Raw genomic sequence first — 144,179 nt, forward strand, 5'->3', positions numbered from 1 at the left:
TATCATTTCGTAATTGTGGAACATGGTTGTTATTCACTTGACAATATATAGTAAGTTACTGAGCAAATTTTATGGCTACAGTGTGGAGATGTGTAGCTCTCTGGAGCTAATTCTGCAGCAAAATGTCACAGCCAGTAGAAGTCATCCTAAAGGTATGTACACAAGTCATAAAGAACCTCAATGAGTTGCTAAATGCCATTTCAAGCACTCCTTTTGGATGCAAAAAGTAATTTATTGTGGTAAAAAGGGAAAATAATTTGTGAAAATTGTGATATTTTGGCCTTTGTCAACCACAGGCTGAATGAGTAACAAAGGTCTCAAATGGATAACAGTCATAAGATAAATGTGTAAAGTATAACACTGTATTTACATGTAAGGAGAGACAGAAGTCCTGTATAAGGAAATATAGGAGAGTGAGCAGGCTGCAGCAATTCTAGTTAAATGTGGGGTCACAGGATAGTTGCATCCCATAATGCTACACTTTACAATATTTCAACTACAGCCTTCCCCTTTTCTTTCCTTACACAGGACTTCTGCCACTTCTTAAACATCAGCTGGTGCAGGTCCTGAGTCTTCAGCGATGTCTTTAACCCCATAGCGCAATAAGACGTACCTGTACGTTTTATTGCGCATGGGGTAGTATGAAGAGGGTTCACGGGCTGAGCCCTCTTCATACACGCCTGGTGCTTGCTTCACAATGAAGCAAGCACCCGTCGCTAACACCCGGTGCTTGCCCTTTCAACTTTGCCGGCGGCATAAACAAGACGACGGCGCGTGGGCGCCGCCATCTTGGCTCTGATCGTCACTCCCCGTGCCGTTATCGGGGAGCAGCGATCCGTTGCCATGACAGCCTCGGATCACACAATGATCCTAGGCTATCATGTTTTAGGCCATCTATTACAATGTGCGATCTGCACATTGTAATAGATGGTGTGCAAAATCCACATATACTGCCATACTGTGTCATATACTGCCATACTGGGGCTTTTGTGTCAGACGGCAGGTGAACTAACTACAATGGGTATGTGCAATATGATTACTTTACTGCTATCATGATAAATACATTTGTTTGCCCTTAGAGTAAGACATATAATAGAGCTGTCTCGTTTGTTTCATGATAAGCTACAATGAAATGTGTGCTCTTAGATCAAGATATGCCCCCCATTTGGATGCACAGGCACTATGCACTTTAAACATTGTACACCGATTTTAGGATCATTCCTCCTTTTGGACTCATAGCATATCTCCTCAGGCACACCTCCCTTAGGAGGGTAGCACTCATTCCCATGTATCACCCTGCAAGATTTGTCTGATTTTGTGTAGTGTCTCCGCCTCCCCTTCTATGTGACCAGCCTGTTCTTTCTGCTTTTAAATTGTTTGTCATTTGATTTGTAATAAAGATATAATCGTACTTTATAATTCTTTGGTTGGAATGGCTTTTTTGTAGATAGGTTTTGTGTTTATTGAAGTCAACCACGATGTATATGTAGGAGTCCACTACAACAGTGGAATACGAGAAGGAAACCCAGGGAAATATAGATTGAAATTATATGCTATATGTTACTATACTCCCTCCACTGTATGTATATGTGTGCAGCTGCATTGTTAGTACTTATGGCAGTATATGGTAGGATCAATCAGACAACCTAGGGTTAAAGTACCCTAGGCAGTCTGAAAAATAGTAAAAAATTGAAATAAAAAAAAATAAAAAATTATATTTAAAAAACCTAAAAATTCAAATCACCCCCCTTTCCCTAGAACTGATATAAATATAAATAAACAGTAAAAATCATAAACACATTAGGTATTGCCGCGTCCGAAAATGCCCGATCTATCAAAATATAAGAATGTTTTTTTTACTGCGTTTAACCCCGTAACGGAAAATAGTGCCCAAACTCACAAATGGCATTTTTTTGCCATTTTGAAAAATATAAAAAATTCAATAAAAAGTGATCAAAAGGTCATACAATTCTAAAAATAAAAGCATTGAAAACGTCATCAAAAGTCACAAAAAATGCCACGACCCACAGCTCCATACACCAAAGTATGAAAAAGTTATTAGCGCAAGAAGACGGCAAAATGAAGATTTTTTTTTCTTGTACAGGAGGTTTTAATTTTTGTAAATGTATGAAAACATTATAAAACCTATACATATTTGGTATCCATGTGATCGTATTGACCCAATGAATAAATTAGACATGTCATTTGGAGCGCACAGTGAAAGACGTAAAATCCACGCCCACAAGAAAATGGCGCAAATGCGTTTTTTCACCATTTTCACTGCATTCAGAATTTTTTTCCCGCTTCCCAGTATATGGCATAGACAATTAAATGACATCACTATAAAGTGCAATTTGTTACGCAGAAAACAAGCCATCACACAGCTCTCTACATGGAAAAATAAAAAAGTTATAGATTTTTGAAGGTGGGGTGTGAAAAATAAAGACGCAAAAATGAAAAAGGACCTGGTCCTTAAGGGGTTAAGCATGGCTACAGTTTTCCTGCTTCCGAGCTTATCACAGGAGCAGAACTGGATCTTACAGAAACTGTGGGGAGAAGGCAGACGTTTGTTTGCTTAAAGATGTCCTGTTTAAAGTGGAAAACTTGTAAAAAAATAAATAAATAAACTGAGAATGTCTCCCAGAGGTATTTTATGACCTCATGGGTGACATATTGGGGCACATTCACTTACCCGTCCCTGGCGCAATCCCCGATCTGGAATGTCCAACGATAATGCACTCTGCCACGATTCACTTAGATCGTGCGCCCGATTTTCTGCATGCCCGTTATCCTGCATGTGTCGCTTCCCGATCAGGTCCACCGGAGTTCATCTTCTTTTTCCCGGTGTATGTAAGTGCATGTATTGCGACACAATTTTAAAGTTAAATCCCGTGCTTAGTCCGAATCAGTTGGATCGTCTGACTACCCGCCCCCTGATTTCTGTTACATGAAAGCTAGCACGATTGCACCAAAATCCAATCGGTGCGACACAATCCCCTTTTAAATACCTGTCCCAGCCGCGAAAGTGCGGTCTGCAGACCCTTAGTAAATAAGCCCCATTATGTAAAAAAACAACACTATAAATAACATCAACAATTAAACATATTTAACCTGTTAAGGAATTATATAGCTTAATGACCAGGGAAAATTTCCCAATTTTGTTATATGCTGTTTTAGTTGAAAATTACTCAGCAGTTAATTGCTATATGTCTCTTATATTAATGTTATTTTTAGTTAACAAAATGGGCTGTATTTCGGTAGTAAGTGTTTATTTGAATTATTATTTTTTTTCTAAAGCATGGAAAATGAACAAAAACCACAAAAAATAGCTAATTTTATGTACACAGTATTCGCACATAGTATGGGATTCTAGCTAAATTAACCTAATCTTATATTCTGCTATTTCTCATGTGCATGATACCCAATATGTGTGTTAATAGCTGTATGGGCATGTGCCTCAGGCAGTTTGGATGTTTTTGTTCTATAAATCCCTCAACTAATTTTCGAGGCACATATAGCGTGTTGGAAAACCTTGGCTGCAGGAGCATTGCAATCTCTCCATAAATCATGTCACCTACAAAAGTAGACTCTCCAACTATTTATTAAGTGGTTTAAAATTTTCATAGGGGCTCTGGATTTTTTCAGACTTTTTCTTGAAAATAAAATACTCAAGTATTTTTGTCAATGGGTCAATTTATGCGCTCATTTTTCACATATACGGCCAGATTTATCAAGCTGTCTGAAAGTCAGAATATTTCTAATTGCCCATGGCAACCAATCACAGCTCAGATTTCATTTTACCAGTGCTCATGAATATTTTTAAGGGGAGCTGTGATTGGTTGCCATGGGCAACTAGAAATATTCTGACTTTCAGACAGCTTGCTAAATCTGCCACATAGTTCAGGAAGTGGGTAATATTGACCAATATGTGTGTGTGAATTGCTGTATGGGCATGTGCCATGGCCTGGCACAAAAGAAGGCAGTTTTGTCTTTTGTGGCCAATAAAACTCTTTACTAATAACTAATCATAAAAAGCAGATCTACAAAGTATTCATCTAGGGGTAGGAAGGAAGTTTTAAGGGAAAAAAATAGTCATGTTCATGCAGATAAAGGTATCTGCATCATTCAGTTGATGGGATACAAAGGCGAGAAATACATTTCCCCTTTGGCAAAATAAATAGAAATTCTGGAAAAAAATGAAAAGCACATTTGTCTATTTCAATATAAATTACTAATAATTCAGAGCAGTGTGGTACTGCTGAATGCACAGGATGAATGCACAGGCCTGGCTGTAAGGGACATGAGGCACAGAAGTAAAGGGAATCTCTGCGCTGCCCGTTTTTACTGCAGACACAACCCCTTCTGGGGGTAACTGTGTGTTTCTATTGTGTGGAACGGGACTGATAAAATGCCTTTCAGTTAATCTTTTGACATTTTCAGACTGAAGGCTTTAACCATATTATACTAACAAAAATCCTCTTCTCAATAATAAAGATATTTTTAACCTGATTGGGATTTGAACTTAGAACCTGCAGAGTCCATGTGCCATAATGACACAGTGGGGCACATTTACTAAGGGTCCGCAGCCGCGAATCCGTCGGGTTTTTCCTGAATATTTCCGCTTTGCGCTGTATTTCACGGGATTGTGGCGCACGCGATCGATTTTTGAATCCCGGCAGAACCCGAATCAGCGTCGGAGAACCCGCCGCTGGATTGCGACTGGACCGGGCAAGTAAATGTGCCCCAGTGCCTCCATCCACTAAGCTATGATCTCAGTGATTATCTAGATGAGGATTTTTGGTAACTAAGAGGTGGTAACTGCTACTGTTACACTGTGAGACAGATTTAATGCCCTGATATATAGAGAGGGATCTTCTCTGAGATTTTTATTGTAATTATTGAGACAATTATTATTATTATTATTATTATTATTATTATTATTATTATTATCATGGAGATCATTATTATTACTATTATTAATAATCGACTCCATAATAATAAAAATAATAAAATTTATAATAATGACAATAATAATCTCTCAGAAAATCCCTCTCTAAATATCAGTGCATTAAGTCTGTGTCACAGTGTAACATTAGCAGATAACAGTTTTTTAGTTACCAAAAATCCTCAGCTAGGAAATCACTAGGCTCATAGCTCAGTTGGTAGAGGCTCCTATCTCTAGTGCAGAGGGTCTGGGGCTCGAAACCCAGACTGGGCAAAAATTTATTTAATTAAATAAAGAGCTTGTGTCTGGGGAAGCCCTAGGAGACCATATATGGAGAGATGCTGATCTGAACCTGATGACGTGGTCCCTGCTCAATGCTAACCTGACACATCTCTCAAAAGGATTCTCTGCTCTGGGGAACCTTAGGAGATGTTACCATATATGGATAGAGATCTGAACCTGATGACGTGGTCCCTGCTCTCCGCTAACCCAACACATCTCTCAAAAGGATTCCCTGCCCGATGTCTGTAAAAGCCATTCAGTACTATGAGTTCTGGCTTTGAAAGTGTTAATGATGCGGGGACATGCGGGACCTGGAGGGAAAATCCGTGACAATCTGACAGCTGCAGAGGTAAGAAAAATGGGACTGTCCCGGCAAAACCAGCACGGTTGGGAGCTATGTACATCCACCCAAACCCCCTTCCTGGCTTTTGCTTGTCTGCTGGTGATCCTCTTTCCCGCACTGATACAGTTTCTGCAGAATGGATGGTGCTAAATAAATACACATCTTTGTGGTCTCTGTATTTGACCACTAACAACTTGTCAAAAGCATATGTACAGGTCTCCCACTTTTTCAAGGCTTTCCCCATTAACTGTTGTGTAAAACCTGCTCTTTTTTTGTGCATGGTTCCACACGTTCCAGTGTTTTCAGCGTACAAATGTCTGAATAGGGCCACACTTGTATAAAAATTATCACAGTACAAGTGGTACCCTTTATGTAGCAGAGACTGCATTATGTCCCACACAATCCCTGCTGCTAGTGGAGAGATCAGGAGAGCACCCCGGAGGATCAATAGTCCAGTCACTTCCTTCATAAAACCTAAAGGCAGTTCTATAACCTGACTCAATTTCACTAAACTTGTATAGCTGTATTCCGTATCGTGCCTTTTGGAAGGGAAATATTTGCGGAAGCTGAGTCTATCGTGAAAGCTCAGGAGGGATTTGTCCACAACCACATTCTGCTCTGGGATATATTTTTCAATAAAACTCTGATTTAAAAAATGTATAAGGGGTCTTAACTTGAACAACCGGTTATGGTTTGGATCACTGCTTGGGGGAGCTTGTGAATTATCATTGAAGTGCAGGAACAGCATTAAGCATTCGTAATGTGACTGCGGAATACACTGATATTACTTGGGTGGAATTTTAGACCAGTATGACCTAATTTGGGGCTTTTGTACAATACCCATATTTAGGGTTAGTCCAAAAATCTTTTTATTTCATTTAAATTTGTTGCTGTCCAATCTTTTGCATGGACAGATGATGGGTTCTGTCTTATATACTGGGGGGGCGTATAAATTAGTTTGGTGGACAATGTCATTAAGTATAGTGTCACTCATAAATAAAAGAAAGAAGTCCATTTGAATGAAACTGGAATCGTCCATTGTTATGCCACGGGTGGCAGTAAAGGCATGAACTCTGGGTTCGAAAGCTGGAGCTGATACCCATGGCAGAGTGTGTTTCTCAATTATAGGGACATTGTGCTACAGTGCTACGAGGCCCTGAAACCTTCCAGATCTGGTGCCTAAACTTCGCCGGGGACAACACCCCCTGGGGATGATTTTGAAGTGACACTGGCATTGTCACTGTCTTCAAATAAGTCCATTTCCGATGATGTCTGAAACTCAGATTCAGATTGAAGCATAGTATAGCCTATGTCGTATGCGACCCTTTTGTGGCACAGCTGCACTGGCTTTCATGCAACACAAATAAGGGGGCAGGCGATCCAACTGATTCAGACCGAGCGCCATATTTAACTTTCAAATTGTGTTGCGCGATCCATGTTAAAGGTGCACCACAAAAAAGATGGCGAACTCTGTCGGACCATTGCGGGGAAGATCTAGATTAATGATTTCTGGCGCACGATTTTAGTGAATCGCCGGACGCAGAATTATATATGAACAATGTACTTTTAGTGAACTGTCCGAATTTGTAAGTAAATGTACCCCACTGTGTGAGGAGAAGAAAAAAAGGAAGCAGATTCACTGACAAACTAATCACAATAAAGTTTGCTGTGACCGCTGTGATTTGTTCTCACAACGATCTCATATACAGGGAGGACCAGTATTGGTCCCCAAAACTATGCCTAGTGTCTAAGTCTGTTGGTAACAGCCTTGGCACTAGTAAAATAGTTTGCCACTGCGCCAGTGCAGTGATTGAAGTGCCGCCGTGAAAACACTATGCCGCGGACTTCAAAGACTGCTGCCGCCCACCATGTACACACAGAGGGCGGTCGTGAAGCTGTTAATAAAGATATTTTTATGTTTGCACAATTTTGGGGCTTATTTACTAAGAGTCCGCGGAATGCACTTTCGTCGAATTTTGGAAATTTTCAGAGATTTGCTCCACTGTGACAGCTATTTAGAAGAGGATTGTGTCGCAGGCGATCGAATTTTGGTGCATCTGCGCTGGCTTTCATAAGACAGAATTCGGGGGGCGGGCCATCAGAAGATCCGACTGATTCGAACTGAGCAAGGGATTTAATATTCAAATCGTCTCACAACCAATGCACTTACATACACCAGGAAGAAGATGGTGAACTCCTGTGGAGCTGAGCGGGGAAGCGACACATGCAGGAAATCGGGCGCACAATCTTTGTGAATTGCGGCACAGTGCATTGTCTGTCGGCCAGGTAAGTAAATGTGCCCCATTGTGTTTGTGCCTGTGTAGTTCTTGATGAATCTAGCGCCTTCTCCGACAGAGTGCACCACTATTTTTGGTGTACCTTTAACATGGGCCGTAAAACACAATTCTGTCAGACTTTGCGTGTTAAATCTGGTGCACGGCCTGACTGAGCACCAGAACACCCCCTTCAGTGCAGAAATTTGTGTTACATGAAGAATAGTGCAGCGTGCGCCACAATTGTGTCTCGGACACTCCTTAAAGGAAACCTACCATTTAGAATGGTAGGGGTACGCTGTAAGTACCGAGCACCAGCTCAGGGTGAGCTGGTGCCGGTACTTACTTTCGTTAGTGTTATAAACCGCCGTTTTAACACTTTTTAAACTTTAGAGCAGAAGGGGCTTCGGCACACGATCGTGCGCACGCAGTGCCGAAGCCTGTTCTGGTCTAAAGTTTACAAAGTGTTAAAACCGCGATACCGTGTTTATAACACTAACGAAAGTAAGTACCGGCACCAGCTTACCCCTGCCATTCTAACTTGTAGGTTTCCTTTAAATACCTGTGCAAGCAGTTTGCACTAGAAAGAACGTGTAGAGTGCCCCGTTATCTATCAAAGCAATCATCACAGATTAGGGAAATAATTTATAATAGCCTTTTTGAGTTAATTTGAAAAATGAAAAAATATATACTATACATTACAAAAAAAAATTTCTCTCCATTCTTTGTAACTTTTACTCCTAAATAAAAATGAAAAAATTAAACAATATCCTTGTTGTTTTCACTTTTAACTAGCCTTATGTGTCCTAAAAAAAACAACACAAAAATTTCACACAAGTAAAGTTATGGCTCTTAGACCAATGCATATGAAAATTTGTTAAAAATGCTCTGGTCATTAAAGTCCTTTAAGGCCTGGTTATAAAAGGGTTAAAAAGGAGCTGAAGCAGCAGTCCTATAATAGCAAGATGTCTCCCTTAACAATTTATTTAACTATGTACTACCCCTTGTGGAGCTTGCTTCCCAATACCCAATATCATTTACCGTATATACTGTTTTTTTCAGCATAAAAAATGTGCTTAAAAATCTCACCTCGGCTTATACACGAGTCAATAAAAAAATAAACTTACATATACACACCTTTAGGCATCCTGCCGGCTAGTGGATACTATGATGCGGCCACTGGTGACTTCATAGTATGTGCTAGCCGGCAGATCACATGGATGCTTCTCTGCCGACTGTTGTGGCAAAAGAAGACAGAAGAGGACCCTTGACAAGTAATGGGAAGCCGCAACGAGCATCAGGGATGCCGGAAGTTGAGTATGTAAGTTTATTTTTTTATGCGGGCTGGCTATATATCAAAGGGGGCTGGCTGGCTGCAGAGTAAAGGGGGCTGACTGACTGTAGAGTAAAGGGGGCTGTCTGTGCACTTAAGGGGGCTGGCTAACTGTATACTTAAGGGGCTGGCTAGCTGGCTGCATACTTAAGGGGGCTGGATGTATACTTAAGGGGGTTGACTGGCTGTATACTTAAGGGGGCTGGCTGTATACTTAAGGAGGCAGGCTTTCTATATAGTATTGATGTCTGGCTGGCTATATACTACTGGGGGCTGGCTAGCTATATACTACTGAGGGCTGGAGGGCTATATACTACAGGGGGCTGGCAGGCTATATACTACAGGGGCTGGCAGGCTATATACTACTGGGGGCTGGCTATATACTACAGGGGCTGGCTGGCTATATATTACTGGGGGCTTGAGGGCTATATACTAACGGGGCTGGCAGACTATATGCTACAGGGGCTAGCAGGCTATATACTACTGGAGTATTGCTGTTTACTACAGGGGACTGGCAGGCTATATACTACAAGAGAATTGCTGGCTATATACTGGGAGGCTGTTACCAATGCATTTCCTGCCCTCGGCTTATACTCGAGTCAATAGGTTTGGTGGTAAAATTAGGGACCTCGGCTTATACTCGGGCTGGCTTATACTTGAGTATATACAGTAAATTGTCTTTTGTTTATGTTTTATGTAATACAAATTCAATAAAAACCGAAAATTTAAAAAAAAATATTTGCACTCTTCATTGTTTGTGACCTAGTGTAAAATATGGCTCTGGTATCTATAAAAAAAAATACATCACCAGAAATGATCAAATTTAGCAAAACACACTCAACTCTTTTATTTGTAGCAATAAAAGACAAGCTCAGAAGTACATTTGTAGGAATAAAAGACAAGCTCAGAAGTACATGGTGAAAAAAATTATTAAATAACTTATAAGACATTCAGCCTATGGAATTTAAGGAACACAAGGATGAGTATTGAATCACATAATAAACCATACATATAGTAAGCCAGCTTTAAATGAAAGTCTCTCCTAGTTTCTCCTACTGAGAACTGATTAAAACATTCTCGTAATGGAAGCACTGCAACTAGAAATCCATAATTACTCTATAGATCCATGTGACTCCGAACTAGTTTACTCCAACTGGTTATTGATTATATTAGTAGCACTTGCTGAAAGAAGATTTTTTTGTGTGCAGCATATGGATCAGTAACCAGTATTACAATACAATATGATCAATTCTGACTGATTCTAAAACTTACAATAGGGCCAGTTTGCATCATGTGTTAGAGTTCATAACAGAATTCAAAACACTTACCCTTAAGGGAAATTTACCATTAGAATAAAGCATGAGACACCTGGGGCACATATTCATAGATCCAGGGACTGTGATTGTAGTGTTCTTTTTATATTTGTTACCTATGGCCTCCTTGCTTCTAAAATCAACTTTTAAAATTATGCTAATGAGTCAGAAGGTTGAGGGGGGCATTACCACAGCCCCGCCGTGCTGTAGCCTTAAAAGCTTATACACTGTGCAGGGGAACTTCCGCCCCCCTCTGCCTTCTGCAATCTCACAATTAATTAGACAATGTAACAGTCTGGGAAGCTACAGCACATAGGGGCTTCGCTAACATCCCCCATAGCATTGCCAACTTATTAGCATAATTTTAACAGTTAATTTTAGAAGAAGGGGAGGCCATGGTTAACAAATATATGGAGATTACCACAGTCACCGTATCTGAATCTATTAGTAAGTGTCCCAGGTTTACAATGTTTGATTTTGATGGTAGAGTTCCTTTCAACTGCAGTCACACTATAAAGTGATAAATATGAAAGAATAATTTTATACAGTGGAAAGTAATTTGTAATGATGTGTCATCCGTTGTCCACCATATGAATGAAATTTTTCCTCACTCTTTGAAGGCTGACCAGATGAGATGATGGGTATGGATGTGCTACTGAGGCGTTTCCTCCCTGTCAGAATAAGAGGATATTGTGAGTATGACATAACATGTGATATAATAATTCAAGCTAAGGTTATTAAATTGTTAATCGTAATTAAAGACTTTGCACTGGATTTTATTCAAATAGGATTTTACTAAAGTGGCCACATTAAAAAAGTTACTAATTTATAATGTATATCATCATAAAGCTGTTAAGTTAGTTCAACAGGATTTTTTCATGACAAGAAACCTTGTATATATGTCCTACTTATGCATATGTAAATTATAGACAATCAGGGACTCAACAAATGCTTTCCTCAAAATCTACATAAAGTTCAAGTTATCCCCCTACAAATCTGACCAACAGTACAATAAAATGTGTTATCGTTGTTAGATGATAAAGTAGAATATTTGAATAGGCTATTACTTAAAGGAAATCTACCACTTTTAAAAAAGGAAAAAAGACCTAGAAATACTCACCTCCGCTCCTTTTTATCTTGATTCCAGCAATGTTTTTCTTTAATGTTGACACACCTAGAAAAAAGACTTATAATTAGCAGCCTGGAGCACCGGACATCTCGCCCCGCACTCCAGCCTGCTAATTATAAGCATTTTTTTTTCTAGGTGATCCCAGAAATGTCAACATTAAAGAAGAACACCTCCAGGATCAAGATGAGAGGAGCGCAGGTGAGTATTTCTAGGTGTTTTTTACTTTTTAGAAGTGGTAGATTTTTTTTAAAGGGTTGTGGCCATGAAAGAAAGTTATCAAATGTTAATCCACTAGTGAAGTTTACACAATAAAGATCATTTTTAAACCCTTTCTTTACAATTTTACTCAGTTTTATTTGTTTCAGCTCCTAAAACTCAGTGATAGTCTGTGTTGCCGGGGACTCTCTGAGCAGACAAGAAGACACTTCATGATTCCTATGTGCTATGAGAAGTTGCATGTTGACCTCTATTTAATAAAGAAGAATACCAGCTTTATCTGATCTTTGTGAAGTTTGTGCGCTGAACATCTGCTAAAAACCTTTATTCTGCATAATAATGTTATTATTTTATGTGTCACCATGATTATTCCGATACCCCATTGATATAGCTTTTTTTGTTTTGTTTTGACTTGTTTTACAGAATACAGAATAGAACAGTTGGCGAGACATAACATTTACATTTTTTTGTTGACGGAGCCATTTTAGGGCTTGTTTAGGGCTTTTGCAGGATTAGTTGTACTTTTTATTGGTATAATTTTTTTTTACAGCATCCACTGAATGGGTTGAGTAACAATTTTATTTTATTGCACAGGTTGTGCAAAACATAGTGTTTTTGGGGTGATTTTTTCACTTTTTTATGTGGTTTTTACATCAAATGGGGTATTTGGAGACTTTTATTTTTTTCAACTGTTTATTTTAATACTTTTTGATTTTGACCCAGTGCTGAAGGCAGCCCTGGGGTTCTTCACTGGGCTTCCATGGAAATGATTGCACCAACCCAACTATTGCGATTCCAGCTGTTATATACAGCTTCTGAGCCTGGGCAATCACCAAGACGTGACTACGTAATAGTGCGGTAACTGCCCGTACCTTATGACGGCCTGGATGATCACCAAGATGGGACTATACATAATAGTGTGGTAACTACCCACACCTTATGATGGGAAGTGGTTAAAGGGAACCTGTCACCAGGAGACCCATTTTTAGCACTCCCCCAGTCCCCACAGAGCATAGTACATACGCTGCCAAAGTGTTTTTGTATTAAAAATAGGTTTTACAGAAAAAAATATATGTTACATTGTACCTTTCATTAGCATCTGCTGTGTGACTAGGCAGTTGCCAAATTGGAGAGGCTGGAAATAGCAGTTCCCCCCCACCCTTGGGAAACATGTGACCTTTTCAAATATATGAATAACTCCCCACACTCGGGATTGGCTGTAGAGGAGCAGGGGGCGTCGCTAAGCCCAGTGATGGGTGTTTTCATATATTTGAAAAGGTCACATGGAGAAGCTGTTCCCCAAGGGTGGGGGGAACTGCTCCTTTACAGCCCCTCCCATTTGGCAACTGCCTAGTCACACAGCAGATGCTAATGAAAGGTACAATATAACATCTTTTTTTTTCTGTAAAACCAATTTTTAATACAAAAACACTTTGGCAGTGTATGTACTATGCTCTGTGGGGAGTGCTATAAATGGGTCTCTTGGTGACAGGTTCCCTTTAAGGAAACCAAAATCAGTGCAGGTATTAGTTGCAGCTGTTTGCTATTTAGTACAGCATAAGCCAGCCCTGGCTTAAAGATGCTTCATTACTGTACATCCCTAATAAATATGCCTAAATATTCTTGTTTCAAAATTGCTGCCAGCATCCCCATATTGACTGCTATTAACATTACAATTGCAGAGACGCTGCCTCTACCATAATTTTAATGATCAATACTGGAACATTTTGCTGCCAAATAAGTTCCTGAAAAACTCACTTAATGTTCAGCTAAAATCTACAAACAAAATGTACACTAAATTGGGCACATTTACTTCTCCTATCTCCTATCCCCGATCCGGACTGTCCGACGAGGATGAAGTCCGGCGCGATTCACCAAGATCGTGCGTCCGATATCCTGCATGTTTCCCCGCTCAGGTCCGCCGGAGTTCACCTTCTTTTTCCCGGTATATGTGAGTGCATGGCTTGTGACACAATTTGAAATGTTAAATCCCCCATGTGTTCCGAATCCGTTGGATCGTCCAATGGCCCGCCCCCTGATTTGTGACGTGTGGAAGCCAGCACTGATGCATCAAAATCCGTTCGCGTGCGACACAATCTCAGGCGCATTCCCCGAATACGTCGGACAACCCGTCGGACGGAAATGCGGCCACGGGACCTTAGTAAATAAGCCGCAATGACTTAAATTAATGTATTAGGCTGCATGCACATGAACATTTGCCCGCTGTGCCGTAGCCCGGTGGGCACACGTCGGCGCATGGGAGAGGAGGAGGGGATGAGCCCTTAACCCTGTCCATAGAAAATATTAGTCGCATGGCCGTAGATACTGTCAAAGATAGAGCAGCTCTATCGTTTTGATGCTATGGCTTGGAACAGTGAGCGCTTGTTGCGCTTACAGTACCGAGCGCGTGCACCATAGCTTGCTTTCCCCCGACGATGGTGTGCATGGGGCCTTAATTCTAAGAATCAGACTGGAGGGATTTGTTTTGCCTATGTCATATCTCAGTAAGTAGTCTTTCTTTTTGCTGTAGTGGGACAGAATGTCTAAATTATTATTTATTTTGGAGACATTTTTAGTCATAGTGGCCATTCTTTCTGCCATTTTAGTTGTTTCAATTATCTCTTAAAAGGGTATTCTCGTCTCAGCATTCACATTCAGTTTGATTAATCTTCCATATATGAATATTTCTTTAATTGGATGTTATTAAAAAAAATGTTTCTGTGTGAAGGTAATTTCTCATAAATGTAGCCATGTTGTCCCTTAGAAACTAGATGGCTTCCTCGGTTACGACCACGTCACATTTAGGCAGCAGTGGCCAGACATGCGCTATTGAGTCCTGCCTGACCTCCTGGATTTAGCGATCATTACCACAGGACGGCTGTGGGACATGCAGTAACTCTCGGACATTTCATTTACAAACACCTTTTGTTACTTTGTGCAATCACTCCAGCAGAGGTGGCCGTATCCGAGGAAGCTAACTCGTTTCTAAGGGACAACATGACTACATTTATGGAAAATTATCTTCACACAGGAACATTTTTTTTAATAACATCCAATTGAAGAAATGTTTATATATGGCAGATTAATCAAACTGAATGTGAATGTCCAGGCGAGAATGCCCCTTTAACTGGTAAAACTGTCAGTTACTGATATAAGTTGTTTGAAGGGAAACTGACATTAAATTGAATTATTCTGCATGTATATAAATCTCTTCAATTGGATGTTGTAAAAAATGTACCGGTGTAAGCTTACATTCACACGAAGGTTTGGGCACTTATATACGGCCAACGTATATATGGCGTATATACGACCCCCCATACACTTGAATGGCCTTGTAGTGGCACGTGCGGCACCATACCGTTCCATAACCCGTACGTAGAAAAATAGGACATGTCCTATCTTTCTATGGAATTTGGCCCTGTGCGCTGTGTTTTCCTACAGAGAGGGGCGGGAGTGAGTAGCACTCACCATATCTGCTGTTGGGATTGCACAAAGAAACAAATAGTTTTTGTGTATGAAATGGCTGGGAGTTACCGCATGTCCTATAGCTGGCATGTGGTAATGAATGCTGAATCCAGATAGTCAGGCAGGACTCAATAGTGCATGGCTGGCCACAGTGGCGAATTAAGTGTACCATGTGGATATGGATGCCACGCCTGGATGCCCGGCCTCTGTGCTCTGCAGCTGAACTACCCCTCATACTATAAATACTCACATATAACCCGAGGCTCCTAAATTTACACCCCCCCCCCAAAAAAAAAAAAAACAGGGAAAAGTTATTGACTGGAGGACAACTCCTAGGGTAGGAAATGCAGCTGCTACTCATTAATGAAATATCCTTCAGCAGAGCCCCCCCTTTACTGAAATGTCCACAGCAGAGCCTTCCTTTACTGAAAATACCACACCAGATCCTGCCTTTACTGAAATGTCCAAAATAGATTCCCCATTTACTGAAATGTCCACCAGCAGAGTCCCCCTTTACTGAAATGTCCACCAGCAGAGTCTCCCTTTACTGAAATGTCCACCAGCAGAGTCTCCCTTTACTGAAATGTCCACAGTAGAGTCCACCTTTACTGAAATGTCCATCGGCAGGATCCCCCTTTACTGAAATTTCCACAGCAGAGTCCCCCTTTACTGAAATATCCACCAGCAGGGTCCCCCTTTAATGAAATGTCCACTCCAGATGCCCCCTTTAATGAAATGTCCACCCCAGATGCTCCCTCCATCATTACTGTTATGTCCACAGCCAAGCTCTCTTCAAAAAATTTTTTTTAAAAACAGCTATACTCACCTTCTGGCTTCTTCTCCCAGGCCTCGCAGCTCCGTCTTTTCCGGCTTCCGGCCCTTACACATCATTATGTCGTCACGTGTCATAGGGATGTGCCCGGGCCGGAAGAGCAGAAGATGGAGCCGCGGGCCCAAGGAGAAGAAGATGGAAGGTGAGCATAGTATTTGTTTTTTAAGACTGATGGCGGATCTTCATATAGGGCCCGGGTATGGGTGGGAGTGGGCCCTTCCCAAGCTAAAGGCCCTGGGCACCAGTCCATTCCGCCTATATGAAGATCCGCCATTGGCTGGCCACTGCTACAAGACGGTGGAGTTGGCTGTATCCAAGGACCTCTGTTTCATTTGTAAGGGACAATATGATTACATTTATGCTGTTTCATTTGTAAGGGACAGGCACATTTTTTAATAACATGCAATGGAAAAAATGTATATATATATATAAATATATATATTAGCTTAATTACTTCTCAATTACTTCTTTATTGTCATTTTTGTAAAAATGCAGAAATTCACTTACTGTATATACTCGAGTATTAGCCTTGGGTGGAAAATGCACTGGTCACAGCCTCCAGCCAGTATAAAACTGACAAGCCCATATCCCCCAGGATATAGCCTGCAAGCCCCTGCTCCCCCAGTATATAGTCTTCCAGCCCCTGCCCCCAGTATATAGCCTGCCGGCCCCTTCAGTACATAGCCTTCCAGCCACTGCAGTATACAGCCAGCCTAGGCCCCCCAGTATGTAGCCCCTGTCCCCCCAGTATATAGCCTGCCAGCCCCTGTCCCCCAGTATGCAGCCTGCCAGCAACTGTCCCCCCCAGTATATAGCCTGCCAGCCCCTGTCACCTCCCCAGTATACAGCCTGACAGCCCCTGCCCCAGTATATAGCCAGCCCAGCCCCTCCCCCTAGTATATAGCATACCAACCCCTGCCCTCCTAGTATGTAGCCTACCAGCCCCTGCAGTATATCGCTATCCCATCCACCCAGTATATAGCCTGCCAGCCCCTTCGGTATATAGCCAGCACACCCCCCCAGTATATAGCTGGCCTGCCCCTGCCCTGAGTATGCCAAGCTTTTAAGAAAAAAAAATAACATTGTACTCACCTTTCTGATGCCCCCCGCAGGTCCTCTTCTTGCTTCGATGTTCAGGTGCCTCTTTGGGTCCTTCGGGTCCTCTTCGGGCCTTTCTGCTCCTTTTCGGGTTGCTCAACCCAAAGAGGACCCGAAGGACCCGAAGAGGACCGGAGCATCAGAAGCGAAAAGAGGACCTGTGGGTAGTGTTGGAAAGGTGAGTACAGTGTTAATTTTTTTCATTGACTCGAGCATAAACTATTTAGGTTTTTTCAGCACAATTTTTGTACTGAAAACTTTGGCTTATACTCGAGTATATACGTAGTTTATCATTGAACATGAGCCAGGTATTAAAAATTGTAAGATAAAATGTATCTCTGCTTTAGAATCTTCTACTATACAGTGACATTATTTCACATAGGCAAATTTCATGATATGCCAGTGCTTATAAATCTTACTTTGTACTTTGTATCTAGTCTCAGAAATGTATGTGCCTTTTGAAGAACACTTGATTGCTACTACAGTAAGTACCCGTGTTTGACGCCCGGCAGATGTGGTTACCGAGGAAATCAATCAAAAAGTCCACGACATGATACTCGCTGATCGAAGTAGCAGAGGCCATAGGTGTGTCGACCGGAATGGCAATTGATATATTACATGATAAGTTGGTGGCCGCATTTGGCCTAAAAAGAAGGTGCTGTTTCAACGCGATAACGCACCAGCACATTCATCTGGAGTTGTTGCATGAATTGTGTAATGAATTGCTGCCGTACCCCGGGTATTCACCCGATCTGGCTCCCTGCAACTTTTTCTTGTTCCCTAACATGAAGAAACGGCTTGTGTGAAAAAAATTTAGTTCAAACGAGTAAGTCAACGCCAAGAGGTGTATTTTGGAGAGTTCGACAAATCCTATTTTTTGGAGGATTTAAAAAAATGGCAGGAACGTTGGGAGAAGTGTATCTTTCTAAAAGGGGACTAGCAGAAAGTATGTTGGAAAATTATAAAGTATAACCTCTCTACACAAACAATGTCAATTATTTGCTGTAAGTGGACAACTCCTATACAAGTTGGATATAGGACTGATGACAAGTGTGGTCCTGAAAGATTACTATTCATTGAGAAAAAAATGAGTTTTAACAATCAGTTAAATAAACTAAAGAGTTAAATGTTTATTCTGGAATCTGAACAGTGGAGGCTTCTTCACTTACTAAGCACACCTGTCAGGATCAGTGGTAGTGGATCCTCTGTACCACCACGGACGATGACGTAAGCCGACACCTGGGAGTGGAATCTAAGTGGTCCCCGGGTAGCGAGAGCACCCCTGACAACAACACTGTACAATGTGCAACAGAAAGCTTGGTATTACAGCTGAGCCCCATTCACTTAAATGAGACTGAGCTGTAATCAGACCACTTGACATAACTTTAGTGGTCTATAAAGTAGTGCTTACAGGAGTGCCAAGACCAGGTTAAACTGATTACATGGGTCACCTATTCTTAGCATTAGGTGTCTTGGAATAACTGTTTAATAACAAATGCAATATTGCTATACAATGTAATGACTTCCCCCACATCAAATTATTACGTCCTTTTTTCAACTTATATGTTTATTATTTTACAAAATAAAGTATAGGTAAGTTGAATCCTTCTAATTTCATTCTCTTGGGGTCCAGAGATTGCATTACATTCTCTGGCAATGAGACACTCTGGAAACTCTCCCTACACCAGAAATAATAATAATAATAATTCTTTATTTATATAGCGCACACAGATTACGCAGCGCTGCACAGGCATGTCAAATTGGTCCCTGTCCCCATGGGGCTCACAATCTAAACAACCTAACAGTATGTTTTGAAGTGTGGGAGGAAACCGGAGTACCCGGAGGAAACCCACGCAAACACGGAGAGAACATACAAACTCTTTGCAGATGTTGACCTGGGTGGGATTCGAACCCAGGACCCCAGTGCTGCAAGGCAGATGTGCTACTCACTCAAAAGAACTATCATGTCCCACATTCTTACTTGTTAAATATTGATTTGCAAAAGAGAATTGAAAAATGACTTACATTGTCTGGTAGTCTCCTGGTCCACGCAAGTGCTTAAGAACTACATATCCAATAGCCTCTAATAGAATTACCAAGATTCCCCCTCCAATGAAACTTCCTGTATGGAAAACTGTCTGTGTGTTTGATTCAGGGGAATCTAAAGAGTGTAAATACATTAATGCACAATTTCAAAGAACATTTTTACAATGATACATAAGAAGGGCAGTTATTAAATGTTATATGTTTAATATAGCTGTAATGGGTAAAATTATCTTTTAATTTTTATTATTGTGATTAGACATATGCAATGTGTATTCCTTTAAGTTGCAAAGGTTGTGCATCAAGACCTATTGTGTGCATATTGTATATGCAGCCCCAGCTTTATATGGTGTTTATTTTTTATAGATTTGTAGTTTATTTATAAGTCATGTCATAGATGTGGGTATAACTTCTAAGAAATATCTTTAGAAACCTGGTCCCCATCATACACCTCATGATTATGTCCCGCAACAGGCCACAAATAGCAGAACGTCTGTGGCCTGTTTGGGCAAGCAGAGAAGGGAATAGTGTGCACTGCTCACACCTCCCATCTCCATAGGACCTGGGTTGCCATAATGGGTTGCCAGAATAGGACCTACCCACTTTTGTGGGGCAACTCACGACCCCCTTATATGGTCATGTGCATGAGGCCTTAAAGTCAGTGGCCCACATATACTAAAAACAAGCAAACTGCACATAGTGTAGTGTGCAGAGGGTACCAGATTCAGGATTTCTGGTGCACTTTTATTTTGGTGTACCTTTAACATGGGCCGTGCAAGACACCTCTGTCTGATTCTGATGATAAATATGGTACACGGTCCAACTGAGCACATGAACACCCATTTCAGTGCAGATGCGTCACAACTGTGTCCCAGACACTTCTTAAATGCATGTGTAAGCAGTTTGCACTAAAAAGAATGCAACAGAAGTCATACAGAAAAGTGGCACAGGGGCTTCAATAAATCTGGGCCACTAAGTTCCCTCTGCATGTATATGTTTATCCATTCGTGTCTAGGGGAATTAAAAAATGGCTAATGCTAAAGCTATTTTTGGAACTCCCATAAATTTGAAAGATGGTAACATCCCTTTAATATGAAAATATTCTTTGCAATTAGAAGGCTGAATAAGAGGAAATAAATAAACTTTGGGTCCTCTTAGGGTATATCTGGAAAAGTAGGTTCTTGTGCTCGGAACAGCAATGCTTGCCATGGCAGAATACAATACAATTACTGGTTATAAATTTTTTGTCTCTTGTACAAAGAATCATGTTGTCAGAATGATGTAGTGACATAAGAATATACTTAGCATCTTACCTTCAGAAGACACCTCATCCGGCTCTGCCGAATTGTTTTCCGGAGCTGATTCTAGAACAAAACAAACACATTAGCACCGCTATAAATTTACTTAACTACTTTAAAAAGTGCACCCTTTAAGAAAATGTTGGAAAAAAATGCACCATTCCCAAATTTATCAATATAGTAAAATATACCTGATCTGTTTTTCCAAGTATCAGCACCTTCTCCATTGGGTCGATTACTAGCACACATGCTGCTATTATTTGATACTTTACAGGATTCATGTGAATATTCTCTTTTGGCGACACAGCTACTATTTTCTAAAAAAAAATAATAATACAAGCAAAAACTGAATATCAGAAAATCTTTGAAACTGCTTTAACATAGGATTTATTATTTCTTCTAAAAGAAGAATTTCTTCCAATAAAGTCTTTGCTAGTTGTTCAATGATCCGCAACATTTCCAATTGTGGGGCAGTCACAAAGACTTGTGATATGAACTATTTTTATGGGCATCATGGTGGCTCAGTGGTTAGCAATACAGCCTTGCAGTGTTGGGGTCCTGGGTTCAAGTCCAGGTCAACATCTGCAAAGAGTTTGTATGTTCTCTCCGTGTTTGTGTGAGTTTTCTCTGTTTCCTCCCCCACTCCAAAACATACTGGTAGGTTGATTAGATTGTGAGCTCCACGGGGACAGGAACTGAATTGGCAAGCTCTGTGTAGCATAATCTGTGCACACTATATAAATAAAGGAATTATTATGTTTGCTTTGGAGTGTTCAGCCCACAAGCTTACACCTTGACATCTTTTGTTGCTGCATGTATGACTGGTGGCAGTCCTCAATTTCATTGTGATGTTTTTGTTATATGATGATATGCCAATTATTTTGTCATTTACTGAACACTAAATTTATGTTTTTAGAAACTTTATTAATAAATCATCCACTATACATAGATCTCCCTTATGCTGCAATTCTATGGCACCACTAGTCAACTTTCTACCCGTCAGAGTTCCGTCTAGAAAGTAGATCTCCCAGTATATTGCCGGGTATAACAACATCATATACCACTTTATATATTAGTGTTCCTTTCATGTGCATTTATTTCCTGATGTGATCAATTGTAATATAAAATAAAATGATGCTTGATGTCTGTCTGTAGTGTTAACTACTTTCTGATGTTCTAGCCAAATAATATAGTGTTTTCCCTTGTTATTCCAGTTCTTATGTTACAAGTAACTAAACTATTACCAAGACAATAGATTATGATTTTAATCAATTCTACAAAGTGTGCAAAAAGTGTACCCACCAGTTCAACCTATACACTATGACCAAGTGTAAAAGCTGGATGTATGGAAAGATTGGCCTGCTGTACGCAAATTGAAAATTTTGTAAATATTTTTGTAAATTATTTATTTAGAAATTTTTTCAACATTTTTTGATGTCTCTTCAGGATACAGTTACTATACATGTTTGTTCATTTTCTTATTATATTATTTACAATAACCATAGAACAAAGAATATGGACATAGATCATTTAAGGCACCCTTTAGGTAACAGGCTTTATCATAGAACTGGACTTCATGTGTTAGGGTACATTCACATAGCCGTATGCTTGCCCGGACTAGATCTGGGGTGAGCATAGGGCCAGGAGGAGGGGGAACAGTGAGCGCTCTTTACCCCTCCTCCCTCGTTAGTGAGACGAGTGGCCAGGCCGTGAATCTGCCTAAGTGTAGGACATGTCCAATACTTTGCAGCGTGGCACCTGACTTTACCGGTAGCCATAGAGTTCTATGGGGCAGTGATCTGATCGCAAATCATGCAACCAGATCACTTCCTCCAGAGCAGCCATGTGAATGAGCTCTTAGAAGGTGTGATGTTTACATGTCAAAATTTATCAGAAGTGTCTGAGGTAATATTGTTCTAGGTACCCATGGAAGAGCTCAGCTTTAATTTTATAAACAGCTGTGGGAAAAATTAAAGCTGTGCTTTTATTGGTTTCCATGGACAACTTAACAGTTTTTCTCTCACACACTTCTAATAAATCTACCCCAGTATGTTTGTTTTACAGGCCGTGCACTCCACAGATTTGGGTATTCTCTTCTTACCAATTGGGGTACTAAAAGATTGTTACAATAGGAAGGCCCTTACACTGGCTGATAAGAAGATCAAAAGAAGGAAGAAAGCCAAGGGATCCAGTAGGATTGTAATTTGAGAAAAAAAACACCTGGATACATGACCGCAGCTATCCTATAATGTATCAAGTTTAGAAAACACTTTGACATTTCAGAAGAAAAGAAACATTTAGAAAACTTGCAGGAAATATTTAGCTATACATTCTTAAACAGGATAAAACTTTAGACTAGCAAGTACAACCTAAAAATTGCATAGTACATAATATTTATGTAAATTAATAAAGGTTTTATTATTAGTAAATAAAAAGAAATAACATTCAGAATCCAATAAAAAAAAGGAGTAAATATGGATATCCATTTATATATTTATTTTTTACCTGAGGCTTCGCATGTCACCCACTCACAGGAGATGTTATGCCCTCCTTCAATACATGTCAAACATGAGTTCAAATGGCTACAACTTCCTGTGGAAATGAAACAATATTAGGCTTTTTGTTTATTTCATACCGTGGAGAAAGGTCCTAATTTGGAGACCCTCTAATAATAATATCCACATGCTCTAGGAGAGAATATAGGCAGGGTAATCTTCTAAAGATAACCCTTTTAAAGAGAAGGGACATGTGCAGTGAGAACCTTGTCTCCAGTGAGATACAGCTTACCGCGCAAGTGCCATCAATGCTTGCAGCGGTGAGCTGACTTCACAGAGGGGATGGAATTCGGCGTGTGGGCTGACGTGATCCAGGAGCAGACATTTTTTTAAATTATAATACCAGGCCCTGGGACTTCAGGGGAGTCATTGGCAGGAAGCCAGGTAATTTAGTATAATGCCTATATAATCTGATCTACAAACCCCATCAACATGTCATGTTATGAGCTTTTGGAGCATGTGATAACATAAAATAGTGCGTTGTTGACAGGTTCCCTTTTAACTAAGAAACCCCTTGTACAAGGTTACTATCTGAAAAGTTACCTTTATGCCACCCATGTATGAAAAACATAAATATTTGACTAAGCCACTTTAGCAGGATAAAATACTTATCTAATAAAAAATAATGCATCATAACAAACTCTCAACATCTGCACATGGATAATACATTATAGTATCATATCCTCGTTGAAAAAAAAATATATAGCAAAATTCTATATAATGAATCTAACAATGCATAGCGGTTTCCATTTATGTTTTTGTTTAAAACCTACAGTTGGCTTTTTCATAGCAACCAGGATTTTCCTCATCTGCTTCCTGCACATCGGGTGCTTTGGTCATATGATACAGTGATCTTTTCACCAGATGAAATTACAAGCTGCTCAATACCTATTTATATTGTGGAAATTCAAACAATATATTTGGAATACATTTTTGTAAATCTGCAATATGAAATTTTCATCAGAGGCTAATTGTTAGCAGGCATAATATTGTTCATATTACATTCAGAATATGTCAACATTCAAAGTTATAAGAGTAGAGTAACATACACTATACTGCTAAGCAATACAGCTTTGAAAGTAAAAAAAAGGCTTATACTTCTCATTAATAATCCCTCAAAGTATTTTCTTTTTATTTCAGACGTGCAGGTAATAGTAAACTTATATAAGTCTATTTTGTTTAAGAAATGAGACCTTCTGCCCCATTGTGCTAATTTCTTCTCCTGCAACAAGCGGTGTTTTCTGTGTTCTCCATTCATTGAAGATAGATAAGGAGTGAAGGCTAAATATTGCATACCTACAGAATAGATCCCTTTATAATGCAGCCAATCATGTGACTTTAAGGCAATAAGTCATTTAAAGCCTCATCAGCATTATATTTACCGTGCAGAAAAGATGGGAGGAAATATTAAGACAAAGAAACATTTATAAAAAATGCTACTTTTATGACTTGAACTATTGCTTTATCCAATGCAGCTCAAATGTCTAGTTATGCTTTAATTTTGCTGATCATATTCTTAACCTCTATATAAATCAAAGACAATAAATCAACTCAATATATAGAGCATATTGAATTACAAAGAGTTTTATAACTAAATGACACACATTCTATATAATATCATGCATTTTAAGCAAGAATTCAGTCCACAAAATGCTGCACCCTCAAAGCTGCCATCATTACATTGCTTAGTCATATCATGTTTCCGTATCAAGCTTCAATAATTAGAGAATTAATAATTAAGTAGTGACATATTGTTACATAAAATAGTGACTAATAAGTATACACACCTCTAATAAATACAAGATAAAAGTTTCTGTCTGTGGGAGTTGTTGAGAATGTACCTACCTGCATAGCAGAGAGATAAAGCAGTGGCTAGAAGCACGGCAATGTAGAGTTGATACTTCATATCTAGGTGGAGAGCTTATAAGTACCCTTAATGTTCTACTCTAAACCAACAGGTACCTAAATTGTAACTAGCGTACACAATAAAGCAAGAAGATGCTCTGCTGGACAAGGGGATGGGTAAAGAGCTCTGCAGAGGAGCGATTTGTCTCTGACCTTGTAACTGATCAGACATGAAGAGGAAACTGAGCTGATGACAGAAACCTGAGACTGGAGAAACACACTGCACCTGTAGAGACAGAATCCTGCACCTTACATATACAAAATAGCCACATATTGTATCCAATATATTCCTGACAGGTGGAAAATGGCGGTATATGATACTTCTCTCTATGCTGAATGTATAAATACAGTGTATGTAGGTATGTCAGCCTAACCAATGCCATACAGCCAAACTTGAAGATATTTAGCCACAAGCCATCCATCCATTTATATTATACAAAAACTATTCCTTCTTAACCTCTTTCAAATTTACCATTTGAAAAAACAAAAAAAAACAAGAAATACTCACCTCCACTGCTCTAGATGTTGATCTCAGCACTTTCCTCCGCTAGTCTTGACACGGATCACATAGAAAAAAAATTTAAAATTAGCGAGTGGGAGCATGGGAGAGGGAGGTGACGTCATGTGAAAGATGTGAATTCATGCCTCTCACATGACGTCACCTCCCTCTACCAACATGAAAGTGTGCATAATTAGCATGTGGGGGCGTGCATAATTAGCACGGGGGGGGGGGGCCTGCATAAATAGCAGCCTGTAGCATCCAACATCTTGTCCTCATGCTCCAGGCTGTTAATTATAATCTTTTTTTCTAGGTGTGCAACGTGTTACATGGAGCTCTGGGAAAAATAAAGCAACACCCTCGATGACATGTGTAGACCTCTAAGCTAATCAGCGAATGTCAGACTTATGTGATGTCACAGCCCTATAAAAACAGGCAGCCATTTCCAATCGTGGCATTTCACACTGCATGTGCTGTCTCCAGCTTCTAGCTGTTTGTACTGTACTGTGCTGTAGAGATTTCTGCTCCAATCCCAGGGTGTCCGTTTTGGGGGAATTGTATACCCCAAATTGCAGTTCTTTTTTGTTGCTAAAGTGAATAGGAAGAACCCTGTGTAAAATCCACATAGTTTCTGTAGCGATTTCTGCTCCAATCCTAGGGTGTCCGTTTTGGGGGATCTGCATACCCCAAATTGCAGTTCTGTTTTGTTGCAGAAGTGAATGGGAAGAAATCTGTGTAAAATCCACATAGTTTCTGTAGTGATTTCTGCTCCTATCCCAGAGTGTCCGTTTTGCAGGATCTGTATACCCCAAATTGCAGTTCTGTTTTGTTGCTGAAGTGAATAGGAAGAAATCTGTATAAAATCCATAAAGTTTCTGTAGTGATTTCTCCTCCTATCCCAGGTTATCCATTTTGGGGATCTATATACCTCAAATAGCAGGTTTTTTATGTTGCTGAAGTGAATAGGAAGAAATCTGTGTAAAATTCACATAGTTTCTGTAGTGATTTCTGCTCCTATCCCAGGGTGTCCATTTTGGGGGAACTGTATACCCCAAATTGCAGTTCTTTTTTGTTGCTGAAGTGAAAAGGAATAAATCTGTATAAAATCCACATAGTTTCTGTAGTGATTTCTGCTTCAATCCCAGGGTGTCCATTTTGGGGGATCTGTATACCCCAAATTGCAGTTCTGTTTTGATGCTGAAGTTACTAGAAAGAACTCTGTAAAATTCACATAGTTTCTCAAGTGATTTTTGCTCCAATTACCGGGTGTCCATTTTTGGCATCTGTATACCACAAATTTCAATAGTTTGTTGCTGAAGTTGAGAGCAAGAAATACATGTCAAATCTATGTAGTTGCTGGAGTGATTTTTGCTCCAATTCCAGGGTGTCCATTTTGGGGTATCTGTATACCGCAAATTTCAATAGGTTTTTTGTTGCTAAAGTTGAGAGCAAGAAATACGTGTCAAATCCACGTAGTTGATTAACCACTATGTCAGACAGAAAGGTGGCAGGTGGAGCAGACAGTGGTCGTAGCACAGTAAGGGGACGTCGCAGCAGGGGTCAGTCTGTGAGGCCAGAACTGCCATTGTCATCTAGCGGCAGTGTGTTGATCAACAATCCAAAGGTTGTTGATTGGTTGACTAGGTCATCCACTTCCACCCAAATAACATCTGACAAACACAGCCAAAAGTCAGTGGGTTCGTCAGATACAACACTTAGTTGGCATTGCCCAAGAGCAGTTGAGCGGCCCTCACCTGTCCTCAACCAGCTGCCTCTGTCCTGTTAATTTCCCTCAGCCAGAGATCTACTAGGTGGTTGGGGCTCAGCGCCACTATACAACAAGGACAAAGTCTTTGAGGACAGTCAGCAGCTGCTTGGCAGTGAAGAGATGGGGCAGACATCTGCTGCTTCGTGCAGTAGGTGGGAAAGTAGAGATGTGGAGAGTGGCATGGGAGGTTATGTTGCACTTGAAAGTAGTCAGGCTGTGCATACTGAGACCATTGAGGAGAATAGCAGTGACAGGGAAACACAAATCGCTGATTGCACTTGGGAGCTGGGTGAAGCACGGCTTCATCATCATTGTTGGGAGAAGAGGGTGTCCGCTTGTGGCCGTGAGTCAGCAGGGTGGCAGCAGTGCGAGGACAGGAGTCAACACAAGCAGCGTCACCATCTAATGGCCTGGGAGAAACATGGCTCATATGTGGTGGTCCATCCTGCCGCCGCAGCAGCACCTAGTGGCACACATGCCATTTCAGCCAGTCTGCCGAAGGGAGCTGCTTGTGTTTGACATCATCTCCTGGTCCGGATGCCCCTGCTCCTCGCTATGAATGGTGCCAGTAGTCGTTGAAGGAGGCGATTACAAAGAGACAACCAGCCATCCTAAGGTGCAGCAGCTGACCGTGCTCCTATCCAAGTTGTTGGCACTGCAGTCCCTCCCATTCCAAGTCATAGGGTCATAGGCTCTGCACCCTTCAGAGAACTAATGGCTTGTGTCAAACCAAGGTGGAGAGTTCCAAGCAGCAATTTATTTACCAAAAAGGCAGTGCTAGCCCTTCACAAATATGTAGAACAGAAGGTGGGCCAGTCCTTGAGCTTATCAGCTTCTTCCAAGGTGCACATGTGGAGCTGTAACTACGGTCAGGGCCAGTACATGTCCTTTACGGCCCACTGGGTGAATGTGCTTCCTGTCCAGCCACACCAACAACTCCAACAGCCGCTTTCTCCTCCATGTTTTCAAACTGCCGCTCCTGCGCCAATGTCCGTCTCCTTCTCCACCACCACCTCAGCCTCCACAAGTCTAAGTGCTGCTCCATCATACCACATGTGCAGGGCATCCCAAACGTTAAGAAATTAGTCTGGATTCTAACTACCTGCCTCAGCCACTATTCTGATGCTGCCACCCACCTGATGCCACATATCTGCTGCCAGTTGGTCCATCTGCCTCCCACCATCTTTACCAGGGACTGGAATTGTCACCCACCTCCACACTCTGTCATTGTGCCACATTCTGACTTCCTGCTACTGATGCTGGCACCTCCACACCTTTTCATTGTGCCACTCTGTGGCCTACCATGCTGCTACCTCCTCTATAATTTGTCATTGTGCCACTCTCTGACCTCGTGCTGCTGCTGCCACCTCCAGAATTTGTCATTGTGCCACTTTCTGACCTCCTGGTACTGATGCTGGCACCTCAACGCTTTGTCATTGTGCCACTCTGTGGCCTACCATGTTGCTATTCATATAACAAAATGACAGCATGTGGAGTCAATTCTTTCATAAGACATACATTTTCTAGAAATGGTTCAGGACAGGAGATCTCCTAGTCTCCTCAAAACCTTACTTTAAGACATTGTCCATTAGCAACTTAATTTGCTCAATAAAAACATACAATAGCTTTGTAGCCGCACATATTTATAGTTTGTTCATAATTGTTTATATATAGCTTGCAACATTGTTTCAACCTTGGATCGCATAAGTCAGCTTCTATTCATACATTTGTACCTTTGTGTAGTTCACCGATCAAGCATAATCGGCACATTAAATCATAATATAGATATGCTTGACTCACTTTCCTCGCTCCACGGACAGAGTACCTCTCCTAGACACCATAGAACAGTGATGGCTAACCTATGGCACTGGTGCCAGAGGTGGCACTCAGAGCCCTTTCTGTGGGCACTCAGGCCATCACCAGAGATGACTCCAGGTAACTTCCTGCTGTCCCAGACAGCCCAGGACTTGCTGTGCACAGAGCTATTTTAAAGTGACAGCTGTACCTGGGACTATTTTCTGCTTTATTGGTGTCCTCAGAGTGCTGCTATCAATGAGAACTGTGACAGAGAAGGGAGTATAAATCATAAATTAAATTTCTGTGTTGGCACTTTGCGATAAATAAGCGGGTCTTTGTTGTAGTTTGGGCACTCGGTCTCTAAAAGGTTTGCCATCACTGCCATAGAACAATCCTACGAGCCTCATGTTCAATGTGACATTTCGAGGGATACGCTCCCTTTCTCAGACATGTCAAGTTCTCATTCGTTATCCCAAGTTATACTATCCGTTACCAGAATTTCCTATGCACGTATGCAGTAAGTATACAGAATTAAAAACAAATTCTAATCCAGAACTCAGCAACCTAACTGTTTATCTACTACCACTGTATCACTCCGTCAATTATATCCTCAACTATAATATACATAGAATCTTTAATACAGTTAGTATATACATCAGAGATATACATTAAAATTACTGTCCTCGTTCAAGCCTTTGGGGCTTTTTGTCTCCAACCTACGTATCCAATAAACTTCTCTCTGTAAGAGATGTTTTTTTCACCTGTTTCCCATCGCTTCCAAAAACGTCTTCTATTATCATCCATTTCAATTCTGAAACCTGGTCGCGCTACTGTAGTTTCGCCATATTTTTTCTTCTCTGATCTTCCCTTATTGTCAACAAGATCCCTATCGAATATTTTAACCTCTTGTTTTCCACATGTTCTGATAGCAGATCTATGTTCGTTTAATCAAGTTTTTATCGATCTTGATGTCTGTCCGACATACAATTTGCCACAAGGGCATTTCAGTACATAAACAACATTCTGAAAATGTTTTGACAAGATAAGCACGCATATGTCCCATTCTGTCTAGTTCTCAGGAATTGTTGTTTATTTAATTTGCCCTTACTAATGTCTGCTCTTATAAACCGATTTGCAAGGGATTTACCCTTTTTCTATTCTATTTTTTGACTAGTGTGGAATGACTGTCATAGGTTGAAACAAATAAATATTTTTTTATCATTTTTCTTCTGAAAAGTACCAGGTTGTCCTTCCTCACTTATTTTAACGATATCTTTCCGACTATAACCCTTCTCAACAAACTTCTCTACCATGTTCACACATCCACTCGGCAAGCACGTCATCCTTTGGTGTCGCTGTGTGGACAATGTGTTTGTGGCATGGAGTGGAACGGAGTTAGAACTAATGGAATGGGTTACATGATTAAATCAGTGTTATCCATCCGTTAATTGAGTTTTCAGTAGAATATAATACAAAGAGTATTCAGTTTCTGGACGTGAATGTTGTTATAAATGAAAAAAGACTAATTACCACACTATATCCGAAGCCAACAGACAAAAACAACCTTCTAGATAGATACATTTTTCATCCCTGGATCCTTAAGGGGATAAATGGATCCCTAAGGGGCCATTTTTAAGAACACGCCATATTTGTAATGATGATAAAGAATACGAATTGAATAGTAAAAAAATGGTAGAGAAGTTTGTTGAGAAGGGTTATACTCGGAAAGAAATTGTTAAAATAAGTGAGGAAGTAGCACAAGTAGATTGGCAGGAGTTACGACAACCTGGTACTTTCCAGAAGAAAAATAAAAAAAAATATTTATTTGTTTTCACCTATGACAGTCATTCCACAGTCAAAAGTACCATTCTTAAATATTGGGATATGTTGAAATGTGATCTACTCTTTAAAGAGAAACCAAGGTTTGCATACAAAAAGGGTAATTCCCTTGCAAATCGGTTAATAAGAGCAGACATTAGTAAAGGCAAATTAAATAAACAACAATTCCTGAGTCAGAATGGGACATTTGCATGCTTATTTTGTCAGAACTGTAGTTCTATTATTAAAGGAGAAAAACTATCCCACCCCTTAGATGGTACAAGTGTCCCCATCAAAGGGTGGCATTCGTGTAATAGTAAAAATGTTGTTTATGTACTGAAATGCCCTTGTGGCAAATTGTATGTCAGACAAACATCAAGATCGATAAAAACACGATTAAACGAACATAGATCTGCTATCAGAACATATGGAAAAAAAAGAGGTTGAAATATTGGATAATATATCTTGTTGACAATAAGGGAAGATTAGAGAAGAAATTCTCAGAATTGAAATGGATTATAATAGAAGAGGTTTTTGGAAGCGATAGGGAACAGGTTTTTCACACGAGTTTTTGATGCAATTTCAATGCAATTTCAATGCGTTTTTCACGCGCAGAAAATGCGTGTGAAATGGACTTAGGACTGAGCTCTATCTTTTCTATGGCAATTGATGCGTGAAAAACGCATTGCACTTGCATTGCACTTGCAAGTGTCTCAGAGTGCAATGCGTTTTTGATGCATCTCCATAGACTTGTATGGTGCGTTTTTCATGCGCTTGACTTGCAAAAGTAGAGCATGTCAAGATTTAAACGCGCGTTAAAAAAAAACGCGTGTGTGCGTGAAAAAAAATGCAAGTCTGAAAAGACCCATTGGTTACAATGGGTCAGAGTACAATGCAAGTTCTGCGCGTCAAAAGCACGAGCCGAGAACGCGCATGAAAACCGCAAGTGTGAAAGGGGCCTTACTGTAGTATGATCAGACCCCTTGGACTTAAAGGGAACCTGTCACCAGGGGCCTAATTTTCACTAAAGACAGATTGTAAAAGCTCATGACACCTGCATTGCAAAAATGCCTCTCTGCCTTTTCTAAGCATTTGCATTACTATATAATTGTGTGTTATAACTTACCTTGCACCCTGACAAAATCCTGGGGTAGTCACAGGGGCTGGACTTTGGTTTGCATGCTTTTCAAAAAAGCAACATGTGACTTGTCTGAGCTGCAGGCTGTCTCCATGTTTGTGCTCCTGTACAGATTGTCCCTCCCCCACTGATGTCAGCTCACCAGGCTGTGACCTCTGAGAAGGAGCAGGAGGTGGAGCTGTACAGGAGCACAAAGGTGGGGGCCAAGCTCTGAGGAGTGAGTAACAAACAAGTCACATGTTGTTTTTTGAAATGCATCTAAACCACAGCCCCTGTGACTACCCCAGGATTTTGTCATGGAGCAAGAGTAAGTTATAACACACCATTATATTGTATTGCAAATGCCTAAAAAAAGGCAGAAAGGCAGATTTGCAATGGAGATGTCATGGGCTTCTGCAATCTGGCTTTAGTGAAAATGAGGTCCCTGGTGACAGGTTCCCTTTAAAATACCCTAAAAGTTCAAATCACCCCCTTTCCCTAGAACACTTAAAAAAATAAATAAACAATAAAAATCATAAACATTTTTAGGTATCACCATTTCCCAAAAGCCCCAATCTATCAATATATCAAAACATTTATGCCCAGCGGTGAATCCAGTAACACAAAATAGCACCCATATGTCCGAAACGCCACTTTTATATCAATTTGATTAAAAGTCCCACAACTGGTGTCAATGAAAATGTCATCACGTACTGCAAAAAAAATGACACCTTACACAACTCCATACCCTAAAGCAGTGGTGGCGAACCTATGGCACTGGTGCCAGAGGCGGCACTCTGAGCCATCTCTGTGGGCACCCGGGCCATCGTCCCAGCATGACCAGTTCACCAGACAGGACTCAAAGAATCTTCCTACAATGATAGGCGAATTTGCCCTCCTCCTTTCAACTGCGTTGGTGTCTTTAGGAGGCTGAACGATTGAAAGTTGTCAAAGAACAAGGAGAAATAAATTATATTGCTGTGCTGGCACTTTGCTATAAATAAGTGGCTTTTGGTTGAAGTTTGGGCACTCAGGCTCTAAAAGGTTCGCCATCACTGCCCTAAAGCATGAAAAACTTACTAGCATCAAAATATGGCAAAATAAAAAATTGTTTTTGTACATAAGGTTTTCATTTTTTAAAACCTAATAGATCCTATGTAAATTTGGTATACACGTAATCACAGCGACCCAAAAAATAAAGGGAAGTTGTCATTTGGCGCACTTAGTGAAAGCCGTAAAAACAGAGCCCACAAAAAACAGAGCCCAAAAGCGCCCACTAAAGTCTACTGCATTTAGTAGTTTTTTTTCCTGCTTTCCAGTACACGGCATAGAAATTAAATACCGTCAATAGGAAGTACAATTTGTTACACAGAAAACAAGCCCTTATAAAGGTCTGTAAACATAAAAATAAAAAAGTTGTGGATTTTGAAAGTAGGGGAGCAAAGGGTGGAAATGCAAAAACAAAAAAGGGCATCAGCATGAAGGTGTTAGTGGTCACAACTTTATTTTTGGTGCACTACCTTACAGATTTTTGCTGTAGGTTTGCTAAAGACAAGCAGACTTCGATTGCATGCACATGACCATTTTTATTGTCCATAAGCTGGCCTCACAAAAATTACATAAAGAAAGGATGTGACGGCCAACACCCCAGTCTCTTGTCTCTATTAAAATCTTCTGATGTCTTCTCAGTAGCTGCAGAAATAAAGATTCAAATACACAATATCCTTGCCTTTATGGTGCTCCCTTTATAATGACAATTCCTGTAGTGTAATGACGATTCTTCTTCATCAGACAGATAACGACTCCTCCTTAGGTGACTTATCACTGCAAACTTGGTGTCTTTGGTTTTTACGGCACATCTCCACACTGCGCCCAGGGTCGGACTAGGCTCCTACAAACATCATGTCTGACGGCGCCTAGTCACAGAATATGCAACACTGCAAGCTCATTGAGCTCTGGCATGGTGACTCATTACTAAAATCCTATGAGCCCGGCAGATTCCCCCTCTCCTGCACAGACTTCAGAAGGAGCAGCCGATGCAAGAAGCAGGTAAGTGTTACCTTTTCTTTCATTTTGTTTGGGGGCACCCTTATTATAAATGTTACTGTGGGGGTTTGTGTCTATAGTTTCCAATCTGGGGGCATGAATAACTAGCATGGCTACAATGACTAACAAGGCTACAATGGCGACCCTGTCAGAATATTGGCTACTGAGTACAGTGTAGTCAGAGACTATTTTAACTACAGTGACACCTTGGGATTATATTTAGAGATGAAATGACCCAATGATCGGGTTTGGTGTTCGAGTTTGGCTCCCTGACCGAGACATATTGCCGCAGTCCATCGGATCCCATCATCTCTAATTATATTGACTACTGTGGGGTACCTCAGGAAGGTAGAACCTCAGGAATGCAGGACCTTATAATGGCAGGACCTCTGGATGGCCACTGGAATGCAGGACCGCCACAGGAATACAGGACCGCCACAGGAATACAGGACTGCCACAGGAATACAGGACCGCCACTGCAATACAGAAAACACAGGAAACCCAGAAACACGGAGGAACACTGGAGTACAGACACACAGAGGAATCCTGGAAACGCTGGAACACGAGGGAACACTAGGAAACACAGGAGGGCTTTCACTTCAGGGATAATGACTTGAAGATCCCGCAGTGAGTGAAGGGAGGTGCCAGATTTTAAGGGAGAGCCAGATTAGCCAGTTCCAATCAGGGGGACGCTGGCTTTTCAAAGAGCCAGCACCTGCGCCCTAGTAAGCGGGGACGCGCGCGACCTAGTCAGGCAGCAGGATCGCGGTCTAAACAGGACTGGAGCAGTGCCAGGAGAGGTAAGTCTGGGCCTGGGGGTAACCGCGCCACAGGGAAGGGCACAGGTGTACCCGCGATCCGTAACGAGGATTGCGGGTATGGCCGTGACACTCCTTCCTCCCACTAAGCGTATCCCGAACGCCTTCCATGTATGTCCCCTAAAGCCAGTCATCCTGAACAGCTTCCCCCAGCAAGTTCCTCCTCCTGCTCCTGAGGCTGACTCCACTGATGTCTTTGAGGTAAAGGAAGTTCTGGAAGGGGTTGGGGCCTGAGGCAAGGTCTTGGGAGCCCAAGGACAATATCTTGGACCGTGGCCTAAAATTCCTCCAGACCAAGAAGAGGGGGAGGCCGAAGAGGGAGGGGGGACTGTCCCGAGTGCTCCTGCGAACCATGTCCCCTGTTGCAGGTGCACCCATGCTCCTTCTCCGCTCCCCAAGATCCCTGTGGCTTTCTATGTCTCCTTTCCACATTCTAGCGATGTCTCCGGTACACGCGCCCCTGCCTCTTAGGGTGCCCGCGCTGGGTTCCGGAGATTAAAAGGGCCAGCACACCGATAATTGGCGCTGGCTGGCTGCCCATTCTGTTAAATTTCCGGGCCCTTTCCTGTGTCCCCTGTTGTGACCTCGGTTCCGTCCCTGACCTCACTTCTCCACTGCCTGCCCTGACCCTCTGCTTCACTTTGACGTTGATCCTGTCTTGACCTCCTGCCTGTCCCCAACCACAGTTCTGCCTTATGACTCTGTACCTCACCTTGGCTGCCACTGCGGACACAGTCATGCCTTTGGAGCGACCTGGTACTACCATACTTCTCATGTCCAACCCGCTCTGCGGTGGGCTCTGGTGAAAATCGGGTGCCACTTAGACTCCGCTCCCAGGTGTCGGCTAACTTCATCGTCTGCGGTGGTACAGGGGGTCCACTACAACTGAATTCTGACAACACCTTTATTTATTTACAGTATATACTGCTACTACTTCCTATACAGTAATCTTCATTATACAGTACCCCATCATAAATTTATATACAGTGAGCCCCTTATATTTTTTTATAGCCTCCCTGCTATATAGTGCTCTCAGTATTGCACTTTTTCACTTATATTTGGGTGATAACTCAAGGCAGGCACTCTTCCTGAATATCTGGCTACTTGTAACCATAGCATACAATACATACAGAATACCGTACATACAATTTGCAATCAGAACTGTATGTTGGACAGTCAGTGACCCAATATGACATCCTTACATAATTACTATCTCAATTACTACTTGTGTCCTACAATTGTTCTTTTGCTTTATTGTTATAAAAAATTTGGAACTGATTTTAATTTTACTCTTTTCTTCATATCTCTTTTAATAAAGAGATTATCAGCAAATATATAAACGGTAGATATTACTGAGCCTCAACTAGTGTTTGTGTGATCAGCACACAGCTAGTGACATTCATGCTAGTACCATTTAACTTTAGTAAATAATGATAATGAGGAATGGAATTCTGTGGTCACATAATAGAATTCCTTAGCATAGACTTTGTTGGGATATTTACAGAGAAACCACTATAAGAGCCTATCTTATTTAATGTGGATTGTTTGTCTTACTAGAACTATTTGTGTTCTCTGCTAGAGTCTTATCAGGCAACCCTTAAGAATGAGTCATATTTACTACCTGTCACCATGCTATACTACAAATTCAGTTCTAAAGTGAAGGTAGAAACTCACAGGTTGCAATCTAAGCTGCATTGGTCCTCTGAGATATTTTTTTAGAAAAGACTTGTAGGAAAAGAAATGTTAAAACTTCCTTTTTATGAACCTTTGAATTCCACATTGCTCTACAAGACTCTGCAAGTGAAGTCCCAGAAATCAGAAATTTCAGCTCTGATGCACACCCACTAATACCGTAGTACCTAACTGCCAGGAGCATCTAGCATGTCGGGGCATCATAAAGATAGCACATTAAATTGGCTGAGTACAATGCAACATATTTATTGGGACTATGCATTGAGGTCCTTAATGGTGATGCCGCATAGGAAATAATTGACTAATTAATGAAGGTTCAACCTCTGAGACTCCCAGTGGACCTACAAGTCCTCAGAAGTGCTCTACATAAGTGTCCGACCTGCCTCCATTCAATTCAATGATATTTCCAGGATGACTAACTCTCACTGACAGGGCCAGATTAAGGTTGGTGGGGGCTACTTCAAGAAGTATGTGTGGGGTTCTGACCTAGGACTCCATCTTTCTAACACAGAGCTCAATAATGCGAACCCTAACCCTTTGGTAATTTTCAGATTTCATGATGTGTTGCACACAGCCAAGGCATCCAGTACCAGAGGCAACAACACATTTAACTATAAGTATTGTGTTCTTTTTTTTGTGAGTCTCTATCATGGGTGCTCCTGCGACCCATGTCGCAGGCACACCCGAGTGTCCCGTGTAGCGCCACTCCATGAGTCTTACCTCTCTGTGCTCCAGTCGGGTCTCCTGTGCCTCCTAGGGCACGTGCACACCATCTCTGTAAAGTTTAAAGGGCCAGCGTGCCACTCATTGGTGCTGTCCGGCCGCTCTTAAATAGCCCTCTTAAATAGCCGGCCTCTTGCTGTGATCCCTGCCGGATCTTTGTGCCTCAAAGCCCTAGAGAAAGCTTCCTATTGCGATTCCTGTTTATTATCTGTTGTGACCTTCTACTACCTTCCTGACCTTGATTCTCTGCCACCTGCCTTGACCTTGTGCTACGTCTCCGACTACGATCCTGTGCTGACTTTCCTGAGCTTCTGCCTGACCACGACTTTGATTCTGCTTGCCGATTCTGTACCTTGCCTTGGCCACCACCATGGGCAAAGTCACGCCCGTGGAGCGACCTGGTGGTATCCCGCCGCAGCTCTGGTGAATACCAAGTGCCACTTAGCTCCCAGGTGTTGGCTTACGTCATTGTTCACGGTGGTTCAGTGGTTCCTCTACCACCGACCATGACAGTAAGAGCCGGCCATGGATCCCGCCGAGGTACCTCTGCCTGAACTAGCAGACATCACCACCAGAAGAGGGGGGGGCTCAAGGGGGAGGAGTATTGTCACCAGTGCTCCTGCGGCCAACGTTTGGGTCGCAGGCACAACCGTGTGCCCCGTCTAAAGGCACCCCACGAGTGTTACCTCTCCGTGCTCTAGAGGTGTCTCCTGTGCTCCCTCGCATGCGCCCCCTTCTCCTAGGGAGCACGCTAATTGGGTGCCGCTAATTGGCGCTGGCCAGCCGCTGACCTGTTAAATAGCCGGCCTCTTCCTGTGACCCCTGCTAGATCTTTTTGCCTCCTAGCCCTAGAGAAAGCTTCCTATTGCGATTCCTGTGTATTATCCATTGTGACCTTCTGCTACGTTCCTAACCTTGATTCTCTGCCGCATGCCTTGACCTTGTGCTATTTCCCCAACTCCGATCCTGTGCCCCCTTTCCTAACCTTCTGTCTTACCACGACTCTGATTGTGCTTGCCGATTCTGTACCTTGCCTTGGCCACCACCGCGGTCAAGGCCGTGTTGCGACTTGGTGGTATCCCGCTGCAGCAAGTGCCACTTAGATTCCGCTCCCAGGTGTCGGCTTACCTCATCGCTTGCGTTGGCTCAGTGGGTCCACTACTACCGACCCTGACAGCCTCAATCTATTTTTGGTGAACAGTAGAATGATGTGCTTTGCCAAAAAAATCTGCCCACAAGCCATTTTCGCTGAAGGATTTTGGTTTACTTGCAGTCTAGTTTTTTTTTATTTCTCTGTGTCAGAAGTGGGATCTTCCTGGTCTCCTGCCATAGCATTTTATTTTTTCAACTTTTAATACATTAATCACAACTTTTTGAGCTGACACTGATACAGCCTGAAACTGAAATACAGCTTGAATTTCTTTGGAACTTAAAGGACATCTATCACCAGAATCAAGGATTGTAAACCAAACACATACTGACATACTGCTGTGTGCCCCCTCTGGGTGGATTTGCTGTTCTTTAAGCTTCCTATGCCCTTGTTTTTACAAAAAACACTTTTACAATTATGCAAATGACCCGGAGGGGCTCTGGGCTCCATAAGTGTTAACGGAGCGTGGAGCTCTTCAGGCTCATTTACATAATTTTTAAAGCCTTTTTTTCTTATAAACAAGTGCATAGGAAGCTTAAAGAAGAGCAGATCCTGCCAGAGGGGGGACACACCATTATGTCAGTGCGCTTGCTTTACAACCCTTGATCCTGGTGGTAGATGTCATTTAATTGGGGCTACTTATCCACCATCCAGACTATACTTTGTTGAAACCTGTGTTTGCCATGGGTGGTAAATCATGTTGTGCACTGTTGAATAAAGGAATATCAAAATCTCTGGAAACAATCCTTCTTTTTCTCTTTCTGTTCCCTATGGTCAACTTTTTATCAAGTAGATTTTCAAGAAGTTGTATACCCACAATTTTGAAAAGGTGCCAAAAATGTTGTCAGGCACACTTGGAGTTTTGTGAGAATTTTTCTGTCATATTTGTGTTGTTCTAATACACACAAAGACAATAAACATGTGTAGAGCAAAACATATGTAATCGCAATAATTCTCTTAGAGAAATACTCTATTTCAGAAAGAATTTCAGGGTGACAGAGTCAATAAACTGCACATCTGAATAGAACAAATATAGTTTCTAAAACCACAAACTTTAAAATATAAAAACGTTAAAACTGTAACGTATAGATTTATAATAATAAACTGACATTTGACCCTAGCCTGCTCTCATGGGCACTTGGACACAGTTTTTGTCTGTAGCTACACCCTTGTTCATGAGTTAATCTAAGAAGGAATTCTATACCTCGTTTATATACCTAGGCGTTGTCAGACTTGGTCTGTTCGCAGCTCAAGCCTTTGTTCAGTGCAGCTATTCAGATAAGTGGAAGGTTAAGGCAGATGGACCGGAATTTCTTCTTTTGTGTGAACCATGTGCTTGTCTGTAAAAAGACACAGCAAATAGCTCTATGGGTATTGTGCAAGAGTAAAATTGGAGCCTCAGAATCATTTATTTACGCCTTAATTTTTTGTGGCGATTGTATTGAAATTTTCCCCTTAAAATCAAGCATGATAAACCAGGGACTCTTACTCATAGATGCAGGCACCATGACTGTGGTAATCCTCTTCTATTTGTTATCAATGGTCTCCTTCCTTCTAGATTCAAGTTTTTCAATTATGCTACTGGGCCTGAAGGGCTCCTGGGGAGTCCCCTCTCTGTGTTGTAGATTCTCACAGGCTGTTACACTGTGTAGGATCACTACCTCCTCCCACTGTGTGAGATTACACCAGGCAGAGGAAGGGGGAAGTGCTGAGAGCAAGGGGGGCAGTATATTTAAAATATTAAAATAAAATTAACCCTTACAGCAACTGTATATCCATTTTGCAAGTGCATCAGCTTCTGGCACTGGCTCATGAGTGGAGCTCATGTCAGTAGCAGCAGGTATCAACTGACACCCAGCTGTAACATCCATGGTCAGAAATGCTTCCAATCACGGGTGTTAACCCCTTGCATGCTGCGGTCCCTGGCATGTAAGTGGGGACTCCATCCAAGGGGTCTGATGCGTGCCCTGGGGCTGCCCGATGACACCAACAGTCTGATACCTTCCTTCTGGATCTGTCTGTAAACTGTCTGCACATGTGTCTGCAAGCTCAGACAGTTTACATTGTAATGTCCCCATTACAAAAAGATGAGTGGTGCTTCTTCCATTCTATGCCCTGGCTTGTGCCCATACACCAGTTTACCACAACATATAGGATTCGGGAGTAATTGGATATCAAATAATTTTAATGAATTTACTTGGTTTTACCATTATTTAGGCTGCTGATATTCACTTGAGAGCTGAACAAGTCCTTATAAATAAAGGTTTTGACAATTTTCATAAAAATGTGAAAAATCACAACCAAAATACTAAGTCTCAAAACATCCCAGAAAGTGGTTGCATAAAAAACCATACTAACAAAGCAGACATTTTGGAAATGTTAGTTATGAAGTTATCTAGCTATCTGCCTAAAAAGCTGAAAATGTAGACCTTTGAAAGTGGAGAATTTTACAAAATTCAAAATAGCTTAAGGGGAGGTTTTGGTATATTCAAGCTAACTTATAGCATTTCAGTATTTTATCACCTTTTTACGTCCTCTACAAAGTATTTTCTGGTTTCTATATACACGACTGTATGCCCTAAATAAAGTGTGATTTTGAGTTCAGCCTTATGACCAGGTGTCTGTGTCAGCCATCTTATTCTCCCCTGTAAGGATTAATTTGGAGATCACCTTACAACTGTATAAGGGTTGTTGAGCCCTGGATAAAATCAGAAAAAAACTGTGGCTAAACCAATGCATTTTCAAACGCAATTCCACAGCTGAGAAGAGGAGATTTGCCTCATTACATGGTTGTTAACAATGTGTTTACATGCAATAACGCCACGTGTGAATGCGCCCAGAATGTTTGAGGGGTGTGCACTGAACAATATGAAGAAGAGAGAATTAAAGTGCTTGGAGCTTTGGGCCTCCCAAACAGTGACATGGTTTCCATGAAGTTATACCATCTGAGGGCAGTATCTTCTATCATTGCAGCAGGATTGGAGGAATTCGCTTTCCATGTAGCGACCTCCAGTCCAGCAGAGGTCGCTCAATCTGCCGGCTCCACCCTAAGGTTCAGTGGCGGCTCTTCCCGGGCTTTCTACCAGTGGAAATGCTCTCGCATCTCAGCTGGAGGAGAGTGAAGGGGCGCCGCAGCATACTCTAGACCCGCCTCGTCCTGCACTTATCTGGGGCGCACATATGCCCAGTGTGTCAGCCAATAGAGATAGCTGCTTTCTAGTACGGCTGCGTAGGGTGAAGTGTAGGTCATGTACCTGCTGTGAAGTATGCCCATTACACAGCCCTGCCAGCACCCTGCAGTGTGAGCAGTAGCAGCGGCTGTACACTCCACTATGTGCGTGTATACACCGGCCGCAATGTCCTGTATATGAAGCTGCTGTGCTCTGTGGCGGACATACTTCAATATGAGGATCCCCGGATGCAGGTGGGCACTGTATGTGCTCCTCATCCTGGTGCTGGTGCCCGACCTCCCCACCTGTGCCAGCTCTCCAGAAGTGGAGCCGCAGGGATTCACCTCCAACGCGGATGAGGCTCATAGTTTCACCCCGGGTCCCCACGATGGCCATGGAAATAAAAGCAGCCATGGCAAGCGCAAGCTGTTCCCAGTGCTGGGCATGGATTACTCGTACATCCGAGAACCCTTCGAGATCGCCTTGTGGATCCTGCTGGCCTGTCTCATGAAGCTGGGTAAGTGTTGTCTCTGGGCATTACACCGATCTGTGCTGTCACGATGAGCACACGTCACTGTCATGATATGCCACACCTTGTATATAGTGGGGAAAGGGGAACTTTCAGAGCTACAGTCAATACACAGATGGGTTGTTGCCCTTTGTTGTGTACTATCATTACATAAGTTCCACTGTATCTAATTTGTGTGAACATTGTGATGTATGACTACATTATGTTCTGCATAGCTGTCACACTCAGTGCGGGGTCATGTGGCAGAAGTTGTGGTCACATGCTTAACGTAACGCAAAGCTATCATATTTTTGGCTGTGGTTTAATTTGATGCCGTTTTTTTAACTGAAAACCAGAAACCCCATCAGTCCTCCTGTCTATCATCTGTCATCTATCTCCACTCTTTATAATCCACAGAATAGCATAAGGAATTTTGCAGGCTTGTACCACTTTGCTGAGTCATGTTTTGTTTTATCATCATCACTTTGCAGCGTACTATACTTTGTACTGGGTTATTGCCCCCTCCAATTGCATTTTATTTTAAGGCAGCACATACACATTAGATATATGTCAACCAAACCTGTTGATTTTGACAGATGGAGCTGAACAACTGTTCCCAAATTCCAGATGTTGGGAGATTTTTAATTTGTGTCTGGCATAGGTTTTCTTTCATCTGCAACTAACTAGGAGTACACTGCTTGACCAAGCAGGGCATGTATGTGTATGACGTGGCCTGGTGAAATGGCTTCTTGTGCAGCTGACATGTGTACGGCTAGCATCATATGTGCTTATATTTAAAGTACCAATGACCCTTAACAATCTGTTGTAATAGGTATGTGTGTACATAATACTCAATACATAAAGGATTCTTCTTTAGTTTGTTGTGTGTCAAATTGTCCACAATTGTCTGAATACAATTCCAACTTGCTCCTTCTCTCCCTTCCCGCTATTATCTATTCTTAACCTTAAAGGAAATCTACCACCAGGATAAACAATTGTAAACCAAGCACAGTGACATACTGGTAAGTGCCCCCTCTGGCAGGTTCAGCTTTTCTTTTAGCTTCTTAGGACCTTGTTTTTACAATAAAAAAAGGTTTCACAAATGTCTTTGTCAGCATTCTGTATAATTTCAGTAATTTATTCATTGTTTACATTACCTGGCTCCCTGCCAGCAGAGTATGGTGTGTTTCGGGGAATGTGGAGGGTGGCTGAAGCTTGTATGTGCCTGTGTCTCCTCATGCATCATACTCGCCTGGCTGCTCAATGAACACAACAGGATGTAAGAAGGCTTGAGGGAGCAGCATGAGTTTGGGGGAGAGAAGACTGACATGGGCAGCATAGCATAGGCTATTGGAACCACCAGCTGTATATGACATTTCTGGTGACAGATTCCCTTTTGACTTCTCAACGCTCCACGCCGTAATAGTACTATGAGCCCTCATCATGCAAAGGTGGGCTATTGCTGCTTATTGCAGCGAACACCCGCAATCGGTGCTAGCACTGATCGAAGGTGTTAAACGTTTGATTGTCACCGACAGCTTTTAAAGACTGTGGCACAGGGGCAACATTATCTTTGTATTGATCGTTACTCCTTGTGACATCGTCAAAGAGCAGTGATCTTTGTAGGACCCAAGGCTGTATGGTTTCTGCTGATTCGTTACAGTGTGCCAGTGGCATATTGTAATGAATGGTGTAAAAAAAAAAACAAAAAAAACACCATATACGGCAATACAATAGTTTTGCAGTATAATGTAGATACAAACAAAATTTCTAGGGTTAAAGTACCCTAGAGCAGTGGTGGCTAACCTATGGCACGTGTGCCAGAGGTGGCACTCAGAACTCTTTCTGTGGGCACTCAGGTCATCACCAGAGAGGACTCCAGGTATTTTCCTGCAGTCCCAGACAGCCCCGGACTTTCTGTGCACAGAGGTATTTTAAAGTGGCAGTACTACCTGGGACTACTGGAGGAATTGGAAGGTGTGGACAGATCTGGATTATCATTGTAGCTCCAGCCCTGACAATTCTTCCTGTTTAGGGGACTCTGGAGGGAAGCTGCAATGATCATCCAAATTTCTTCTATTTTCTGCTTTATTGGTGTCCTCAGGGTGCTGGTATCAAGGGTAAAAGAACCTAAGTATTCAAATCGCCCCCCTTTCCCTACAACTAAAAATAAACTGTAAAAATAACAAAACTGTTAGGTATCGCCACATCCCAAAATGCCCGCTCTATCAAAATATAAAAAATGGTTTTACATTGTTCCTCAGTCCTGCTTTCTTTATTCACACATAGGTTTTGCTTCCCTTAAGACAGAATGCAGAACCCACCAGCTGCCTCATATGATTCATAAGCTACATATGATTCTGAAACCAAACAATATAGGGGCAGATCTTATGAAACTACCTGAAAGAAAATGCGTCACAGTGCAGCTTTTCTTAACTTTAAAATTGAAAGCTTTGCTGTGGTTGGTAGATATAGACAGGCACTCTCATGAATGTCCCCTGTTAGAAGGGATCATGCCTCTATTTATCACTACCTTGGATTAGGGCAGCAGGAATCTGCTGACCTGGTCTTCCTGGTTCTATAAAAAAAAAAAAATGAATGTGTCAGTCTATCTAAACATTTATTCACTTGAATATAGACCATTGAGATGGCAAGTGGTGTGGTAGAGGAAATGAAGGTACATTAAAAAGTTGTTCAGAGTATGCCACCATGGCCCCTAGTTCAGATATGCTGTGCCGGCAGTTTTCTACTGCTCCTGACCCTAGAGAGAAAGGAGATGCAGTTTATTACCGCTTGACTACAACCTAGAGCAGGGGAGCACAACCCTTTTCGGCCCAAGGGCCACATTTTCATGCCGCTACCCTTCATGGGGCCACACTATTAACCAAAACCTTAGATGCGCCAAAAACCATGGTACAGAGTAAATACCCCCCAGAAACCGCTACTGTGTAATACTGTATTTGTATAATAAGTAACTTAGACCTCAGAGCAGACTACAATACAGCGCACAAACAAGACAATATTAATGATGGCGGAAATTGTCTGAACCCATGCAGCAGGTAATTGTGAATAACTAGTTGTACACAGGGCTCTGGTAGACCCCAGTACTGTTCCCTGCCTGCAACCAACCAGGTATTTATATTTATTACCTGCTGCACATGGCTAATTCTAGCCTTTTTTTCTGCCTAAGGTAAAATGAATATAACTACTATAATACTGCCCCCTATGCACAAGAATATAACTACTATAATACTGACCCCTATGCACAAGGATATAACTACTATAATACTGACCCCTATGCACAAGGATATAACTACTATAATACTGACCCCTATGCACAAGGATATAACTACTATAATACTGACCCCTATGCACAAGAATATAACTACTATAATACTGACCCCTATGCACAAGGATATAACTACTATAATACTGACCCCTATGCACAAGGATATAACTACTATAATACTGACCCCTATGCACAAGGATATAACTACTATAATACTGACCCCTATGCACAAGGATATAACTACTATAATACTGACCCCTATGCACAAGGATATAACTACTATAATACTGACCCCTATGCACAAGGATATAACTACTATAATACTGACCCCTATGCACAAGGATATAACTACTATAATACTGACCCCTATGCACAAGGATATAACTACTATAATACTGACCCCTATGCACAAGGATATAACTACTATAATACTGACCCCTATGCACAAGGATATAACTACTATAATACTGACCCCTATGCACAAGGATATAACTACTATAATACTGACCCCTATGCACAAGGATATAACTACTATAATACTGACCCCTATGCACAAGGATATAACTACTATAATACTGACCCCTATGCACAAGGATATAACTACTATAATACTGACCCCTATGCACAAGGATATAACTACTATAATACTGACCCCTATGCACAAGGATATAACTACTATAATACTGACCCCTATGCACAAGGATATAACTACTATAATACTGACCCCTATGCACAAGGATATAACTACTATAATACTGACCCCTATGCACAAGGATATAACTACTATAATACTGACCCCTATGCACAAGGATATAACTACTATAATACTGACCCCTATGCACAAGGATATAACTACTATAATACTGACCCCTATGCACAAGGATATAACTACTATAATACTGACCCCTATGCACAAGGATATAACTACTATAATACTGACCCCTATGCACAAGGATATAACTACTATAATACTGACCCCTATGCACAAGGATATAACTACTATAATACTGACCCCTATGCACAAGGATATAACTACTATAATACTGACCCCTATGCACAAGGATATAACTACTATAATACTGACCCCTATGCACAAGGATATAACTACTATAATACTGACCCCTATGCACAAGGATATAACTACTATAATACTGACCCCTATGCACAAGGATATAACTACTATAATACTGACCCCTATGCACAAGGATATAACTACTATAATACTGACCCCTATGCACAAGGATATAACTACTATAATACTGACCCCTATGCACAAGGATATAACTACTATAATACTGACCCCTATGCACAAGGATATAACTACTATAATACTGACCCCTATGCACAAGGATATAACTACTATAATACTGACCCCTATGCACAAGGATATAACTACTATAATACTGACCCCTATGCACAAGGATATAACTACTATAATACTGACCCCTATGCACAAGGATATAACTACTATAATACTGACCCCTATGCACAAGGATATAACTACTATAATACTGACCCCTATGCACAAGGATATAACTACTATAATACTGACCCCTATGCACAAGGATATAACTACTATAATACTGACCCCTATGCACAAGGATATAACTACTATAATACTGACCCCTATGCACAAGGATATAACTACTATAATACTGACCCCTATGCACAAGGATATAACTACTATAATACTGACCCCTATGCACAAGGATATAACTACTATAATACTGACCCCTATGCACAAGGATATAACTACTATAATACTGACCCCTATGCACAAGGATATAACTACTATAATACTGACCCCTATGCACAAGGATATAACTACTATAATACTGACCCCTATGCACAAGGATATAACTACTATAATACTGACCCCTATGCACAAGGATATAACTACTATAATACTGACCCCTATGCACAAGGATATAACTACTATAATACTGACCCCTATGCACAAGGATATAACTACTATAATACTGACCCCTATGCACAAGGATATAACTACTATAATACTGCCTCCTATGCACAAGGATATAACTACTATAATACTGACCCCTATGCACAAGGATATAACTACTATAATACTGACCCCTATGCACAAGGATATAACTACTATAATACTGACCCCTATGCACAAGGATATAACTACTAGAATACTGACCCCTATGCACAAGGATATAACTACTAGAATACTGCCTCCTATGCACAAGGATATAACTACTAGAATACTGACCCCCTTCCCCTCCACAAACACCTAGCCCTTCCTCCCAGGTCTTCTCTCTCTTCTCACTCGGACAGCCCTCTCCTGCCCCCAGTTCTGGCTACCTGCCTCCCTCCTACTCCCAGTTCTAGCTCCCCTCACCCCACTGAGCACTGAGCAACACTTTGCCGCAGGAAGCTGTAAAGAGGAGAATCCGGGTGTTCACGGAGACAGGTTGTTGTAGTGGTGCACAGCGAATCACAGAAGGGAGGGTCGGCCATGTATTAGCCAGTTTTGCTTACTAAAGTAAGCAGCTCCTAGTGCTACCCCATTTTAGCAGTGATGAACTGCTAGCTTTATTGGAACGCTCCGCTGCGCTGCAGTGTCTACTAGCGTTATTGGAGGGTTCCGATAAAGCTAGCAGTTTATCACTGCTTAAAGTGAGGTAGCGCTAGGAGCTGCTTACTTTAGTAAGCAGCTCCAAGTGCCTTTGTTATGGGTGACAGTTCCTCTTTAACCCCTTAGCGCTCTGCGCCGTAGCTGTACTGCGCTGAGTCCCGCGAATAGCGCTCAGCGCAGTACAGCTACTGCGCAGAGACGATGCCGATTCAGCGCTGCATAGCAGCCGAACCGGCATCGTTAGCCGCGGGATTTCAACGGGGGATAGCCGCGGGATAACATGCCTTCCGGGGGTCTTTACGCCACGATCCCCCCCCCCCGCGCGCCGTTCTCGGGGGGGCTGATCGCTGTTTTGGCACCTCTGGGGTCCGATCGGGACCCCAGAGAAGCCTGAAGGCGGTGCCTTTAAGATGGCGTCTGTGACTTCATCTTAAAGGCAAAGTGTCAGCCTATGCATCTGCATAGGCTGGCACTGCTAATACCCTGCAATACATGAGTATTGCAGAGTATTATAATGAACAAGCAATCAGACGAAAAGAAAAAAAAATAAGTAAAAACTCCAGTACAGAATTCATGCTTTTCTACTCATGATCTGAAAAAAAGTTCCTAAATTTTCAACAATAGGTGATACCAACCCCAAAATGGTAACACTGGAAAAAGCATCTCATCGCGCAAAAAAAATGCTGTCACATGGCCCAAATAACGGAAAAGCAAACATTTTATAGCCTTCAAAAGGGGGCAACCAGAAAACTAAAATCCTGGCAGCTGCAGGGTGCTCCTTCCCTTCTGCGCCTCGCTGTGCCCCCATAACACAAGTAATGTCCACATGTGGGGGGTCGCTGCACTCAGGAGAAATTGTAGAACAAATTTTATGGTGAGTTTTCTCTTTTTATCTTTTGGAAATGTGTAAATTTTAGGGCTAATTGAACGTATAACCGACAAAATTTGACCATTCTAAATTTCACCGCCATTTTGATTCAATTACTATGAAGATCTCAAGGGGTTAACAATCTTTGTAAATGCTGTTTCTGATAGTTTGTGGGGTGCAGATTTGAAAATGGGTTGGTTATATAGGGGGTTTTGTTGCTAAATATGTAAAATTTTATTTCAAACAGTATTTATCCCCAAAATAGTCAATTCTGAAAATACGGAAAATCGCTATTCGATTTGTAGGCCGCGTGACGTCAAATTAAATTATCCAAACATTTCAAAAATTATGAAAATGTAAAGTAGACAAATGGGAAATGTTATTCTGCAAGTTATTTAGGTGGTAAATCTATCTGCCTGAAAACGCTGTGATTTTGAATTTCGAAAATTGCAAATTTTTCTAAAAATACATCATTTTTTTCCTTTTTTTGTAAATAAACGCAAAACTTATCAGCCAAAATTTACCACTAAAATGAAGTACAACATGTGGGGGAAAAACAATCTCAGAATCGTTTTGATAAGTAAAAGTGTTCAAAAGTTATAACCATATAAAGAGACGCAGGTCAGAATCCAAAAAATGGGACTGAGCCTTAAGCTGTAAAATGGCTGTGTCCTTAAGGGGTTAAGGGCTACCATGGGCTTGGAGGAAGTTAAGGAGTCACTTTCCATCCAGGACCAGATGTTCAGGTTCTGGGAGAGAAAAGGAAACAAGTTTTTCTGGTGCATTAAAACATTCGGTTGATCATTGAAAAGGAATAGAAGGAACTAGAAAGAAATGTTTAATTTCCAAAAACTTTAAACACAAATGCCCATTTGCGGAAGAAGATTCCAAGTTTTGGTATTCAATACTATTGCAATCCTAAGTTTTGGTATATTCACCTATTGCAAAAATCTCTAAAAAAGTTTCCTTACCTTTTTGAGGATGTGGAAATTTTAAAAGATCATATGGATTAAAAAGCGGATGGCCTGTTGAAATAGGCTTAGAAAAATTCAACAGAAATGTTATGTCCAAGTATTGCTGCGACTTCCAAGTCTGAAAGTATGGTTGGATCAACTAGAACATCATCTAGTTTCTGGTACCCCCTGAGAAGCTATAGTGGAATCCAGTACTTAAACAAGCAGGTAGTTTCATGGCGGATGCTTCTACAGACCTGAAGATGGCGGCTAGACTATCAGGATTTCCTCAAGAACATAGGTTTTTTTTTTTTTTCACTATTGCTAGTCTTTTCGCAACTCTAAAGTCACACAATGGTGGAAAAAATACACCAGAGTGTGCAACCGCCACATTTATCAACTGAGAATTTTCAAAAGAAAGCAAATTTAATTGCAAAACTACACCACATAGGAGGTGGTGTATGTGGGTCCATTGCTACTACAGGGGGAAGTTTCTGCTCAAGTTTATGTTTGACGTATCTAAGAATTTGCTGTGCAAAAACATTGCAAAAAGGCAGAAATTGAGCTGATATTAAGCATGTGTGACTAGTGGAGTCTATTCGCATAGAGCACACATCAGAAGGCATTTAACACTGAACATATACAGTCATATGAAAAAGTTTGGGCACCCATATTAATCTTCATTTTTAGTTAGCAAAATTTGGGTTTTTGCAACAGCTATTTCAGTTTGATATATCTAATAATTGATGGAGACAGTAATATTTCAGGATTGAAATGAGATTTATTGTACTTACAATAGTTCCTGGATGAAGGTATTTTTTAACCATTCCTCAAAAACAATTCCAGTTCAGTTAAGTTTGATGGTCGCCGAGCATGGATAGCCCGCTTCAAATCACCACATTCACAAGAAAACGGCGCAAATGCGTTTTTCACCATTTTCACTGTATTTGGAATTTTTTTCCCCGCTTCCCAGTGCACGACATGGAAAATTAAATACCATCACTATGCAAGTGCCATCACTATGCAAGTGCAATTTGTTACGCAGAAAACAAGACATCACAAAGCTCTGTTAATGGAAAAATAAAAAAGTTATAGATTTTTGAAACTGGGAAGTGAAAAAACAAATAAAGAGACAGATTGTTAAGGGGTTAAATACCTTTTCTCATGATTGGATACACCTGGCTATGAAGCTCAAAGCTCAATGAGGTTACCAAACCAATTTAGTGCTTCAGTAAGTCAGTAAAAAGTAGTTTTTTCCCGGGCATAGAGGGGAAGGAGGTGCCATCCAGATGGGATTTGCTTTGTCACATTGTACAGGTTATAATTTTTTTTTTTTTTATTGTGGACATGTATGGGCTTATTTTTAGGAACTTTAGAGTGCGTAACTTTTTTAAAATCACTTTTTAGAGCATTTTTTAAAGGGTATTAATTAAAAATCATCTTTTTTTAGGAGCAATTTTTGAGTTTTTTTTTTACGAGGTTCACTTTGCGGGTCCAATAACGATTCTGTTTCATTATGCAGATTGTCACAGACGTAGTGATACCAAATATGTGGGGGGTTTGTGTATTTTATTCAATTTTACTGAATAAAAACTAATTTGGAGAAAATTTTGTTCATTTTAGCATCACCATCTTTTCATATGCAGAACTTATTTTTCGGCTGACAAATCTTGTTAGGGGCTTATTTTTTTCGAGAATAGTTGTTCTTTTTAAAGGTCTCATTTTAAAGTGCGTAACTTTTTTTTAATCACTTTTTAGAGCATTTTTTTAAAAGGTATTAATTAAAAATTATCTTTTTTCTGAATGTCTTTCGCGTTTTTTTTCCCCTGGCGTTTACAGTGCACGTCCAGTAACGATTCTGTTTTATTATTCAGATTGTTACGGACGCAGCAATACCAAGTGGCACGGGGGATCCAATCCATAGCAGAAACACCCTTACACGCCGCGGTCATGCTTGAAAGCATGCTGCTAAAGCAAATAAAATTATGGGATGTATCAAGAGAGGAATAGATTCTCATGATAAAGACATAGTTTTGCCCTTATACAAATCCCTGGTCAGACCACACATGGAATATTGTGTACAGTTTTGGGCACCAGTGTATAAAAAGGATATAGTAGAGCTGGAACGGGTGCAGAGGAGAGCAACCAGGATTATTAGGGGAATGGGGGAACTAGAATACACTGACAGATTAAAAAATTTGGGATTATTCAGTTTAGAAAAAAGACGACTGAGGGGAGACCTCATTACAATTTACAAATACCTGAATGGACAGTACAAGGATCTCTCCAAAGATCTTTTTATACCTAGGCCTGTGACCAGGACAAGGGGGTATCCTCTCCGCCTAGAGGAGAGGCGATTTTACCATCAACATAGACAAAGGTTCTTTACTGTAAGAGCAGTGAGACTATGGAACTCTCTGCCGCAGGAGGTTGTTATGGCGGACTCTATGTACATGTTCAAGAGAGGCCTGGATGCCTTTCTGGAGAGAAAAAATATCACGGGTTATGGGTATAAAACATTTATTTAATTCTTAAAGGTTGGACTTGATGGACTTGTGTCTTTTTCCAGCCTTATATACTATGATACTATGACCACGGCATGTAACACCCGTGATCGGAGGCACCTAACTTACAGTTAAATGCCGGCCGCCATCTTGGATGCCCGATCGCCGCCGGCAGGCTATTAAAGGGAACCTGTCACCAGGAGACCCATTTTTAGCACTCCCCCAGTCCCCACAGAGCATAGTACATACACTGCCAAAGTGTTTTTGTATAAAAAATTGGTTTTACAGAAAAAAAGATATGTTATGTTATATTGTACCTTTCATTAGCATCTGCTGTGTGACTAGGCAGTTGCCCAATAGGAGGGGCTGGAATGGAGCAGTCCCCCCCCCCCCACCCTTGGGAAACATGTGACCTTTTCAAATATATGAATAACTCCCCACACTCGGGATTGGCTGTAGAGGAGCAGGGGGCGTCGCTAAGCCAATTGATGGGTATTTTCATATATTTGAAAAGGTTACATGGAGTAGCTGTTCCCCAAGGGTGGGGGGGAACTGCTCCTTTCCAGCCCCTCCCATTTGGCAACTGCCTAGTCACACAGCAGATGCTAATGAAAGGTACAATATAACATATCTTTTTTTTCTGGAAAACTAATTTTTAATACAAAAACACTTTGGCAGCGTATGTACTATGCTCTGTGGGGACTGGGGGAGTGCTAAAAATGGGTCTCCTGGTGACAGGTTCCCTTTAAAAATCATTGTAAAATATCTATATACTGCAATACTATAGTATTAGCAATCAGACCCTGCAGGGTTAAATTACCCTGGAGGATCTAAAATAATGGTAAAAAAAATGTACATTTTTTTTTTTTTTTTTAAATATGAAAAAATAGTAAAAAAAAAAAGTAAAAGTTTAAATCGCCCTCCTTTCCCTAAAACTGATATAAATATAAATAAACAGTAAAAATCATAAACAAATTAGGTATCATCGCGTCACAAAATGTCCGATCTATCAAAATATATTATCGATTATTTTTTTTTATTTTTTTTTTTTTTTCCAGCGTTTAACCCCATAACGGAAATTGGCGTCCAAAGTCGAAAATGCCACTTTTTTGCAATTTTGAAAAATATAAAAAATTCTATAAAAAGTGATCAAAAGCCCATATACAGTCCTCAAAATGATAGCATTAAAAACGTCATCAAAAGTCGCAAAAAATGACAGCACCCACAGCTCCGTACACTGAAGTATGAAAAAGTTATTAGTGCCAGAACATGGCAAAATGAAGATTTTATTATTTTTTTTTGTACAGAAGGTCTTAATTTTTAAATGCATGAAAACATTATAAAACCTGTACAAATTTGGTATCCTTGTGATCGTACCAAACCAAAGAATAAAATAGACTTGTGATTTGGGGCGCTCAGGGAAAGCTTTAAAATCCAAATCCACAAGAAAACGGCACAAATGCGTTTTTTCATCATTTTCACTGCATTCTGAATTTTTTTTTCCCGCTTCCCAGTATACGGCATGGAATAATAAATACAATCACTATGAAGTTAAATTCGTTACGCAGAAACAAGCCCAAACAGAGCTCTTTACATGGAAAAATAAAAAAGTTACAGATTTTTTGAAGGAGGGGAGTGAAAAATGAAAATGCAAAAACGAAAAAGGGCCACATCCCTAAGGCCGGCGCCACACAGGGCGCTTTGTCTGCGCTTGCAAACGCAGACAAAGTCGCGCCCACCGGGGCGGGCCTCGGCCCGATCGCATCGGCGTTTCTATGGAAACGCCTGCGATCGGGAACGAGCCGCCGGTGTTTCGCGTTAAATTAACGCAAAACACCGGCGGCTCGTTCCCGATCGCAGGCGTTTCCATAGAAACGCCGATGCGATCGGGCCGAGGCCCGCCCCGGTGGGCGCGACTTTGTCTGCGTTTGCGTTTGCAAGCGCAGACAAAGCGCCCTGTGTGGCGCCGGCCACAGGGGTTAATGTTACAAAACGGCTTTTAGGAGCTTTATTAACCCTTTAGGTTTTCTTCAAAGTTAGGTTTTAATCAAAATGGAGAGCACACAGGGCAGAGGTATGCAGACAGGCAGTGAAGGGGTTAATTGTATGCGGTGTGTGAGTGATTTATGGTGTGGAGGGTCACTGTAGGCATCTGATCTCCTTTCTCTGTGAAAGAGAATGAGTAGATCCGGATACTGATACTAGGTGTTCAGTCAACCTGTACTAACTGACAAATCACAGCAATCGTGTGTTTTGGGGGATTCTATTCCTCCCCTAACATGTTGCTGTGAGCCTTGGCTCTCAAAAAACACAGGACCTTTGATCCTGTTACCCTGCATTTTGTCAGAGTGACCGACAGAAGCCATGATGTTTTACAATGTCATGGTGTCTTTATGCACTACTGCCCATGACCATGATGTTGGGGAACATCCTGGTGGCTTTTTTTTTTTTTCTGTCCAAAGGCCTTTCAGCCCATGTCGCTTAAAGGACATCTACCACCAGATTGAAAGACTGTATGCAAATGAGCCTGAGGGGCATCATGGGTGTTAAAGGCACCTGGTGGTAGATGTCCTTTAAACTCTCGTTTCACGGTGGACAATGAAAAACACATTGAAAATGTATTGAAAACTGAGACTGACTGAAAACTGATTGAACACTGATGAAAAATGAAAGATTTGATTATCTTAGAAAAAGGCCAAATATTTGAATATTTGTTGATAACTATTAACACAAAAGTATTGGACTATGCTAATTTAACTATTGTCCCTTTTTAATAGGGAAAATTAAAACATATATCTGGATTAAATTTCCTCCATTAAATGCGGAAAGAATGGTGTTACTGAAAATGGGTATATTACCGTATATATTCGTGTATAAGCCAAGTTTTTTCAGCACAAAAAATGTCTATTAAAAAGAATTTCCCTCTTAAAACTTATATAATCACCCTCCGATGTCGGCGCGGCTCCTCGATGTCAGCGAGTCCTGTCTTTTCTTCTCCGCAGCTCCTCTTTCTTCTTGCTTCTCTCATGGACACGTCCATGTATTCTTCCTGGCCGCGCATATTATGACGTAAGCAGCGGCCGCGTCATAGTATGCGCCTGCTAGAAGAAAACATTGCCGCGTCCATGCCGGAAGAAATAAGAGGAGCCGCGGAAAAGAAAGAAGACGGGACGCACTGACATCAGGGACATCGGTGAGCCGCGCTGACATCAGAGGGTGAATATAGAAGTTTATTTTTTTTAAGGGCTGTGGGGGCAGGCTGGCTGTATACTACATGGGGGCAGGCTGGCTGTATACTACATGGGGGCAGGCTGGCTGTATACTGGGGGGGGAGTTGACCAATGCATTTCCCACCCTCTGCTTATACTCGAGTCAGTAGTTTTTCCCAGTTTTTGGTGATAAAATTAGGGGTCTCTTCTTATACTCGGGTCGGCTTATACTCGAGTATATACTGTACTGCAAATATTATTTGTACTATGCAATTGTCCTTGTAAGTTGGATACAAAAATGGTTTGGTCTTATTAGGGCCATGCTTAAAGGGTTTGGCCCATGAAGGCTATTCTCAAATTTCAATCCACTAGTGATGTTTACACAAGAAGGATTATATTTAACCCCTTTCTTTACAATTTTACTCAGTGTTATTGCTGTATTAGCTCCTATCACTCATTGTCAGTGTAAAATTCAAGAGTGTTGGCAGGGACTCTTCAAGTAGACTCATTATGATCCCTCTGTGCTGTGTGCTGACAATGTGGTTAGATCAGGGTAAATGTTTATATACACTTCAATTTAGATTCTAAACATTGTAAAAGTATCTGACACTTAGAAAGAGAGATGCAATAGATCAGAGATGATGAGATGGATATAACACACAATGACACTCTCTGCTCTACTAACTCACCTATAACTCACAGTTTTGCAATATATCTCCCCTTCTCTGCATAAAGATCTTATCTGTCTGTAGCTTGTAGCTTTACACTCCTCACCATTTGATGTGTTGTTTGCAGTCAGGAAGTCAGTGGGGGGCTCGAGTCAGAGAGAAGCTCAGCTCCGCATCAGACAGAAAAACAAGATGTCTGCCGACCCTAAACTTGAACAATCGAGGGTCGGGTCCACGGGCAACCAAAATTGTGCACACCAGGATTGATAGAGACAGGTTGGAATTATATTTGTGTTGCTGTATTTTTGTTAAGAACATTGAATTAGAAAATGTTATTTTGTTATCCTGAGTACATTTCAAGAAACTGGTCTTCTTGAGAATACTCTTTTTAATAAATTATTGTGGGGGCTGAATTAAATTAAAAACTTTATGCAGAAATAAGTCTAAAGATGGTCTCTCACAGCATTCGTTTTATGATTATTTTCTGGCAGCACAGTTTCAATTTATTGTGGAAATTCAAGGTTCTTCTATACATAGGGCTTTAGCATTATATATAGTAAGTAAATGGGATTCGATTTTTCCTGTATTAGAATTTAGGAAGTTGATTTTAAAGCCAACTAGCTCCTTACCATTAGCTGTAGTGATGCAAAAGAGATGGCTAAAGTATGAAAATATTCTAGGAAAAAGGGGCACTATTAAAGGACACCTGTCATCAGGTCTCTGTCACTATTTCTGTCACCACTTCCTGTTGGAGCAGCTCACAAGGATCCATCCCAGCCTTTATCTAGTCAATTCATACATTAATCATTGTAAAATCATATTTTCTTTATTATGTAAATGAGGCCGGGCACATAGTCAGAGGCAGTGATGTAACCCCTGTTACCCCTCCCCTCTCCTCCCCCTGCTCATGTCAGTGTGTAATGTATAGTAAAGCATTGCTAGTGTCTGTGCTTTACCTTCTGACATGTTGTGTTGGAAGTATATCTATGAAATTCTGTATTTTTGTTAATAACAGTGAATTAGAGAATATGTTTTTTTGTTATCCTGAGTACATTTAAGAAACTTTTCTTCATGGGAATACCCCTGTAATTTTTTCCAGCTCTTTGTTTTTTGTAATGTTGTTTTGTATGTATGTTTGTTGTGTTTTTTTTTATGATTTCAGTACCCAAAAATAAAAATGTTCTGTCTTTTTATTATTATTATAGTATTATTAATATTATATTATTTAAGACTCCCTCTTTTTTTTCCTGCAGGTTTCCATGTAATCCCTACTCTATCCAGTGTTGTTCCGGAGAGCTGTTTGCTAATTGTGGTCGGTCTTCTAGTAGGTGGTCTCATGAAAGCTGTTGGTGAAACCCCTCCAGTCTTGAAGTCAAGCGTCTTCTTTCTTTACCTTTTACCACCTATTATCCTGGATGCTGGATATTTCCTGCCACTGCGTCCCTTCTCTGAAAATCTGGGAACAATTCTAATGTTTGCAGTGTTGGGAACTCTGTGGAATGCTTTCTTTATAGGCTCTTTGTTGTATGGTGTCTGCCAAATTAGTGGGGCAAAGCTACTGGATGTTGGGATCTTGGACAATTTGCTGTTTGGTAGTATCATTTCAGCTGTGGACCCTGTTGCCGTCTTGGCTGTATTTGAAGAAATCCACATCAATGAGCTGCTCCACATCTTGGTGTTTGGAGAGTCCTTGCTAAATGATGCAGTGACTGTGGTAAGTATTTTAGCACATGTTTATTGCTAGTGAAAGAAATTTAGCCTAGTAAACCTTTATATTGCCATTAATTGGTTTTCTTACTCATGACGTTATCAGTAAGAAATGGTGTCTGATCTCTTGGGTTCTTAGGGCCCCCCGGATCATGACATTAGAGGTCCATGAGTTTCTTCTGTCAGTGGAAGGGTATTCTGCCTGCTCAATCATCGGTCTATTTCTGTAGAACTGGCAGAGATCATGATGCCTTGGGTCCCTGCATTTGGATCCCCAGAAATAAAATACTTGTTTCCTATGCACAGAAAAGAATAAGAACAATAATGTTACTAATGAGTGGGAAAATAAATTAAAAAATTTTTTTTTTCTGAATCAATTTTCATATGCAAAAAGGTTTTACAAATATGCTTTTTAAAATATGATCGTTGTGTTGCTCTAAAAAAAAAAGGTAATTGTCAGTAATATCCTGCTGCCTCGGTCCATTCATAAGTCTGCTATAGTAACACTATTAAAGAAGAAAACCTTGCTCCATAGGAGTCATAGTAATAAGTAAAGCCGTGCTGTGGTTGCAACACTTCCTTTTCATGTAGTTTACCACCTCTGGTTGCTTTAGATTCTTCCCCCCACAGCCACTATTACAATAGCAACTAGTCAGTAGTATGCACAGGGGTTTGTCACCTTTCTAAATATCAATGAGGCCTCGCCATCCTTCTGCAGATGAAAAGGAGAGGTGACATCTTCCCAGTAATTTTAAAAAATGTGTATTTTTCTTTTGCCTGTAGACTACAGACTAAAGCTCATGGATATCTACTTTCTTTTAGGTTTTGTACCATTTGTTTGAAGAGTTTTCTACCTTGGACAAAGTGACATTCCGTGACATTTCCTTGGGGTTCCTGAGCTTCTTCATTGTTTCCCTCGGAGGGGTGTTTGTAGGACTTGTATACGGCATAATAGCAGCTTTCACATCTCGCTTTACATCCCACATCAGAGTTATTGAGCCGCTGTTTGTTTTTCTCTATAGCTACATGGCATACATGTCAGCTGAACTCTTCCATCTTTCTGGAATTATGGCGTAAGTTTTTTAGTATTGTACTTCTGTTGTAGATTTTATCATCTTTTTTGCTTTGCTGTGTTTTAATGTACACATTTATTTATTTTTTATTGCAGTCTCATTGCATCAGGAGTAGTGATGCGGCCATATGTTGAAGCTAATATTTCCCACAAATCTCATACCACAATTAAATATTTCCTGAAGATGTGGAGCAGTGTCAGTGAGACCTTAATCTTTATCTTTCTGGGGGTTTCCACTGTGGCTGGACCCCATTCTTGGAATTGGACCTATGTAATCAGTACCCTTATATTCTGTCTGATAGCACGTGTACTAGGTAATGACAGTTTTTGTTACGAAATGTAGTGTGCATTTTGTTTACTTTTATAGAGTTGTACAATAAAATTGACTTTCAGATTTTTTTTAAAAAGTGTGCATACATTAAGGTTCCACGATGCAACCAGGCACTTTTTGTTTTATGCATTTCCATTTTTTACTCCCCACTTTATAACTTTATTTATAACTTTTTTTTTATTGGTGAGGGCTTGTTTTCTTCGTAACAAATTGCACTTCTTAGTGACAGTATTTAATATTCCACTGGGAAACGGGGGGGGGGGGGGAGGAGAATCAAATGCAGTGAAAATTTTTGACAAATGGATTTGTTCCATATTCTTGTGGCTTTGCATTTTAAGGCTTTCACTGTGCGCCCCAAATGACATGTCTCCTTCATTCTTTGGCTTGTACGGCCTTTTGATCAAGTTTTTATTTATTTTTTTGTTATATTTTTCAAAATGGCAAAAAGTGGCGTTTTCGAATTTGGGTGCTATTTTCCGTTACGGGGTTAAAAACATGGAAAAAGCGGTAATATATTTTGATAGATCAGACATTTTGGGATAAGGCGATACCTTACATGTTTATGATTTTACTGTTTGTTTTATATTCGTTCCAGGGAAAGGGGGATGATTCAAATTTTTAGGTTTTCTTCATTAATTTTTAACTTTTAAAAGATTTTTTTTACTACTTTTCTGATCCCTCTAAGGTAATTTAACCCTCGGTTGTCTGATTGATCCTACCATATACTGACATACTACAGTATGGCAGTATCTGGGAATTTTACACATCTATCACAATGTGCAAATCGCACATTGTAATACAAGACTTAAAATCAGACAGCCTCCGTTCTTTGTATGACTCTAGACTTTCATATTAACCAAAGACTTCACAGGGGGCGGCAGTCAAATCCAATATGGTGGCGCCCAAGTGCCTCCGGGATTTACAGGGTTAACACCGTTGATCAGTGCCAGCACCGTCCACGGCTGTTGCTGGTGGGTGTTTGCTGCAATATGTAGCAAATGGCTGCCTACCTTGTATGGAGAGGGCTCAGCCTGTGATACAGCGGGAGCCGACATGTGACGTACAGATCCCCTGGCTGGGGTTGGAGGTCAATTAGTATTTCTAAGTGTAGGCTGCCTCTGATAAAACACTGCAGGAAAAGTCCGCAGACAAAATAAAAAAAAAAATAATGTATAAAAATACTTTTTAACCCCATAGCGCAATAAGACATACCTGTACGTTTTATTGCACATGGGGGAGTATGAAGAGGGCTCACGGGTTCAAATTGAAGCAAACACCCGTCGCTAACACCCGTGATCGGTGTTAACCCTTTGATCGCAAAGCTCCCAGCGGCATTAACGAGCCAGCGCGGCATGGGCGCCGCCGTCTTGGCTACGATGGGCCATGTTGCCATGACAGCCTCGGCTCACACAAAGATCTGATCATGTTTTGGGCTATCTATTACAATGTGCGTTTTGCACATTGTAATAGATGTGCAAAATCCCCATATACTGCCATACTGTAGTATATCATTTTCTCTAGAACTGATATAAATATTAATAAATGGTTAAAATCATAAACACATTGCCACGTCCGATCTATCAAAATATAATAATAATTTCACTGCATTTAACCCTGTAACGGAAAATATTCCCCGAACCCGCAAATGACAATTTTTTTGCCATTTTGAAAAATATAAAAAAATCAATAAAAAGTGATCAAAAGGTCATACAATCCTAAAAAAAAAAAAAAAGCATTGAAAACGTCAATGACACCACCCACAGCTCTGTACACCAAAGTATGAAAAAGTTATTAGCGCAAGAAGACGGCAAAATGAATAAATTTTTTTTTTTGTACAGGAGGTTTTAATTTTTGTAAATGTATGAAAACTTAACACCTATACAAATTTGGTATCCACATGACTCATTGAATGAAGTAGACCTGTCATTTAGGGCGCACAATGAAAGACGTAAAATCCAAACCCACAAGAAATAGCGCAAATGTGTTTTTTTCATAATTTTCAATGCATTCACAATTTTTTTACCGCTTCTTAGTATACGGCATAGAATAATAAATACCATCACTATGAAGTGCAATTTGTTACGCAGAAAACAAGTCATGACATAGCTCTCTACATGGAAAAATAAAATACAGGCGGTCCCCTACTTAAGAACACTTGACTTACATACGACCCCTAGTTACAAACGGACCCTTGGATATTGGTAATTTATTGTACTTTAGTCCTAGGCTACAATAAACAGCTGTAACAGTTATCACTGGTGTCTGTAATGAAGCTTTAGTGTTAATCCTGATTCTTATGACAACCCAACATTTTTAAAATCTAATTGTCACAGAGACCAAAAAAGTTGTGGCTGGGGTTACAATTATAAAGTATACAGTTCCGACTTACATACAAATTCAACTTAAGAACAAACCTACAGACCCTATCTTGTATGTAACCCGGGGACTGCCTGTAGTTATAGATTTTTGAAGGTGGGGAGGGAAAACCAAAAAGGGCCTGGTCTTTAAGGGGTTAAAAACCCAAATAATACCCCTTTATTCCATATTCCATTTGATAATAATAAAAAAATAAAAGCTTTACTGCAATCACTTCATATTTGGTATCGCTGCATTCGTACCTTATACGATCTTTAAATAAAATCCATTGTTTAAACCGTTTAATGAGCACCATAAAAAAATGTCCCCAACAAGTTATGTAAAGATGCTTTATTTCTGTCACTGTTTCCAAAAATATCTTCTAAAAAGTTATCAAAAAGTCAACCTACCCCCCCTCTCCACCCAAATGGTAACAAGGAAAATTACAGCTCATGACGCAAAAAAAAGTAGCTCAATGGGAAAATAAAAAAAGTTACAACTTTACGGTATCGCCTTGAAGGTGGTGGTGACCCCTCCATAGAAAACAGCGACGCACGTTTTGGTCCAATGGTCAAATAACTAAATATGCATAATAAATAAGTTACCCAGAGGAATAACAGACCACAGAGATTCAGGCTTACTTACAACTGAGTTGATCCAGAGACTGGAGTCTCTGGATAAACGGGCCAAAGTGTCTTATTTCTCATATCCAGCTTGTGCCACTATATAATGACAAATGTCAAATTTATCATCCTGTGTTATCTGACCTTAATCTTTTGCCTGGAAATAGGACAGGGCTAAGGAGTGAAAGTTCTATATGCTTTTGAGGACTAATATTTCACAGTCCTGCTTCTGCTTACAACACATACATAAGTATGGTGACCCAGATCTCCAGGCCTAACACTATCTGCAGCTATGTATGTTTAAACCTGCTGGTCCACTCCCTTCATTTTCATATAAAAAAAGTCCCCTGTATTATCTTTTTGTAGTTTTTCCTGTTTGACAGTTTAGATATCTATTAGGACTTATTCACACTACTGTAATTGGAGCCGTGATCTGGCCACACATCTTTCTATAGAGAGGGAAGGGATGAGGAGCACTCGCTCCTCCTCCCAGCTATGTGCTATGCCCGGGTTCTGGCCCAGGGAGCACATTGTCCGTCTGAATGTGGCCAATACAACTTTGATCCCCTGGGGGGAAATTCTTTTGTACACAGTGCTTGGCATATTGTTAAAACAGATAGGGATACAGCATGGTTTCATACGGATGCATACACATTACGCAGACTAAGATTCCTTGCTTGTTGCTTACTTGCTTAATGGTCTTATCCACATAGTTACTTACATACAGTATAGACAAATACAATTGTAGACAATACTAGTGGCACTACTACAGTGTTCTGGGCAGCAGTGAAACTAGCATTGGTCGGGAGGGATGCTTGTATGATACAATTTTTACAGAATGTTTGGATCTCACTTTAATGTTTCTGTCTTTACGCAGGTGTCATGAGCCTGACTTGGTTTATTAACAAGTTTCGCATAGTCAAACTGACAACCAAAGACCAGTTTATCATTGCATATGGTGGTTTGCGTGGTGCCATTGCCTTCTCCCTTGGATATTTATTGCATAGCCCTAACAGGGATATGTTCCTCACTGCAATAATAACGGTCATATTCTTCACAGTGTTTGTACAAGTAAGTAACATGAGAAATGACCTACTGTATATACTCACAACTTTTTGTGCTGAAATCCCTCACTCGGCTTATACTCTGTATATTTAAAAAAAAAAATAAAACTATGTACTCGCTCTACGGCACTCCCTGCAGCACCTCTTCTCCCCGTGGCTTCAGGTTTAACAGAGCGGGCGGAGAAGCGTCCATGTGCTCTGCCTGCACACACACTGACATCCTCAGCGGCAACACCGTTGCGTCATAGTGTGTGCGAATGGGTGCGTCTCTGCCTGCTCTGTTGCTCATGAAGACTAGAGAGAAGAGGATCTACGGGGGAGTGCTGAGGTATGTACAGAGTTTATTTCTTATATATAAGAGAGGCTGGTGCAGGGCATTTCATTACTGTGGGGGGAGGGGGCTACATGGTGCATTTCGTTACTGGGAGAATGCGAGTGTAGACCTGGAGGGAGAGACTGATACTGGGTGGGCAAAGATAGCTCTAGCCCAGAAGTCTCGGGGTAAAAGGAAACAAAAAAAAAGGGACAAGAGCGCTCTCCTTGTGTAGTATGATAAAAGATATATTTACGATTAAAACAATGAATGGGTGCTCACCTTGAAGCACAATAAAATGTGCATGTAGAATGAAAAGGGAGGTTTCCCGGCGCCGACCTTCTTCACCTATATTTGCCCAGGTAGAGGCCAATAGGTTTTTGCAGCTTGTTTGTTTCTGAGTTCCAGTCCTGGAACAGGGTGCGTTGGCGCTTATCACGGAATAAACTCCCCGGTAGGTCTTGTTAAAAATGCTAAAGTTTATTGCTACGCGTTTCGGTCCGGTACCCGGACCTTCGTCAGGCATAAGGATAATCCTTATGCCTGACGAAGGTCCGGGTACCGGACCGAAACGCGTAGCAATAAACTTTAGCATTTTTAACAAGACCTACCGGGGAGTTTATTCCGTGATAAGCGCCAACGCACCCTTATGCCTGACGAAGGTCCGGGTACCGGACCGAAACGTGTAGCAATAAACTTTAGCATTTTTAACAAGACCTACCGGGGAGTTTATTCCGTGATAAGCGCCACCGCACCCTGTTCCAGGACTGGAACTCAGAAACAAACAAGTTACTGGGAGAAGGCTGCTTGTGGCATTTCATTACATTTTGCTTATACTGGAGTCAATAAGCATTTCCAGTATTTAGTGTTAAAATAATGTGCGTCAGGGTTCGTAAAATACTCGGGTCTGCTTATATTTGAGTATGTACAGTATTTTATTGTGTGGGGGGGGGTGTCTAGCAATCTTTGGGACCCTCTATTTGTTGGACCTTTTTTTTTTTTTTTTTTTTTTTTTTTTTTTTACTTGGTTTATATTAATGGTCTGAAAATTTGAGTACAAGTTATTTTACATTTATTTTGTATATTAAAGGGAATGACAATTCGCCCTTTGGTGGAACTTTTGGCGGTAAAAAAAAAACAGGAGACCAAGCGTTCAATAAATGAAGAGATCCATACTCAGGTAAATGTCACATTATATTAATATGAAAAGGCAAACCTTTGTATATCTAGGCCAGTACTATTCAACGATCTACTTTACAGCATATGCCGTATATACTGGAGTATAAGCCAAGTTTTACAGCACAAAAAAATGTGCTGAAAAACCTTAGCTCGGCTTATACTCAGGTCAAGAAAAAAACCTGTGTACTCTCCTTCCAACGCCCCCGGCAAGGTCCTCTTCTATAAAGCGATGCTCCGGATCGCTGTATAGAAGAGGACCTGCCGGTTTGTGGTGTTTTTTTTTATTCCAGGCATTATATTGGGGGCAGGGGCAGCAGGTTTTACACTAGGGGTCTGGCAATCTATACACTACGGGGGGGGGGGGGGGGGGGCTGGCAGGCTATATACTATAGGGGAGGCTGTGACCAATGCATTTCCGAACCTCTGCTTATACTAGAGTCCATAGGTTTTTCCAGGTTTTTTTGTTAAAATTAGGGGTCTCGGCTTATACTCGAGTATATACGGTATTTGTTTTCTACTGCCTGAGGCATGGCCATCAGGACATCGTAACTAGGTGCTCAGTCGCAGGTGTTGCGATGAATTTTTTTCTGGCATTTCATAGGAGTATTTTTAGTGAAGGAAGAGTACAGAATTTTTAGTAATATGACTGATCTATTTAGAATATTACCAGCAGCTCTCCAACCACTCCCTTAATAATTGACATCATACAAAGCTGTGAAAAATGGACAAGTGACTTTTTTTTTTTTTTTTAAACATTAGGCTGAATACTAGCGTCAATAGCTGAGTTTTATGGGCTGTGTATCAGTTACTAAATACAGGGTGTCGTAGTCTGAACTGTTTTTCACAGATATAGTTCCGTGCAAAACGTATGTCTGGTGAAGATGGATGTAACATTAGCTTGGGTGGGGGCATCTGGCCTAAAGTCAGGGACAAACAGGTTTAAATAATTGTGCTATTATGAACATCCCGGAGAATCAAAACGTGAAGTGAATATACAACTATGTATGGGTAATGGAAATCGCTGTGGATAAGACACTTCCAGTGTGGCTTACACGTGTGCCCTGGCCTAGAGCTGCACTTTGTAATGCATTACAAACACATGTGCATTCTGATAAAATCTGTGTTGGAGAAAACAACCTATTTGAGTCAATAATGATTAATATACAGGAAAAACACTGACTTTTGTTTCGATACACGTGCATTATGGGTTTGTAAGGCATTTCCAGTTCCATTGTGGAAACTTTCCATTTGAATACAAGCTGATGTATACCAGGACATAGAGGGATTTATAAAGCACTGGGCCATGTTGTTTTCTGGCCCCACTGTGACCTAGCCTCTCGGCTTTCAATGGAGACTAGAAGGGTGAGGAGTGCTCGCTCCCCCTCCCTTCTCCACCCGGCCATGTACATGAGGCCTATGTTGTTGAAACGGCAGGGAGAAAAATGATTTCTACCTTAAACCTCATGTAACATTTTGCATTGAGACGATAAAGCTGTTTCTGTATTCATGCAGCCGTGTTCTTGCCCGGACTGGATCCTGGGCGAACACAGGTCGGGAGGAGAATGGGGGAGTGGTGCGCGCTCCTGCCCCTCCTCGCCTCCCTCAATTCTGCTGAAAAATGGGATATGTCCTATATTTTGTGGCACAGCTGCCCGACTAGGTCACAATGCGGTGATACATTGTGTTCTCCCAAATCGTGACTAGGAGACATATGGGGATTGTGACCTGTCTGCAAATTATGCGACCAGATCACAGGCCCACGAATGGCTGTGTGAATAAGCCCTATGTACGTAAAAGTAAATTTGGCTTTAGTGATGAGTGACAGGCTGATGCTACCAAATCAAATAAAACTCAGTTCAGACCATTGCGGAAAATTGTGTACACTTAGGGTGCATACACACCCGGTATGCCACTCCTCCATAGAAAACAGTGGCGCACAGCCGCACACTCGCCGAAAGATAGAGCATGCTCTATCTTTTTGCGGTGTGCGGCCCAGATCGGTGCCACACATGTGTGGCACCGTATCCCCGCTGTGCCGCTATTGCCGTCTATGGGGACATACATGTGGTCGCATGTACGTCCCTGCAGACGGCCATGTGAATGAACCCTTATGCGAACGAAGGTGATCAATGTAATTAAGGAAAAATGCTGAAAAAGAATACAAAGAGAGTGTGAAAAGAGTTGGGTTATTCAGTTTAAAAATAAGATTGTAAATAAGCAATCAAATTTCAGGAGCATTAGCAAAACTGCAACATAGTTGCAACAATAAGAAATTTATACTCGACAGATCTTAACAACCACCTAATTTTAGGTCATGTATTGAAGGATATTTAACTTGTGCACATTTAAATCATGTGATGAAATGCTGCACATCCGGCCAGCGTTGGATTTCTTCCTTCATGTTACCTTAAAGAGAACCCGTCATGCAAAATAACCCCCCTAATCTAAATATATTTTCATAAACTGGTATTAGAAAGCATTGCCTCTATCCCTTCATTGTCCCTCTACATGACTGTAAACCTAAGCAATGAGGTCCTAAAGCTGTATGCAAATGACCTGTGAAATTTCCAATGAGTCATTAGCATATTCAAGCTGTCCAGCTTATTCATAAGTGGGTGGCACAGCCACACCCCCAGTGCTTGACTGACAGCCTGTGTAATGATGTGAGGCCATATAATGATGTGATGGCTGCTCCATGTGCTTGCTGGTGGCCACACCCCCTGCAGCCTGTGTGTGTATAGGAGAGATACAACATCTCCAGGAAGCCATGTTACAGCAGAACATGTCTCTGTGTATTAGGAGGATGCAGCATGTCAGCAGATGCAGCACACACACCAGCAATGCTTTACTATACATTACACACAGACATGAGCAGGGGTAGGAGAGGGGTAACAGGGGTGACAGCACTGCCTCTGACCATGTGACCAGCCTCATTTACATAATAAAGAATAGATGATTTTATAATGATTAATGTATGAAATAAATAGATAAAGGCTGGGATGGGATCTTTGTGAGCTGCTCCAACAGGAAGTGGTGACAGAAATAGTGACAGAGACCTGATGACAGGTGTCCTTTAAGTACTTTCCCTTTCATGCTGTGCTGCATGAATATATCAAATGATTTATTTATTTTTGGTTCCCCAATATTACATGAACGCTTTTTTTTTCCCCCTAGTTTTTATCTACTTACAAATATACTTTGAAAAGCTTTTATGTATTTTTTTTTTTTTTTTTTTTACCAATGGTAACTTTAACAGTAACAGTACCTTCATGGCTAATAATATTTTGGCCCCAGCAGTAACAGTACACTCACTTAATAAACCACCTCCTCTTTGCACCCGAGTGTAGTTCCCCAAAAAAAATTGGTGTCAGCACGCTTGTATTGGTTTTTGAGGCAGAAATTTTCGTTTGTGCCGCTATCGTTTTTAAGATATTAATAAAAGTTTCCAGAGTTCATCAGAGGTCAACCAGCTATCATTTTTAAGGTATGTTAAGGTGTTTAGGATGAACTGCTAAAAAAAACAAACCTAGTGACACGTCTCTGGTTTGATCACCAGAGGGAGCTAGCAAACACATTGTACTTTGTAAGGAATGGACTCTGATGACCTCTGGAAAAAATGACCAATACATTAAAAAACGATAGCGGCACAAACGAAAAGTTTTGCTGCACAAACGTTTGACACCACTTTTGTTTGATTTAGATAATATGGGGGACTGGTTGACCTTTTGAACTTTACAAATTAGTTAATATCTTCAAAACAAAAGAAGCCCAAACAAAAATTTGAGCACAAATGTAGCAGAATTGAATGGCATCAGTTTTGTTGACCTGGTTGACCTCTGATGACCTCTGGAAACTTTTATTAATATCTTAAGAACAATAGCGGCACAAATGAAAATTTCTGCTGCACAAGCCAGTACAAAGGTTTGCCACCAATTTTGTTAGATTTGAACAAGGTGGGGGGGCCAACTTCACTCAGGTCCTCTTTGCTCATGGTAACAGTGCCCCAATAGCCTGAGAAGCAGAGTAGGGCAAACAAGTGAAGAAGAGAGGAGCCATTAAAAATGCATTAGAAGTGGAGTTGCTACCTCTATAGAGAATAGTTATCAGACCTCAGCTATGAAATCCCCTTGCATCCCACAAAGATGGGACAGACCAAGCTATAGTTTCTACAGGACTAAGGCGTAAACTTGTTTGGATGTAAACATGTTTGATTTTAAGGAAACTTCCTTCCTTGTTTGTTGTTTTTCTAGTTCCTTGATCATCTTCTGACTGGAATTGAAGACATATGTGGTCACTATGGCCATCATCATTGGAAGGATAAGTAAGTCTCATCTGTTAATTTGACCTTGATTAACTGCAGACAGCATTAGGTTTTGGCCCTAGAGCAATGGTTCTCAACCTTTTCTAATGCTGTGACCCCGCAATACAGTTCCGCGTGTTGCGGTGACCCCAAACCATGTACAAGACTGTAACGACTATAATACTGCCCCCCATGTACAGGAATATAACTGCTATAATACTGCCCCCCATGTACAGGAATATAACTGCTATAATACGGCCCCCCATGTACAGGAATATAACTGCTATAATACGGCCCCCCATGTACAGGAATATAACTGCTATAATACGGCCCCCCATGTACAGGAATATAACTGCTATAATACGGCCCCCCATGTACAGGAATATAACTGCTATAATACGGCCCCCCCATGTACAGGAATATAACTGCTATAATACGGCCCCCCATGTACAGGAATATAACTGCTATAATACGGCCCCCCATGTACAGGAATATAACTGCTATAATACGGCCCCCCATGTACAGGAATATAACTGCTATAATACGGCCCCCCATGTACAGGAATATAACTGCTATAATACTATAAGCCCTCAATGTTAAATGGGAACTCTGCCGCTAGTGCATTCTCTCATTAGTCATGAGCTCCAATGGTGGAATCAAGGATATTATTTTATCTTTATAGCGGGGATCCAGTAGGGTTGGCCACCCAGTAATCGGCACTGTTGGACATGGGAAACAACAGGCCATTCTTCTCACTGTGTTAAAAGATGGGGAAAAAAACGGCGCTTCACCTCACTGTCCAGATGAAAGGACAAGCTGTCCTCTTTTGGAGATTCCTCCTCTCCCTTAACATCCCCCTCATCCACTTTTAGATTAACATGAGTAGGATAGTAGCACTGATGATGGTGGTGTCATCAGTGCTGACCATATTTGTGGCATATTGGAAGCACTGCAGCGCACCATAATTGTCCCTCATGGAGGCCCACTCGTTAGTGGAGAATGGTGATGGTCAGTACTTTGACTCCCCTGGACGTATTAGAACTCAACTATTGCAAAGGTGCGTGGCCAGCGGCACGTGGAGCAAGACGTGTTAACTCACCGGCAAACAGCAACTACCCCCGTCGGTACCCACCACACAGCAACAGGGTAAGCAGCAGGAGCTGTCTCTGATGTCCCACAGAGCAAAAATAAACGGTCAAAAAAGAGCCTGGCTAAACACTCCTCCTTGAGCCCGTTCTCCAGTCTCAAAATGGCGCTTGCACTAGTGGAGAAGATCAGGATGACCTCCTGCTCTCCAGCGGAGGATCTTATCCAGCTAACCCAAGGATAACGATGACACTGGCAAGCTCACCCCCGGCAAGCATGCTTTCCACCAGATCTCCTATAGCTGCCCAAGCCCCATCCCCCAACAAGCAGCACAACTAAACCCACAAGCAAAAAAGGGAAAGCAAGAGGAGATCAGGAGCAGACCACAGACTTCTTATCAGCAATGTCAGAGAATTGCCTAGTCTCTCACAACACCCCAGGTTACAGAAAACCTAATGAGAGCTTTAATTGCTGACCTAAAGGTATCAAAACATGCCGAACTGCATTCTGTTTTTTCTTATTTACAACAAGAGATAGTGGTCCTAGGCAACAGAACCACTCACATTGAAAACAAAATGGCGTAAATCACTTCTGCACATAATGAAATAGTGGAGGTTGCCAATTCCGTAGAAGAAGTAGTCTATAAAAAGCACAATCGCAGATATGGTAGATCTTTCCAGGAGGAACAATATCAGGTTAAGAGGAGTACCAGAAAGTGTTAAAATAAGAACTCCAGGACTTCCTAACTGATATGTTCGCCAGTATGCTTCTAAATGCGTCAGAATGTGACTTAATTCATAGAGCCCATCACTTGGCTGAACCAAAATCACTCCCTCAATCCGTGCCGAGGGATACAATAGTGAGAATACACTTCTTCCATATAAAAGAGAAACTAATGGAAGCATCCTGCAATAAAATATCTCCTTCTTCAGACTTGTCTTCAGCAAAAAGGACTATACCCTATCTTATTGTTCTGTTATGTATAAAAGTATGTTACTCCTTAGGGTCCAACGTTAAGGGTAACTTTATATTTGCTTATTAAGCCAAAACCTTAGCCATGTGTTAACTATGCTCAGGTAATCTGGAAACCCTGAGTCCTTTATACATGACACTTATGTACATATTTTTGTTAATGTTCCTGTTTACTATGATGTCCACACTGCAGACCTGGTTTTTGTTTAAAAGTATGGTAGCCCATTTTTCTCTGATACACAATACAAAGGTAACTCCCCTACGCTATATGAAATATCTACCAAAGTGTTTCCATTGTTTAGGTGACAAGGCAGAATACTTGGCCAAAGACAAATATGGTTATTAATATTATATCCCTAAATGTTAAAGGGGTATTTCCACAAAGACAAGTTTCTTATATGTACTCAAGATAATAACAGTGAATTAGAGAATGTGTTATTTTGTTATCAAAAATGCAGCATTTCACAGGTATAAGTCCAACCTGTCTCTATCAATCCTGGTGTACACAATTTCAGTTGCCCCTAGACACGACCAAGTAACTTCTGACTTTGGGTCGGGCGCCATCTTGGATTTCTGTGTGGGATCGTTGAGCTGAGATTTCTGTCTGTCTCTGCTCTGTGCCTGTAGCCACGCCCCCTGCACGGAGCTCAGAGACTCACTGATTACATCCTACCAGGAGATCGTGAGCAGAGAGAGAGGCTGCAAACTACGAGCTACAAGGAGATAAGGGATCCGGGGGAAGGGGGAGGCAGGCACATATCTGTGAGATGTAGAGTTCACAGCGTAACAGTGTAAAAGTCTGTCAGCCTCTGTGTTATAGGCATCATGCATCTCTGATGTGTCTCATCTCTTTATGTGTTAGTACAATGTAAGAAGCCAGATGAAAGTGAATATAAACCCAGTACCCTGATAATGTAACCACATTGTCACCCCCACAGAACTAGATGGATAATACAGTAAAGTGTCTGTTTAGAGGCCCCGCCCGCACTCTGGGATTTTACACTGAGCAGCATAAAGAGTGATGGGAGCTAAAACGGCAATACAACTGAGTAACGTTGTAAAGTAAGGGGTTATAATTACCTCTATTGTGTTAACATCCCTAGGGGATTGAAAAGTGAGCTTTTTCTTTCATGGGAAAACCCCTTTAAGGGATTAAATTCACCTTTTTAAAAGATCCTTAGTTTTGAAAGAAGCTAGGATTCAGAAAGTTGACTGACATCTTATGTCTCCAAGAGACTCATCTCCAGGAATCTGACATAACTAGGCTAAGAAATAAAAATTCCCCACACATTTTTACAGCTGCAGCACAGAATAAGAAAGGGGCAGTGGCTATAGCCATTCACAACTCGCTCTCGTTTTCATTAAATAAAGCATAAATAGATAACGAAGGGAGATGCATCATCATTAATTGTAGAATAAACAACCTGGTGTATTGTAGCAGTGTATGCTCCAAACAGGAATCAAAAGAAATTTATGGAACACATCTACACTGAGGGGGGAAAAAAACTAGATCTCCTGTAATAGTGGTGGATTATAATGCTATTATATGGCCTATAGTTGACTCTATCTCCCAAAAAAGAAAGACCGACTCCTCTTTTCTCCCAGACAAAATAGTTCCTCACCAAATGCTGTATGCAGACTATACAACTACTTGATACAAAACAAAAAATACACAAACCCAACTCTATCTTATATTAACCCCTTAGCGCGCCGTAGCTGTACTGCGCGGGGTCCTGCGATTAGCACTCTGCGCCGTACGGTGCGGAGGCAATGCCAGCTTGGCACCGGAGCCGAGCCGGCATCGGGGTGGTGGGGTGTCAGCGGTAATCTACTCCGACCGCGAGTGTTTAACCCGTTAAATGCTGCGGTCAGCGCGACTGTGGCATTTAGCTTACCTTTGGGGCGTCTTTCCCCCACGATGCCCCCCCCCCATCTCCCCACGCCTTTTTCGAGGGACGCCGATCGTTGCTAAGGCAACCCTGGGGTCCGATCAGGACCCCAGAGCTGCCTGCTGGCAGTGCCTGAAAGATAGCGTTTTTGACCTCATCTTAAAGGCACAGTGTCAGCCTATGCATGTGCATAGACTGACACTGCTAATACCCTGCAAAACATTAGTATTGCAGAGTATTATCATGAACAAGCAATCAGATGATTGCTTGTTCATGTCCCATGGTGGAAACAGTAAAAAAAAAAAAGTTTTTTAATAAAAAATTAAGTAATCAATAAAAATGTCCATAAGCCCCATAACATCTAAAGAAAAATATAACGCTGAAAAAAGTCTAAATCATAACACAAACCCCACATATATAGTATCGCCGCCTCCTTAACAATCCATAGAATAAAATTAAATAATTATTGAACTAGTACAATGAACGTCGTAAAAAAAACCTTTAAAAACCTGCCAAAAATGATTCAAAAAATATTCAAGTCTGGTATCCCCGTAATCGTATCGTCCCATAGAATAAAGATAACATGATTATTAATCTATATGGTGAACACACACAAAAAAAAGTAAAAATCCAGTACAGAATTGATGCTATTCTACTCCTGATCTCAAAGTTCCAAAATTTTCAACAATAGGTGATACCAACCCCAAAATGGTAACACTGGAAAAAGCATCTCTTCCCGCAAAAAACATGCCGTCACATGGCCCCAATAACAAGAAAGCGAAAATTTTATTGCCTGCAAAATGGGCCATTGAGGAAACTAAAATCCTGGCAGCTGCAGGGTGCTCCTTCCCTTCTTCGCCTCGCCCTGCGCCCATAAAACAAGTAGCGGCCACATGTGGGGGGTCTCTGTACTTGGGAGGAATTGCATAACAAATGGTATGGGCGGTTTTCTTTTTATCTTTTGGAAATGTGTAAATTTTAGGGCTAAATGAACGTATAACCGACAAAATTTGACCATTCTAAATTTCACCTCCATTTTGATTCAATTATTATGAAGATCTCAAAAGGTTAACAATCTTCCTAAAATCGATATTCTATTTGTAAATGCGTGACATCAAAATAAATTATCCAGACATTTCAAAAATGATAAATGTAAAGTATACAAATTGGAAATGTTAATCAGCTATTTATTTAGGTGGTAAATCTATCTGCCTTAAAACGCGATGATTTCGAATTTTTTCTATATTTTTTTTTTTTAAATAAAACAAAATTTATCAGCCAACATTTACAACTAAAATGAAGTACAACATGTGGGGAAAAAACAGTCTCAGAATCGCTTTGATAAGTAACAGTGTTCCAAAATTATAACCATATAAAGCGACGCATGTCAGAATACAAAAAATGGGGCTGAGCCTAAAGCTACAAAATGGCTGCGTCCTTAAGGGGTTAAAAGTTGAGCAGGTACCTAAATTCTGAGCCTTCTAACATTCTAGTAAAATATGTGGAATCTTAAAAAACCATGGCAACATAAAGCAGACATTTGGGAATGTAAGTTATGAATTTATTTTGGTGCTACGACCATCTGCATCAAAAGTAGAGAATTCAGAACTTTAGAACTTTTTTTTTCCCCCCAAAACTAAACACAAAAGATATCATCCAAATCTTTAAACTAATTTGAAGTACAATGTGTCACGAGAAAACAATCTCAAAATCCACTGGATATCTCATAGCGTTCCAAAGCTATAACCACTTATAGTAACACAGGGCAGATTTGAAAAATGGGGCCGCGTCCTAGATTTGCACCTTTTCACTCTTCCACATCTCCTGCTGATCACCTAAGACTTTGTGAGGCCTCTTCCTCTGAACTATTATTGCTTTTGTTCCATGTCTAGGACATCATTATCACTCCTAAAATCTTTTTCCACCAAACTCTCGCCGCTGCCTTCCTTGTCAGTCTCCACATTGCAGAAAGCCAGAGAGTTGGCACATTGGTTTCATCATCTTGGTAGATGTCCTGGGATGGTCCGCTGTCCACATCCCCATACTCCAACACAAGTTGTTGGGCATCGAAATCTATGTCTGCAACTGTGGCAGGGGTATGGCTTGTGGAATCCCAGCAAGGAAAGTTATCATAGACCATTAGTGACTGCTCTCACCAGTGGCTGAGGTGGCTCTGCTGTTTTGAACCAGTGTTGGTGGAGGGCTGTGGACAATCCAATGAAACTTAAGGCACTCTTTGCGATGTGATTGACCAATGTCTAACTTCATCTAGCTTCTCCATTCTGAGAGCACTAATTTGGCCTACAAGAATACACTGCAAACCCTGTTGCCTGCTTGCTCCAGAGGAAGTTGTAGTAGGCACAGGTGTAACACATCCTCTCCCTGTAGCACCAGCTCCAGCAGCATTTCCCTGTGCCTTATTTAATGCTTTCTTCATTTTCACACACTCAGATTCTTGTTGCTGCACTATATGACTGTACAATAAGAAGTTCCATTGCGCATGTCAAGTTCCTTGACTTCGGAGTTGGAGTGCACAGTGGACAGCCTGGCCTAAATAGCGTAATATGACAAATGTGAAGTATAATTCTCCACAAGTGTTACCTTTTGCTGTTCATGTTATGTGAATAAACTATATGTAATTTCCGTTTTAAATTGCCCATAGGCCTAACCATATCTTATATTCATTGCAGATTGAACCGTTTTAACAAGACTTATGTGAAGAAGTGCCTTATTGCAGGGGAGAGGTCTACAGAACCACAGCTCATTGCCTTTTATCATAAAATGGAGATGAAGCAGGCAATAGAACTGGTAGAGAGTGGTGGCATTGGAAAAATTCCATCTGCTGTATCTACTGTGTCCATGCAGTAAGTGCAGAAGTTAGATTCTTAAAATATGAGTCTTTGCAGGTTGAAATAAAATTATGAATATTTACGAAGCTTCTGTTTGGGAGGATATTTACAAATCTCTCTCTGCAGGAATATTCAACCAAAACCTAAGCCATCCGCTAGAGTTATTCCAACACTATCTAAAGTCAAAGAGGAGGAGATCCGCAAGATTCTTCGCAACAATTTACAGAAGACGAGACAAAGGGTAAGAAGATTGAAATAGTTTAGGCTTATTTATGGTATTAAGCATTCAATTTTAGATATTAGATATTATTTGATCTGTTTAACCAATTTTCATATACTAAAACGCTGCTTTGTTTATTCACATCTAGCTACGCTCTTACAATCGTCACACTTTGGTTGCTGATCCTTATGAAGAAGCTTGGAACCAGATGTTACTGAGAAGACAGAAAATGCATCAAATAGAACAGCGGGTAAGTGTGCTATGAATTGTAGATGTAAAAAGAATTTGCAATATGCCATGAAAACTTTAGTCTTCCTGTTCTGCCAGACTCTCTCATTTTACATTTTTCAGTAGAAGTAGGTTTGGGTCAATGAATACACAAAATGCAATTCTTTTACTTGAATACAGAGGTCATTTTGAAAAGAATCTTTTATAACGATAGATTATAGTACTGGCATTGTTCATATATATAAATAATATGCAAAGAAAGTAGTTTTTTTGGGGGGGGGGGGCAGAAATTTCATGACCGCAACGGGAGACAAAATTGTAGAAATGGGAGTATTGCTGTATGCAGAATTTAGTTTAAAGGAGTGAACAAGTCAAAATTTCGCTTGCTTTTATTCCAGGCTGCTAATTATCTAACTGTTCCTGCACACAAATTGGATTCACCAACTCTTTCCAGAGCACGTGTTGGTTCCGGTAAGCAATGTGACTGATGTCAAAATGTCATCTATTTGTGATTTAATGATAATCCTTAAAGGAATCTACCATTTTTTTCAAAGTTACCAACACCTACACTTGTCCTCCTCTAATCTTAAAACACAGGGATCACCTAGAAATGAGACTTATAAAAAGCAGGCCGGAGTGCAGGGGCAAAATGTCCGGCACTCCGGGCTGTTAATTATGTACGCCTCTCGCACCTCCCTCTCCCATGCTGGAAGAAGGAGGTGTTTTCACACGGGGGCGTACATAATCAAAAGACTAGGTTCAAGATGAAGAAGAGGGCAGGTGAGTATGTATAGGTGTTTGTTACTTTGGTAAAGTGGTAGATTTCCTTTAAAATCCACCCTTTCGTGACCAAGATTACTGGTACCTGAATGTCCAGGTCATATTTTGCAGTTATTCTTTTCTTGAAAATAATGGAACATTTGGACATATTATTTATAAAGCTCCATTGATTCCATGGTTCTGTACAATCAATAAGGGGTTTACATAAATTACATATTTCATTACCTTGCTTTTTTATAACATGTGAGACTTTAGCTTAGAACGTATTTTTTTTTTTCTCCTTATAGAATTAGCAAATTACTAAGAATGTGAAAATAATTCTTTACACTAACGTGGCTTCCTTCAATATTTTGGCTGTACTTGCTAAGCTTTCATATGCCGAAATCAATACATTTAAGCCCTATCAAAAAATGCTTGAAAAATGCTCACTTTGGCTTGTAATTTACTTGCCATCACAATCACCAGGACTGTGCCAGTAAAATTGTCACATTGCACCTTTGTCTCCTCAGTGGCTGATTTCATTCTTTATTAGTCACCTGTTGAGCATTAGTTGCTGCATTATCAGTTTCTCCTCCCTGATGTCCCTTGAAAATTTCCAGTGCACTACAATGCATGTTAGTCCACTGTATGGTCTTTTACAAAGAAAGTGTTCTTTGGCTGGATAGAGTGTAATGGTAGCAAAAACGCAAGTATTTGCCTCACTGTATTACAAAAAAAGTATTCCCCAACACACTCCTTTGTCTCAGATAACCATTTAGACACATGACCGTCAGGGGGACAAATGTCCGGCCGTAAGCTTGCAGCCGTACATACATAACCCATAGAATCTAATGGCGCACAGGCTTTGTACGGTGAACGTAACAAGCACTCACTGTTCCGAGCTTAACCATCTTTGGCCGTGTCTACGGCCGTGCAGCTACTATTTTCTACGGAAAGGGGCAGGAAAGGCAACCCTCACCCCCTCCTCCTCTCCCGTGCGTTGACGTGTGCCCGCAGGCCACAGCACGGCGGGCATACGTTAGTCTGCCTGAGCCCTTACAGTGAATCAATATTCTAAATTTACTGAAAATCATAAAATGTATTGGGGTTTGCAAACCCTGAGATCAGTACATCAAACGGGTAAAGAGGGGGGTGATACACAACCACAACAATCTATCGAGTGCTGAAACACAATCCAGTGATACCATGTTTTTTTTTTCTTCTTTTTGTACAATTGAGCGTCAGTATACAGAAACAGAACATCAGATAATGGGATAATCAGGACCAAAATTTAGCCAGCACACTACACCACTTCTCTTCCCACAAGGAGTATCTTGAAGCCCACCTTTAGTATCCTATGACTTAGGAATGGTGTATAAAGAGGATCTCTCTGTTCAGTTGTCTGGGACAAACCTTAATCTCTCTCACAGTTCAACATGTGCTTGGAATAGAATGTCTCTGGTTTCTAACTGGTTGTTCTTCCCACCAAAGTGATGAGCCCATTCATAGGCAGAGGGGATTCCAAGGGAAGCCAGGTAATGTCAAATTTGTAGTGGGCTCTCCTCCCCTGTTCAGTTATGTTGGTCAACTCTGTAGAGGTTTCCTTCCTGAAAGTACTTAGCCCTGGCTACTGTCAACCCATCATCCCTACACCCTACAATCCAGACCCGGTGTGTAGTCCAGGTAACCCAGAATGGATTTTGGGGAGTGAGTTCAGGTGAGATGTCTTGTCTAGAGAAAACGTTCCTAATGGTTTCCTAAGAAGGTCCAGTGGTGGGATACACATGGAAGTGGGGTTGTGGTCCCCAGTCAATATGCAAATGGTGAATGTCCGACTGGTAAGCTACAAAGTCAGGGAGTCAGATCTCTCTCTAGAGCAGTGGTTCTCAACCTTTCTAAGGCTGTGACCCCGCAATACAGTTCCTCATGCTGTGGTGACCCCAAACAATGCAACTTGCAGTAAAAACACAGTAAAATTGCGGCTCCGATGGCTTTAGGCGACCCCCGATTTTGGTCGTTTGACCCCCGCTGGGGTCCCCACCCACAGGTTGAGAACCACTGCTCTAGAGAATTTGTAGAATAAGCATTTGGCATTCTAGCCATTCACATATTAGGTGTGATTATTTTTTTTCATTGACATTAAATAGATTTTTTTTTAAAAATCGTTGCAACTGCTACTTTCTCATTTGCATCCTAGTCTGTCCCATGCAAAAATCTGTTGGCTTGCAAAATGAAAACACATATACACCATGAACGGCACATGAATGAGGGCTGTGTCATTTTTTTTTTTTTATATAGAATCAAATGATAGGGTGGCATTTATTTTTTTGGCCTATCATCAGTGGCATAATATGTAAGGCAAAAACAGAATAAGATACTGATGTAAACCTGACAATTCATGTGTAACAATCCTTGATTGGACCCATTTTTTTTTTTTTCCTTGTTCAGAGCTGTGATGGTGTTACTGTTTATACACACCTACATATGTGATAGAGCTATTAGCAGATCTTTTATGCAAACATTAGCTTGTCTTGTGCTAAAGTGACAACATTATTACTTGCACTGTATTCGCACTGAAATTAGCTTCAAGCTACTATTAATTTTCTTTACTTCTATTGTTCCTCTAATCAGATCCAATCACTTACGAGCCTAAGTCAGATTCAGAGAATCTTCCCGTAATCACAATTGACCCAGCATCCCCTGAATCTGTGGATCTAATTGATGAGACACAAGAGGAAGAAGAGGATGAAGGTGGGATTACCATGGTAGCCCGAGAACCCCCTTCTCCTGGGGCAGATGATGTGTTTGATCCCAGCGAAAGCCCAAACACACAACGCTTACAAAGATGTCTGAGTGATCCTGGACCCCAGCCTGAAGAAAACCAACCTTTCCTGCCAAAAGAAGAGTGATCCGTATGTAACTGGACTGAAGGAAATCGGACAGCCGATGGTCATTTTACACTCCTCATACCTTTCTTCCCAATCTGTTTTCTTTCATGATTTCTTTTTCATTCTGTAATTCCAGATGTTATCACCTATTTATGATTTAGTTTTTTCATTTGCTTGGGGTCTTGTATGCCTTTATTGCCATATTTTTATATATTCTTTATTTTATATTTCTAACCAAAGAAATTTGAATTACTGTTTATTTTGGTGTCCTATATATTTTATTGCTCTTTTATATACATGGTTATAGGTCTTAAGTTCTTTATACTAATAATTTGTTAAAAACAGATCCAAGTCTGTATCACTTCATACACCAAGGTATAGGAAATTCAGGCTTCCTCTGTGGACATCAGTCATGTCTGCAAAGGTAACATCTGGTGTGTTATATGCACAGATATCTTTCATCACATTTAGTATATCTTCATGAAGGATACTAAAGCTTGCTTTCCAGCTGCTAATTCTGTACATGTGAATGTCTGATGGAACCATTAATATGCGCACACTAATGTAACCCTTACAACCCCACACACCAGCAGTAAGTGTATAAATCATCAAGGTACTCCTGCTTCATGCTTCCGTTCCTCACCCCTTCATAGGGTACCAATAACATTACAAGAGTGGCACATTTTATTTACCTTTTGGATGTATCAGAAACATGTGCTCGGCTTTTGTCCTTATGAATAGATGTATAAGCCAATTAGATAAACCAGATATTGGGTGAGTTCTGTAACAATGATAGTGAGTGTGCAGTCATGTTTGGGGAACAAACACCTCTTAAGCATCAGCAATGCTTCTACAGTTGAAGACAATGATTGTGCAATAATAGTACTATGTTTTGTGAACGCTAGTGTGAAGGAGATGCACACATGTATCATGTGCCTTTGCTCTGCACTTAGAGGAATGTGTCGATGAGAAGGAGAGAAGTGTCTACATTCACGGGTGTCCAGAGATGCCTTTGCATGTGCAGTTCTCCCACACAGAGTGGTTCTTTGCAGCCTACTGTATAAAAGTGAATTGTTTTCTGGTTTCTATGTATGGACTATGGAAGAATTTTTTTTTATATTATTTAGGAACTAGTAAATAAATTTATGATTTTTAATGTGGTCTCTTTATTTACATTTTCTTATTGTGTAGAAAAATTTTCCATCATACATGGAGTACTTTAACCCTTCAGTGACTGCTGTATTGTGTCTTTTTATTGTCTTTTCCCACAAACACAAGTTAGGGCCTATCCACTGGATAGGGCCCAACTTGCTGATTGTGGGGGTCTCCGTGATGAGACCCCCACAGATCACAAAAAAAAGGGGTCTGGCGTACCTCCTTCGGGGCCCCTCAACATTTTAGCTCTATGGAGCTCCCGGAGATCAATTTCCTTCAGCTCCATAGAGCTAAATGAAGCAAAACGGTCATCCGAGGCTGTCTGCTCCATTACTCTGACGGAGGTACGTGGAGCCCCATCGAACCCCTCGATTTTGCGATCTGCGGGGGTCTCATCACGGAGACCCCCACCACTCAGCAAGCTAGGGCCTAACTTGTGTTCGTGGGGAAAACCCTTTTAGGGTACCGTATTTTCCGGACTATAAGGCGCACTTAAAAGCCTTGGATTTCCTTGGAAATCCAAAGTGCGCCTTATAGTCCGGTGCGCCCTATGTATGGCACAGGGCAGCGGACCATACTTACATAGGTCCCCGCTACCGGAGACAGCAGATCTCCAGCGGGAACTGCAGACCACGCGGCACGAACAACTTCTGCCGCGTGGTCTGCAGTTCCCGCTGGAGATCTGCTGTCTCCGGTAGCGGGGACCTATGTAAGTATGGTCCGCTGCCCTCCTCCACCTCCCCCTCACCTTCCCCACGTCGCCGCGTCTCTTCTCGGCGTCGCGTCCCTTCGGGTCTCCGCTCCGCCCCCGGACCTCCGCCACGCCCCCGACCCTGCGCCTTATATATGGAATTATTACATATATAAGGCGCATCGGACTAATGCGCCTTATATTCCGGTGCGCCTAATGGCCCGGAAAATACGGTACTTCTTCTGCTATGGCACCTTTCTACAATAGAAGATTGCAGGAAATCCTGTCACTAACGCCCAGGATCGGAAAAGCTCTGATCCTTGGTGTTAAACCCATTAAACAAAGCAGTCAAACGTACATTGTGGTGTTTAAACAGGTGCAGAGGGAGTAAGCCCCCTCTGCCACCCATCAGCACCCCAGAGCAGCAATTGTGGGGTGCTGAAAACCTCACAGGCAGAACATGGGTCCACTGAGGAACCCCTAAGCTGCCACCATGCCAGACACATGGCCCGATAAATGCATGTCAATATCTACATAGATAGCGTAGTGCATCATAGAAGATATCAAGTCCTCTCCTGTCAGTGCCACCTTGTATTGCAAAGTAATACAAAAATATGTTAAAGACTTTTTTTATATCCTGTATTTAAAAAGTATAAAAAAATAAACGAAAAACTATCCCAGATTTTTTATTTTTTTTTTTAGCTTCTCCTCCATCATACAATTATATTATACAAAAAATATAGGGAGAGTCAGCTCACCTGAAGCTTATGCTTTTATTGCCTATTTTGGACTCCTTGAGCAAGAATAGCCTTGGCATGAAGTACAGCAATTATGAACAATGGCTTTATTGGAACATGTTTAACTCCTTCAGGACAGATCAGCCCCATTTTTTTGTATTTTGACATGCATTGTTTTATATGGTTATAACTTTTGAACACTTTTACTTGTCAAAGCGATTCTGAGACTGTTTTCTGTCACATGTTGTACTACATTTTAATAAACCTCATTTTAAAAAAAATAATTTTTTGAAATTATCTGATTTTCAGGCAGATGCTTTTACCACCTGAATTAGGTGGTAAAAACCACCTGAATAACATTTTCCCATATTTCTGCTTTTACGTTTTCCTAATTTTTGATCTGGATAATTTATTTTGATTTCACACGGCTTACAAATCGAACATCGGTTTTCCATATTTTCAAGGAGATTTCAGAATTGACTTTTTTGAGGATCATTATTGTTTTTAATAAAATTTTAAATTTTAGAAACCCCCTATATATCAAACCATTTTCAAATCTGCACCCCTCAAACTATCAGAAACAGCTTTTAGGAAGATTGTTAACTTCTATGAAGATGTCAGGGGGTTATTAAAACTGTAGATGAAAAATGGTCCAATTTTGTCAGTAATATGTTCATTTAGCCCAGAAATTTACACGTTCACAAAATATAAAAACAGAAAACCCATCTTAAAATTTGTTATGCAATTTCTCCTACGGAGACACCCCACATGTGGAGTGTAGTTGTTGTAGAGGCGCAGAAGGGAAGGCACGCCATGCAGCTGCCAGTTTTGCCTTATAGAATTTAGTGGTTTTTAGTTGGTTCATGGCACACTTTCTAGAGCTATAAATATTTGTTTTCCATTAATTTTGCAATGCAAGGGCGTATTATTTGCAGAATGTGATGCATTTTTCAGTGTTACTATTTTGGTGAAAATGTATTAACTTTTTTTTGTTGTAGAAAAAAAAAACATATGCTGAAATTGTTAGCTTTTTAACTTTTGTTTTTTTTTTTTTCAACATATACCCTAATTAATATGTTAAGTGTATTCAACGGGTCAGTACGATTACTGCAATACCTAATTTCTATACTTCTGCTTAAGTTTTACAAAAGTTTTATACAATAAAACTTCCTGTGGGGGAAAAAAAAATCTATAGCATTTGCAACACCATTTTCCAAATAGCATAACTCTTAATTTTGGTTCTAAATATCTGGATGAGAGCTTTTCTTTTGTGGGACATGTTCTGCTTTACAACAATATCATTTTTGTATTAATGTTTTTTTTTAATTGTATTTTATATGGGACACAATAGGTAAAAATCATAATTTTTGGTTTTTTAAAGGGGACCTGTCACCTATATAAAAAAAAAAAAAAAAAAGCCACTTTTGTAAGCAGCTCTTAAAGCTAGCAGTTTATCACTGCTAAAAATAGGCAAGCGCTAGCAGACATTGCCGCATAGTTCAATAGTATGCATTATTCATGTAAGGGATGTCTGAGGTGCTGCTTCTCCACCGGACCGCCCCTCCCACTCCATAGGCTGGCGGTGACTGCTGAGCTTCATGTGGCACTCAGACTCTCCTAGTCCCACCCTCTCATGAATATGCTGGTCGTTTCTATCGTACAGCGCGGCAGCGTCTGCCAGCTCTATCGGAGGGTTCCGATAAAGCTAGAAGTTTATCACTGCTAAAAGTAGGCTAGCGTTAGGAGCTGCTTACTTTAGTGCCTTTGTTATAAGTGACAGGTCCTTTTAAAATATTTATTCGGCGTGTGGGGTTATCATAATAAGTTTGTTTTGTTGTATGCGTAATTACAAATGTGGTGATACTACATATGTTGGGTCTGTATGGTGATTTTTGAGTTAAAATATGCACACTTTGGCATGGCACGGTTAAAAATTGTAATTTTGTAATATAGCCGTAATTGAGGATCTTTACCAAAATGCGTATGATGAGCGTTTACCAGAAGGCTGATCCCCTGGTGAAAATAAGTTTTTACGCCTCTGCCCTATATAAGATGACTGGTTTTATAAACTGAACACTAGACTTGAGAATCATTCAGTCCCATAAAAAGTGTTTGGAGCGGTAGTGTCCATGAAAACGGGTTTCAGGAACGCCAAGTGATCAGACCACACTGATTTAGAAGTTTGGGGAAGAATACAGATCCTCTCATGTTTAAAGGATCCTTCTTATGTAAGGATTCTCCAAAGTGCTATTTTTTTTAATTTTTTTTATTTTTTTTTAATATGGGTTATACATCAACATCTAACAAATGTTTTATTATAGCTCCTTGTATGAGCAAGCTCTACACCAAAGAAATACATAAAATTTCTATAACATAAATCACAAACAACACTATTAATGTGCTACAGAAAACAAACTGTTATTTGTACATCAGAACACCTTAAAGCCACAATTTAAGGCCTTTAGGATCGGGCAGAGTTGAGTTGAATTTGTGCTGCCAGCCACAACCTAATACAAGCCGGGGTGGTATACTAAGGAGCACAGAAAAGAAATTGTCACAGAAAAAGCTGGAGGTTATACACAGAAAGTCAACAAAAGCAAAGCCCCTAACCGCAGAACTAGAAAGGAATTGTTGCTGAGGCATTGGGGAGCAGGGCATGTGGAGCTATAAGGATGTGGGTGAGCACTGATAGGCTGTCCAGGTATACACCGCCCACATCCTAAAGGGAGCTGGAACATGGCAGGACACGGCGACTGAATGTAAGCTTGTGACAAGGAATGCAAGTCACTATCCCTTCTATGACCTGTGACCACAAACATCCATCACCCCCTATGGTGCCTAACTTCACAGCTGCAGCCCTAAATGCCTATAGCCCTGACTGGAACCTATCCCTATGATAACTGGCCCTGTTGCCGGCCTATCCACGCGGTTAGGCCACAAGGAACATAAACAATTAGAGAGGATAGGTGTAACGTCTATGAGGTTGATGCTATGAGACTAAGCAAGTGTTGTGTTAAGATAACTCTGAAGACAATATTAAAGACTATTATGACTAAGCTACAGGTTACATATAGAGGTAACGAACACATTTCACAAACCTTACAAAACGACTTTGAAAGATTCAAATTTCAATTTAACCCCAATTCCCCATTGGCTTTATATTACAATCTTTAGAAAACCCACCTCCACAAATTTGCTACTACAGTGGGGATCTGATTAATCAACAGCCCTTAAAAGAGGTATTCAATTTGGGCAGTAACTGAGGGTATAGAGAAATTGTTCCTCCCTGAGTGAATATAAAAAACAAGCCATGGGGGAGGCTAGACATGCATCGGAGTAGCTCCTGCACTAAACCCCTATGTTCAGCTGCAATACTCTGCTATCCAGCACCCTATCATCCTGCAGATGGGACCAAAGAAGCGGGGAGAGCCCAAGACACAGTGTGCTCCCCTCAAAAGAACAGCTACCCGAGGGATCGGGAGATTTCTAACCCCCAATGCAGCCACCTCACCTTCGCCACGTGGCGCTAACATGGTGACCGGTCCCACCGCACCATCCACCTCCCAGAACGCACTCACCTATCACCGGGAACAAAACCAGCTTGGAGACTGGCACTGTGAAGGATTCCCCAGGTACTGCCGGCTGGATGCAGGGCCAGGGCAGCCGTGGCTGTGGAGGCTGTTCTGGATACCAAGATGGTGGCGCCCGTAGCTCCTGTCAGCACCGCGCAGCAGGACAGCACATCGGAGCGCCCACAGTGCTCTACAGCAACACCAGCCCATATGCAGATACCTGAATCCTGGACCCCTGAAGGTGCAGCCTCGGCTACAGAGGTGAGCCCGAGCATTAGTATACAACAGCATATGGCTGTTATAGCCACACTTGTCACCCCTCTGCCAGGGAACATGAGTCTTGCGAACAGGCACTGCTGCCTACAGCACATCTGGACCCCCTCTCCATCAGAGATTCTTGGTCCAGTGCCCCTGCAGTCACATACCCCTGTGGACCATAAGGCAGCAAGTGTTAACTGGTCTACAGAATGCACCACTCGGGTGCTTCCACTTGCCACACTCCCTAGCTCCAGTGAAGTCTCCACTCCACTACCATCTAGCCATGTCCCTGACAACCTCCATCCTACTGTCCTCTGTCCATCCCAAGGAGAAGAATGGCCACTCACCCCAGTGGACTACTCACCATTGCCCATGCCTCATTACCATATGCACCCCAATACTCATCTGGGACAGACCATAAAATGTCACCTTACTCGACACATTCTTCCCCATTGCCCCAGCATACACAAATGCTGATGCCTGAGCTACCACCTGCTCTTCCATCACAAGAATTTGGGGCATTAGTGGATCTGTCAATCCTTCATGCCCATCTTTGCTCTATCCCTACTAGGGAAGACATGAAAAGTTACATAGCACATTTGGAACAGTCCTATGGGACGGAATTGGGGGTGGTTAGAGAAGAAGTTCAAAACTTGATTGCCAGAGTCTCCGCTCAGACTTATGGGGTGGAATTGGGGGTAGTTAGAGAAGAAGTTCAAAACTTGACCGACAGAGCCTCTGCTGTAGTAGAAAGTCAAACGACTATAACTGCCAGAGTGAACACTCATGACTCCATCTTGTCTACACAAGCATTTCAACTACAATTTCTAGCTGGCCAGGTGGATAAAACCGATAATAGAGGCTGCCGTTGTGAAGGGGAATATCTGTACAAGAGCTTTATAGTTTTATATTTTTATACTTTTATATAGCTGGCAAATACTAAAGTTTTTCCTCCTCAGCAATATGCTCAGATATATTACTTAAGATGGCGCCGGCATCCACACAGCCAACACCCTATATCCAGGAAGAGAACAACATTCCTGAATTCCAAGAAGGCTTCATCCCTCATATCGAAACTCAACGCCCAGGACGTTATCTGCCCAGATGCTGGAACTGACCAACCAGGGCACATCGGATGCTAGACAAATTTGCTTAACCCTTGCCCATTATGATGCTGTATGACACATAACCACACCTTTTTCTCTTTTGTATAAAAGCTACAAACACGGAAATAAAGTCAATCTTGCTGTCATATAAGCTAGAGTGCAGAGCTTGTTTAAGATTAAAACCTGAATAATCTTATCTCAGATTTTATCTTGAAAACGTGCACACTTGCTCTATCTGATTTGGAGGTGACTGACTGGACCGATTAATTGTCGATTACGGCGCCCAACGTGGGGCGTGGCCTGAGCCTCTGAGCCCCCGGGGACCCGCACTAACACCCGGTGGATGACCCCTGACGCTCCCGGAGGAGATCTGATCAATCTCACAGGAACACGGTAAGTCTATGTATATAATATATATATAGTACTTATCTGTGTATCCGAGGGCGTGAGGTAGTAGTCTCCGGACTCTACAGGTCTGCGGGGTGACTGTCTGAGTGGTGGGCATTCCTCTTTGTCTCAGCGCTACGCTCAGAACCGTGACACAGCAAGGAAGACGATTTAGTTTCGTTTTCAAACACCACCCCCGCTCCATCAGTCACTCTGATAATTTCTGCCTGGACAGTGAAAGTAAATTTGTGTGTTGCCGTCTGGTTATTTAAAGTTGTATTGTGATCAGGAAAAGAATATTTAGAGACGTAACTAAGTAATGTCTAGTGACATCGGCCGTCAGAGTAGAGAAATACGCCATGACGGGTGTCTAAGCCTGAAATTAGGCGAGCTGGGGAGTATAACCCAGTAGGAACTTCTCACTAGGAGAGTTACCTGCATAGAGTACCGTAGTGGATACCGTTATTCTGGTTGGGGACCAGACCACCGTGTTAGCCTGTATATTGGTTAGGACAGAGTAACAACGTGGCGCACGTGTGGAAAGGATTTTGATTTAACGGGGATCGCTGTGTTGAGCGAGTGGCCATGCCAACATAGTACTCTATTTAGTTAGACCGAATGTTACGTCTCATGAGAAAGGAACACAGCTTCCCCCGGGGGCACAGACGGCAACCCAGATAGTGGAGCAGAGAGAAGGAAAGAAATATGTGAAATATGCAGAAGACTTGTACAAGTTTGTAGAACAGCCAAGGTCAGGGAGATTACAGCCCACACTGTGGAAGACCATCTAAGATGGTAGTAAAGGGTCCCTAGAGGACAAGGGGCTGTTAGAGTCAGCACAAGAAAGGAGAAGGTGGCAGTGAAGGGGCAGAAATGACTTACGGATATGTAAAATGTGAATCACAAAGTGTTAAAAATTGTAATGAAAAAGATGTATCTAAAATGGCCGCCGTTCCTCTTGGCACGCCACCGCCCTATAATGGCGCCGGTTCAAGTCCAGAAGTGTAGACATGTGACGTATGTGGAATTCAGAACCCGGATGGGGTGGAGACTTGTCGTCAGTGTGGTGCTCCACGCCCACATAGACACAATAGACACAAATCCAGCGGAAGTGGGGCATGGTAGCGGGCATTTTAAGACAGTTTATTTTTCAGTGGCGGCCATTTTAAGTCAACTTCAAGTCCCTGAAAGTTAATTACCTATGACCCTACTATTGTCAGACATAAACGCTGGTTGTGGGTAGCAGTGAAGCACCATTGAAGGGCCTGAACAGGGCTCAGAACGCCGGCTGTGATGATTTCATCTTATTTCAGTTCTCTGTTCAGATTATTCTTGGATGTGCAACGCTGTTTGTTTGGGTATGGTCATCTCTGATAGTTAAAAATTTATTTGATCCCGACAATTGCAGAAAAATTACTATAAAAAAGTGTTGCAATGTGTCTTGTATCTGCTTTCTGGCGTTTAAGAGGTTAACGAGAGGGAGATCTCGGGGGCTGTGTAGCTGCGTTTTATTTTCTGAACACATGTAAATGACCTTGACGCTGAAGTTCTCCAAAAATCTACGGTTCTGCCTGAGCTGTGTTATCAGTGTGTGTTCTGTTCTGACCTTGACGCTTACAGCATAACAGACTAAGCAAGAACGAGCCCCCCGACTGTATTACAGAGCCTATGACTGACTGTTGTTCCTTTTTGATTAAAAACCAACTTAAGTGTACCTGGATTTTGTTGAGATGTTGGAGTCTGGCCAGTAGTTTATAGATAGTTAAGAGAATCCTATATGTCTGGATGAGATAAAGCAAGACGCACACGGTAATGGAAGATTTGATGACCTGAGAGTGTAGTGTACATCTGTTTTGTAATGGGTTGTTACCAAAGGTGTTAACGACTGGAGACATCTCTACCAGACTTACGTATACAGGGACTGAAAGCCAGAGGGAAACAGAGCTCAGTTTCACAGACCACGGCAAAGTCAGATTGACAACGTTTCCGGAAGTCTCAACCGACCGACCCAAGTGGGCGTGTTTCGTCTGTGGGGAGGAGACATTACTATAGTGAGTGGCGGAGACGGCCCCAACAGGGCAGGACAAGGGGGGGTGATTACAGGCAAGGATGTCAGCGAGAACAGTCCCCCTCTTCCAAATAGAGTTAGTGCTTTTCATTGTAAAACTCTCCTCTGCTAGCCCGATGATGATTTTAACCCATTCCCGGTCAAGGAAAAGGCCCGGAAAGAACAGCTGGATACATGTAGCATGGTCCATGATCTCCAAGCTGCCAATGAGTGTACTGAAGCCCAGTGGTCCCTAGCCCAAACTGGCAGCAGTCCCTGAGAGTGACATATTATTCACTGTTATTGATTTGGCAAGTGTTCTCTCTGTGCCCCTACATGAAAATTTCCAGTACTTATTTGCCTTTACCAGTTCAGTATTCCAGTATACCTGATGTAGACTCCCACAAGGGGGGTAAAACTCACCCAGCCAATACCCCACGGCCCTACAAGGAGTAGACTGGCAGACTAGCCCCTTACTGGATGTTCTCCTTTCAGTATGCGGAGGAACTACTGTTTTTGTTTGCCAGGATGCATTTATTGACCTTATGTGTTTTCTGTTCCAGAAGGGTTGCAAAGTTTCCAAAGATAAGCTCCAGTACTGCCAGGAGAAAGTGGTCTTCCTAGGCCACTGCTTTTCGGCCACAGGCAAATACCTGACAGAGGGAAGAAAGCTGGCAGTCCAGAATATGCCCCTCCTCCGGCAGTGGCCATCTTGGTACTCCTGCAGAGGCCCGGGCCACTGTATCTGCTTCTCACTTCTTCCGGGGCCTACTACCAAGGCCCAAACATTTCGGAAGAGAGTTCATCCCACCCCTCACAGGCGCTAGGCCTGTTTCCAGTCCAGTATGACACCCGTGCTCACAAGAAGGGCGACCAGGATCAGCCGGCCCCTCAAGTCCAAATAACCCCTGAAATTTTGCAAGGGTCCCCACTCTACAGTCGCTTGCAAGATAGACGTGCCGCTATAGCAGACAGCGGAGATGAGTGGGAAACTGACCCTCCCAAGTCCGGGGCCCGGCTCTCTACCGGACTTTCACACACCAAGCCCCCGCAGCCTCCACTGCTTACCCCACAGGCACCCCAGAGGGGGAAAGAGGAACAGTGTGGACAGCAAACTACCGAACAGTGGAGACCCTGCAGTCCCAGATGAAGAAAACCACAGTCACACCCAGTGTTCCTACACTCCCTGACCTAAACATGACTACTGTCACAGCAGAAGCTCCCCTGAGGAGCAAGACCCTCACCAGTGAACCTACTAGGTCATCCTGAAGTACCTGGATGCCTTGGCAGTACCGGACCAGGACAGTTACCAGTCGGGGTTGGACTTCTGTTCCCAGATGAAGACTTGGGCACAGGAATGCCTCACCGACCAGGCAGGTTCTATCCAGGACGTCCAGCAGGAAAAGGATGAACCTGTGGACCGGTACTCCTCCAGACTGTCTCAACAATTTGAGGATCTCGGATTCACCCTCCATAATAAGATCCAAGCCCACATGCTTGTAAAGGCCCTAGTGGAGGGCCTCCAAGATGAACTTAAAGACAAAGTTCTTGCCACTCATCCAGAAATCCTATCCGCAGGATTCAAGGATGCTGTAACCATAATCAAAGGATTCCAGAAAGCTCAACATAAGGAGAGAGACAAGAAGAAAAAGGAAGTGATGCTGATGACCACCACTTCAATGAACAGTGGCTCAGATGAAGAACCGGTCCCTGCCCCTATCATGGTACAACAAGCCTTTACAGGACCACCTATGCCTGTCAACTACTACCCTCAGCTACCAGTACCCCATGCATCTCATCCGTGGAAGACACCACAACAGCAAGGACCCTTTGGATTCAACAACCAGAGACCTCGCCCTACCTGCTTTATTTCTGGATGACAAGGCCATGTCAAAAGAGACTGCAGGTCCAGACCCAGTCAACGCCCCCGAGATGACTACAGACCGCGCCAAAGTGGACCTAGATCTGATGACTATAGAGGGTCCTAGAATAGACCCAGGCCTGATGACTATAGAGGATCACATGATGAACCCAGGTACCAGGACCAAAGATATCAAGAACCAAGACCACAGGATTGTATTGGCATTACTGGCACCACTGCTGAGTCTCCCTCACTATTCCTGTCCCCGTTGGACCTTTCCCTGATGTCATGGCTTGCTTCCTGGTGTCAGATACCTGCCCCGTCAACCTCTTGGGGGCAGACCTGCTCCAACATCTCAGAGCTTCTATCAGTTCTACCCCCCAAGGTCTTCAGCTTGAATTACGTAATCCCAAGACAGAAGAGGGAACTATGGACAGATGTGTACTTAGAGCTCTCCCTCTAATGCTTCAGCAAATTCATCAACCTGATCTCCTCTATGGAGTCCCGGACCGGGTCACAGCCCAACTCCCCTCCTCACTCTGGTCTACTGGACCTGATGATGTAGGACTTATACCATCACTGGAGGGACTGGTAGATCTAAAAGAAGGGGCACAGCCCCCGAGGATACCTCAGTATCCTCTGAAAATGGCTCAAGAACAAGGCCTCTTCACCCAAATTCAGGCCCTTGTCAAGCAAGGTGTTTTGGTCTACTGTACCTCTTCCTGCAACACCCCATTATTTCCTGTCCAGAAGAAGACCCCCAAGGGGTCACCACCCAAGTACAGGTTAGTCCAGGACCTCAGAGCAATCAATGCAGCTACTGTATTGGAAACTCCGGTGATACCCAACCCCAACACTTTGCTGGCCAGCATTCCACCCTCTGCGAAGGTTTTCACGGTCATCGATCTTGCTAACGCCTTCTTCAGTGTACCCTTACACCCGGAGTGCCGTTATCTGTTTGCCTTTACCTCCTGTGGAAGCCAACTCACTTGGACAAGGTGCCCACGGGGTGCCCAGAACAGCCCTAACCAATTTACTCAGGCTATGAAGACTGTCTTGTCTCCCTGGATTGCTGAGCATTCACAAGTTACTCTCCTACAGTATGTGGATGATCTTCTCCTCTGTGCTGACTCCAAACCACTGCGGGAGCAAGAGTCATTGTCTCTCCTACTGTACCTCTACAGCCAACTGCAAAGTTTCCAAGGATAAAGTTCAATGGTGTCATGCAAAGGTCATTTTCCTTGGACATTGTGTCTCTCAAGGGGCCAGACACCTCACAGAAGACAGGAAATCGGCCATTGCCAAGTTACCATTTCCTTCCACCATTAACCAACTCCAGTCTTTCTTGGGACTCATCACCTACTGCAGACAATGGATTCTGGATGCATCCAGGCTTATGCAACCCTTATATGAGTGTTTAAAGTCAGGAGGTGAGTGTTTAAAGTCAGGAGGACCACAAGGTGCTTCACCTCTGGTCCTCCCACATCTACAAGACTGTCACCACCAACTGAAGATGGCCATTTCCAGAGCGCCTGCTCTGGGACTTCCAGACTATACCCAGCCCTTCAACCTGTTTGTTTCTGAAAGTGAAGGACATGCAACTAGTGTCCTGGCGCAACAGCATGCTGGGAGACAACATCCTATTGGTTACTACTCTTGCCGTCTGGACCCTGTGGCCAGAACATCTCCTACTTTTTTGAAAGCAGTTCATGCCGCCCATGCACTCCTAGACAAGACTGCTGACATTGTCCTGGGACATGACCTCATCATTCAAGCCTCACATGATCTGGCGGCGGTCCTTTCTCAGACCCAACCCAGACATCTGGCCCACCAGAGACACCTCAGACTTCAGTGTTCTTTACTTCTGCCTTCCCATATCACCTTCAAACGTTGTTCAGTCATCAATCCAGCCACTCTCCTTCCACATTCCAGGGGGGAAGAAGGTGACTCAGAAGTTGCTCCAGAAGTTGAAGATCCTCATGACTGCTTACAAGTTCTTCTTGATGACACCTCAACACTTCCAGGGGTAACTACCCAGGAATTACCCCATCCTGACCTTGAACTTTGGACAGACGGCTCCAGGTTTGCAGACCAGTCTGGAAGGTACCATACAGATTATGCGGTAACCACTGAAACACAGGTGGTGAAAGCGGAAGCCATACCAGCCTCCATGTCAGCTCAAGAAGCCGAACTGATAGCCCTCAAGGAAGCCTGTACTTTGGCCAAAGGGAAGACTGTGAACATCAGGACTGACTCAAGGTATGCCCATGGCATTGCCCATGATTTTGGAATAATCTGGAAGAACAGAGGCTTCATCACAGCCGCAGGTACCCCAGTGAAGCATGCAGACCTCATCAAGAGCCTGATGGAAGCTCTACAACTGCCTACCAAGGTGGCAGTGGCAGTGATCAAGGTAAAAGCTCACGGAAAAGTAAACTCCAAAGCAGCTAGAGGAAACTATCTAGCTGATTGTGCGGCCAAAGAAGCTGCCATGGGGAATGTGTCATCCGAGTGACTGGAAAGGATCCCGAAGGAAAAACAAGAGATGACCTACCCCTGTATGGTGACCACTAGAGCCCAGAAGAAGAAAGAAGAAGAAGAAGAGAAGATTATTTCTCCTACCCTTGCTCAGTTACAAGAGGAACAAAAGATGGCCCCAGAAGAAGAACATAAAGCATGGAAAGCATGGGGTGCTGCTTATGAGAATGGACTCTGGACAATGCAATGACTTGTCTGTCTCCCTAGAAAGTTGTACCCCGCCATTGCTGCCTGGGCTCATGGGGTAACCCACAGAGGAAAGAACCAAGCACTAGGCTGTGCCAAGAAGATGTATTTTGCTCCAGGATTATCTACAGCTGTGAATGCCTACATCAAGGCCTGTTCCATTTGTGCTACTGCAACCCAGCTCCCACGACCAAAGTGCCCTACCAGCATCTGGCCAAGTCAGATTACCCTTTCCAAAGTATCCAAGTTGACCACATTCAGCTTCCCAAGTCAGGAAGATATGAATTGCCTTAGTAGCTGTGGACATGTTCTCAGGATGGCCAGAAGCCTACCCAGTTGTCAACATGACTGCCAAGCTCACAGCCAAGAAACTGATTACTGAAATTGCCTGTAGATTTGGAGTACCTCAGGTAATAGAAACTGACCAAGGACCAGCCTTCACCGGACAAAGCTACACAGAACTATAGCAGATGCTAGGAGCCAATATAGGACTCCACACGCCATATCATCCTCAAAGCTCCGGGAAAGTTGAAAGGATGAATGGGACTTTGAAGAACAAACTGCTCAAGAGGACACAAGAAAACCCTAAGGAATGGCCAGAACTCTTGCCCATTGCCCTGTACCATGTCAGACATACCCCTCAAGCCAAACATGGTCTTACTCCCTATGAGATTCTGTTTGGGTCACCCCCTAAGTTGTCAGAAGTTAGGGAGCAGCAGTTAGCTGAGGGGATGGATAAAGTTGTTAAGTTTGTTGTCCGTCTGTCTAGAGAACTGTCTAACACACACTCTGCAGTCTCTGCTTCTATTTCTGAATCCACAGGTGACACGGTCCACGACTTCCAACCAGGTGACAAGGTGTATGTAAAGAAGTACATCCGGAAGAACTGTCTAGCCCGAGGTTTGACGGTCCATACACTGTGATTCTTGTCACCCCCACTGCAGTTAAACTTGAAGGGAAAACCACCTGGACGCACGCCTCCCACTGCAGAAGAGACCCGGCCTCACCATGAGGAAACATATCCTTTCTATATACATGATGTTCTTTAGCTCGTGCCACATTGGTTCAGGATTAACCACATTATGGGTTGATATGCCCCTAATCAAACCACGATCGCCCAATCCCCCATCCATGGAGCTAATTTAGGGAAAGATGGGAGGACTCCATGAGTGTAAATTAGCGTAGTGCAAGCGGGAGGTGAGGTCTTGCTAAAAGGGCAGGCCTTGCCCGAAGTTTGTGAAGCAGCCCCACCCCGACCTATCCCCACTCATGGACAACCTCGAAGGTACATTAGAGGAAAAATTTAGTATTTAGGGGGGATTGTGAAGGGGAATATCTGTACAAGAGCTTTATAGTTTTATATTTTTATACTTTTATATAGCTGGCAAATACTAAAGTTTTTCCTCCTCAGCAATATGCTCAGATATATTACTTAAGATGGCGCCGGCATCCACACAGCCAACACCCTATATCCAGGAAGAGAACAACATTCCTGAATTCCAAGAAGGCTTCATCCCTCATAACGAAACTCAACGCCCAGGACGTTATCTGCCCAGATACTGGAACTGACCAACCAGGGCACATCGGATGCTAGACAAATTTGCTTAACCCTTGCCCATTATGATGCTGTATGACACATAACCACACCTTTTTCTCTTTTGTATAAAAGCTACAAACACGGAAATAAAGTCAATCTTGCTGTCATATAAGCTAGAGTGCAGAGCTTGTTTAAGATTAAAACCTGAATAATCTTTTCTCAGATTTTATCTTGAAAACGTGCACACTTGCTCTATCTGATTTGGAGGTGACTGACTGGACCGATTAATTGTCGATTACGACCCTGACACCGTAATAATATAAGGATTCAGGGTCTACCGGAAACAGTAGGCACTCCTTGCCTCCATGACACTCTTCGACAGATCTTCAACTCCTTGCTGGAAGTCCCGGTGGATATACCTCTGGAGCTTGACAGAGTACATTGTTCTCCACCTAGGGATGTCATCTGCTGAGTCCACAAGTCAAATCAAATCAAAACAAGAACACCATTATGTTCAAAGACAGACAGAGAACATTCTTTTCCAGGGGACATGTATGCATCTACTCCCAGATCTCTCCCGTGTCACTTTACTCAAACGTAAAGCCCTCAAACCTTTTTTAGAGGGACTCAGACAGAGGAACATCCCTTATTCCTGCAGCTTCCCATTTTGTCTACAAATGCGTCGCAGAGATGGCAGACACATTCTGAGGAACCCAGCTGATTTACAGGAACTCTCGGCTGCCCTTGGCTTCCCAGCTGTTTTCATCACGGAATGGACAAGACTCCCTATCCCAGAGGAGGGTCTTGGAGGGCTATATTCGTATTCAATCCCCCCCCCCCCCCCTCGTGTCCTGCCCTGTCTCCCCCCCTCTTTTCTCTTTCTTACTTCTACCACTAGGATATCATCATGACTAATCTAGCACTATCTTTCTGCTCTTTCAATAACAAAGGCCTCAAAGAGGGGACAAATACTATACCGTCTCAATAAACAGAAGGTTCTAATAGCCCTTTTTCAAGAAACCCTTTTTGTAGGCAATGCTGTACAGGCCTGCCCTACGAATTTATACTCCAAATGGTTCCATTGCCCACACCCAGACCGATAAGCAGTTGGGATCTCAATAGTACTTCATAAATCTGCAACACCCTCACCGATGCAAGGCAGAGGAGTGGTTGCAGCCATGTAGCTTGCAGCCTGTGTAGGGTCTAGTCAGCCCCACAGCATGTCACTACATCACACTACATAGTCCTTATAGGACACAGGGGAACACTGCAGTAGTAGATCCTGCCTGGCAAGGCAGGAGTTAAGTGTTTTATGTGATGTAAAATGTGTCATCCAATCATATGTATTATCCTAATGTATTGTAAGCTGGGAGGTAATTGGAGGAGTAACCACCACATGACCAAGAGCTGAGAAAAAGTGACGGTTGGAGATTTCCAACAGTCAGTTCAGTCAGAGAAGTGAGTCTGACAGTATTCAGTCAGAAAGACTAGCCAGTCAGACCAAGCAGTGAGACAGTAGAGTGTAGTGAATTAGACAGATAGAGGAAAGGGGGTATCATCCTACCTTCCAGGGTGATACCTGAAGCAACCCAGGACAAGCTGAAGCATCCTACTAGGACACAGCTATCTCCCAGCCTGCCATTGCATCCAGGCTGATGATCCCTCCTGTGGCTCCCTCCAAATGCATCTCAGCACTCCACCATTTTGTTAAAGCACGTTGCTGCGGTTCCTGTCGGTTCCAATAAAGAACTGTAAGTTGTTTTTGTTCAACGTCTGCCTCCGTCTGGTCCCTGCTACTACGGCTGTCACCATCACGGGCACCCTGTCCACCACACAGAGACCCATACTCTAGACACCAAAGGGTTGCCCCAGGGAGATCCGCTATAGCAGCCTCTCCCTCATCATTTCTTGCCAACACCACCCTGCTGGAGACCTGCCAGGCTGTAGGACAGCCCTCCGGTTCCCCATACCAAGCACCGTGACACTAGCGTGCCTAGGCCGCAACCGCCAGCCACTCAGGTACTGCGGGCCCCGGCTGACTCCAGGCCCCGAGAAAAGGCTAGGCCCCGGTGGGGGATGTTGCAAATCTTTCCACTATGTCCTGATAAACTCTAAATACGATTCCTCAGTATTGGATGAGCAGTTTACACCATTGCTAATGTATATTTCCCTAAATCTTACCAGGTCTCCTTTGGTGTCCCAGTCCTTCATTTTTTGGCAGAATTTGCAGGATTTAGCCACCACAGGTAGGTCCCCTGTTTCCTTTGCCAAACGCCACAGGTTGAAAACTGTGCTCCGAGCTCTTCACCTGGTTAACACGTGGCACAAATTACACCCCTCCATAAAGTGAATACAGCTACCACTCCTTAGCACACAACACATACCATAGGCTCGACTATCTATTCCTCTCGCACAGATTACTAGACATGTTGCCTAGGTGTTCCATTGATTAAAGATGTGGTGAATGAAGGCGGAATCTGCCCTTTAGTGACATAGGCACTAGAAATTTGACAAGTTCCTGGCTCAAATATCTGCAATTGCAGCACTTAATTTCCTCTCTGGCACCCATACCCACTCTTACATCTTCTCTCACTACATTTGAGGAACTATGCCTCACTAAAACTCAGCTCAAGCGTACCATTTCATTATTGCATGGATTGTTTTTGGCAAAGGAGACAGGGGACTCAAAACCATACTATGCCAGAGCCTGGGAGACGGCCCTAGACAAAGAGCTGACAAGGGTTCCATGTTACATATTTGATGGAGTTGCCGTCTCATCTCCCCCCTGTGGCAGAATATTAACCAGCTGTATAATGCATTGACCAAATCTCATGTGACATTTACAGCGGAACAGACCCTACTTTCTGCTCGGTTCTCCCCTCCAGAGCTGATGTGGTTCAGGGCAGCCACCCAATTTTCAGAATGGAGGAACTGAGGGCCATTGATCATGGCAGAATCATGCAGTTCTACACTACATGGTCCAACTGGATGGCTTTAAAGGGCACCTACCACCACAAATCTACCTATAAAGGTAGATTGGGTGGTAGGTGGATCAATGGGATGTGAGGATAGCCCTTTTAAGGGCTAATCCTCACGTCCCCACACTTTTTTGATAACTTTTATTAGATATATATTCAAATTTACTTATGCGGCTACAGGGGCGTGGAGTAGCCGCATCTGAGGTTACACGAGGCGGCTACTCCACGCCCCGGTAGCTTCTTTTCCCCTCCTACTCACACATCTTCGGCGCGCAGCTCCGAGTAGCTGCGCGCCCTCGTCCGGCGATCCTGCCGTCTGCGCATGCGCAGAAGAGCAGGCCCGCGCCTGCGCGGTCACTGCTCCGAAACAGGCGCGGGCCTGCTCTTCTGCGCAAGCGCAGATGGCAGGATCGCTGGACGAGGGCGCGCAGCTACGCGTAGCTGCGCACTGAAGATGGGTGAGTAGGAGGGGAAAAGAGGCTATCGTGTAACCTCAGATGCGGCTACTCCACGCCCCAGTAGCCGCATAAGTAAATTTGAATATATGTCTAATAAAAGTTATCAAAAAAGTGTGGGGACGTGAGGATTAGCCCTTAAAAGGGCTATCCTCACGTCCCATTGATCCACCTACCACCCAATCTACCTTTATAGGTAGATTTGTGGTGGTAGGTTCCCTTTAAGGGAATCTCAATCTTTTGCAGCTTGGGTCACATCTGGGTCTATGCCCTAAGTTAACATCTTGTAATGCTTTCTCTCTTCTTTATCTATTTATTCTTTTCTTCTTCGTTCTCTCTTATCTGCCCTTTCCCCTGACACCCAACCTCACCCTTCTTTTTATGTTACCCAATGTTCTAACCTGTCCCTTCTAGGTGCCTTAATTGCCTGTTTTTTTAACCTGTATGGTACTTCATTTCACTTTTCATCTAACTCTGCACATAACAACTGCATTGATTGTTTTACAACTGCTTTCAGATTGTAATAGATAGGTTTAATGTTTTATGTCTGTTTCAATAAATGTTTATTGACTCTAAAATACAAGCCATGGATCTTTACTCCAGATTAACCCAATATGATACTACATTCAGCGTACAAATGCGCACTACAACTAGATAGAGCCTCCTACCAACCCACCCCAAACCACCAGCTACAGAGTTGATTAGATAGATCTAATGACGGGGCCTTGACCGAGGTACGCAGAATACTTATAAAATATTGGCACATATTAAGAATGGTCCCAGACTTGACACCTGTCCTCTCTGAGCATCCAAATATCACTTATAGAAGAGGTCAGAATTTTCCATGGTACATAGTCATTATACTAGACCTTAACCACAGACAACCTGGTGATAGCAAGAAATAAAAAGGTGCTATCGGCGTAGTGGTTGTATCGCTTGCAGGGTAGTCAGAAGTAGTAGGGCATTTACAAGCAATGTTATGGGAATCTCATACACTATTAAGAGCTTGATTAACTGTAGATCCCTTTGCATCTTCAGCTGCGGGAAGGAATATGTAGGAAAGACCTACCTAGAATTCCCCAGCCATCTGTTGGACGTATCCAGACACATATACAAACAACATAACAGGTATTCTTTACTTTAAAGGTATAGACCTAGTGAACCCACCAGTCAGGGGAGGGGACTAGGATTATATATTGAGGCAGAAAGAAGCCTTCTGGATCTTCTGTTTAAAGACAGTATACCCCATCGGTCTAAATGAGCAGATAAGTTTTGTTTGTTTCCTCTTAGTAACATTTGATATATGGTGGTGCAGTTGTGTGGCATCCTACCTCGTAAATGAAGTACCCAGGTGCTCACACTGTAGAACACACACATTATATATAAGGGATTAGGTCCGGTATCGTCGTCTCCTGGGGTAGAAGGGCACAATTCACCAGCACACAAGCAAGTTTACTATCCACACTGACATTTGGGTACAACTGACCGCAGCCAGGTTTATTTGGCAGTAAAACAAAATAAACAAAACAGCAAAAATAAAGCCTATGCCTCTCCAGCACTAAATAGACCAAAAACGCACAGTATCAGTTCACTGCCACAGCTACACAGGCCTTTGCAGTAGCCTGTCTCTTCCCCAGGGTGGAGCCAATGTGGTAAGTCTGTACCAGGTACTTGTGCAGGACTTCCAGCTGGATGCTAATTAAACTTAATCAGACAGACCCAACTTTCCCAGGTCTGCCATCTGCTCAGCTTTTCCTTAGGGTGATGGCACACATGGCGTTTTGAATGTGTTTTTGGCCAGTTTCTAAGCAGCCTGTCAAAAAAAGCATGTGTTTTTGACCAGTTTGAATTAAGATAATTGGTCAAACCTGTCAAAAACGGATGTATTTTTAACGGACTGCTTAAAAATTGCCCAAAAACTGGATCAAAATGCCACGTGTGCCCCCGGCCTTAGGTTAAAATACACCTTTAATGCCCCACATCTGCTTTAGTGGCAGCTACCCTGCCGCATATCCCCACCCTCTGATAAAGGCCATAGGACAGTGATGGTGAACCTTTTAGAGATCGAGTGCCCAAAGTGAGACTCAAAAACCACTAGCTTTTCCCAAAGTGCCAACACGGCAATTTAGGCAATTACAAACTTATTGCTACTAGAATCTTTGAGCTCCAATCCGACACCTTTTCACTCTTTGGACAGGACCAAGCAGCACAGGATAAGTCACTTTACAATAGCAGGGCACTACTTGGACTGCCTGAGACTGCAGGAAGATGCCATGTCTGGCAAACTCTGTGCCTGGGAGACAGCCCGTGTGCCCACAGAGATGCCTCCGAGTGCCATCTCTGGCACCAGTGCCATAGGTTCGCCACCACTGCCATAGGATTTATCACTAGGAACAGCCCTCCCTCCTGCGTCAAAGCTCCTACATTGGGGTGTAACACTTACAGTTTTGCCTACAGTAGGCATCAGATGGTAGTTACTCTCCACATGTATATCAGACAATGGTCTAGACTGACCTAAAGCAGGACTCCCACACTTACCATAGTGAGGAAGTTTTAACTCTCTAGGACAACTACGCTTTGTACCCGGAAGCGGTACACTCAGAGCGCGGTCACATGGTGCGTTTTGGTTGCTTTTTCATTGTGTTTTGAAACACAATGGGATGTGTTCCGCGTTCACACGTTCATTCATAACGTGAGGCTAGCACACGGGTGGGGCCCGGGCCAATCGCATATGCGTTTCCTAGGAAACGCATGTGATTGATAACCCTAGCGTCGCGTTATGAACGTGTGAACGCACCCTTAGTCTTGTAGGCTGAGAGGATTTTGTACAGCTGTCTTGAAATTTGGAGCACAGACCATTTTTTGTAGTTTACTTTATGTTTTGATTTCTTCTTCATGGGTGGGGCACACACTGGATCCATTGGTGGCGCTTTGGGTGACAAGACATTTGATCTCGGCCGCGTTTCCCACTCATCATTTTTCTTGGCTTGAAACGCCTGGTACTCTTCTGTCAGAAGTAATGTGCGACCTAACAGATTCTCCTCTTCTGTCACACCCTTAATAGCAATCTTTTTAGCATATGATTGTAGCTCACCTCTAGAAGTAACAGCAACAGGTACCTGCTGGAGCTGGAGTTTTTCAAAGTCGGTCAGCTCTTCCTCTAGATTTGGAACTTGCAGGGTTCTTATTGGCAAAGCACCCACTTCACAATCACCGTCTTGGTGAACGACACAATCCATGACCTCAGTTTCTATTTTAGGTTTTCCAGAGTAATGTTGCTTCTTCATAACACTTAAACAATCACACAGGTCACTCACAACTAGACTCGGAATAACACATTTGTCTGCCTCACTATCTGCTAGTAGCTGTTTTGCAATTGATCCTCTCATCAGTTTGGAGTGTACACTTGCCCCCAGGCCCGGACTGGCCAATAACTCCACCGGGAGAAATCCCTGTGGGCCGACCTGTCTTAGTGATCTAGGGCCGGTCAGTGCAGGAGAATGTGACATACTGCAGTTCAGGCTGACATTCTATCAGCACTAAGAGCAGCCTCACCTACACTACAGGTAGCCCGTGCACGGTCCTGTGCCTGCTGTGGTGTAAAATGTTCACAAGAGCTTACAATCTATGGGGAGGAGGATGACACAGTAGGTGACAGTGCTTGTATATTGGTCCAGCCTTTCCACTATGTGCCAGCATACTTCCATCTAAAGAGCCGTTTGAGAGCCAAAAGAGCCATCTCTTTTCAGTGAGCCGAGCCAAATGAGCCGGATCACTCAAAAGATTTTCTAGATAATGCCACCACACTGGGTCAAGAAAGAAACACTATGTGGAAGGTGTTCAGCTGCTTGGCAACATACTGGTAGTGGCTTATTAGGTCAATTTCTGCTTTAAGCTTTTAGTTAACGCTCATATGGTAGTGTTCAGGAGAAGCTTTTTGCTATAAAAATGAAGTAATTGAACCCTAGAATATTCACATCTATGTCTAGTTTACTATCAATTACAGTGCAATAGATGATCATAATGGTGATCCAAAAATACACAGAAAAGTCATGTCAGTGAATATAATCAACAGTTCCTATGCATTTTTCATCTGTGCTTGATTTAGTGATGGGCGGCTTAGGCTCCGGAGGGACTCCAAAACTACACATTAAAGTGCACACCAACCTCTGCATCCGTGAGCCATGTAGGTTTTGTAGCAATATTATACTTTACTCTTCCTTTATTGGCACTTGCTTGACACCTTTCCCACTTTATATCCTTTGCTGGAAACTTGTACTGTTTCATAGCTTTATTCAGCTGATTTGCATTGGTTGTCATCCTGGTTTAAATGAAGTTCATTGTATCCTTGTGTAACATCAATAAACTTCTCTTTTCCTGTTGAATATTTACTTCATATCCAGTAGGTGGCAGCATAGTTCTATGTAAGTGTAGGGGTGAAGCCTACCAAGATGGTGGACTATATAGCTATAATATATATTTAACATGAGCACCCTTCCCCCACCCTCCTTAATTTTAACAAACATTAATATTTGAAATGCTGGGCAATTAATATTAAAATATATGACTACCTGTCATAAATCTCTAACAAATAAATCTGCTTTATTTCCATAATGCCTGGGGATGGGGTGTAGCATCATCATCATGCTCATCCTCCTGCAGCAAAAATTCTGTGCATTTTTAGAAGCCATAATAAAGGCAGCAGCATCAGAATAGAGAAGGGACATCAAACTCATTTTCTGAGCCTTGTGGTTGCTTTAACCCCTTCAAAAATCGATATCTTTCTCATTTTACGGTGTACAGAGCTGTGTAACAAATTGCACTTTGCAGTGGTGGTATTTATTATTCCATACCTTGTATTGGAAAGTGTGGTGGGGAGGCCAAATGCGTTGAAATTACTGGAAAAAAAACTTGCATTTGCACCATTTTCTTGTGGCCTTGGTTTTCACAACAGGGATACTAAATATATGAGAAACAATTTGCACCTGATCGCAGCAGTGATTGCAGCAGTTAACAGCAGGTATCTGCAGTTTCATACAGAAGACACCTACCGTATATACTCGAGTATAAGCCGACCGAAGTATAAGCCGAGTATAATTTTAACACAAAAAGCTGGGAAAACCTATAGACTCGAGTATAAGCCTGGGGTGGGAAATGTATTGGTCACAGCTTCCAGCTAGTATAAAACTGACCAGCTCATATCCCCCAGTATATAGCCTGCCAGCCCCTGCCCCCCCCAGTACATAGTCTGCCATTTCCTACCTCCTGTATATATAGCCTCCAAGCCCTGCCCCCCACCAGTATATAGCGAGCTAGCCTCTGCCCCCCCAACATATAGCCTGCCAGCTCCCATCCTCCAATATATAGCATGCCAGCCTCTGCCCCCCAGTAAATAGCCTGCCAGCCCATGCCCCCCAGTATATAGCGTGCCAGCCCCTTGCTCCCCTAGTATATAGCCTGCCAGTCCCTGCAGTATATAGCCAGCCCATCCCCCCCAGTATATAGTGTAGCAGCTCCTGCCCCAAGTATGTCAAGCTTTTAGTAAAAATAAAATAACACTAGACTCACCTTTCCGATACCCCCCGCGGGTACTCTTCTTGCTTCAGATGCTCCGGTGCCTCTTCGGCTCCTCTTCGGCTTCTCGCACACGGCGGGCACACACAATGATGTCATCCGCTTGCCAACATCATTGTTTGTGAGCCACCGCCATTGCAATGGGACCCGAAAAGGAGCCAAAGAGGAGCGGAAGGACCCGAAGAGAAGAGGACCTGCGGGGGGAGCGACGGAAAGGTGAGTACAGTGTTAATTTTTTTTCTATTGACTCGAGTATAAGCCGAGTTAGGGTTTTTTTGTGCACAATTTTTGTGCTGCAAAACTTGGCTTATACTCAAGTATATACGGTACTTGTATGGAGAGGGATTTATCCATAAAGACAACATGACATTGTGAAGGAAACCGCGACCTTCCGGATCCCTGAAGGGTATGCAAGGTCACTTAATTATCATTTTATAGACACTCCCAGAACGCACAGGTTCTAAGAGGCGCAGGAAGTGATTTAAAGTTGTCCACACAACTTCTGGATATGGCTCAACAATAAATCACAGCCCTGAATGGCTATAAGATCCCGCTAACTAGCCTCAGTGAGACAGAATCTTTTCAACCTTGAGGAGCTGCCACCAGTTCTCCTTTAATATAAGCTTGGTCCATAGCAGGATTCATATATATATATATAAGCGGGACTCGGAAGTGGGGATTCGTAGATCGAGATAAAAGAGCAACACAGATTAGATTTTATATTTAATTGCCTTAAGGGTGCACTAGACAAAATATATACAGTAGAAATATACTGTATACACTTATACAGAGTACAAAATACAAAGTATCACTACAAGTAACAGCAGTTCAGTAAGTTCGTTACCTTCTGTGAGCCCAAATGGAGCCTGTTAGTCGACACCTTAAGATACTTCTCTGCTCTTGATGTTAAAATGGTTCCCAGACAAAAGACAATATGGCCTTAGAGGTTACACCTCTGCCCATGCAACAGGAGGAGTCATGGGTTCCTCCTACCTGGTATTACAACCAGAGCCCTGGAGAAGCCATAGCTTCTCAAGGGGAAGTTGTAGGGTCATGGTTCTGGTATAATTGGATCCGGGTGAATCCCTGGATCGCATTGAGAACAAACTCGAACCATTTGCTTTAGCCCTATCCAGAGATATTGATATCTCTGGACCCAAGTGTGCTAGAGCCCCAGAAATCGCACCACTGTGATCTTCTGAATATCACAAATCCAAAAATTGTTCGTTGTGTGAGATGGACCATAACTCCATAACTGTCCCTATTCAATCTATTGGTTTAAGAGTTTTTATGGCCCTTGTCTGTTTGAGAATGGGGTAGGGGGAGAGATGCATGTAGACGATTTGGCTGCAGAGGTATTTTGAAGCTCGTACACCTGCTGTGTGATCGTAAACAACCTATCTCAATTAGGCCAATTAAGCAGCGGCTGGGGAAAGTGGGGTAGGAAAAGGCCCCCCTCCACCTGGTTACATTTATCACAGACATAATTACCTCATGTCTTGTTAAGGGGTTGATAAAGTACATTACAAAGTTTACCATTATCAACTGCACTGCTGATCAATTCATTTTTGTTAAAAGTTTAGGAATGCTTTAACTAAGACTTCAATAATGTTCATAAAGAATTATGTTAATTATATGCAATCCACTTCCAGCTACTCAAAATCTCATAAACGTAATTTATTATCTTTCATTTCCTCTAACAAATAACACGTAACTCAGTTGTGTTGTTAGGCAATTTTATTTCTACCTATGTGTCCTGAATTCTATGTGTAAGCATATAGATGTAGAAGAGCTGTTGTTGACCTTGGGAAGTAATAGGATCTGTATCACTGTAAGGAAGATCAAGAAGACTTTAGGGATAATCTTCCTACAGAGCCAGAGAGGTAAGTGGGGGAAAGAAGAAAGACAATTAAGTCAGACAGATGCATTTATGCAAGAAAGTTTATGTACAATGCAAGTGGAACATCCTAAATTGTGGAACATTGTGTATAAATAAAAATGAAGATTTTTCTACATTTGGGATTTCCCCCCAAAAGGCATGCCTATGTTTCCGGACACGTCACCTAAAATGCTCCTGCTCCTATGTACAAGCAAATCAGTACTATAATACTGCTCCTTATGTAAAAGAATATAACAACTATAATACTGCTCCTATGTACAGAAATATAACTACCATGACACTGCTTCTACTACTACTATAACACTAGCCCCAATGTACAAGCATATAACTATTACAATACTGCTACCTACATACAAGCATATACAATGCGGGAAAAAAAGTATTTAATCAGCCACCAATTGTGCAAGTCCTCAACTATGAGAGACAAAATGTGAAAACAAATCCAGAAAATCACATTGTCTGATTTGTAAATAATTTGTAAATAATTTATTTGCACATTATGGTGGAAAATAAGTATTTGGTCAATAAGAAAAGTTCATTTCAATACTTTGTTATATATCCTTTTTCAAATGTTTCATCTTCACAAGGTTGGCACACAATGATGCTGGTATGTTGGCCCATTCCTCCATGCAGATCTCCTCTAGCGCAGTGATGCTTGGGCTCTCACTGGGCAATACAAACTTCTCAACTCCCTCCAAAGCTTTTCTATAGGGTTGAGATGTGGAGTCTGGCTAAGCCACTGCAGGACCTTGAAATGTTTCTTATGAAGCCTCTCCTTCATTGCCCTGGTGGTGTGCTTGGGATCATTGTCCAGCGAAAGACCCAGCCACGTTCATCTTTAATGCCCTTGCTGATAGAAGGCGGTTTACACTCAACATCCTACAATACATGGCCCCATTCATTTTACCATGTATACAGATCAGTCATCTTGGTCCATTTGCAGAGATATAGCCCCAAAGCATTATGGTGCCACCCCCATGCTTCACAGTAGGTATGGTGTTCTTTGGATGCAACTCAACATTCACTCTCCTCCAAACACAACTAGTTGTGTTTCTACCAAACAGTTCTACTTTGGTTTCATCTGACCACATGACATTCTCCCAATTCCTTTCTGGAACATCCAAATGCTTTCTAGGAAACTGCATACCAGCCTGGATATGTACGGACCTAAGCAGGGGGACACAGCACTGCAGGGTCTGAGTCCTTGGCGGAGTAATGCGTTACAGACGGGTGCCTTTGTTACTTTGGTCCCAGCTTTCTGCAGGTCATTCACTAGGTCCCAAAGCGTGGTTCTGGGACTTTCAGCTTTCAGCTGATCATATATCAGACAGACTAGAATGTGAACTGGCACGCTCTCCCATTAGTAATTTTTGATATATGAAGCGGACACTGTGTGATTTTGTTATTGGTGGTGTATATTTAATATAGGTGGAGGCACAGTGTGGTCAGCTGTCTTGAAGTGGGTGGATCCAATATAGGCGCACAATTTGAGGTGACATTATACGGTAAGCGATTTCTAGTCGCACAGTGTGGAAATGTGCTGCCGTGAGCTAAAGGCATCAAGACAGCTGGTGGAAAATTCTTCAGTAAGTCATGACAAGGAGGACACTTCAGCACTTTTGGACCTAAAGGATAAGACACTGGTCAGGTACCATATCCTATTTCTACCTGTGTAGTGTTGTATCCATAATGTCAGCGAGACTTCTGCCTTCTGTATATGATGCAGAGACTCCAGGGTGAGGATGTGGGATTAAAAGAGAGCTATGCACTGGAATATAAAGAAGGGGAATGGTATTTCTGTATTTTTTATTTCATTACGTCCCCACCAGTTCATAACAATTTCCTTATGTTGTACTCTTGTTATATATGAAGATTACTCTTACCGATAATTGTATTTTCCGTAACCTCAACAACAGCACTTGAAAGGTGGGATTCCCCTCTCCAGGGACAGGAAACAACTTGGAATCTTGTTCCTCAGTATTTTTCAAGGAATTAAGATGCTTGAACTTTATTAAACAAATATGCAGACTAACATTGCTTACTAACAATACAATATAAAGGGTGGGAAAATCCGGTGCCATTGTGGAGGTTACAAAAATCCAATTACCTGTAAGAGTAATCTTCATCTTTTCCTAATACCTCCACAACAGCACTTGACAGGAGATATAACAAATGAGTGCTACTAGGGTGGGACAACTGCCGAGAGCACTTTCTTCCCGAAAGAGAGATCGGAAGAAGAACTAATATCCAGTTTATAATGCCAAAAGAATGTCAGGGGATTCTTCCAAGTGGCAGCTTTAAAGATCTGTTCCACTGACGCAGAGTCTCTCTGCCCAGGAAGTGGAGACTGCTCTTGTTGAATGAACTTGCAAGTTTTTAGGTGGTGTTAATGCCTTGAACTGGTAGCAGTCTGAAATTGCATTCTTTATCCATCTTGTAATGGTAGCTCCTTTATTTTTCCCTTGAAATTGAATCAATAAATGATCCAACTTCCAGAAATTCTCTGCAGAATTAAGATATGCAAGGACACATCTTCTTACATCCAAAAGATGGAAATCTTTTTCTCTCTGAGATTTAGCATCTTGGCAAAAAGAGAATGATGGATCGTTGTCTATAAAAATCCACTTTTGATAAAAACATGGGATGATGACTAAGAACAATCCTGTCTGTCACAGGTGCCCCTGCGACCCATGTCTAGGGTCGCAGGCCCCTCCTTGCCAGTGCAGCCTCACTTACCTCTCCACTCTCCAGCATCGTTTCCCATGGCTTGGTGTGCGCATCCCCTCCTAGGGCACGAGCGCACGCCGGCTCTGTAAAATTTAAAGGGCCTGTGCGCTGTTAATTGGCGCTGGCCAGCCGCTGACCTACTGAATAGCTGGCCTCTTGCCTTGACCTCTGCCACATATTTGTGCCTCTTGCCTTAGTGTAAGCGTTCTTTGGTTCCCTATGCGTTTATACTGAATTCCCGCTGTGACCCCGATTCCATTCCTGACTCCGCCCATGCTGACCTCCTGTTTGTGCGTGACTACGATTCTGCTCTATGACTCTGTACTTCATTTTGGCAAACACCGCAAGCAAGTGGGGAGCAACCTGGTGGTATCCCGCGGCAGCAAGTCCAACCTGCTTTGCGACAGGCTCTGGTGAAATCCAGGTGCCACTTAGATTCCACTCACCGTGGTACAGTGGGTCCACTACCCCTGATCCTGACACTGTCTTTCAAGCAGTTTTTATCTCTTAAAGAGATTTCTTGTATGGGCACATATGGAGGTTTGATCAAACATAGTAGGACTAGAGATAGATCCCAAGGTGGAACATTGGAGTGGATGAAGAGATGTATTCTCTCAGAGGCTTAGAGAGAATTCCCTTCCTACTCTGGAGTAAAGTAGAGATCACTATTGACCAGGGATGCCATGATATTCCTCTTTCTAGGTTTGAAATGTTTTTCCACCAATCCATGGATCGCTTGACTACTTCTGGTATTTCTATTTTTTGATTCAGGTGTCGGGGATTTTTGTCCCAGGAGGCCAATACCCAACTTTGAAGAGTTCTTGTGTGACTCTGACTCCACTGTACACACTGTATGCATGATGTCATAATCCCAAGGACTCTCATTGCTTCTCTTATAGTGCACTGACTTCTCTTCTGAAACGTTATTATCTGCTGTATCAGATTTGTTTTTTTCTCTGGTGGTAAGAAGAACATTTGCTGAACTGAATCCAACAGGGTTCCCAAAAAGATTACTTTCATACTTGGAGTTAGCGTGGGTTTCTCCAAATTGACTATCCATCCTAATTGTTGCAAGGTTATTATCGTGATATTCCTGTGATGAATTAGTTCTTGTCTTGAACTGGCCAAGATAGGGAATAACTAATATCCCTTTTTTCCTCAGAAATGCTATCACTTCGACCATAAGTTTTGTGAACGTTCTTGGGGCCGAGGATATTCCAAAAGGCAGCTCCTTGTACTGAAAATGGACGTCTTCTCCTCTGGGTGATAATATTGTGAACCTGAGGAATTTTTGTGAAGCAGGATGTATTGGCACATGGTAGTACGCATCTCTTAGATCTATCGTACACATAAATGCCCCTGGTTGAATCAGGATAGCTGCCGAGTTTACAGTTTCCATCTTGAATTTTCGGTAGCGTACATACCTGTTCAGGTCTTTTAGGTTGCAAATCATCCTGAATGTGCCATTTGGTTTTTTTATCAAGAAAAGGGGAGAGTAGTGTCCTTCCCTTTGATGTTCTTGAGCCACAGGGATGATCACATCTAACTGGATTAACTTTTGTACCTCTGACCATAGTAGGACTGAGAGACTTTCTGAGGGTTGTTCTGTCAAGACAAATTTCTTGGGAGGTTAGCTCTATTCGGTAACCTTCTTAGAGAATATTTAATATCCAGGGATTCGATGTGACTTGATCCCACTGTAGATGGAATTTTAACAATCTTCCTCCCACTTTATTGTTGCTGTGGCAGAGTTACTGGCGCTAAGGAGGAACCCTCTTCCTTTCCCTCCTTTAGGGTAGCTCCACCTGCCCTGCTTGCCTTTCCCTCTGTAAGACTGCTTCTTATCCTTAGGGTCCCGAAAGGGCTGTTTCCTTAGACTACTTTTAGATTCTGGAAAGCCTTTCTACCTATCCGCTGCTTTTTCTAGAAGCGTGTCTAATTCAGATCCGAATAAATATTACCCTTCAAATGATCTGAAGTCTCCAGTCCATTGGCGAAGCCAAAGTGACCTCCTGACTGAATTAGATAAAAAAGATACCCTCTTTTGCGCTAATTCTGACTCCTTCTGCAGAGGCGTCTGCGATGAATGCTGTAGCCGCTCTTAGTGTGGGAAAGGTACTTAACAGCATTTCCCTAGGAGTGCAAACTCTGACATGATTCTCTAGTTCGGTTATCTAGTTAAAGAGGGTACGAGCCATGGATGTTGTGGCGATATTGGATTTCAAATTTAACATGGCACACTCCCAAGTCTTTTTTAGAAGACTGTCCGCTTTTCGTGACCTGGATGTCTACTTTAGGTGTAGAATTCCAAATTTTGGCTTCAGATTCGTCAAATGAAAGTCGGTTTTTAAATTCTTTAGAAATGGAGATCCTGTTTTCTGGCTCCCTCCATTCTTCCAATATTAACTCTTTGAGGGTGTTATTAATTGGGAACACACATCTATTCTTGACTTTAAGAAGTCCGAATAGCTCATCCTGAATAGTCTTGGTTTCTTCTACTTCCTCTATTTTGAGGGTTTCTCGCATAGCTCTCAAAAGTGGTTCTAGGTCTTCAGTTGCCAGTAGATATCTGGATTCCATCTTACTCGCTGAACTTGAAGGACCCGGATCCATATCTACAGATTCCCTAGTTCCAGTTCCCTCTGAATCGGATGCTGAATCCGACATGGATTCTATAATCCTTTGTCTCTTATGTGGAGGTTCTTGAGGGATTAATGCCGCTATAGATGATGTAACCGAAGTTTTAACTTCGTCTCTGATAAAGTTACGCATTTCATCTACAAATAAGGCTCTTTCCTCTTTAAGCAAGTAGCAAGTTATCCACACAATTCTTGCAAACTGTTTTTTTTTTAATCATTTGGGAGTCTTTCCAGACACATATTGCACTTTTTTGATGTAGCTTTCTTTGTACTGGGCTGTTCTTTGTTCTAAGCTCTCCCTTTATCCTTCTCCTTTTCCCTGGGTTCCTACCAAGGAGAAGAAGGAGTAATTAGTCCTTAATCACCCATGTGATGTGATAATATGCGGATATGTGGGTGACCCACCACCCTATCCCTGGATGACCCCACTTACAGGGTTTAAGGATATGAGGTCCAGGCCCGAAGCCTCCATACCACATGACTGCATGTTCCCAATCGCGCAACTACTGGTATCAGCCAGCCTAAACATTAATAGAAATGCATGATAGCTTCTGACAATAATTCAGTATGGTAGATAAGTGGGAAAGTACCTTATGTAGCTTGAGCAAAAGAGCACACTCCACAAGATTCTAAAGGAAAATATACACATAGATATAGATATATATCGTATATGGCACAATTGATCCAAACATACAGCATATGACCGACCTTAGTAGGCTGGAGATACCTAAAGTAGAGTCTGATCTCGGAAGCACCTGGGTCAGGGCTGATAATACGACATTAGACCTCAGATCAACGTGAACACCTCGCTTTTTAAATCTTACCGCTCCGCACTCCTGCTTCCGCGTCGCGCCGTCGTGGCGTCACGTGACCTCCGCGACGGACACGCTCTGGGTGTCCTTAGCTTCACGGAGCTGCGGGCTGAACCGGTGAAGCGCAGTCTCCTCGTGGCAGAGGAAAGGACCGAGGTCCGATGCTTTGGGTAAGTGGACAAGTCCCTGCGCCCAAGTTCGATTCCCCCTCACCGTCCCAACTACTGGGGATGAGGAGAGAACTTCTCTCTACTCCCTGCCCTGTGTAGGGACAGGAAGCCACTGGAGTACGGATGCCTGGGTGGGGTATTTAATCTCTCTGCTTCCTGTCCCTATAGAGGTCAAGGGTCATCCTCCAGTTGGGGCCGTCATGGGGGACGCCCTGGAAAGTGCGATCTGCGACCCTTATTAAATGAGCCCCATTATTATTGCCTATAGATAGATAAACCGTTTTTTTTTCCCCCCACCATCACATTAAGGAGGAGGGACATACCTGGGCAGCGGCTTCTGGGGGCTTCATAGATGGCATCACCTTCTGGCATAGACATTCTGCCTGGAAGTGATTATAACAACTGCATTACCTTGAACACTGGGTCTTTAACCCCTTAAGGACGCAGGGTATTTTCGCTCATTTCTCGCTCTCCATCTTCAAAAATCCATAACTTTTCATTTTTCCATGTACAGAGCTGTGTGAGGGCTTATTTTGTGCGTAACAAATGTTACTTTCCTGTGAAGTTATTTATTATTCCCTGCCATGTAGTGGGAAGCTGGAAAAAAATTCCAAATGTGGAAAAAAAATTTTAAAAATGCATGCGCGTCACGTTCTTGTGGACCGAGTTTTTACGACTTTCACTCTTCGCACAAAATAACACCTCTACTTTATTCTTTGGTTTAGTGTGATCGCGGTGATACCAAATTTATACAAGTCTTATTGCGTTTTAATACATTTTCAAAAATTAAACTAATGTGTACAAAAAAGAAAAAAAAAATTTTTGCCATCTTCTGACACTAAACTTTTTCAAACTTTGGTGTACGGAGCTGTGTGAGGTGTCATTGTTTGTGAAATGAGCCGATGTTTTCATTGCTACCATTTTGAGGACTGTGCGACCTTTTGATCATTTTTTATGTCATGTAAAAAGGTGTAAAAGTCGCGTTTCCGACATTTGGGCGCCATTTGCCGTTCCAGAGGTCACCGCCGGCCGTAACCGGTTTTATATTTTGATAGATAGGGCATTTTGTGATGCGCCGATACTGAATGTGTATGTGATTTTTACTGTTTATTATATTTTATATCAGTTCTAGGGAAAGGGGGGTGATTTGAATTTTTTTTTCACTATTTCTTAGACTATCTAGGGTACATTAACCCTAGATGGTCAGATCGTTCTTACCATATACTGCAATACTTCTGTATTGCAATATATGGCATTTTTGCACATGATTAATTAATGAGCCACTGGATCATTGTAACGAATCTGCAGAAACCATGTAGACTCGGGTCTCACGAAGACCCGAGGCTACCATGGCAACCGATCGCCGCTCCCCGAAGATGTTCGGGGGAGCGACGTTCGCAGGTAATATGGCGGCGCAGCCATGCTTTCAGTGCCGCCAGAGACTTTGCAGGCGGCAAACAACAGGTTAACACCCGCGATTGGTGCAAGCACCGACCACGGGTGTTAGCGATGAGCCCGTGAGCCCTCTTCATACACCCTTAATAGCTCTGTGGCGGATATATCCGCCACGGAGTGTGAAGGGGTTAAAAAATTTCATAAGCCATAAGACGTCTGGACACCAAATCAAGGAATCCCTGTTGCAGAAAGGTATCTCCCTGATCTGTAAGCAGCTTCTGCTCTGCCCAGTCCTGCCATCCAGGATGGACTCACAACCAGGAACTGGAAGGAAGACAAGCCCCCCACGGCCCTGCTCCCTGTGGCAACCCTCAGCCCCGGACACAGCACAGAAGTGAGGACTGGTAGGCTGCCCCGCCACATTGCTCCACACAGTCTTGAGAGCGGGATTCCAAGTATCCAAGGGACAGGAAACAACTGAGGAACAAGGGGGAGAGACCCCTTTAAATAGATTCCAAGTCCCTGGAGAGGACACTATTCTGTGCAGGAGACATCTGTATCCACAGTTCTGAACACATCCAGCTGTGCTACATACACAGAGAGCGCTGTCACATGACCTCCTCCACCTCCATGAGCAGCAGCCCCTCCCAGCAGTCTGAAGAGTTTATCTATACTACGGACTCCAGGGATTATCAGCACAGGCAGAGGAGACATCCATTGTAGCACTCATTGCAGCAGTTTTTTTTACATTCTAAGAGCTATTAATTTGTGGAAAAAAAACTTTACCGTTACTCTTTAATTGATTATATACCTTCTTCTTCCCAGTGCTTGTAAGTGCGTGTGCAACACCCTCGCCGATGCAATGGCGAGGTAGGGTTTGCGAATACGTCCCACCTGCATGTAATCCCATTACACAACATGGTTCTGATAGGACATAGGGATATTGCAGTGGTTAATCCTGCCTGGCAAGGCAGAAGTTAAGTATTTTGTATGATGCAAGATGCTGTTGTCCAATGATATGTGTTACATCCTGTGCTCTGTAAGCTGAGATGTGATTGGAGGAGCAGCCACCACCTGACCAAAGGGAGGTAATAAAACTCCCTGGCCAGGAATGTTCTAGGTCTTTTGAGATCTTCTGGAGGTAGTGAGAGATTCCAGTGTAGGAGAATCAGTGAGTGAGTGAGTAATCTCTGTATAGCCCATACCAGAGCAGGAAGAGCTTAGCCCCTGCCTCTGAAGAGTGGAGCAAGAAGACTAGAGTTAGTGTAGTGAGGAAAGGGGTATTATCTTACCTTTAAAGGTGATACCTGAAGCCCTACAGGACAAGCTGAAGCTTCCTACCAGGACACAGCTGCCTCCCAGCCTGCGCTCCACATCCAGGCTGGTGAACTATCTCCTGAGGCTCTCTCCAACTCACATCTCAGCACCCTACCTTCCTGTTAAAGGCACGTTTGCTGCGGTTCCTGCGGTTCAAATAAAGAACTGTAAGTTGTTTTCTTCAACTTCTGTCTCCGTCTGGTCCCTGCTAATACGGCTGCCTTCATCACCGGCACCCTGTCCATCACCCAGAGACTCACACTCGGGACACTAAGGGGTTGCCCCAGGGAGATCCGCTATAGCAGCCTCTCCCTCATCATTTCTTGCCAACACCACCCTGCTGGAGACCTGCCAGGCTGTAGGACAGCCCTCCGGTTCCCCCGTACCAAGCACCGTGACAATAGCGTGCTTAGGCCGCAACCGCCAGCCACTCCGGTACAGCGGGCCCCGGCTGACTCCAGGCCTCACCTTTAAGGCTAGGCCCCGGTGGGGGATGTTGCAAGTGGCGTCACGAACAGGATTGATACTTCTTTGCCTTATTACGGCATTAAAGACTTTCCTTTATTAAAAAGACTGTGCTGCCTAACCCTGCTGCCATCCGGGTTTAGGCCCAAGTAATTGTGTGTTTCTGGATTGAACTGTATACTGCTGCCACGTGCTGTCGAGCGCCGCTCCAGCACTCCAGAGGTTAATCCTGGCAAGAACTGTACCAGCTCTGCTACATCCGGCGCTGCCGTGCCTGAAGATTTTTACCTCAGAAACTGTGGCGCAGCAAATAATTCAAGCCCGCCAAAACCTTCACTGGCGGGAAACCCAGATGACGCACCAAGCTCCACCCACGCGCGAATGGCGCGAACCCCGCCTCCTGTGGCGCAGGAAAAATTAGAGCCCGCCACAGCTCTTGGCGGGAAGGATTTGGGCTCCTCCCACTGGCTAGAGGCGGACTTCCTGCCCCGCCTCAGAGAAACGCCAGAACTCGAGTGGATTTTGGACAGTGAGGACAGCATCATGTGGGGTCCTCCGCCCTTCCCTCCTGTGGAGCGTCCTGAGTTCTTTGAAGTGCTGGAGACCATGGTGGTGGTCTCTGCGCAGCCGGTCCGGAGGCCCTTTGCTGGGCACCGGCTGCACCGAGGACTGACCCGAGCATTCGTCACCCGGCGGTATGTCCAGACGGTGACGGAGTACCAAGTTCCACCCGGGCGGTTCCTCGTACCTATCCCAGTTACCATTCCGGTACCGCAGGCCCACGTGGAGGCGCCACGTGGGGAGGCCCCGACTCCTGTTGAGCCAGCGCCTGGGCCTACTGCTGCTGTGCCACCTGCTCCGAGGCCTACTGTCCCTGCTGTTCGGCCTGCTAGCCCTGCTGTGACGGTTCCTGATCCTCCGGCTGCTCCCGCTCCTGTTCCGGCACCTGCCCGACCATCACGGAGATCCGAGCCTGCACCGGAGCCACGAGCCCCAGCATCGGCACCTCCGCAGCCTCGAGGCCAAGGTGAGGCCGCCCGCCAGCGACTCCGGGACGCTGTCTCGGAGCAGCGACGCCGCGAGAAGGAGGCCCAACGCTACATGGCCGGCCGGTCTACAGCTGGAGCCTGGGTGGAAAAGAACCGCACCACCGGCATGGTCCGGTTCTTCGATAAGCAGCGTGGCTATGGGTTCGCCACTCAGGACTACACCGGACGGGAAGTATTTATACCCCGCTGGTCTGTCAAGAGGCCTGATCTGCCGGAGAGCCAGCACAACCTGAAGCCAGGCGAGTGCATTGAATTCTCCCTGCAAGAGGGACCCCGAGGACCCTGGGCGGCTGGTGTGATCCAGATCCCCGACTCCGATGAGGACCGCTACCTCCCGTATGACGACTGGTATGAGGATGACGAGTGGCCGGAATCCCCGAACACTTCTTCTTCCTCGACTGCGAGTCCCCGGGCGGTGACCCACGTGAATGCCCCATCCACGGTAATCGTGAGTACGGGTCCCATTGCCATCCATGGGCCGGGCATGATTCAGGGCGCCACCCCCACCGTCTCCCCTGCCGGGAGCATTGCCAGGTCCCGCGGCTCTTCTGTGGGAGAAGACATCCCGGCTAGCGAACCTTGTCCGGAGGTTCCGTCTAGGCCCGCATCTCCCCTTGCCGGTTACCAATGGGGTGATGACCCGGCCCCGGAAGAACCGGAGCTGGAGGGAGCTGCGGCGCTGCCGCAGGTCCCAGTTTATTTCTTTCTGGACCCCTCCATGGTCCCTGGCTCAGTTGAGCCCCCGGCTGGAACAGCCGACACCCCGGGCGACAGCGCTCCTCCCCCTGAAGGTCCGGAGGATGTTGCTGCACCTGCAGTACCCGCTACTGCCACCGGGTGTCCCCAGCCGGCACCCACTCCCGCTGAGGATGCACAGGATTCCCTGCTGACTTTGGATCCTGTCCCTGCTGAACCCAGCGAAGATGCAGAGTAACCCCTGAAGGGCTGTAGCCCTCTCCAGGTACTATGTCCCTTGTATATATTGTATATTTCTGTCCTTTCCCCAAAGAGCCAGAAACTGTCCTGAGACTCTTACCCTTATTTATCTCAGTCAAGAGATTATATATTGTCATGTGCTATGATAGCACCTCTTCCTCTGCCACAGCAGAGATTTCTTCAAAGGACTCTGTCCCTCTCCAAATAGAGGAGACCCTTTGCTTCTCAGTGCACTTTTCCCCACCTCAAGGGCTGTACCCAGAAGATGGACTTTGTTACTAGAGACCTTCTGAGAGACTTTTGCCTACCTCAAGGAAAAGTTGCTACTTAATTTATCATTTTGCACTTAATGCCTTCCTTTTTAGGTATGGACATTATGTTTGCACTTCCATGCCTTTTCTTTGCAGGAAAAGAGACATTTGCTATCCTGCTACCCTGAGTAGCCTACCTCTGTAACGTTTGTAACGTTGTAAGATGTGTACCCATTGGGCTCCTAAGCCAATGTGAATTTATCACCTGTTTGCACACTGTCATATATGCCAGTAGTCTGCATTAACCCTTTCATAGGCTTTTCAGGTTGTAGTGTGGCTGTGTCGGACCGTCTTTATGTAAAACACTGACCGCTACCTGATCCCTCAAACTGAGGTTTGCACATGGGGGTAGTCCTTAAACTGCGGGTCTATAGGTGAGCGGGGGTGTTACACAGTTAGCACCTGGATGTCACCCATACATGGGTAAGGATGCCAGTCAGGAGGTACTTGTGTCGCATATGCTAACGCAATGCAGATAGACACCATATAATTGCCGCCAGGGAAGAAGCGTTGATACAACAAATATACAGGCCTTGGTGCAAGGAGTGGATTACAGGACATGACACCACACCTTTCCTACTGTACAGTTCGGTTTAATGGCGTCAGCGACCAACTGTCATACAGCTACATGTTTTGTCTTAGTCCGACACCAACCCAGGTGCCTGTCTCCAGGACCATGGGCGGTTTGTCCCTACACCTCACATAGCCTGCACTTCCTAGAAGTGCCCTTAGCCCCCTCTGTGCCCCAAACCATCGGTAGTCGAGCCGAGGGCGGCTCTTTCAATTGCCCCCGGGGTATGCAACACCCTCACCGATGCAATGGCGAGGTAGGGTTTGCGAATACGTCCCACCTGCATGTAATCCCATTACACAACATGGTTCTGATAGGACATAGGGATATTGCAGTGGTTAATCCTGCCTGGCAAGGCAGAAGTTAAGTATTTTGTATGATGCAAGATGCTGTTGTCCAATGATATGTGTTACATCCTGTGCTCTGTAAGCTGAGATGTGATTGGAGGAGCAGCCACCACCTGACCAAAGGGAGGTAATAAAACTCCCTGGCCAGGAATGTTCTAGGTCTTTTGAGATCTTCTGGAGGTAGTGAGAGATTCCAGTGTAGGAGAATCAGTGAGTGAGTGAGTAATCTCTGTCTAGCCCATACCAGAGCAGGAAGAGCTTAGCCCCTGCCTCTGAAGAGTGGAGCAAGAAGACTAGAGTTAGTGTAGTGAGGAAAGGGGTATTATCTTACCTTTAAAGGTGATACCTGAAGCACTACAGGACAAGCTGAAGCTTCCTACCAGGACACAGCTGCCTCCCAGCCTGCGCTCCACATCCAGGCTGGTGAACTATCTCCTGAGGCTCCCTCCAACTCACATCTCAGCACCCTACCTTCCTGTTAAAGGCACGTTTGCTGCGGTTCCTGCGGTTCAAATAAAGAACTGTAAGTTGTTTTCTTCAACTTCTGTCTCCGTCTGGTCCCTGCTAATACGGCTGCCTTCATCACCGGCACCCTGTCCATCACCCAGAGACTCACACTCGGGACACTAAGGGGTTGCCCCAGGGAGATCCGCTATAGCAGCCTCTCCCTCATCATTTCTTGCCAACACCACCCTGCTGGAGACCTGCCAGGCTGTAGGACAGCCCTCCGGTTCCCCCGTACCAAGCACCGTGACAATAGCGTGCTTAGGCCGCAACCGCCAGCCACTCCGGTACAGCGGGCCCCGGCTGACTCCAGGCCTCACCTTTAAGGCTAGGCCCCGGTGGGGGATGTTGCACGTGTCTTGCGCCACAATATGAATTTTAAATCCTGCGCGTAGTCCGAATCCATCGGGTTGTCCGACGGCCACGCCCCCCGATTTGTGTTGCATGAAAGTCAGCGCGTTGTGCCAAAATCCGATCGCGTGCGCCAAAAAACCCTGTTAAATGCGGCGCAACACGGAAATCGTTCGGGAACCCGACAAAAAAAAGCGGTCCGCAAACCCTAAGTAAATGTGCCCCATTATGACAAAGCAGTATTACTTCTGAGGGCATTGTGGTTGGCAGTTAGCTTTGGGGACACTGTATGGCACTAAAAATTCCACATTACTGTATTATGGGGGCTCTAGGAAGGACAGTGATAGGGTGGATTCACAATAGAATTTATTTTCACTAATGATTTTTCACTGAAGCCATATTGGCTTATGGACATATATAGGTTGGTTTTCTCTTCCTCCCTTCAGTGATTTGTCATTGACTTATAGGACCCTTTTTTTTTCAATGATTTTCTTAACACTTTAAATTTTTTTCCACTGACCAGTGAAAAAGAATTAGGGCCAGATCCTTTTTTGTTGAATAAGTCCATGAAAAGAATGGTTCAGTATGGAATCAGAAAAAAAAACAAAAAAAAACACAATCTGTATGTGTCCGTAAGCCAAAACAGCTTCAGTGAAAAATCATTCATTTAAACAAAAACCTCCAATTGAAATGGAGGAGTTAACAAGGTAGAGGGGATAACAATGAATTCATGCTCATAGCAGAAAAAAGGTGACATGGTCTTCTAACTTAAAGAGTACTCCTCCATTCACATACATCAAATGTCACTTGATAGATTTAACCTGTTAATGACCAGGCCTTTTTTGTTTTTGCGTTTTCATTTTTCACTAACCACCTTCAAAAACTTTTTTATTATACCATGTAAAGAGCTGTACAAGGGCTTATTATCTGCATAACAAAGTGCCCTTCATTGTGACGCTAGTTAATATTCCATGCCATTTACTGAGAAGAGGGGAAAAAAATTGCAAATTCCTGACAGGCGAATCGCAGAAGGCTTACTACGACCTGAGTGAAACGGAGGCCCGTGAGTACCCCCAGCTAAAGGCGGAGATTCTGGCTTGTCTTGGGGTCACCGTTCAAGTTCGTTCCAGCCGGGTCCACCAGTGGGCTTACTCAGAAAAACTACCCCCACGCTCCCAAATGCATGACCTGATCCATCTTGTCCGGAAGTGGCTACAACCAGAGGGCTGCACCCCAGCACAGATGGTAGAGAGAGTGGTTCTCGACAAGTTCACCCGTTCTCTGCCCTCTCTGCTCCAGCGGTGGGTTGGATAGGCTGGTGCTAGATTTGGCACATAAACATGTGCTGGGAGGGCACTTAGGTGCTGAGAAGACCCGAGAGAGGATCCTGCAGAGATTTTTCTGGCCCGGGGTGTGGGAGGAGGTAAACCAGTATTGTAGCTCCTGCCCTGAGTGCCAACTTACTGCCCCGATGTCCCACTTCAGGAGTCCTCTGGTACCGTTTCCAATCATAGAGGTGCCGTTTGAACGGGTTGCAATGGATTTGGTTGGCCCCATAGTCAAGTCCACAAGGGGGCACCAGTACATCCTGGTTATCCTGGACTACGCTACGCGGTATCCAGAGGCAATCCCGTTAAGGAACACCTCCTCCACAAACATTGCTAGGGAGTTGTTCCAGGTGTTCTTCCGTACAGGCCTCCTCAAGGAAATCTTGACTGACCAGGGAACCCCATTCATGTCTAGAGTAATGAAGGAGATGTGTAAATTACTCCAGGTTAAACAGCTCCGCACCTCTGTATATCATCCTCAGACAGATGGCCTGGTCGAGAGGTTTAACAAGACCTTGAAGGGGATGCTAAAGAGGGTGGTCAGCAAAGATGGGAAGGACTGGGATTGTTTGTTGCCTTATTTGATGTTTGCCATACGTGAAGTTCCCCAGTCCTCCACAGGTTTCTCACCCTTTGAGCTGTTATATGGCCGTTCCCCACGTGGGCTTTTGGATGTAGCTAAGGAGACCTGAGAACAGGAGAGGAACCCCCACCGTAGTGTGATTGAACACGTCTCCCTTATGCAGGGCCGCATAGCGGCAGTAATGCCCCTTGTAAAGGAGCACATGACAAGGGCACAAGAGGCCCAGTCTAGGGTCTACAATAGATCAGCCAGACTCAGGACCTTTAACCCAGGCGACAGAGTGCTAGTTCTGGTGCCCACCGTTGAGAGTAAGTTCTTGGCAAAATGGCAAGGTCCATATGAGGTCATGGAGAAAGTGGGGGAGGTTAACTACAAGGTATCTCAGCCGGGGAGGAGGAAACCCGAACAGGTATACCACGTGAACCTCCTAAAGCCATGGAGGGAAAGAGAGTCCCTGATGGCCGTGGGAGTAGAAAAAGCGTCTGTCTCCAAGAAGATGACACCGGAGGTAGGTGTACCCGATGCCAAGGTGCCTGAAGTACGGATCTCGGAGTCCCTCTCCAGGGCCCAGATTCAGGAAGCGAAGGAGTTTGTGCTCCGAAACGTTGATGTGTTCTCTAAGTTACCGGGTCGTACTTCAGTCATCAAGTATGACATCATAACCGAACCCCACATCCGAGTACACCAAAAACCCTACCGGGTCCCTGAAGCGCGCCGGCTTGCCATATCCGAAGAAGTCAGGCAGATGTTAGACCTGGGGGTTATCGAGGAGTCTAAAAGTGACTGGTCAAGTCCTATTGTGTTGATTCCCAAACCTGATGGTTCCCTACGGTTCTGCAATGACTTTAGGAAGTTAAACGAGGTGTCCAAATTTGATTCTTATCCTATGCCCAGAGTTGACGAGTTGATAGAACGACTTGGACAGGCTAGGTTCTTCTCCACCGTTGACCTGACGAAAGGGTATTGGCAGGTACCCCTTACTGACAGGGCCAAAAAGAAGACCGCTTTTGTTACTCTTGATGGGCTTTTTCAGTATGTGGTACTCCCCTTTGGGCTACATGGGGCTCCCGCCACATTCCAGAGGTTAATGGATCTCGTGCTAAAACCTCACCGGAAATATGCCTCGGCCTACCTGGATGACATCATAGTCTATAGTAACGATTGGGAGAGTCATCTAGCCAAGGTACAAGCAGTGGTAGACTCTCTGAGGGCAGCAGGGTTGACAGCGAACCCCCAAAAATGTGCACTTGGTCTGGAAGAGGCCCGTTACCTGGGGTACCGTATTGGGTGAGGTGTCATCAAACCCCAAGTAAATAAAGTGGAGGCGATACAGCAGTGGCCACGACCTATGAGCAAGAAGCAAGTGAGGGCTTTCCTAGGCATAGTGGGCTATTATTGCCGATTTATTCCCGATTTTGCGACAATAGCGGCACCCCTGACTGACCTGACCAAGGGTAGCAGGTCGGTAATGGTAAAGTGGAGTGAAGAGGCTGAGGGGGCGTTTCAGCGACTTAAGACGGTTTTGTGCGAGGGACCGGTACTGATCACCCCTAACTTCACCAAGACCTTTATTGTGCAGACTGACGCTTCTGACATGGGCTTAGGGGCTGTCCTGTCCCAAGTAGTGGAGGGTGAGGAACATCCCGTGACATTCCTGAGCCGCAAGCTCACACCCCCTGAGAAGAACTATAGCATAGTTGAGAGGGAGAGCTTGGCGATTAAATGGGCTCTGGAATCCCTGAGATATTACTTGATAGGGCGACAGTTTACACTAGTGACCGATCACTCTCCCCTCACCTGGATGAGTCAGGCCAAAGAGAGGAACGCCAGGGTCACAAGGTGGTTCCTAATGTTGCAGAATTTCAAGTTCACGGTAGAACATCGAGCAGGAAAGCTGCATGGGAATGCCGATGCCCTGTCTCGTACCCACTGTCTGATGGCCAAAAGTGTTTGCCCCCACAGGGTCAAACAGAGGGGGAGGGTATGTGAGACACTGAAGGGGTTAACTGTGGATGGGCAATTCAAACAGTATACACGAGGTATGGTCAGCTCACCTGGGACGTGGTCGACAAAAGGAAAAGCGATCCCGGGCTCGGCTACCTCCAGCTTCCGTGGAGCAATCAATGCAAGTCCAAGAACACCGGCTCAAGGGAAATACGCTCGACTCCAGTAGTTGTGGTACAAAAATATTTTAAATTCTTTATTGTAGTCCTTTGGAGTATCATACAAACAATAAAAGCATGGGCACAGATGGCAGAGAGTCAAAGAGTATAAGCCTACGCGTTTCGGATGAAGGCTACATCCTTATTCATGGCTAACAAAAACCGCATTGATCCTGAGGTTATATTGTTGCTCGTTAATTTTCAGCTGGTAAGCACCCAATAGGATTCGAGCTGAATCTAACCAATACACTTCGAAAGCAAGTCGGATAACATAGCGGGTAAGCATAAAACATACAAAATTAATGCAATAAAATACATACAATAAAATGAGAAATTTTCATTTTTTTCTCATTTTATTGTATGTATTTTATTGCATTAATTTTGTATGTTTTATGCTTACCCGCTATGTTATCCGACTTGCTTTCGAAGTGTATTGGTTAGATTCAACTGTGGATGGGCGGTATGTTTCCCCTAGGTTTTCCTATTATGCAAGGCCTTGGTGCTGAGGTTGTGGTGTCCAGCACCTTGGACACAGGTGGTGGGAGCAGCCTAATCAGCCTGCATAAAGCCACTGAGCAGAACTGAGAGCGTTGTCTCTCTGACAGGAGGCTGGAGAGCACACAGCCCTGACCTCTGTGCCTGAAACAGCGAAAGTGTTTTGATTAAGTGGTGAGTTAGAGAATCACTGTATAGTTAGCACCCTGACAGGTAGGATATTATTTGTTTTTGATGCCTGAATGTGAAGGCCGTTTTATTTTCTTCCTGCTGCAATAAACACAGGCTAGACCTGTTTTGGACTGTACCTTGGTGTCACTGTCTTGAACTGCACCACAGCACCCCGCTACCATGGTCTCTACTGGGCCAAATCCTCCACAGCCCCAAATGACACATCTACTTCATTCTTTGGGTCGGTACCTTCAAGGGGGATACCAAATTTATATAGTTTTTATAATGTTTTCATACATTTAAAAAAATTAAATGTTCTAGAGCTAATAACCTTTTCATACTTCAGTGTTCAGTGCAACTTTTGATGATGTTTTCAATGCTACCATTATGAGAACTGTACAGCCTTTCGATCGCTTATTATTGAATTTTTTAATATTTTTCAAAATGGCAAAAAGGTGGCACTTTTGAGTTTGGGTGCCATTTTCCATTACAGGGTTCAACACTGAGAATAACCGTTATTTTATTTTGATAGATCGGACATTTTGGGACGCGGCAATACCTAACATGTTTATGATATTTACTATTTATTTATATTCATATCAATTCTAGGGAAGAGGGGGGTGATTAGAATTTTTAGTTTTTTTTAATTTATATTTTTTTTAACTTTTTTTTTTTTTTCAGACTCACAAGGGTACTTTAACCCTCAGTTGTCTGATTGATCCTACCATATACTGCCATACTACAGTGTGGCAGTATATGGGGAATTACCCCATCATTTATTACAATGTGCAAATATGGTTATAGTGAGACAGCCTTGGGTCTTTGTGTGATCCGAGGCTGTCATAGTAATCGAAAAGTGCCCCCTGATCACCTCACAGGAGGCAGTAATTGAGTCCAATATGGAGATGCCCGAGCGCCGCTGGGATTTAAATGGTTAAACCCCGTGATCGATGCCAGTACTGACCGCGGGTGTTACCGATGGGTGTTTGCTGGAGTATGCAGCAAACACCCACCTTGTATGGAGAGGGCTTAACCCCCTCCATACAGCGGCAGTTGACATGTGATGTACTATTACATCACACGTTGCTTGTATTATCCAAGCTCTTGTCCCCTATTCTTTAGCGTAATTACAGTAAAACCTGAATTAAAGTAGTTGTCTATTTTCCAGTATGTGGAATACAATAAATTACACTTAACACATTACCCTTTGTTCCCTGAAATCCTGACTATTTGAAGGCATTGATTTTACCAAGTTAGATTATCTATCAATCTAACTACCTACCTACCGATCTCTCATTTACCTATCTAAAGTCATGGCCATAAGTTTTGAGTATGATACAAATGTTAATTTTTACAAAGTCTGCTTCATCAGGTTTTATAATGGCAATTTGCATATACTCCAGAATGTTATAAAGAGCTTAACAGCAATTAATTGCAAAGTCAATATTTGCCTAGAAAATGAACTTTTTCCCCCAAAACACATTTCAACTTCATTGCAGGCCTTGCCTTAAAAGGAGCAGCTAACATTGTTTCAGTGATTGCACTATTAACACAGGTGTGGGTGGAGATCAATCTGTCATGAGGCTGGTGCTTGGAATCATTGTTTCTCTTCTGTTAACCATGGTTATCTCTAAAGAAACACGTGCAGTCATCATTGCACTGCAAAAACTGGCCTAACAGGGAAGAGTATCGCAGCTAGAAAGATGGCACCTCAGTCAACAATCTATCGCATCATCAAGGAATTCAAGGAGAGAGGTTCCATTGTTGCCAAAAAGGCTCCATGGAGCCCAAAAGAACCAGAAAGCGCCAGGACCATCTCTTAAAAGTGTTTCAGCTTCAGGATTGGGCTACCAGCAGTGCAGCGCTTGCTCAGGAATGGCAACGTGTCCCCACCTCCCAGGGCGCGCACAAAAAAACCTTCAGTAAATTTAAAGGGCCAGCACGCCATTAATTGCCGCTGCCCATTTTTAGAAAAAGTACTTAACCCTGCCTCTTCCTACACTTCCTGCTGGATCTTTGTGCCTCACTGCCTTAGAGAAAGCTACCTAGCAATTATCCTGCGTTCCTGTGCCTCCAGCTTCCCGGTGAATTCCTGCTCCTGAGTCCTGTGTTGCCGGGTTCCTGTGTTACCAGAGTCCCTCTGTGTTCCTGTGTTACCAGTGTTCCTGTGTTGCTGTGTCCCATGTGCCTGTGTTCCCGTTCCCATGTGTCTGTACCTCCTGTTGCTGACCCCGGATTGGACTTGACCCTGCATCTCTGCCACCTGCCCTAACTCTGTGCCTTGACCCGACCACAAGACTGTCTTCCGTTAAGGTACCTCGACCTCAGCTGCCATCGCAAGCTAGTCGCACCTGTGGAGCAACCTGGTGGTACCCTGCCGCAGCAAGTCCATCCCGCTTTGCGGCGAGCTCTGGTGAAGACCAGGTGCCATTTAAACTCCGGTCCCAGGTGTCGGCTAGTACCACCTCCCGCGGTGGTCCAGTGGATCCACACATCCCGAATCCTGACAAACAGCTTACAAACTCAGTTATGGAGTTTCCATGTTGGCTATGAAGACACAGTAACATTTGTTGAATTTAATGAAAATGTCAGTGTTGTATTACAGATCACAACCTTAGGTGACCATGATATGACAATCCCAAAATCCAACACCGGGTCATGTGTAACTTTTCAATTATAGCCTCAATTCAAGTTTATGCAGAAACATACAGTATGTGCCAACCATATTGCTTTTTTAATACCTACACCATAACAGACAGTGACTGTGTGTGCCATGCCTTAAAGGGAACCTGTCATCAGCAATTGGCCTAATTAACCACTAACAGAATATTGTCAAGCGGTGTAACACCTTCTAGTTTTTGTTTCTTTCATGGTCCAGTGTGGTGGCATCATGCTGAAGATCAACTTTGATGTAAATTGGTTGTATAAAGTCAAGGAGGAGGATGTCACCACACCGGGTCATGAAATCAACAGGATATTGAAGGTGTTCAGCTGCTTGACAACATACTGGTAGTGGTTTATTAAGTCAATTTCTACTGACAGGTTCCTTTTAAATATTTCTCCAAAATGACTGGTATGATGACTAATTGTGTTACGCAGAAAACTGCAAAGAAAGACGTGAATGTGGGCATGCAGAAATGTGCAAAATGTTTTAGGCTTTGCTAGAGGCAAATATGGGTCAAGCCAACATTTGGTAAGAGAAATCCAGGAGATACAAAAGATAGGAATAAAAGCCATGCAAATTGTTTTCCTCCCTTCTCCACCCATTTATGTAGGGCACACACCCAACCTGCAACATCTGAATCACAAATAATATCAACTACGCTGTTCTGTATTAAATGAATAAAGACTATACAACAGATCTCTACAGCAAATACACACCGCACAACAGACCCTGAAAAAAAAGAAATACATGTAAGTACTTGCCCAACATACTGATCCCACCGGTCTACTTGTGTATGCAATACAGACCCCTGTTTACAGACCCATAGGGAGGCACAGGATCATTGAAAAGGCGAGGTGAAAAACTGATAAAAATGTGTTTAATAATGGCAAAAGTCTGCAGCTAAATACAATAGCATACAGTTTTCTACAATCTATTTTCGCATTGCCAGGTCTGCATTCTGGCCGAGGAGAAATAGCCTTATTAAAAATATCAGAAAGGAGCTGATGGATTATTTCTGATGCATGTGGAGTGGTTTTGCCATACTGGCGAACATATAGCTGCACGCTGGAAAAAGGAGGGAGGAGTGCGGCACGGCCATACTTACGGGGAAAGATTGAGTAAGCTCTATCTTTTTCCTCTCGGTGCATGGAGAGGGCTCATGGGCTGCGCCCTCTCCATAGCCGGTAAGTCTTTGCTGCATATTGCATGTCATTTAGGGCACACAGTGAAAGCCGTAAAATCCAAGCTCACAAGAAAACGGCGCAAATGTGTTTTTTCACTATTTTCACTGTATTTGGATTTTTTTCCCCGCTTCCCAGTACGCTACATGGAAAATTAAATAACATCACTATGAAGTGCAATTTGTTACGCAGAAAACAAGCCGTCACACAGCTCTTTAAATGCAAAAATAAAAAAAGTTATAGATTTTTGAAGGTGGGGAGTGAAAAATGGAAATGAAAAAAACCAAAAAAAGGCCCATGTCATTAATGGGTTAACAATCTGCCACTGAAGGCTAAGCATGATCATCATCAAAGTGGTGAAGGCGTGTATGTATATATATATATATATATATATATATATATATATATATATATATAATAAGAGACAAAAAAAGAAACATGTAAAATACTCACTTCTCTACATCCTTTTTCTTCAGGCTGAGCTGATATAATCTCAGTTCATGGTGTTGGTCATCAATGTCCTGGACAGTGCATCACACGGATTTTCTCTTTTTTTTTTTTTTTTTTTTTTTTTTTCCATCAGCCCTCAAACGCTTTTTTTACCGCACCAAATGAAACGTCAAGAATTGTCCCTTTAAACGAGCAGGCATTTTTTTTCCTACCAATCAAGACCGAGATTCCTCTGTAGAGGGCGGTGCACAAGCGTCAACCAATAATCTCGAACCTTCGCTGGTAGCTGTCCAGTTATAGTGAGCGCCAGCCTCCGCCAATTGAACGGTCACATAGAAACGCTGTCATCCTGCTCCAATAGTATACTACTATAGAAAAGAATCGTGTGACTGACATGTTCCTCGTCCAATCAGCGTCAGTTCGCGGTGGGTATATAAGTAGCCGCTGTGGTTGGGGAGTTGTTCAGTGGGTTTGCCGGCTGTCACTGCTAGTTTATCATCCCTGAGGTCTGCACTTGGTGACCCGCCCCACTCAGCCCAGACCCCGTGCTCACCACCTGGAGCGGCCTGTCTTGTTTTAATGCGTTACTTTTAGAAACGATTTTATCGCCCGTCGCTCCACACAGACCGACTCCTTCACCGCCGCACGACCTGTTGCTGAGTCGCAACTGCAAAGCTCAGCCTCGAATTGCCCCGTCTCCAGCAAGCGAGTATCAGCCATGTCCTCCCAGTCTCCGGCCGTCACCCCGCTGTCTTCTCCGCGCTACAGCGTCCTCTCCTGGCAGCAGGTCCGCCGGCTGGACGCCATCCTGAGGGAGAGTGTCCCCATCCATGGCCGCGGAAACTTTCCGACTCTGTCGTGCCAGCCTCGGCACCTGGTGCAGGTATGTGCGGGGCCGGGTTAGGCTCCTCCATGTTGGGTGTGTGAGACATGACAGGCGGCTAGGCAGTGCATGCCTTCCCGCTGAGTCAGTCTGGCAGCGCTCCCCTGTCACACACGTGGTGTAAAGGTCGTCTCCGCAGCGCTGCTCGTGCTGTTGAGCTGTGTGTGTGCATGGTTGGGATCTGCTGGCGGAGCGCCAGGGTTTAGCAGTGATTTGCAGGAATGAAGCGGCTATTACATAACGGGTCGTGGCTAGTAGTGACCCAGTAATCCTGAGGTGCTATTGCCCCATATAGTCATACGTTGTCTTATTTGTTACATCACGTATGTGGTGCCCACCTACAACCTCGAGCTGACACTGGATGGGTGCTGTGAATGTCACATCTGCTTGTCCCCTTGCGGTCACTGGCTCATGGTGCAGTTGTGCTGAGGCGCTGTATATGGTGCTGGCTTCATGCCAGGCTGAATACCGACTACATCCATTGGCTGCAGGCCTTATCTGGCTGTGCTCATGGTGTCGGGTCACGCTTTATCCTACAAACTTCCTCCGACTTCTAAAAGTAGATCCCAGGCCCTGTGTGCTTGTAACATATAGTTTACCCTGGCTTCTACTTGGTCTCATCTGTAACCTCAGCACATCATATGTGACTTGGATCTGCAGCTCAGCCAGATCTCAGCACGACCATAGAGTACCAAGATATTTTAGGGAGGTGGTGCCACTTTTTTTTCTTTTTTTTTTTTTTTTTTTTTAATCTACTTGATGTCTATGTGGATCAAAGCTTGTTTCTGTTTTTTTGGGGTTCTTGTGTGTCAATGTCTGACCAGCCATTAGTCAAATGGAGGCCTTAGAGAAGGGGGTGGGGGTTCCTGTTTTACTCTTCTGCTAGGAGCAAACCTGAATGTGTAACTGACAGTATTCACTGCCCTCTAAAGAATAAATACATCGCCATAATGTGTTGTGGAGGTCATCCCCTATACAAGGTGCCCTTGTCCTGTTACTATATTGGCATGATGGGTTAGTAAGATTTCTAGACAAATGGCTGTCCACTTATGTTGATGGACTTCAGATTCTAGGGAAATCTACGTTATCACCTTAAAGGAAATCCACCATCAGTAGTAGATTCTACCTGCCTGTAACTTAATAATCCTTGTACATTAAACTATATTTTGGTAATATGTAAATTAACAAGTTCAATGCAGTGGCTACTAGGGCATGGAGTAGCCTTAGCTCCCAGTGTCTGGTTTATTTATGTATTGCTAAAATGATGTGTTAAATTGGGTTCCAGGATTATTAAATTACAGATTAGGGCAGAGGCAGGCAGGAGGAATCTACCCTCACATCTACTTCTAGTAGCAGGTTTGCAGGGAGAATATAACTCCCAAATACTGGACACTAACAAGGACTTCAAATTTTGAGTATCATTGTATTGTCATTCTAGAGAAATCGGTGAATTTCTCTACGTCCCTTAGAATATTTTCATAGATTTTCACTAAAATGAATGGCTGGGAAGTGGTGAAGTAATGGAACGTACATGGAAGGTTAACAGGGAAACTTTTCACGCATTTTATTTTGTTATACTTTTCTGTTACTAAAAGCACAGGTGTGACCTGGACCTAATGTGTAACAGAAAATGACTTGGACTGTGATAGAACTCACCACTACTGGAATAAAGCATTGTATTTTCAGATAATAATTTTTTTTTTTTTATTGCAATGATCCACTGCTTTTTCTGAAAGACTTGGCTGTTATCTCTTCTGGCTAGGAGATTTTTCTTGCTCTTGGACAACCCCTTTAAGGTCTTCAGGGTGCAGCCACACATTCAGTTTTTCAGATGCAGTTTTTGAAGCCAAAAGCAGGTGTGAATCATAATGGGTGAGAACATATCATTAAAAGTAACTACTCTATTTTCACTCCACTCCTGGTTTAGGCATCAAACCATCTAAAAACTGTGTGGATGCACCCTAATGCAGTATTTAGCCTAAAATAATTGGACCCATGAGGCGGAGTTACAAACTTGATAGCAGTTAGAATTGTTTTGTTTTAAAGATGGGATGGTTGCAGCTATGGGGTGTGAATTCTGTAGAATAGGAAGGTGTAGCAATCTGTCACTTGTAGAGCATGAAGCAATGACTAACAATGTTTTCTTCCACACCCTGTGAGTTGCCTTCAACAGACATGAAATTATCTACTGGAACTTGAGGGATGTTATGACTATTGTATCTACCTGTTCATTTGGGGCTATGAGTTTGGTGGAGAATTTTAGATTTCATCCACACATCTATTGAGCTTTGGCTAATGGCATTATTTGAAGGGAACTTGTCATTCAGGAGTTGTCTAAGATTCTGAAGATTTTAAAGGGGGTTTCCCAGAAAAGGCTCACATTTCAATCCCTTAGTGATAACACAAAGATCAATTCAACCCCTTTCTTTACAATGTTACTTAGGAGCTAAAACAGCAATACAACTATCACACTATGTTGCTCAGTGTAAAATCCCAGAGTGTGGATGGGGCCTCTAACCAGACACATTACTGTATTATCCATTTAGTTTTGTGGTGACAATGTGGTTAGATTATCAGGGTACAAGGTGTATATGCACTGTCATCTGGCTTTTGACTTTGTACTGACACATAAAGAGTTGAGACAGATCAGAGATGCATGAGATGATTAGAGGTTGATAGACCAGTATACTGTAACACTCTGGGCTCTGCTACATCTGATATGTTCCTGCATTCCCCTTCCCCCTTCACCACTTATCTGCTTGTAGTTTGCAGCCTCTCTACTCGCCATGTGCTGACAGGATGTAATCAGGGAGTCTGAGCTCCGTGCAGGGGGCGTGGCTAGTCACACAGTAGAGACAAACTCGGATCCACAATCTCCTTCAAGATGGTCACCACCCGACCCTAAGTAAGAAGTTACAGGGTTGTGTCTAGGGACAACTGAAATTGTGTACAGCAGGACTGATAGAAAAATGTTGGACTTATACCTATGAAATGCTGCATTTTTGTTAACAATGAATTTGAGTTATTTTGTCATCCTGAGTACATTTAAGCAACTTGTCTTTGTGGGAGTACCGCTTAACTTTTACATTCTTTTAAATTCATCAGTCTACAGTAGAGGGATTATAAACTTGTTAGGTGAAAGGTTCCTTGGAACATATTAATGTGGATTTGGGCAAAGTTTAGGCCTTCATCAGGAGCACAACTTTTTTTTTTTTTTTGATGTGCCCAAAACTGCAGTACAGCACAAAGTCCCCCAGAAACAATTTGTACAATAAGTAATGTAGACCCCAGAGCATACTAAAAGACAAATGCAGCAGGTAATAATTGTAACTAGCTGCATGCTGGGTCTGATGGTCCCCCAGTACTGTGCCCTGCCTGCAGCCAGTTATTCTTGCTTACCTGCTGCACAGCACCAATTCTTGCTGCCCGAGCTGAAAACTGAGATGCCGCCTCACTGCTATAATACTGCTATTATGTACTGGAATATAACTACATTAAAACTAACACCCCTGGGTTTAGTTAACCGCTCCAGTCAATCCTGTGTGTTTGCTGCACATGTTTTATTTTTATTTTTATTTTTTTTCCCCGTGAAACACAGCAAAAAGGCAATAAAATTGCATTGCTACAGATTCCTGGATATCTATTTGGCTTCTCTTACAGCCAGCATAAGAGTTTATAGAATTTGGATTATAAATGTCATACCAAAGTTTCATGGGTTTATCATGCTTGTCTCCACTAACTGGCAGCAACAAGTAAAGTGGGAGTAATGATTGTTCTCCCATTCTACCCCTTCAAGAAATCCCTTTCTGTCCCAGGGGTAATTGTATGAGCAAGTGCAGCACACCTTTCCTAGCTTCCTTTATCTGAAGCCCATATTACCTAGTGGGAAATGGGCATGATTTCCTGTTGGGTCTTTTTCAGTGACACTTAAAGGGGTGTTCCCATTTCAGCATGTAATGAATATTGTTTTAATAAGTTACAGAAAGTATACTGGAAATTTGTATATCCATTCCAGTTTTCTAGATCTCGGCTTGCTATAGGAAGCTTCTGTTACTTCCAGTGGACAGAAATTTATACAATGTATATTGGAAAATTGTCATCATGCAAACAATAACATTAACTCTGCCACTGCAGAAATTGTGAATAATGGGAAAGATGGAACACTTGTTGTGCTCTTGCATGCCACTAGAGGTTGTGTTGCAAACACTTGACATTTCTACAATGAATAAATTCTGACTACATTTGTGTACATGGTGGTTCCCTTTATCTTTGAATCTCACAAATACATGTAAAATGTTTCATCGTTGCCCTGAAGCTCCGCAAGGGCCAGGATTTTATGTTGGCTTATGTTGTAGATGGCTCTGAGCATAGGGTGTGGTGTGAATTTCCACCCTGTTTGGCATTCTGCTGGTTCAGCTGTTAGGGGAGGGTAGAGAAGTTTTGTAGGAATATATTATAGGTGTTTAACTTGCCAGAGGAGTATATGGAGTGTATTTTACAGCCTCTATTCCTCCCTTGTATCCTCATAGATGTGTAGTGATGATGACTTGGTATGTCTTTCTTATGGCAACTGTAAGTAATAAACACTACTTAAACCAGTCTCTCTGGTAAGTGTGACTAGATGCATAGGAATCTACCTATTTAATAAGCTAAGGAATTTTCAGCCCTCTTAGTGCTTCATCCTATAGGTGTTTGAGATGTAACCACTAATCTCCATCTGGATGATCTGTGGATGGTTGGTCACTAGGTGCTTGTAAGAAATCTTTCAGTGTTACATTTGTTACTTCAAAAAGTACCAACTATTGCTCACTAGTATCCATCTTTACAGGGATGCAGTTCGTATAGTTCAGCTCACCAGTTTGGTTGTTGGTTGGGTCCCTGGCTTTGATAGTCTTGAGTATATTCTGTGCCTAATTGTTTTAGTTTAGTCTTTGTCAGGTATCTGCTACAAAAAGTAAATCCAAAAGATGCCTACAGCACTGCTATGCATAGGGCAGCTCATCTGTAAAGTAGTGACTGACCTCAGGACAACCCTGACCATAACTATAGGTAGACACTACTTATCTTAGTTGGGGGGGGGGGGGGGAGGGCAACAAGAAGCTTGCCATAACATTTACAATGTCATAAGTTCATAAAAGTTTTCTTGATTTATTGGCACTCAATAAGCAGTAATGTTACCTTCAAGTACACTGCTGCCCATCATGTTGCAAAGCTATTAAGGCTCGATTAAAGGTGTTGCATAACTTAAAACTGACAATGGATTGAAACTAGAAACACCTGCTGGATCAAAGCTTGGCAGCTTGACAGAATTAAAGTCCCAAAGAAACATGCTATGGCATGGAGATCTGCTGAGCATGCAGAATATAAGACTTGTTTAGTCTGAATTGCTTTTAAGTCAATTATTCAATGCACTTCTAGGTTTCTGTGTGTTTGACATTATCTTGGTTTTTTTTAATGTAAACTATTGTCTTATCTCCTGCAGGTAGTCCGGCATCGTCTAGAGCAAAGCGGTATCCATGTACACAAGGTGAAGCTGAATGGCTCTGCTGCGAGTCACGTGCTTCATGAAGATAGCGGCTGGGGTTACAAGGATTTGGACCTTATTTTTATTGTGGATTTGAAAATTCCAGACGCGTTTCAGGTGGTGAAACATGCTGTATTGGATTGTCTCCTGGACTTTCTGCCTGCAGGGGTGAATAAAGAAAAGATTACACCCATGACTTTAAAAGAAGCTTATGTACAGAAACTGGTAAAGGTTTGTACTGAAAGTGACCGGTGGAGCCTCATCTCCTTATCAAACAACAATGGCAAAAACATTGAGCTTAAATTTGTTGATGCTCTAAGACGACAGTTTGAGTTCAGTGTGGACTCCTTCCAGATCCTGCTGGATTCAATGCTTGTTTTCAATCAGAGTTCAGAGCCTCCAATGTCTCAGGCCTACCATCCTACTGTGACTGGAGAGAGTGTGTATGGAGATTTTGCAGAAGCCATGGATCACTTGCGTAATCGGATAATTGCCACCCGAAACCCAGAAGAAATCCGCGGTGGCGGGCTTCTTAAATACTGTAACTTGCTTGTCCGTGGTTTTAGACCAAAGTCAGAAGTGGATATGAAGACTATGCAGCGCTACATGTGTTCACGTTATTTCATAGACTTTCCAGATATACGCGAACAGTTAAGAAAACTTAAGTGTTATCTGCAGGACCACTTTGTGGGGATGGAGGACAAGCGTTATGACTACCTAATGACTCTTCACAACGTAGTTAATGAAAGTACTGTCTGCTTAATGGGACATGAACGACGTCAGACACTCACACTCATTGCTTCTTTGGCAATTCAGGTGTTATCTGAACAGAATCCTGTCCCAGCCATCCCTAACTTCACCTGCTACTACCAGCCTGCTACCTTCATGAGTGATGGCAACTACAGTAGTTACTATTTTACTCCAGTCCAGCCTGTTGTGTCTTGCAGCCACTCCTACCAGACTTGGCTTCCTTGCTGTAATTGACTTTTGGCTAGTTCATCGACTAGCTCCTATCAGCCTTCTAAACAAAGCAAGAAGTGACTGGTTGTCTTTGATCTTAACTTGGTTATGATGGGGCTAGGATGGTCAGCTCTCACAGCCTTTAAACCAACTGTTTTCTATAGGACTACCATTAATATTGAGTTTTGACTCCTTTCCTCCAATTTTAATCTGATGCAAGCTTTAGAACCTGTGAACATATTGGGTGTTTGGACCAAATTGTAGGAGTTAAAGCTCTTAAGTGCCTGAAAGCTTGATTGGTTCAACTCCTCCTAGATTCTAAGAACTACTTGTTCTTGCTTTCAGTATTGCAAATCCATTCTACTGCTGATCACTCCAGCACACAATATTTTAATTTTCTGTAGTATGTGCCTTTATAATTTCCTTTTTGCAAAACATTTTTTTAATATCTTTTAATGACCTACTGGATTTACATAGTTTGGTGCTATGAGATATACCTCCCACCTAAAGGGCTCTCTTACACTGCCATATTTGTGGCCTGCCAAAAACTAGACCATATCCCACAGGGTGTCATTTAAGATCCAATCTTGGTTTTTTGCAAATATGGATGGGAACTCTTAAGGCAGTGTAAATCAGCCTGTGCAATAACTTTTATAGTTGTATATTTAAGTCAATATACAGTAGTTGAATGGAGTCTTAAGATCTTTCCCAGGATTTTGCTTAAGGCAATAGCCTGCGACTGCCAAAACTGTTAATAAGTACCAGAAGCATTAAGGGCTGACAAAGTGATCTAGCCTGTCAAAAAAACAGTACAGATGCAAGTTTCTGAAAATAAAGTCCATCTACCATCAAAATCCATGATCAACCAGGGGCACTAATTATGGTCATCTTGTGTTTGTTATCCATTACCTCCCTCTTAAAATTGTGCTAATGAATCCCACTTAATGAAATTGCAGTAAACTTGTTTACGAGTATTCCTGCAATGTAACGGCATGTGAAGCCAGGAGGTCATGGACTACTAGTCACAGTACCTGGATCTGAGCTAGTATCCCTGCACATAATGCTTGAATTTGATTGTAGATTTCCTTTGAGGCAGTTTGTCACCTACTTCTTGCCCATAAAGACTAAAATTTTTATGTATTTAACATGGGGCACAGGTTTAATAACTAGTTGACTTCTGTGGTAGGCAGTGAGGCATTCACAACTTTTACCTTTTTTATAACATTCAAGACAAAATGGAGCAGTATGTGTTAAGTCATTGATATTGGCAAGAATGAGGCCAAATCTGTTTTATATTTTTTTTTTTTTTCTAAGTTTGCTGTAAATGAAGGCTTGTTTCTTTTCCACCAGATGTTCATGCTACCAGAAAACGCAACAATTCATTCCTATTCCTTGCTAAAGTCAGTGGTCTGCCAAGGCCCTGGGCCTAATTTATGGCTTGGCCTGTGCCTAATCATAATTTGGGTTCTTGCTGTGTTAAAGATGCAGGACCCCCTATGTCTGGAAGTCTGATAACTTCAATGAACAGGTGTAATCTAAAAAAATTAATTTATGGCATGTTCACAATACCCATTTGTTAGCTGGCATGAAGAATCCTGCAGTTCTTGGGTAACTGTATTTTCAGGAATCTGATGGAAGGTCTGGAATCTTCTTGCTAGGAATATCTATTGCACTAGTTTGTTACAAAGCAGTTTGTAAGTTCTGAGACCCAACTGAAGTGAGTGGTTGGGTGCTGTAGAAGGGCCAGTTCTTGGTTCAGTTGGCTGTCCAGCAAATTATAAAGATCATACCTGGAACCTTATTGTGGATATCAAAGTGGTCCCAGAATTTAGAGGGCCCCCAACTACATGGATCATGCAGCATTGAACTTTTTTTTTTTTTTTTTTAGTAACATTCGTCTATTCTCTTAGGCTTGTGGGAAGATAAAGTAGATCTGAACACAACTAGTCATTGTGTGGTTCTTGGGCACTGCATTAATCTGATCTATTCCTATAGTGACATGTAACTACAATTTCGCTAAGATTATAAAGTTTATAACCTTGTGATTTGTTTTTACAAATTTTCAGTGCTTTAAGTTCCGGGGAAGGTCTGTGGGGCACAGCGTTAGGTGGTGGAGCCTTGGCTTTTGTTGTATGTACCAGGTACTATCCCTCTGTATCTACTTGGTGGTCCTGCCCCCTCTGCCTGTCAAAGCTGCATCTCTTTAGACACTTGTGCAGCTAATTTGAAAGCAAGGTGAGCAGACTGAAAGCCCTATAACCTATAGATTTGAGAACCAATGGCATATCTGACCTAAATCTAGTAATGGGCTATGTGGAAAAGTGGTGGATGTTCTGCAACATATAATATAGTGCAAGGAACTTGTCTGTAAAAAATCTGTGGCTTCTATCTCGCCTTAATAATCACTTGCTCCATCACTGGTGTGCACATGACCTTAAAAGGATGTCATGGAGTAGTCAGGCAAATGCATGTTTGTTAAAACCAGAGCCCTGTGCTTTACAATACTGTTACATCACTGATTTAAATGAACCATGCTTGATAACCTGTTACTATCAGTCTAAAATTCATTTTCCAGGGAATATCCTAATGCAATTTCTCCATAATGGTAATGACTTGCCCCCAAGGTTTAACCAACGGAATACCATGTACTTCTGTAGAATAAGGGGCTACCAAAGCTGACATGGGCACTAAATAGGTGTTATTGACATTAGTTTTACGCTTTTTTTTTTTTTTTTTTTTTTTTTTTTTTTTAAGTGATCTCTTGACAAAGTAACATTTGCTATGTTAAAGAGGAGTAAATTTTTAGATTTTTTTTTTTTAATCCTTTTAATTTGTTTCTTTGGTCCTTCTATATTCCACAAGTTAATGCAAAGCAAATTGATCTATAACACAATTAAATATCTGTTAATGTTGGATGCCATTCAAGCTTATCATTTAAAGGTTTTGTTTTGAAGGGGTGAAATGTCATTTAGACCAAATATTTTACATTGTTTGAAGAGAGCTGAATCTTCTATTTCACACATGAATAATTCCTTATGTCTTGCATTCCCACTGGGTTTTTATTTGTAAATTATGTGCCAAAAGTTTGTTCCTTGTGGATTGCAATGATTTAACATTCTGTTAATCTAACTGCACATTGGTTAATCTCAAGTGTTGTATTTGTAATCCTGTTTTGGCTGCTTTGTTCTGTATTCAGATTGTAGTGTTGCCCTGTCAGCAGAGAAGCTTGGGCCCAGCTCTCCTCCCCTGTGCTCATATGTGTAGTCTTCCTTACTTTGCATTTCTGGGTATCTATTTTTACACTCAACTGCTGTCAACACCTGCACTAACCCTGCTTGTAAAGTGACTGTCCATCCCGACTCCACCTGCTTTAATGAAAGGCCCATTTTAATTATATTATAGTATTTGAGGTGGAGTATAGGACTAATAACTGTTGAGTAATGCAGGCAGATTCTTAATAGTAAATCCAGTTGATACAAAGCTGGAAAGATGACTGGCTTCACAATGTAATACATGGGGACACGTATGTGTGACACCAATGTAGGAGTACACTGCCATGACTTCAGAGTCTGGCCTCTGTATGATTAATGTAAATGTTCTCACAAAATCATGTGTAACTCCAGAGACATACAGCAGGATTTGTTAACCCTTGAATGGGCTTCCTACAGTTGGAGAATTGGGGGTGTTCTGATCACATAATGCAGGAACATGGAGCCAATGGACCCTCATTTCTATAGATTGTACTGTAGACATCCTGCCATGCCAGCAATATTAAAATGCTTCACTCCTTTGACCAAATTTAGGCAACTCTTTCCAGCGCTGGAGCTGCTGACAATTGGTGACTTCATTCTCCTAGCTGCATGCTCAGCTCATTCCTGGAATCTGAGCTCATGATTTAACACTTTCATTACAAAGCTACCCCACTAAAGTTGTGAAGTTAAACACACTGTAAAATAAAGCACTTATAATGCATTTCCTGCTTAAAGTGTGCCTTAAAGCTTCTGTATAATGGCTAGCTATGCAGGGCTGAGAGGTGTTGAACAAGTTGGGGAGTTGTCCAGTTCTGGCTGTAACATTCTGAAAGCTTATATTCTCTTTTCCAAACAACCCATCTTTTTACATGGTGGGGGGGGGGGCAACAAAATATGCAGTGTTATCACCCCTTCAGTGGGGCTGTGGAGCCAAAAAAAATAAAAATATATTTTCTCAATCTGTCTCATGGCTTTATGCTATCTTTAGAATGCAACAATTCCAGGCTTGTCAAGATCACTTTTCGCAGTGTAAACTGCTCCAGGCAGGTTTTGTTCTATCTGTGAATATATCCTTTCAGGTCTATATACACACCTTAAATTTCATGCTCTGTAGTGCATTGCAGGTGAGTTCTAGAGTCCTTTACCAAATAATGGTAGCAAGGCAATTTCATTATGAAACCTCAGTTATATCTATCCTGGTTTATGGAGGTTTTTCACATTTATTCTAAGACATTCTGGCCTCCTGATTAGTAGAGTTTACTTACTGCAAGTCAGTGGCGTAACTACCGCCGTAGCAGCCGTAGCGGTTGCTACGGGGCCCGTGAGGTTCAGGGGCCCGGGGATGCACGCTCCCTGCAGTGCTTTGCCACGGCCTGGGGTAAGTGGTCCGGGGCTGCAGTGCCGGATCGTGCCCCCGGGCCCCTCCCTCTCTGTGCATCTACACGTCTCCTGAGCCCGCCCGCCTCTTTCCGGGATCCCTGCCTGCTCATATCCTTGACCCGCCCCCCAGCCACCTCTCTGACCCGCCCCCCTCATCTCCCTGACCTCCCCGCTCATCAGCCTGCAGGGCGGCACAGTTGATTCTCTGCCCCCCCCCCCCTTTCCCCCGCTCGGCCCCCCCCCCTTCCCCCACTCGACCCCCCCCTTCCCCCGCTCGCGCCCCCCCCCCCCCCCCCCCCCCCGCCGTCTGAATGCATCTGGACACCTGCCTGAACACCCATACAGCCCCCAAACTTCCTAAAAGGTAAGTATATACAGATGTATTTATCTGTATGTATATATGTATTTATCTGTATGTATATATGTATTTATCTGTATGTATATATGTATTTATCTGTATGCATATACTGTGTACATATGTATATACAGTGTATATACAGTGTGTATGTGTATATATACTGTATATATGTGTGTATATACTGTGTGTGTGTGTATATACTGTGTATATGTGTATATATTGCATATATACTGTGTATATGTGTATATATTGCATATATACTGTGTATATGTGTGTATATGTGTATATATACTGTGTATATATTGCATATATACTGTGAATATGTGTGTATATGTGTATATATTGTATATATACTGTGTATATATTGTATATATACTGTGTATATGTGTATATATTGTATATATACTGTGTATATGTGTATATATTGTATATATACTGTGAATATGTGTGTATATGTGTATATATTGTATATATACTGTGTATATATTGTATATATACTGTGTATATATTGTATATATACTGTGTATATGTGTATATATTGTATATATACTGTGTATATGTGTATATATTGTATATATACTGTGAATATGTGTGTATATGTGTATATATTGTATATATACTGTGTATATATTGTATATATACTGTGTATATATTGTATATATACTGTGTATATATTGTATATATACTGTGTATATGTGTATATATTGTATATATACTGTGTATATGTGTATATATTGTATATATACTGTGTATATGTGTATATATTGTATATATACTGTGTATATGTGTATATATTGTATGTATATGTGTATATATACTGTGAATATGTGTGTATATGTGTATATATTGTATATATACTGTGTATATGTGTATATATTGTATATATACTGTGTATATGTGTATATATTGTATATATACTGTGTATATTTGTATATATACTGTGAATATGTGTGTATATACTGTGTATATGTGTATATATTGTATATATACTGTGTATACATAAATATATATATATATAAATCCTATGTATATGTATATATGCATCTACTATGTATACATGTATATACTGTGTATAAATGCATTGAAGCAAATACTGTATTTTTACATGCATGTATTTATATTAGCATATATATATGATGTGTGTTTTTGTATGTGGTAAGTATGTATGCTGTATATACTGAATGTATGTTTATATTCTGTATGTATACGCAGCATGTGTGTATATGGTGTTTTTATCCTGCATGTATGTGTATATATGGTCAGTGTATACTGTATTTGTGTATGTATGTATATATATATATTTGTGTGTGTATTGTAAATGTATTATATGTATATAATGTGTATACTGTATGAGTTTGTATATACTCTGTGTATTAGTGTATAAATGTATATGAGTGTATAAATGTGTGTATAAGTGAATGCTTGTATGTATAAGGGTGCGAGTATACGAGAGTAGAACTTTATGTGTGTATATAAAGGTGTGTATATATCAGTGTATAAATGTGTGTAATTGTATAAACATGACTGTATAGGGGTACCTTCCCAAGAACATATGGGGGACGTATATCTGGCCGCAGATTTGCTGCCGGATATACTTCCCCCATAAGCTTCTATACGCCAGGGCTCGGCACGGTGAGCACAACGAGTACTCACTGTTTTGAGCAAAAGAGATAGAGCGTGCTCTATCTATGGCCGTAAGAACGACCATGCGGCTCTATTCTCTATGGAGAGGGGAGGGGTGAGCCGCGGTCACCTCTCCTCCTCTCCAGCGCGCCCGACGTGTGCCTGCCATATATATATATTTTAAGGGGTAGGGGGGCCCCATGCAGAAATCTGCTATGGGGCCCAGCCTCTCCTAGTTACGCCCCTGCTGCAAGTACAGTCAGTCACCTACTTAAGAACACCTGACTTGCAGACAACCCCTAGTAACAGACCTCTGGATTTTGGTGACTTGCTGTACTTTAGCCCTAGGCTACAATAACATTTATCAAAGGTGTCTAAGCTACGTAAATCCCTGTTCTAATGACAACCCAACATTTTTAAAATCCAATAGTCAAAGGCCAAAGAATTGCTGGTTACAACTATAAAGTTTACAGTTCTGACTTAAATACAAAATTAAACCTGAACCAATCCTGTACATAACACAGG

The 144,179-nt window shown here is 42.6% G+C and overlaps 3 protein-coding genes and 1 long non-coding RNA gene across 5 annotated transcripts; 3 read left to right on the plus strand and 1 right to left on the minus strand.

The window, feature by feature from the left end:
• Positions 1–9,067: 9,067 nt before the first annotated feature.
• LOC140118744 (uncharacterized) lies at positions 9,068–12,091 on the plus strand. The gene is made up of 3 exons (XR_011853249.1): positions 9,068–9,164; positions 11,110–11,181; positions 11,984–12,091. It is a non-coding gene; the product is annotated as an uncharacterized lncRNA (long non-coding RNA).
• CD164L2 (CD164 molecule like 2) lies at positions 10,052–43,559 on the minus strand. 2 transcript variants are annotated; one of them, XM_072137024.1, is made up of 6 exons: positions 43,294–43,559; positions 23,076–23,162; positions 20,762–20,887; positions 20,586–20,636; positions 19,255–19,390; positions 10,052–11,160 (listed from the first exon to the last, which is right to left on the minus strand). In XM_072137024.1, the coding sequence occupies exons 1-6, from the start codon at positions 43,373–43,375 to the stop codon at positions 11,142–11,144; spliced, it is 501 nt and encodes a 166-aa protein (XP_071993125.1). In that variant the 5' UTR covers positions 43,376–43,559; the 3' UTR covers positions 10,052–11,141. The 2 variants fall into 2 exon arrangements, with proteins under 2 accessions (XP_071993125.1, XP_071993126.1); XM_072137025.1 differs by lacking the exon at positions 43,294–43,559 and adding an exon at positions 24,971–25,243.
• On the plus strand, positions 41,532–81,220 carry SLC9A1 (solute carrier family 9 member A1). The gene is made up of 12 exons (XM_072137021.1): positions 41,532–42,145; positions 57,483–57,943; positions 58,759–59,009; positions 59,105–59,322; positions 63,195–63,388; positions 64,785–64,874; positions 69,124–69,194; positions 75,811–75,984; positions 76,096–76,210; positions 76,338–76,439; positions 76,816–76,888; positions 79,808–81,220. The coding sequence occupies exons 1-12, from the start codon at positions 41,863–41,865 to the stop codon at positions 80,083–80,085; spliced, it is 2,310 nt and encodes a 769-aa protein (XP_071993122.1). The 5' UTR covers positions 41,532–41,862; the 3' UTR covers positions 80,086–81,220.
• Positions 81,221–130,109: 48,889 nt separating this feature from the next.
• TENT5B (terminal nucleotidyltransferase 5B) lies at positions 130,110–141,493 on the plus strand. The gene is made up of 2 exons (XM_072137022.1): positions 130,110–130,558; positions 136,041–141,493. Exons 1-2 carry the CDS (start codon positions 130,394–130,396, stop codon positions 137,064–137,066), a joined length of 1,191 nt encoding a protein of 396 aa, XP_071993123.1. The 5' UTR covers positions 130,110–130,393; the 3' UTR covers positions 137,067–141,493.
• Positions 141,494–144,179: the final 2,686 nt, after the last annotated feature.

Source organism: Engystomops pustulosus, chromosome 2 (genome assembly GCF_040894005.1).
Source record: "Engystomops pustulosus chromosome 2, aEngPut4.maternal, whole genome shotgun sequence".
Classification (NCBI taxonomy): domain Eukaryota; kingdom Metazoa; phylum Chordata; class Amphibia; order Anura; family Leptodactylidae; genus Engystomops; species Engystomops pustulosus.

Bases quoted from the DNA above. Each gene is read 5' to 3' on its own strand.
- TENT5B (XM_072137022.1), top strand. From the start codon at position 130,394: ATGTCCTCCCAGTCTCCGGCCGTCACCCCGCTGTCTTCTCCGCGCTAC. The intron at 130,559-136,040 runs GTATGTGCGGGG...TATCTCCTGCAG, and splicing joins AGCCTCGGCACCTGGTGCAG to GTAGTCCGGCATCGTCTAGA.
- CD164L2 (XM_072137024.1), bottom strand. From the start codon at position 43,375: ATGAGGAGACACAGGCACATACAAGCTTCAGCCACCCTCCACATTCCC. The intron at 20,888-23,075 runs GTAAAAAATAAA...ATTTTTTTTTAG, and splicing joins GGTGACATGCGAAGCCTCAG to AAAATAGTAGCTGTGTCGCC. The intron at 20,637-20,761 runs GTATATTTTACT...GTTTTGTTCTAG, and splicing joins TACTTGGAAAAACAGATCAG to AATCAGCTCCGGAAAACAAT.
- SLC9A1 (XM_072137021.1), top strand. From the start codon at position 41,863: ATGAGGATCCCCGGATGCAGGTGGGCACTGTATGTGCTCCTCATCCTG. The intron at 59,323-63,194 runs GTAATGACAGTT...GTCTTTACGCAG, and splicing joins TCTGATAGCACGTGTACTAG to GTGTCATGAGCCTGACTTGG. The intron at 76,440-76,815 runs GTAAGTGTGCTA...CTTTTATTCCAG, and splicing joins TGCATCAAATAGAACAGCGG to GCTGCTAATTATCTAACTGT.